At 42.8% G+C, this 144,179-nt stretch overlaps 1 protein-coding gene across 1 annotated transcript; it reads right to left on the reverse strand.

Moving 5' to 3' along the window:
- Positions 1-14,089: 14,089 nt before the first annotated feature.
- Positions 14,090-107,513, reverse strand: PLXNB3 (plexin B3). The gene is made up of 35 exons (XM_063432713.1): positions 107,423-107,513; positions 68,157-69,203; positions 67,887-68,066; positions 56,334-56,459; positions 55,575-55,675; positions 53,571-53,703; positions 53,133-53,289; positions 46,776-46,884; positions 46,425-46,542; positions 45,725-45,853; positions 42,771-42,893; positions 38,723-38,816; positions 38,348-38,517; positions 37,632-37,777; positions 32,724-32,829; positions 31,674-31,804; positions 31,370-31,546; positions 31,074-31,242; positions 30,096-30,329; positions 29,029-29,190; positions 28,804-28,952; positions 27,980-28,080; positions 27,673-27,890; positions 26,762-26,940; positions 26,517-26,583; positions 26,023-26,329; positions 23,790-23,893; positions 23,628-23,715; positions 23,245-23,411; positions 19,185-19,345; positions 16,902-17,049; positions 16,745-16,809; positions 16,361-16,436; positions 15,977-16,051; positions 14,090-15,380 (listed from the first exon to the last, which is right to left on the reverse strand). The coding sequence occupies exons 1-35, from the start codon at positions 107,444-107,446 to the stop codon at positions 15,276-15,278; spliced, it is 5,646 nt and encodes a 1,881-aa protein (XP_063288783.1). The 5' UTR covers positions 107,447-107,513; the 3' UTR covers positions 14,090-15,275.
- Positions 107,514-144,179: the final 36,666 nt, after the last annotated feature.

The raw sequence follows: 144,179 nt of genomic DNA on the forward strand, positions 1-144,179 counted from the left end.
TGGGAGGACTGGTCGGTAGCGGAACCGAACCACCAACCGCTTCATCTACGAGTGAGTCAACCTATCACCAAGGGAACTCCTACGTGGTATGCAAACGCTTCAGGATAGAGAAAATCAACCTTCTACTAGACCTCCTGAACGATAACGACTAGTTTACACATCTGGACCCCGAGGGCACATACTTGTCAATATCCGCTACCCTAAACTACCTAGTTTTTCCTCCAATCCCAGTGATGAGGACTAACACAGCAGTTTACGACTCCGTGGTACCCACAAAGCTACTGAAGCCGGTGAGGGCTCACATCCGCGAATTTGGACGTGCAATGTCTCGTGTTCCTGGAAGACTTGCTGACCCTTTGCGAATCCAGGCTACGTTTGCAATCAAATTTGACGTTCACATTCTGGACTCCACGGGTTTTTTGGTAGTACGCAGACAAATCGCTCCCCCATCTGTGTCGGATCAGTTCCTCGGTTTCGACATCAGCTTGGAGAACCACGTTCCGCGTCGGTCCCCGACAGGATCCCCCTATACGGATGGATATCGGACACGCTCTAAGGTTGGATACGATTCCTCTCAGAATACTCACCGGATTGTGGGATTCCTCTCCTCCTCTCCTCCTCCATACAATCAATATTCCCTGGCCCACTACACTACAGGGCCATGCAACGACTGCTGGCTAAGATACGTACACGCCGGTCACTCATGCGACCACTGGATCCCACTGTCGGCAGAAGTGAGGACTGAATTCCGAGGATGACTACTCCACTTGCAATCTTGGATCGGCAAATCAATCTTTGACTCTTCCTCCGGATGCGTAGTGGTGGATGAACCCATACAAACGGACCCAACCACTCTCCACAATGGCAAGGGTGCTTCGATACACACACACACACAGGATATCGCTCCTGCGCATGACACCCCTCGGACAATGCCAACCGTGGTTCCCAGATCGACTGGGGGCGTCTCGCGAAGATCCTCTACCACTCCCTACCTTCCCTCTACTTTTGACGGGACCTCAAGGGGAAGCCCACTCCTTTGTCATGGAAGGACGACTGGCACTAGTGGACTGGACGATTTCAGGGCCTCCTGAACTGTCCACGACCCATTGCACCAACTAAGACCTCTGATGGGACTCAGGCTCCCGGCACCAGGAAATGCTATATTTCTGCCTGACCGGCCTGGAGTGTTTGGTGGGTGGAAAGGGATTCCGATCCCTTTACCGCACCTGCTCCACCGATCCTTAACTATCTGTCTCACCTGGTCTCGTTGGGGCGGTCATATCGACCCCTCAACTTGATCGGATCCGCCATATCGGTGGCGCACGTTCCGGTACAGGGCGGACCAGTAGGTCAAGATCCACTGGTTTGTCGACTACTACGGGGTGCCGAATTACCGAGACCCGGCACCCAAGTATTCACACCTCTGGCAGGTGGATGTGGTGCTGTGATTCCTTGGGGGAATAGCAGGACATACCTTGTTTGTCACTGAAACAACTTTCAGCCAAACTAGCCCTCTTGTTATGCCTCGTCTTATTTAGACGGGTGACGGACGTTAGGGCTTTCGATATGGATGTTGTTCTCTATCACACCAGACGGGATTACCTTTACCATATCGAGACGAACTAGTCCAGTTCATCTTCGGTGTCATACCCATACTTTGCGTCAGACACCGAACTAGGTGTGGTCAGAACGCTAATGGGGTATACCGAAATCATTCCCCCTTCGTATTCATGCGACGGGTCTACTCCTGACTTCTTACGTGGAACCTCATGGAGAGGTGTCTACCGCTACACTGGCCAGATGGATCCGCTGGCTATTGCATCTAGCGGGCGTCGAACCTTGTTTCGGAGCCCACTCGGTCAAGGGAGCGGTGGCCCCACAAGTCCTTTTCGGCCGACGCTTCCCTACCCGACATTATACGATGCGCGATTTGAGCGCGAGAAGGTACGTTTAATATGCTCTATTTCGGCAAACATCTCATACTTCCTTCACACTGGTCAATTCTAAGCTTTAAAAATGCAAATATGAAGCCTCCTGTCATGTGGTAAAATTGAAGATTATACTAGCTTTAGTGTACTAATAATCTTAATTTTAGTAATGACAGGAGGCGAATATTTCCCACCCTATTGGATCCCTCCCATGTTTTGTCTCGTGTTGAACAGAATATGCCCTCTATGTTCAGGAAGGTAAGTACGTTATGGTTGTATGTTTGCTACTTAGATATGTGGCTTGAGAGACTTGTATAGGTTGAATAATTAGACATGTACCTTGAATTATGTTGTGTTTACAGATTCTTAAATGTCATTGCTTTAGAATTAATATATATTGATATGTTACTCATTCTAGTATCCATTGGTATATCAAATTCTTAATGTTTATGGTATGCGGACAAGCTACCACACCAGAGTCCTTTCACCTTTTTCTTTTTCTTACAGCGTGAACGTCTTCTCATCAAGACAAAGACTCACCTTCCATAACTCTACATCACGGAACTACTGGAGTTGATTATTCTAATATGTTGTGGAACTGTTGACGTAATATGATTATGTTTATTATTGCTATTTATTGTTTCGCTTCAAAGAAAGAGGAAGTGATGTCATAGACAGGGCCTTTTATGGGCACCATATCTTTTCTCTGATTGGTTGTTACTGTTTCTATGCTGCTGGAGTTTTCAGTAAAGAAAGATATGCAAATATTCGCCTCCTGTCATTACTAAAATTAAGATTATTAGTACACTAAAGCTAGTATAATCTTCAATTCATGAAGAAGGGGCTTGAATGAGTAGAATCGCAAACGAGATTGTTGTGCGCAAACTCCGCCCAAGGAATCAAACCGACCCAATCGTCCTGGTGTTCGGAAACAAAACATCGTAAATATTGTTAAATTTTCTGGTTGGTACGTTCAGCAGCTCCGTTAGACTGAGGATGATAGGCAGAAGAAAAGTTCAACTTGATACCTAGTTGTGAACAGAAGGCCCTCCAAAATCGGGAAATAAATTGAGATCCTCTGTCAGATACAATTTGGGAGGGTATCCCATGTAGGCGAAAAATCTCCCTAGCGAATATCTCTGCCAATTCGGGAGAAGACGGTAGTTTAGGCAGAGGAATGAAGTGAGCCATCTTAGTGAATCTGTCAACCACGGTGAGAATAACAGTCTGTTTTTTAGAGGTAGGCAGATCGACAATAAAGTCCATGGCCAAGCAGGACCAAGGTTTCTCTGGAACCTCTAAGGGATGCAGGAATCCACATGGGAGTGTATGGGGTTGTACAAACCTCACAAGCAGTGATGAAATCTTTAGTAGCCAGGCCACCAGAAGTCTTTGGAGATCAAAGCAAATGTTTTGCGAATACCAGGATGTCCCGCCATCTTGCTGTTATGGAGACACTGCAACAGTTCCAGTTGAAGAGCGGGAGGAACGAAATGTCGACCCGCAGGAGTCTGTTTAGGTGCTAGATGTTGCAGCTTAATGATCTTGGCCAGTAACGGGGAGTGAATCCTGAGATTCGTATTAGCAACAATATTGCATTTTGGAACTATAGAGGAAAGAACCGGTTCCGGTATAGTAGAGGGTTCATATTGGCGAGATAAAGCATCGGCTTTAGAGTTCTTAGAACCAGGTCTGTAAGTCAGCACATAATTGAAGTGAGTCAGGAATAAGGACCAACGCGCTTGCCTAGAAGACAGACGCTTAGCCTCCCCAATATAGGACAAGTTTTTGTGGTCCGTCAAAATAGTAATAGGGTGTAAGGTCCCCTCCAATAAATGTCTCCACTCCTTTAAGGCTTTAATGACCGCTAACAGTTCCCTGTCTCCGATGTCATATCTGCTCTCAGGCCCAGAAAGTTTCTTGGAAAAAAAAAACACACGGGTGTAGTGGTTTATCCACCCCTAACCTTTGTGACAGAACTGCACCTACTCCTGTCTCAGAGGCGTCAACCTCGAGTAGAAACGGCAAAGTCGTATCAGGATGGACTAAAATTGGAGCAGAAGCAAAAAGTTCTTTGAGATTCTTGAAAGCAGCGAGAGCTTCAGTAGACCACGTCTTAGTATCCGCCCCCTGTTTGGTCATATTGGTAATGGGCGCAATAATAGACGAGTAACCCTTAATGAAGCGCCTATAATAATTGGAGAACCCAATAAACCTCTGAATAGCCTTGAGTCCCTTAGGCAATGGCCAATCTAGAATAGACTGGAGTTTGTCAGGATCCATCTTAAAGCCCTCCCCAGAAATCACGTATCCCAGAAAGTCTATCTGGGTCTGGTCAAAACTGCATTTCTCCAACTTACAGTATAAACCGTGTTGCAGGAGTTTGTGTAACACCCTTCTGACTTGTCTATGGTGAGTCTCAATCTCTCTAGAGTGTATGAGTATGTCATCCAGGTAGACAATAGCACAATCATGTTGGAATTCCCTAAGAACTTCGTTAATCAAATCTTGAAAAACTGCAGGTGCGTTACAAAGACCAAAGGGCATGACCGTGTACTCATAATGACCATAGCGGGTATTAAACGCTGTCTTCCACTCGTGACCTTGCTGGATTCTCACCAAGTTATATGCCCCTCTGAGATCCAACTTGGTGAAAATTTTAGAATCTTTTAGCCGGTCAAAGAGCTCGGTAATCAGAGGAATAGGATAGGCATTTCTGATGGTTATTTTATTCAAACCTCGGTAATCGATGCAAGGTCTGAGTGAACCATCCTTCTTTTTAACAAAAAAAAATCCAGCCCCGGCAGGAGAGGAAGATCTCCTAATGAATCCCTTGTCTAAATTCTCCTGAATATACTCCTCCAAAACAGCATTCTCTTTAGTGGATAGAGGGTATACATGACCCCTGGGTGGCATGGTACCAGGCAATAGATTAATTTTACAATCAAATGTCCTGTGTGGGGGTAGCGTATCAGCGTTCTTCTTGTCGAACACTGCTTTTAAATCCAGGTATAGAGAAGGTATCTGTATCCCCTTAGACTGGGTAGAACTGTCTGGTGTGTTGATTACAGCCAATGGGGATACCCTGCGTAAACACCTGTCCTGACAACCCTGACCCCATGAGAGTATTTCCCCTAACTCCCAATCGATAATAGGATTATGTCTCCTTAACCATGGGTACCCCAGAACTATGGGAACAGAAGGAGACGAAATGAGCATAAGTGATAAGTTCTCCTCGTGTAAGATACCAACAGTTAGATTAATAGGTATAGTCTCACGCGAGATAACAGGCTCGAGTAGCGGTCTACCATCTATGGCCTCAACGGCCAAAGGTATCTCTCTTAACTGGGATGGGATAGTGTGCTTAGTAGCAAAGGCTTGATCGATAAAATTCTCAGCAGCACCGGAATCTATCAAGGCCATGGTCTTTAGCACTCCCTTCTCCCATGTTAAAGAAACTGGTAACAGCAACCTGTGATTTTTATAATTATGAGTAGAGGACAAAATAGAAACACCCAAGGCCTGTCCTCTAGAGAAACTTAGGTGCGGGCGTTTCCCGAGCGAATAGGACAATTCAGGCGCAAGTGACCTCTGACTCCACAATACATACATAATCCCTGCCTTCTCCTGTACTGTCTCTCCTCCTCTGAAAGGTGAGTATTGCCTATCTGCATAGGTTCAGGAAACAGTGAGGTATTGGAATCAGGACTTTGAAATGCGGGTGCTAACTTAAAGGTGGGTCTAAGATTCCTCTCTCGAGTGTTCTGTCTCTCTCTTAAACGCTCATCAATGCGAGAAATGAACGAAATTAAGTCCTCTAAATTCTCAGGGAGCTCCCTAGTAGCAACTTCGTCAAGGATAACATCTGATAACCCGTTCAAAAATACATCTATATAAGCCTGCTCATTCCACTTGACTTCTGCCGCCAGAGACCTGAACTCTAGTTCATAATCCACAAGTGTTCGGTTCTCCTGTCTCAGGCGCAACAGTAATCTGGCTGCATTGACCTTTCTACCAGACGGGTCAAAAGTTCTTCTAAAGGCAGCTACAAAGGCATTATAATTATATACCAATGGTCAGAGACAAGCCGAGGTCGAGGGAACGAGAGGACAGGTAAGCGAGTAACAAGCCGGGTCAAGGATAACAGAGGTAAACAGAGTAAGTCAAACAAGCCGGGTCGGAATCAAAAGGATAACTGAAAAACACCAGAGCACTGTGTGACTAGACAGGCTAGAACCACGACAGGGCAATGAGCAACAGGGCGAAGTATGTTTAAATACCCTGGCTAGAGAGGATAGACACGCCTCCGACGAGTCCTGATTGGTCTCCAACGGATTGAGTGACAGGTCGTTCCGGATTGGCGTCATGACGTCGGTCTCCGGGCACCATGCTACATAAGGAAGTAACTCCCTCGCGGCCGGCGTTTATGTGACCGGGTCGACCGCGAGGAACAGAGGAAACATGGCGTCCGGACGGATAAACGTCTAAGTCTCTACCTCTCTCGGAGGTAGAGACCTCAGGTACCCTGACAGGGACTACATGGGGGACTTAACTTTTGGAGCATTTCTCCCATCAGGCACTGCTGCACGAGAGGGACACTCCCACTGAAATACACCGTTAAGTGGATTATCCCTCCGTGGAGCAGAACCGGCAATTCACATGAAAATCTATAACTTCAATAATATTCACTTTATTTGCACAAACCGATGTTCGGTAGATAGCTGGGGTCTGAGTGCACATTTCATGAGAGTGTCACTCAGATCCCAGCTAAAACAACCGAACGCCGAAAGAAATACACTTTATTACTAAAATCGTCTGAAAGTACCGAACACCGATGGGGAACCACAATAGGGGAAGACCGGAGCTCCCGAACGGCCTGGTAGTACAGCGGTGTTCGTGCCGTTGAGTAGCCGTTTTCAGTTCCAGGCACTCGACGACAAAACACCGCTGGGGAGACAAAGGATCCAAGATGGCCGACCGCCGCGTGGTCGGTAGTCGAACGACGGCCACCCAGGAAAGCACTTAACTACCGATTGCAACAATGTTGCAATCTGTTAATTGGGGCCACACAACACTCAGTGTGTGGGCTTGGGTTCGGTACTTAATTAGTTTCACAAACAGCCGGTAAAGTTGCTGTTCGTGAAACACCCATGTAAATGCTAGCAGCTTTCGGCTGCCAGCATACGAATGCTATAAGAATACAGGTAATCATATGGTTCAATACAGAAAGCAAATTACATTTAAACACAATATGGCAGCAGTGTGTAGGACAACCTTTAGAGACACAGTTCTATAGTCGGAAGTGGCTAGGTTTTGCCACAATAAAACCCCCAGGCATAAAAGGGTTAAACCGCCGTTTAGTAGATCTTCCCCTTCCAGAGATACAGGCACAGCTACTGCAGAACACCAAACTCCCGAACAGGATACCAAGTAGCACTCCAAACTCCCGAACTGGAACCTCACGAATAGCTGCAAGCAGACGAACAAGAAAAGCTTCCAAGCGGCTTACACTCCTGGCAATCAGTCTCTAACAGCATACAGTGAATCCCCCCAAGAACGAGACCAGGCTCCGTGTTGAGGGTCAAGCAGTATACATATGTTTTGAAGATTCTATGATTTCGGTATAGAATATATTCCAAAAATGCATATTCAATATAAAACATATAACTTATAATTAATGGATTTGGTATTAAAAAGTACAAAAATGTAATAGAGAACTCATAATACCGTGGTCCAAAGAATAACTATAAAAAGGACATTGAATTAAAACTTCACAAAACGTACAAAATAACCACAGAAAACATCAAATGTGCAATATTGGAGTTAAGCACAGGAAAAGTTCTGCTCCAGCAGGAAACAGACTACACATTTAACAAACTGACAACATAACAGATATAAAAGACTTTGATGTGCTGTTATCTCCTTATCTTGAAAAAGCCCACTGGGATGGGGTGAAACATGTTGAAGTGGAGATAAGGCTAATTGTAACAGAGTTTCAGAGATTTATCTACAGTGTTTTATCTGCAGTGCTTACTAAAGCCCACTGCATACTCTAAGAAACTTTCACTGCGGATCTGCTACAAAAGTATCTATCTGGACACAAGAACAAGCTTTTAAATCATCACCTTCATGAGGATATCATCCAGCGGTTAAGCCTCCAATTGCCATACGGGTCTTGCTGCCTGTGAAGCAGTGGTAATATATTCAAGTGAATTGTGATCAAGTGAATTGTGAATTTCTTTTTGCAACATCGATGCACTATACAAGGGTCCCACAGCATGAGTTTGTATTAATGGAGCTTTCAGAGGACTTTCCATATTTAGAATGGCACACTTCAGGATAGTCCCCTGTCAACACTGTTCTTTGTCCTTGCCCTTGAAACCTTCATGAACACAATTAAGAGCAATCCTTACATACTGGGGATTAGGATATGACACACACACACACACACATAAAAAGGTTGCCACTTACGCTGATGATTTATTATTCTATGTCACAATCCCAGAGGTATCTCTTTAACCCCTTAAGGACACATGACATGTGTTTTCATGTCATGATTCCCTTTTATTCCAGAAGTTTGGCCATAAGGGGGTTAATATCATGACAGAGTTTATGGAACATGGAGCACTTTCAAACTTTAAAATTCATTATTCCAAATCTGTAGCTGACCAAGTCCGTCTGAGTTCCCCCTTTCACTGGTCTACTAAGACCATTAAACACCTGGAGGTGTGGATTCCAACTGATCTAGAAGACCTCTATCGCTTGAATTTTCCCCCAGTATGTTGTCAGTATTCCATACAGGCCTACCAAACGGTTTCTGCCTCACCTCTCCTGGCTAGGCAGGGTAAAAATGCTGAAGATGAGCCTTCTTCCTAGACTCTTGTATCGTTTTTAGATGCTGCCTATAAACATAGCCTTTTTTTCCTCATTAAGTTCATTATTCATTAACTAAATCGAAAAGGGAGAAACTTAGCCAAATATTTTCCCAACTGACCCTTCTGAAGTCCAGGGGAGGTCTGGCAGTGCCAGAATTTAAATTGTATTATCAGGCTTGCCTCTTGAGGGTGGTTGAAGGGGCAAATGAGATGGACACCCACTGGAGGGAGGTGGTCTAGGTGGGCAGACCTTTACAGGTCCTTTTATGGTTAGACAAAACAGTTGGCAAGTAACTGGCCTCAATCAATCCTTTTATAAGCCGACATTATCTGTCTGGCACTCTATGGCACAGCCTCTGAACCTCTCCTCGTTTCTTTCTCCATTGGCCCCATTAGTGTTTAACTCATTGTTTCCCTCTGGCCTGGAACCTAAAGTATTTCAGGAATGTTTTCACAAAAGGTCCCTCGCGTTCATCATGTGCTGGGAACGGATGGCTGAATCCCGCTTTGGACACTGGTGCAAGAATTGACCTCGACTTTTATGCAGCAATTTTGGTTTAATCAGGTTGTTGCTTATTTGCGGGGTTGTGTGCAGCGTCGATGTATTGTGCGAGAAGCTGACCATCTGGAGCATGGGATCCCTTTTCTGTACGCCACTCTTCAGCACCAAAACAATTTACCAATTCCATCATATTTTGGCTGCTGGGAGATGGACCTGGACTCCACATTTTTGGACCACCAGTGGGAGAAGATCTGTAATTTGGTGCACCACGGTTCCTTAGCGAGCTAAATGCAGGAGTCTGCTTATAAACTTATCTTTGTGGTGGATTGGAGATACCAGGACACTCTGGGAACATTCCTCCACATATGATAGAAGTCTTCCCGGAAAAATATATATGACCTAATTAAGAGGTTCAATGACTATCTCCCTCCTTTTTGGCCGTCATTCTATCTCCAAAACACCTCAGTGGCGACTTCCGCATATAAAATATTAATGACCTTTCGAATCCTAAACACCTAATCCCCCTGATGTGGAGTAAATCTCATTGGATGATCGCTATTGAAATCTCATTGGATGAACAATGGATGATCGCTATTGAAACAGCTGGATTTGAGAAACGTCTAGGTAGCTATCAGACTTTCATAATTTAGTTTAGTCATTCTGATAACAGGAAATTGTAAATGGAGATCCGCTACCCTGCCTCTTATCACCTCTTACCCCCTGGTTTAGCTTTATGCAATTACTTTTTTTTAGCTTTGTTTGGTTGGTTTCTGTTATTTTCTTTGACTACCAAAAGAAACAAAAACGATGAACAAGACCGGTTGCTTAGTTCAGGTCTGTAATTTAGACATTTTCCTACAACTTATCCAGAGTTTTCTGCAAGTCTAACGGACTTATTTTCTACATATGTACTGAGACTTGTGAATTTCACAGTAAGCTAAGAGATCTGCAAGTCCACTTTAATTTTCTATGCTTGATATTCTCCCTTTTATATATAAAAAAAAAATAATAAAATAATATATAACACTAAATAGGACAATCGTGATCTTATTTAAAGGGGGATAAAAAGCAAAAATAGAAATGGTTAGTTTAGGATTTGCTGTAAATTATTAACCCTTTGCAATCCTCATTCATTGTACTGCATAAATCGATTGTAAACAAGTCTAGTAGAACTTCTGGTTCAGTTCTATTTCTCATAATAGTATACAGCAATCAAGTAGTGCACAAGCTCCCAAGTGACTGCCTATTGATGGCTCTTTATTTAGAGCTCTTTTGGAATTGCTGGATAGCACACAATTCAAAATCCAAACAAATATGATGAGAAAAAATGCTATTTCGCCTTTTACGGCCAGATGCTTGCAGATAATTTAGGATTACGAGCTCAAGCAACACAGATAATTGTTTGAAGGGACACTATATATATATATGTATTTTTGTACCTACCAAAGGGCCTCAATATAGGTATCGGCCCTTTGGTAGGTACAAAAAGGATCTTAAAGGTTAGAATACTTGAACATTTAAATGATATTAAAAAACTCCAAACCCATTCTGTTTCGGCTCATTGTTCCAACTGTCCATCATTTACCTTTAGGGAATTTAAGTTTACGGGCATTGAAAAAGTTTTCCCATTCTGGCGAGGGGGTGATAGAGTCAAGAAATGATCTCAGAGGAAAACCTTTTGGACAGATAGGTTAAGTACCCTAGAACCAAAGGGCCTCAATATAGGTATCAACTTAGTTTGTTTTCTGGATTAAGATCCATATAGCTATTTTGTTTTAAACACATTTATGTTTTATGTACTTTTTGGGTTATTGTCACTTTAATTTTAATATGGTTTCTTTTTTCTACATATATGATAGTATGGAGGAATATACACAATTGAACTTTTAAGTATATGTATCAGCTGAATCCCTTTGAAATCTGGGAATTTAATTGTATTTGGGTGTATAGGTTCTTTAAATTTTGTAAACATGTAGATTCTCTAGATATTACAAAACAATACTTTATATGTATCTAGTAATAAAAATAATGGGTTAAAATATATCCATATTATGATTATTTGGGACACTAGATATATGTGTAACTCCATTTAATATTGGAGATTTTTTATAGGAATATCACAAGATTTATTCATTTATTTATTATTATTATTATTATTTTTATATTAGCATTCTGGCACTAACCACATATTGATAATGAATGAGTATTCGTATATACTATATAGTTTAATTGTGTATATTACACTTTAAATATTAATATATATTGTTTTGATGATCGGATTATATAAAAAAAATGTGTATTTTTGTACATTTTTCACTTTATAAATGTTTTGTATTATTGTTTGATTATCACAATTAAATAATGGTGATTTGTTATAAGTCCAATTACAAAAAATATGCAGATAATGAGGTTACTAATAGCATTTTTTCTTTAGTTGATAGAATATATTGCTCTTTATTGATTTTTACGATCATATAATAATGTTGAAGTACAACGAAGGTGGAACGCATATGGAACGTGGAAGTGCAGTACAACCCATACTTCCGGTTCCGGTTATTCGAACGCGCCAAATTTGATTACAGCAATGCGAGAAAGATGGGAAACAGCTAAACAGCTCCCTTACAGGACCAATCAAGTAACGGACACTGGATACCACCCACGGAACCACCAATGGACATAGGGATCATCCCTATTTAAAGAGGACCCAGGGATGAGGGGAATAGGATGTGTTTTTACATGTTATGATTGTATATTGATTTTATTTTCATATACGGTCCCTGATGAAGTTCTTCGCAGAACGAAACGCGTAGGACCATACCGTTTTTTCTTTTAATTATACTCTATATTGATGGTGATTATTCACCTTTTATCAATAAAAGCACTTTTTTTCCTACCATTGCCCGTTTGGAGTCCTGAGCATGATTAAGGAATCTCACAAGGAGCCAAGGGACTACTAGCCCCCCCACTTCAATTGGGGGAGGCACCCTATGAGCGATATATTCTACACAATTCTGTGAGTGCATTTATATACAGCGCATAAAAGTGTGTTAATTGTACTTCACTATTTTGTATATTTTTATGTTCCTTTCAGACTCATTTTCAGCCGTATCCCGAAGCTTTGTGTTGTTTGTGGTTATCTATATATGAAAAGGTCGTCTTCTTTGGGTAACGATCTTGGGAGGCTGTATTATAACATTTAAGTTAAGTATTTGTATATATTTCACTACGGTTACTATCTATAGTAGTGTTTATACTGTATTGTACTTTTATAAATTAGCCTGGTTACACCCCCTTGGTATTCAAGCAGACAACCGGTACTATTACTTTTTGATTCGGTTAGCTCATGACCTCAAGAGGCAGCAGTTGCCCAGAGCACCTGACTAACAAAGACTTCTCACTGAGCTTCATTGGGAAGTCTGATTGGACAGCCACAAAAGGTCTAGTCTGGGTTAGAAGAGGAGGGCTTGCAAAGGCAGCAGACAAGAGTAGGTTTTTTAAGCTGATTTTAGATATATCCCAATTGAAAATTAACATAATTAAATGCCTGCACGTTTTCATTTAAAGGGACACTCCACTGCCCAAACACAAAATAAAAATCACTGTTTAGTGGATATACCCCAAATTAAAACTTGCACGCATTTAATTAGTCCTGCACACAAGCATGACGGAGGACAGCGTTTACCATTATGGATCCTATGCATAGTAATCCGTGGGTTTGGGGGGCTTCAGAAACACCTGAGATACACGGTTTGTTCTTTTTACTAATCTTCACCATAAATTCTGGCTTATTTTATATTAAATACCATTTTTGATGGTTTTGCTTTTAATAATAGTGTATGCAATAAAATAGATTTCTAGAGGAGAGATTAACTGGTGTCCAGATTATTCCTGTGGTTACACCTTGACATTGAAGGGGGCACATGCGTGCTTTGAATTACTACTGCACTTGCTATATTGTGTATTACATATATGAGATTTCTTTTTTTTCTGTGCTATATGTGCTATATTGCTATATATTTTTTCTTGATATATTGTGTATTACATATATGAGATTTCTTTTTTTTCTGTTTCCAAATACGGAAGCAGTGTCAGTATTCTATCACCGTTGTTATGTTTTTGTTTTGTTGGGGTATTATTCACTGTTGTCTATGCACTGTGCACACTTTGTTATTTTTTTGTCTTAACTTCATTCTTACGCTAGGAAGGTATTCTCTGACTCTCACACTCTTGTCTCTAGATGGAGTTCCTCTTACAGCACCAAAGTTCATGTTGTTTGTAAGGATTCTTCTAGAGAGGCTAGGTCTTAACCCCAACTCATATTCGACAACTCATTTAGAATAGGATCTGCCTCATTAAAAATATCTTGGCCCATATCGTTCTGAAATGAGGACACTGGAAGCCAGCTGCATATTGTAGATATATTCCCCCCCAAACCATAAAAGGAATTAGGACAGGCATTTTATGGCCTCGCTATAGAATATATTATACTTTGAATTATTTAATAAGCACATGTGCGTTTAATAACCGTTTTTGATCTCTTTTTTTCAGGCTAACCAGTAAGTCAGTTTCGGCACATAACAACCAACTTCCGTGTCACAGCCTTTTGTCCCCGACTATAAATATGTATATTTCTATAAGGAGTCTGGCAAATTTTAGGGCATGTTGGCAATTTTGTTTTTAGCTGCACTGCATTAGTAAAAAAAAAAAAAAGATAATCACATAAAAAATAAATTTACAAATAGAAAATTGTAAACCATTTGAAGTTATAATCACAACGTGTAAAGTCATTTGTTAATATGTACAGTTTAATTTTACTTCAGCCTAAAAAAATTACAAAACATTTTGCATAAAAATGACAATAAATACAGTTATGTCTATTTACAGCTTTTGCATAAGTTAGGAAACAAAAGGCTATACAAGGTTGGACACAGACAGAAAAGAGAGACAGTATTTCTGAACAGGCCAATAAGGTCCCTTTAAGGTCTCCATTCAAAAGGCAGCCACACTGGGAACTATTGGCAGCATACACAGTGTAAGACTCACTAAAGCATAACATGATTCCTCCAAAATATCATCTTGGATCAGCTACAATTGCTCTGTGAAACAATTTCTCAAACATTTCATTGTTGGACCCATAACAGGCCGTCCTGCATGGAGAAAGTTAGATGGAAGGTGGTCTGATTAACTCTCCCTTTCAAACGAGTATTCTAAGTACCATAACCTAACTGCTACAGCACCGGCAAAGTCCACAGGTTATGTGTCAAACTACTTGAGCAGGCTAAAGTGGTTATGGTTCTAAGAATGACCCTTTAACAGTAATCAAAGTCAAAATACGAAGCCTGTTCTGGGATCCTGATAGGATTGGTTTGAGAACCCTCGGCTTCACGACATAGTAAATTCCAAGACACCATTATTGATAACTTAAGTACAGCCCCACAGAAAGAACAGGCCATGAACACCAAAAATCTATGGCATACGGACATCACCAAGAACTCAAAGTTGGGTTGTGGTGTCTGTAGTGATTTTGATAGCTTCCATTCTCCAGACATGCGTCCATGCCAGTTATCGATAAAAGGTGGAGGTATGACAGCAGACCGCAGGAAGAATCAGATTATCCATTTCACTAAGGCACTTATACAGTTCCTCTGAGGTAGTGCACAGCTTGGCTGGCCACATTTGATCATTTGCAGTATTCTGGTTAAGGCAACCAAGTAGAACCGGGCACGATATCAACAGCACAGTAATTTGCCCAGAACTTTCACAAAGGATTTAAAGCAGGCATTTGGAGATCCCACCCAAAGTCTATTCTGGACACAGTGATTCAGTATGCGTGTACAGTGAAATAATCTAGGTTTGTGGCTTCTGTACGGCATTCAATCTCAATCCATCTTCTTTCTACTTGAGAAAAAGTTATAAAAACAAAACCAGGAAGGAATATCCACTACCCCCCCAACACAAAAAACGGGGTAATTACAGATCTGTCACCTTGTTCTCTACAAGAGAAGAGATCTGTTGCAAGCGATAGGCCAACTGCATCTTCTGTCCATTAGGATCTTCCTCTAGGGCAGCACTGATCTACAAAGTGGAGAAATCAGTAAAGTTCAGAAATTAATCATGAAAGCTCAGGTCAACCTGCAGGCACGTGGGTCCCTAGCTGGAGGGGAAGAGGTCTCAGAGGTGGAGTACAATTAAGTGCCAGTTTGCGGTACTGGTACGGCAGAACTACTGGCATTGAATTGCACCGGGGGGGGGCCAGAGTTATTAGGGAAGTAAGGAGAAAATAAAATGTTCGCTGTCTTCCTGTGGTTTGTGAGATTTTATCATTTGTCTGCTCTGGTTTGTCTGTGTTTAAAGGATACATGCGAGTTCAAAATGTGGGGGCGTAAAAAATAATAAAATAAAATAAAAAACACATAGGAAGAGGGGCAAATTTTTAACTGTGGGATATATCATTAAGCCAATAAATTCTATTTAGTTTGTTAGAGCAGGCAAAGAAAATGATGGACTCTTATGTCAGGGTCTGCACTCCAGAATCACATTATACAGGGATTTTAACAACCATTTGTTTTTATTCTTTTGCAAACTACTCTGGGGCTATAGGTTTATTTTCTAGATTCAACATTTGGATTAGTTAGACTCGAGATTCAACGTAACCATGTTCTCTTACTCACTTGGTCATAGTACTTTATGATGTAGTTGTACAGCTCATGCAAGGCCACCAGGGGGCTGAACTGCTCAGAGTGGATCTAGGTGGGAAAACAGGCACATTTAACGAACAAAAAAGGATCAATCACAAGCAATGCCTATAACACCAACATACAGAAATACTACCAAACTTGCTTCATTATGAGCCACAGCAATAGAATGCCCGATTCTGGCACGTTTAGGGTTTCTCAAGACTTAAAATAAACCAATACATTCTATGTAAATGAACTAGTCACAAACTGTAAAGTCGTTCAAAGAGGCAGCAAAATGAATAAATGACTCAGTAGGACAGCTTCACAGAACAATTGCCTCCCATTCGATCCACATAGGACCAACTACATTTGACTTACACCAGACAGCTCTGTAAGGGAAGAATTCATTTCCTGGTAACTGGCCGGAGCAGTCTGCTTAATGTCAGAATAATATCTAAATCAGAAAATAGAAAAGAAATTAAAAAAAAAAACAAAAAAAAAAAAAACAACAACCATTAACAACTTTGAGAAGTTACACTCTATAGTAAATTGATTAATCAGTCCAGCTTTTCTTAATGCAGATACAAGTACAACCAACACTTACTGAGTAGCAACACCTATCAATCTAGACACACCTTGTTCTAGACCTTGATCGTGGCTATCCCAGGTTATATCTATTTATAACAGAGAAGGCTGAACACACAATGTATCTCTCTCTGTTTAGGAGTCTGTCTCTTGTATCACTGGGCTCAATTCACTTACTTTTCCACCAGCTGCTTGTACCGAGGGATTTCCCGTGCATACAACAATTTGTTCACTGGAGAGTCCTACAAGGTAAAGTTAGAAGAACATTTCAGCCTCAGGTCAAAGCCCTCTCCACAAGCATTATTCCATTACCCATTTACCGTCATGCACTTACCCTTCCTACTTTGTGCTCTGAGACGGTGCATGAGTCAATAAAAGTCTGAGCGATGACAGACAGGATTGAATCAACATTTTCAGACACCTCAACATCGAAGACCATCTGAGGATGTTTAAGGATCAGGACCCAAAACCTCTGCATCAGGCTAGAAAAGAAACAGAACAATATTATTGGAGCAGTATATGAACAAAAAGAAAGAAATGGGGGGGGGGGAAAGAGTGCTTAAAAACATTTCATAAAATGTGCTTCAGTATCCTGAAAGCTAAACTACTCTTTAACAGAAATATTTGCTGTCCTTTCTGATAAGATGAACAACTCTCAGACTTGAGAAAACCCGGAATTTGGAAGGGGAAGAAATGAAAAGGGGGATGCGAGATATTATATAGCAGCTACCGCAATTCCCACAGCTGTCGTCTTCTCATGCATTTTGTTAGCTGGTCTATGGAAGATCCTGCAATCTCCATGATGCTCAACAGACCTCTGTGTATAATTTTTTCATATATGCAACAGTACAGAAGTGATGGCTTCTGAGCACGAAAAGACAAAAGCTAAAGAGGATGGTGGCACTCATGTAGAGCTTTAGGCAAGTATAACTCATCTCTGTTGTCAAGGTCCAAGACACACTTTCAGCTGTACAACAACACTCAAAACTGTCATAACCAAGACACTTCTAATTTCCATCTAAAAGGTTACTCCAATCTCCATGGAAATGTTAACGAAAAGAAGGATGTTTGTGCCGGGAACAAGTTGCACCCCTGGTACACCTGTGCAAAAATGTAACTTGTCGTCCACGAGCTTTAACAACAGACGTAATGAGCGTCTTCCCTTGCAGGCAGCACACTTGCAAGAGGAAGCCTAGTGCTCCTGACCTTCTCTGTCTCATTTAGAGCTATACTGTTTGTTAGAAGAAGCATTTGATAGGACCACGGAGAGGGAAGGAATGATGCACATGATAACAAATGGGGCGTGGAAGAACCTTGCCGGTGTTGGATGGAAAGCAAGTTTTATCTTTATTGTTCATGGTTTTCCTATATAATAAAAAAAGGGGGGGGGGGGGTGAGGGCACAATAGAGCATAAGAAACGTAAATATATTCATGATAAGAGGTTGGAGTAACCCTTTAATGCAATTATTCTAATATTTGCATAAATAAATACATATTTATTTTTATAAAGACCGTCACAAAGCAGGTTTGCTTTAATTTAAAAGGATCACTCAAACAACAAGACAACTTTGGATCATTGCAAATATTAGAGCCTACAGGACTCCCAGTGTGGCTTGTAACTGCACAGGACCAAAAGAGATCTACCAACATCTCTAATATTTTAATTTATCTTCTTGATGACCTCATAATGTATTTTTTGTACAACTTTTTACAAGCATTCGCATTAAAAAAAATAAAAAAAATAAAAAAATTAAATTGAACAAGAAGATCTACACATGCTCACCACCAGGTCAGTAAGGATCATTCCTCAAAAAAAAAAAGTAACAGGAGAGAATTGACAACAACTTCTATCACACACATAAGCCTAATGGATACAAACAAAGTCCCACTACATATAACATAACATTAAACATTAAAAAAAAAAAAAAGAAAAAAAAAAAGATACTGGGGAAGATACATAGAGGAAGGGCGGACAAAGTTTAAAATCAAGTTGTGAGTGGGGAATAGAAGAAGACTGGATATGGAGACGCGGATAGAAAGACACTGAACAGGGAGAGACAAAATAAAAAAAGTCTGGCAGAAAGGGGGAAACTAGTGTAAAAATGCTTATATGAAGTTGTGGGATACATGAGTGTGACAAGGGATGGTAAAAACCATGGCCTCAGCCCATAAAATGTGCTGAATTGGATTCTTGCTTCCTATCAGATTCATTTTAAATGCTTAACAAATACCATATTTTACCAACAAACTCAAATATCTCTGCAGATTTTACTAAGTGGGTTAAAATGGATTCATATTTCTGGAAAAGAAAATGCATTCTGATATACCTTATAACAAAAGGACTCTGCCCGTTCAGTATTTGAATTTTAAAAAAATGCACATTTCCCTCCTTGTTTTTGGAGTGCAACACCAGATAGGCCAGTGCAGATTTTTCCTTTTTTGCATGGGACATTCTTTTGCTCTTTTCATTATTGCAAAAGAGTTCGAAGGCCTTATGTACCTTGTTCCCTGTGAACTAAAAATCTCACACAAGAATTATAAAAACTTTTGAGCATTATACACCACTTTAAATAAAATTTGATGTACAGAATCTTTGCTAGATAACAGTAGTTTTACCTGTGTGTCTTCCAGATGTGGACTGTCTCGGTCTCCTCAATTTCATGCTTCTCTGCCATCTCATCCAAAAAGTCAAAGAAATACTTGACAGAAATAGGCACTGGGCGATTTACTCCCAGCATCACTTGGAAGGTGTCATCCACAAATTTCTGCAGAGTACCCTACGGGTGAAGAGAAAGTTTGCAGTTGTGAGGAACATTCCAATACTTCTTCACATGGCAAATTTTATGATAAACGCATCTGCAATCTGACCCAATCACCATGAAAACGTTTACCAAAAAAAAAAAAACTTCATTAAGGCACAAATCAATATTCTTTTGATGGCAAAACAAATTCTTTTTTTTTTTTTAAAGATTAAATCATGAATGTCATTGTGACAAACGCTCCTTCCATTGTACGTTTGCCTCGGACCCCTGGAGGAGTGTGGAAGCCGGCCATGAGTAGCTTACCCTGGGTGCCCCTGAGTCAGCACTTTCCCTTCATGCTAATGGAACCGAATGCCAACTCTCTGGTGGCCGTTTGCATGAACCAAACTCACAAATAGTCCTCAGTAGTACTTAGCCACGATGACTTTGGAACTAATGTCAGCATGAGGATTTTGTGGGTTCCCATTCACCTCAGCGGGACTTTGCCGGGAATGTTATGAAACTGTTTTCGGCATGGGGTGACCGTGCAGTTCACGAACAACTTGGTTTGCAGTTTTGAACCACTTTGAAACCCGCCAGGTAAGCGCTTTGTGGAGAGGAGGTGCCTGAGACTAAGGGGAACAAACGTTATTTAAGAGCCATGTGGAGCACCCCAAATTTGGGGCCGCAGGAGCTCCCGAAAGTTGACCGGCAAAAGCACCAAAAGCCCTGGAACTATTTTGGGCATGGGATCGTGCGGCCGGTCAGAACTTTAACACGGTGGCGTTTCCCCTATACTGCATGGATCCGAGCACTATTTGGAGATTTATTTTTTTGTGGGGTTATTTGATGTTATTATGTTTTCGGGTACTTTTATGTTTTTATATTTTTGTGTTTGGCGCTTTCCTTTTATTTTCCTGTTTCTGTTCCTGGGAGATAATTAGCTTACCGGTCTTTAATGCAATTATCTCCCAGGTCCAGAGATTCCTGGGAGTGGTTTGTATTGAATACAATGTAGACCCCCTGCTGGGTATGTGCATAAAAGGCCGCATTTGGCTCATTAAAAGAAGTTGTACTCCCAAAACTATGTGTTGTCTAGTTACTGGGAGGGGAAAGGACTAATCACTGCACAGCATCTTGCTCCAGCTGGTGGAGGATTCGACGGGGAAAGTTCTTGTAAGGATTACAGCTCCCAGGACTGTGTGTCATCCAGTCCCTGGAAGGTAATAGAGCTAGTCCCCTATCCTGTTCCAGGATGGAGAGACTCCAGGAGGACTCTAGTCAAGCCCCGGTGACTGGGGCAAAAGCGCTCAAGTTTTCCCCGGTTCCAGCTAGGAAGCGGTCATTGGCAGAGGTACCCAGTCAGGGTACAGGGAGCTCCACTACAATCATGATTTAGTGATTACTTATCTCAGATCTATCATTGCTGGCCAGTGTTACAAACAATCAATTTACACCAGGAACCACATGTAATAATAGAATGTGGTTCTTGACAAATTTTAAGATTAGATGAAGGAGGAGGAAGGATTTCATGTTGATCATTGTGTCTGTTGAACTTTTACCTTCATAGGGGGGCGGAGCAGACAGCTGAACCGACTGGTCGCATGCACTGAGAGCTCCGTGATTCTTCAGAATAAAACACAGACAAAAACTTTCAAATTCACCCCCAATTAGAAAAACAAAGCTGACCCTACCTGGCAAACAAGACAGAAATGGGCAGGAAAAGCAAAAATCAAAAACCAGACCAACCACGACCTGGCACAAGCATTGGGGATCTATGGCGGAGAGCACATGGCGCCCTGGAGCCTGACATAGCCGCCTACATGGACTACTTCGACGACTCCGATGAACAAATCTCGGACCCCGAAGAAACTGGCCTACCCACAACACAGGCACCAGCACAACCCAAACCGCAACTGGACTCGGCCCCGGTCACGAAAGCAGTCATGCAGGAACTGCTGGCGGACCTCCGCCAGAACATCAAGGCTGATTTGGCGGACATGTGAAAAGACATCCAGGGCCTGGTAAGCCGCACTGAAACCCTGGAGCAAGACTCCTGCAGCCACACACGGCAGATGTCCACAATACAGCAGGAACTAAAATCGCTGCAACAGCAGCACCTGCTTATGGAGCAAAAGAGCATTATGGAGCATTGGAGGACTCGCGCCGCGCTCAGAATATTAAAATAAGAGGCATAGCAGAAGCGGTCCCGGACACCGAACTGCCTCACTTCATGAGACGCCTGGTGAGCACAATAATCCCACCGAAGCAGGTCAAGGGAGTGTGCCTGGATGGCATGTTTCGAATCCCCAAGCCAACGACGGCCCCAGCGGCAGCACCACGGGACCTAATCGTTAAATTTCAGAAATTACAGGACAAAGAAGCAGTAATGACAGCCATCAGAGGCAGCACACCGTACACCTTTGAGGGCATGGCCCTTACATTTTATACAGACTTATCTAGAGGAACTATGGCAAGGTGCACAGCCCTGAGGCCCTTCACCACCCTGCTCCGCGCACACAATATCAAATACCAATGGCGCTCATCCTATAAGCTTCACGTACTCCACGGAGACACCGCGTACTCAATAGCAGACCTGCAAGAGGCGAGAAGACACCTATCAACCTTGGGCCTACCACAAGACTCTTTACAGCAACCCCGCTTATCCTCTAAGCCCCATGAGTGGAACCCGGTTACCTCAGAGACATTTGTCCCAAGAGGGTCCACCCACGCTTCTCAGAAAATGGCCCCGGCCTGAGTACCCCTTGTGGACCCGCAGGGCCAAGTCACCCACTCTTACCATTGCCTTAGTACCGTTATAAAATAGAATATGTGCTACGGTTAATTTTTTCATTTATTCCTGCTTGCATCCTCATCAATGCAGCTCACACACACTAGATGTGATACCTCTGCTGCTGAACAGTTATTGTAAAGTTTCCCGTTTATTTCTGTTTGCACCCTCCTCAATGAAGCCCCCATACACTAAATGAGATACCTCGGCTGCTTAACAGCAACGAGCCACACACAATCCCCACGCAACCACAAACACCCACAATACCAGGGCAGCAAAGCCTTATATCCCATCCCCACCCAGCGACACTGGCCCTAACTGCCGTAACTCACCCCAATACCGGGGAATGCACCAGGCCACAAAGGGCATAAGCCATCCGCACAGAGGGACATTATACCCATGATTGCATTACACACAGCCAGGAGAAATCACCCCTCCCCACCTAAGCTCCGATCAACATTCCTTACGATCGTCCCCCTCACCCGCTGACCGCACCAATTGTCCCAAATTTTCCCACACTAGCGTCTACTACTAAAGTCACTCAGGGTATATTACCTTCATACCATAACCTACTGTATATTTGCCAAGTACCTTTACGTACCCTGCCAAAGCATCCCCTTAATCCCTATTGATACACAAGAGGCTACTACATGGCCCGGGGGTACCTCATAATACCTGAACGTCCACCTCAGTTAAGTGATTGTATTATGAAACGTTTGTCCACATGCCTGTTTTATATATTAGGTCATTAACTACGCACCCAGCTTCACTCGTGACAGTGGGGGGGCCTCACTCAACATAAGCAACTAGACTCAACGAGTCTAAACATAGAATGTTTAGTGTATGTAACAAGTTAAAAGTACAATGTTTGGTTAGTACAATGAGCTTAGACGTATAACGCTTAGTACATACAACAAACTCAACCGCACAATGTATAAACATGTACAACGAGAGTAACCGCATACTGTATAAATAAAACCAGACCTATCGGCAACAATACAAAAAGTGTATTGCCCTGCTTGTCACACAACTGTTATACTCTACCTGATGTTATGTAAGCACCTGCTGTTGTGGCAGTGTGTACTTGTACACCTATTTGTGCACGAATAAAATAAAGAATTTAAAAAAAAAAAATAACTTTTACCTTCATAGACAACAAGCGGGTTAGGTAGATCTCGGGAACGGCTTTGGGCCGCTCTCTTTCCCTCAAACTGCTTCTCCTGTTCTTACAAACTTCGGGTTCCTCTTGAGACTTTACCAGGTGCCAGGTCTTAATGCCACCATCCTCCCCATCTTCCAACATAGGTGTTTCTGAGGAATACAATGTAAATTGAGAAGGGAGAGGAGACTACAGCAACAATAAATAAATGAGGAGAATCCATGAGAGGACTGGAGTGAGAGAAAAATTATGGAGAGAACATTGTATTGTCACTTGTTCATGAGAAAACACCAACTAAGCTATTGAGACAAAGGGAAAGAGACCAAAGAAAGAAAGCTTATTAAGCCTACACATAAATGATCACTCACTCTCACCACCCAGGAAGCTGTTGTTGGGAGTATCACACTGATTGTTGTGTAGTCGAGGAATCAGAGCCACAGTAGCATTATCTGGAACCTAAAAACAGGGCAACGTGAGAAACATGAAGCAGTCTGTAGGATCAAGAAATCCCCACAAGCAGCCAGCTTTACCTTATAATGGTTCAGAGTATTCAGCCTCTTCCACTGGCCCTGTGTTAGTGAAGTGAGGTCTTCATCAGAGAGTGTTAAATGGCCAGCATTGCCAGAGCGCCACTCTACAGGAATACGCATAAAACACGAAACATGCAAATTTTAAGAAGTTTCCTCAAAGTATTGAAGTTTGGATTACAAATTCTAGATTGCTCTACCAGAATGCATTGGACCCTGTTTTTGGGGGCCCAAGATTGAGAAATGTTAATCTAAAGCAACATTAAATTTTATTTCTTTTGAGACTAACTTCTCAAAAGCAGACTATTGGCTAGGCCTTCAAATACCATGACCTGAAGTCCCTTCTCTCTCACCCAACATGCATTCCCTATCAAACTCAACCAACTCATTTTAACACTCCATCTTATGCACACTCCACCAGGCCACTGAGTCACAATTGGTCACTTTTACCTTCACCCACTCCCATTTTTTACCACACGCTCAGCTGACTCAGCTGACACAGCTAATGGGTGACTGAACAGTACCAATTCATTCTTTCAGGATGGCCAGTCTTTTTTCAATTAGAGAAGTCATCTTGAATTGCCATACTTAAATGACCCCTTCCATCTACTTTCACTGTGCTCATGTATTTTGGTTTCAATGACTGCCCATTGCCCTAAATCTGCTCAGTTTATTATGGTTTTGATTTCATTGGAGTTTCATTAACAGATCAAGAGGTTACACAGAGAATCAATATGTTAAGAACCACAAATACACATGGTACAAGCTTAAGATCCATGTATTCCTGATGACAAGAAAATAATATAAGTATTATAGAAAAGTAGATATAAAGGAGTATATATAAATATAGAAATAAAGGTGAATATAGTCAACTACTTCCCATATACCTCCAATTTTTTATATATTTTTTTTTTATTTACTTACTGTGCAAGATCCCAACCATAATATGTATGGTTAGAAATGATCAAATAAAGAAAAAAAAAGTACCATAAATAATAAAAAAAATATATATAAAAAAAAAAAAAAGTGGCTATATCGGTTATAAAAGCATTTTATATAAAATTGAGGAAGGGTTCTCTGTGTACGCTCTTTATGCAAGAAAACCACATTTCCCACAGATCGTTCACAATGTTCAAAAACAAGTCTGTGTTCACAGTGTAAAATCCTGGTAGGATTAAAAATGACACTTTATGCAGCATTACCACTACAGCTGGTTTGATTATGTGGAATCTCACATGAAAATATTTTATTTGAAATGGTCAAATAAATGTACTAAAGAATGGAATTTTCATAAAGGGTTTTCTATGAATAATAAAGAAAAAAAAAAAAACTTTGGTTATGGGTATGACAACCAGATATCATTTCAATAAGACATACGTTGATAATAGGATTAAGTACTTCCATTCAGAAGAGCAATACTTAAAGGGACACTCTAGGCACCCGGACCACTTCTGCTCATTGGAGTGGTCTGGTCTGGGTGCCAACTCCCACTACTCTTAACCCTGCAAGTGTAATTATTGCAGTTTTTTATAAACTGCAATAATTACATTGCAGGGTTAACTCTATTAGACAGCCACTAGAGGTCACTTCCTGGGTTCTAGCACAGGAAACCTGTGCTAGAGCGTCGCTGGACGTCCTCACGCTGTGTGAGGACCTCCAGCGTCGCTCAAAACCCCATAGGAAAGCACTGAAATGATTTTTCAATGCTTTCCTATGGGGAGACGTAATGCGCATGCGCATTAGGTCCCCTCGGCCGGTGGGCAAGATCAGTCTCGCCCACCGGCCAACGCAATGGATAGGAGGAGCGTCGCGGAGGCGGAGACAGCGACGAGGGACATCGCCGCTGCCTCAGGTAAGTCACTGAAGGGGTTTTCACCCTTTCAGTAACCGGGGATTGGTGGGTGGGAGGGAGAGGGACCCTCCAGTGCCAGAAAAACGGATCGTTTTCCTCGCACTGGAGTTTCCCTTTAATGGCTTCATTCAGAAGGAAATCATATTTCCTCTTTTTAATCAGGTTCTCTTTCAGTTTTGTGATGAGATGTTGACCTCACATTGCTTATAGTGCATTTTTTTTGTATCAATGCAATACACAATTACTCCTTTACATAGATGAGAGGTGAATAAATAGCTCTTGACTGGTTGGAGCGCCTCTGCACAGAATTATTACCTAAACACAACAGAAATAAGCAATAAAATGTAACTGGATTAGTTCTACCCAGAGCTTGAGTTTCCTTACCTAAGTCAAGTGTATGCGCAGGGGGTCTCTTTGAAAATGGGGTCCCTTTGTAGACATGGTTGAGAATTTTCTGTTTGACCTGGGTAATGGTATCCGTGTCAAGGACTCTGACAGGCACACGTTGCATCTCACCATCACTCTTGACCAGCACAGTGAGGATCATTGGCCGGTACTCAATGTCTTCCCGTAAAAGGCGTCCATCGTTCAGAGTGCGCTTTGCCTTCCCAGTCACTGCATCGACTGGACCCTTATCCACCTGGTACTTAATAGCACAGAAGAGCATGTATAGAGGTTCGGCAGCAGCTTCCTACAAATAAACCAAACAGAACATAGCTCTGATGTCCACTGGCAGATTCACCTCAATATTAGAAACAGTACTATTGAGAGAAGTCTCTTTCAGAGAGGAAGTTACATACTCACATACAGCACCAGCTTAATTATATACATAGTCATTCATCAAATATAGAGAGTTAGCCTAGTGACTAAGCACTCACCCGCAAGTAAGAATGTAAGCAGATTGCCATCCAGTTGGTTAGAAGCTTTTCCACTATGGTCTCTGTCCTAAGAAGATATAAAAGTCAATCTCTTTCATTGTTTAACACAATCCCATCAACCAGCAGATGTTTGGGCTGCATAACGCACATATTTGTAATACTCCAATGTTAAAGGCTGCGGTTACTGTTAGTCTGTTAATCTTTCAATTTAACGCTCTTGCCCTTGTCATAATCGAGATACGTACCTACGAAGTAGTAATTTGGGATTCTTGGCCACACACTGATCTATTAGACCAATGAGCAGCGTCTTCATGACATCAGTCAGATACTCCAATTTGCCATGCAGCGCCACTGTGAGAAGGGAAGCGGCGTGGCAGCGATCGCGCTGAGACAATGTGGGTTGCGCATCCAAGGTTTCGATCAGCTGAACAAAAAATTAGTAAAGAAATAAAATTAAAATGAGCAGGTAGTTGACTCATGTAATCAGCAAGTGAGAAAGCTGCAATCAAATTGGAAATTTTTACCTAACATGAAGTCTTTGTAGTTTAAAAAGCCACAACAGAAAAAAGCCACACAACTCCAGAGTCCCCACCAATATTCGTTACCCAACACATTTTAAGCCATCTCTATGGCCTTCATAGGCAATGCAGCCAAGATGTTTTTTTCTATAATAAATGGATTTTACACAAATAATATCTGGGTAGCTAAATGTACAAACCACTCCAGTTGTCTCTATAGGAGCAAATTATTAAATGTATTAAGGTGAAAGTCCTGCAAGCAGCACAACATCAAAATGAGGGAAAGGGGGGCAGGAGTTCTGATGGTGGCGGGCAGCAGCAAGGTGAAGAATTTTTAAACTGTTTACCCTTTAAGGACCAGGATTTATATTGTTCATGAAATAACCTGCTTAATAAGCATTGGCGACTCATAGCACTGCGGTTAAAGGAATGTTTTTTTCCAGTCTAGAGTAAGATACTCAAAGATCAGATTGCTATAGCGGTATAGAGCATCATATGTTCAATTAAAAAAATTAGGTGAGCACAAGAAACCCTGGGAGACATACGTTGGCATATAAAATAAATTAAAAACGTAAGAGCTATAAAACATAAATTAAAAGAAAAAAATGACAAGATAATAAATAAAATGCTGGACCAACCTTGGTAAGAAATAGCTTATTATTCAACAGGTTACACAACTGGGTGAGGCCCTGCTCCACGGTGACCCTTTTGCTCTCTGGCACATCCAAGGTCTTCCTGAGGGGAGAGCTGGTGTGTCCCGGGAAAAATATCCTCTCCACATAGGTTTTATAATCCAGATTTGGTATCCCAGAGCCCTCAAGGTCACTGGTGAGATCCATCATTTCAGTCATCAGGTCTGGGGAGAGGAGTAGAGTGCACTACTTAAATAATACATACAAAAGCAAGCAAAGTTGGATAGTGTAAGTAGAGGCACAAGGAGATTACCAGTAAATTCCTTCTTGCATTGATCACCGACACTTGTCTCTAGGTTCTCCAGCTGCACCAGTACCTTCTTATAGTCCTTCATTGCCATCTTACTCTGCCTCCTGTAGAACAGAAGCAATTCTTTACTACAAGAAATGTTTATTGGATGCAACAGAGTGAGGAACACCACTTGTTCCGAGGATGGAATCATGGGCTGCTTAGAAGCATTGTGCATTTATTTTTCAAGATTCCACGTGCTCGCAGGTTGGGTCTTTATAGCAATAGCTTTTAAGTGCTCGGGTAAGAGAAAAAGGACATTGCTCTAGGTCTAGGATGATGGACTTTAAGAAAGCAGCACGCACTAGACTTTTACATGACGGGAAAGTTCAGTTCGGCCGAAACATTTTTTTACAAAATGTTAATTTTGTACAGGTGAAGGCTTGATTTGGCCTGGAAAAATATTCAAGGAAACATTCCGACAAACCAAAGAGGACACACAAAGGGCCAATTAGTGCTCTGCAAGATACATATATACACATAATATGAATACTATGTATATATTTAGCAGTATGCGGATATGCACATTTTCCTGCCATTTGGTTCACAGATCAAGTGAGAAAAAGTAGCCTATAGAATGGGGAAAAAGTTTGAGCACAAAAAAAAAAAAAAAATCTATATGTATATAAAATATATAGATTTATTATTTTTCTCCCAAATATTCACTTTTCACTAGATCTGTAAATAGGTTTAGATTAGAGCACAATCCCATATTCGTGTCCAGATAAGGTTCTCTATGGATTCATTTGATTATTAAAGATTGCATGCCAGGTGATCTTGCACATTACCTGTACATAAAGATGATTATTAAGACAACAGGGATTAGCAGAGCACCTCCGACGGCCAGACCAATTATAGCCTCTTTTGGAAAACTATGCTGTCCTTCCACATCATATTTGACTGTTCCCAGGTTGAATTGGAGCTTTCCCATTTGCACCTGTGAAAAGACAGACAGAGCGTCTCAGTGTCTGATCAACATGGGACACTTGACTTGCTTCTTCTGATTTACTCACCACAAACTCTGGCAGTGACGTGCTTGAATCTAAAGGCTGTGGTGCCACAAGTGGAGGATCACAGTACAGGTGATTGTGAGTCAGAGTCCTCACTGCGCAGATTCCATCGCCAATCATGGCTATGACTTCTTGTTTACTGATGCCAGAGTCCAAGCCCTCTCCCTAACAAACACAAGACATATTGGCAGCACAATGAGACAGAACAGCAAGCACCACAATGAGAAAGAAGTCAAATGGCATAGATACAATTAGGATATGACCGAGTTCTACTAGTTTTGGAATTTGAAAACAAGTGACAAAACTTGCTAATGTATAGTGACTGCACCATTTAGGCAAAGGATTTTTTTCATTTTTTTTTTTTTTTTACACAAAGAGAGGAACGAAAAGTAAAATCCACTTAACCCTTATATTATGCTTACTATAACTAGATGTAACAAACGCATTTTACCTTTATTTGCAGCATTAGTATTAATGTTAAAAGATAAAGTCTCCATTACATAATGTCCTGTATTGGTCATCAAAATAGAAATATCAACTCTCTCGGGAATAAATGAACTGTTGGGTTAAAAAGTATCTTATTTTACTGCATTATACAGATAATACATTGATATAAATTGATGGGGGAAAAAAAAAAATCTGCTGGGGTTTCTGAGGTTGTCCCCACAAGAACAGTTTCCCTAGACACACAGCATAAGGGGGACAGCTTTGGGAATCTTGTAACAGCCGTAACGTGGCTGCTATCAGTTTACACACAGATGGGAATATCATTAAGTAAACAAGGTTGTGTGTAGTTATTATCCAAGAGGTGATACAAGCATGGGCAGGTGATGGCTTGGCTTTCTCTCTGGAAAGGAGAATGACCTTAAGTTCCGCATGAAGCGTACACATGCAATTTGGCAAATTTTTATATCAGGCAGCCTGAATTTTCGTTGCTGATCACTTGCAGGGGCTGATTTTTAGATTTCGCTGCAGATCTAGCTCTTCTCAATTCCAAATACATGCTGAGATTGACTTTTTAAGATCGAATATTGGTATTTGCCACATGTTAAAAAGGGAACAGTTTTTACCTCTATATCCAACACATTCCCCGGTTTTAAGCTATATGGATTGTTTGGCATGTCTCGATTCAGAGGTCTTAGAGTCGGGTTTCTATGGTAGGTGAAGTTCTCGCCAAGGCTGCTGAATGGAATCTGTATGTTGTCCAGAATGAACAGAACTTCCACGGGAACTAAATTCTCTGGGATAGAGGGAGACATGCACTCCAGGGTGGAGGAGGAGTTGAGAATACACAGCTCGTTAAACTGAAGAAATGGGATGGGAAAAATAGGGAACAAGATCAAATCCACCTTCATCAAGATTATCTACAATAAGGTATCTTCATTCATGTCGACATATATTGTATCATTTCAGTGTTCCTAATTTCAATAGCACATACACCCAGTGATTTTATTTCTAAATTCATCTATTTGCAGGTAAACATGAGAAATCTTTTAACACATCCAAAACTGGTACCCTGCCATCTCCTGGATGTTCCTCCATTCTCACTTCCAGTGAAGTAAATTACTTTGAACATCCATTAATTTCTACCCAGGAAGGCATATTTCATTCTTATTATGTACTGCAATTTAAATTTCCCCAATTCTTCTGCCAAACCTGTTCTTTAAGTTTCAATGAACTGCATTTACTCCCCAAATGTATGTATGATTTGAGCCTTGGACCTCAAAATCTACTCTGTTAAACATGTAGCACCAACCAAAGTCAAATATATAATAAAACAAAAACCTACATTAGACTCGTTCTCGTGCTAAAGGTCTCTATTTAACTTGGAAAGTGGGTGGCAGTACAGTTAAGTGGAGAGTGGTCAATCAGAAAGTAGACAGTAGTTCTCTGGCCCCGTCTAACATTCAATACAAACGGCTGGGGAATTTTGTGCAGTATTATAAATAAGGAAATCTACAAATACTTGAAACGGTTACTTCTATCCAATATTTTAGTAGGTCCATGTCGGTAAGAAACAAATTAGGAGCTGTGCCAAGACACCTCACCTTTTGCAAAGTTAGACCATCCATTTCTCTCCTCCTCCTCTTCCTCCTTCTCCTGCTCTCCCCATCCCCTTTACGGAGTTCTTCTGGAGACTGCTTGGCCAGGACCCTCATGAGTGGATGTTGCACCACATCAAAGCCAGAGCCACTTATTACGATAAGACGACCACCACTTTAAGACAAAAAGAAGAAGGAAAAAAAACATTGTATCCACAGATGAGAAAAAGAAGAAACTTAAAAAATAAAGACATTCCTAGAGGTCAGCTAAACTGAAATACAAAGTCTTACTCTTCCCTTACCCATAAAAACCACTAGAGGGAACAGCAGATGAAATGGTTGGGTTCTCTGTATAGTTAAACTGGATTTCTTCCAGAACCTTTTCTGTGGTACCATAGAACACACGTAGAGTCAGCTCCTGTAGTTCTGGACTAGGGTTTGTTATACAATGTATCTCCTTGTCTGTTGCATTATCAGATCTAAAAAAAGAGAAAGGGGCTGGATTGAATGTGACTCTTTTTACATCACAATCTTCACACTCAGGGGGAAAAAAAGACAAAGATAACATAGATCAGATAAATATAAAAAACGGAAGAGATTACTCACAATTTGCAGGGGAGATCTCCAACAGTCACAGTGATTTGATCACCTGTAGACAGTTTGGAACCAAAAATGGTGATGATCGTCCCACCAGCCATTGGACCCTTTGTTGGAGTCAAAGAACGCAGCACCGGATCCTACGGAAAACACACTTGTTAGCTTATTAACAAAAATCACTTCAGTTATAATTGTGGTCAGATCTTTTGTCTCCCTCATCAACCATCCAAGTATCTGTACAGCGTAAGTTCAGAACACTGGAGTCTTTCGCCTTTACTTGCAGCCGTAGTGGTCATTTCACACACCGAGCACGGTTCTCTGCTCTGATTATGTGTTTAGATTGTCGCTTTAACTGAAGATACTCCACACGGGAATAAAAAGTCTCAGAAATTCTGTCACCATAAAAATGTTTTTCTCAGCTTAACATTCCCACTTTTAAACTCATAACAAGAAACAAATATAATACTTTTTTTCAAAAATGTAAAAGATAAACAACTCTTACACTTGATCCTGAGCAGATATTAGATAACAGTTGAATAATTAAAAAAAAAAAGACAAAAATGAAACTGCTATGCAAGCTAGTAAGTTGCACTGCCAAAGAGCCCAATTTATGTTTATTTTGTGGAATGGGCCGATAGCCGAGGTGTTTCAGAGGAGGTGGAGACTTAATTGAAGTGCGCCGACAAGGCTAGAATACAGCATACAAGCATTTGTATGAATATATGGAACAATACACCCCAAAATACTTGTAAAATACCTGGGTTTTATCTATAGATTCTCTAAAGTAATTCAATTATAAGCCACAGATAAAGGAAACTGTGTACAAGGTAGATTCAAGAAAAAAAGTATGTTTCCATAAACCTATGCATGATTGTTAGAGCTTTGAGTGATCCCAGTGAACCAATAAACTAAAATGTTAGCTGTTCCTCTGAAATGCCATGGCACCACAAACAATCGTACCTAGTTTTATTTTAACCAAAGTGTACTGTGGGTTGTTCGCTCCTAGGTGGCACCCATTCACTGACACATTTATAAGCGGTGCTAAATCAAGCAACTTACCTGGTAGGTAAAAAGTTGGCTGGAGACTCCAGGAGTCCGATCGTTCACAATGACCTCTACTGGCCCAGATTTCTCTGCATCACTGGCAGACAGTGTGCAGACAATCCTGCAGAAAAGAGAGGTTGGGGAATCACATTCAACAGGAAACATACTAGACAATCTTTCTGGACCTGTAGACCACATGGAAGAGGAGATGTTAGAACATTTTATATGAGTAATATGTAGGTATTAAGAATACGTGAGTTAATAGTGTACTGTGTACTTCCATATGTGTAGTTGGCTAGTAAGGGTACACGGATTAACAATAGTTAACTAGTGGTGTACTTGTGAAACCATTATCAGATGTCCATGTCATCTGTTCACTGTGTTTTCTGTTCCAGATATCAATTGAGCCCTTTAACAGGACAAGTCCAGAAGATGATAGACAATATGGAATTTAAGGAAGCCCGGTAGTGCATGCATTTAATAAGGTGTCAGTCAGACACCTTGGTCATAGGCCTTCAGGATAGAAAAGGAGTGTATAAATAATCCATTCCAGACATACGTTCATCCATAAAGCACATTTTCCTTGTTTATTGGATATTAATTCTGAATAGGGGAAACTGATCAACAAAACCATGACGTAGGCACCCCATGAGAACAATGGCTACAAGTTTCTTTACACCACGATAGGCAAAATTACCAAAAAGTTAGAATTCAATGGCATCAGGCTGGCACCTTTACCCATATTACATTGTAGGTGTAAACTGCCATTGCCAAACACGTTTCGATCCTTCATACCATGACAATAGGCACTTGGGCAGCACCAATGCCACGAGGAATAGATCCACCATCTGGACTGTCCCAACCAGCTCCATATCATTGGCAGGTCCTGTCACACTGACAAGCTTAGCATAGCTACCTGTCATTTGTTAAAAATGTGGTTTCAACAAAGCATCATAGGAACCACCTGCCGATTAAATAAAGTTGAATATTTCATAATCTAAGGGGATATATTGTAACAGGTGGTGAGAAACCTAAAGGAAATGCAGAACAGAGTTTTTCAAATTTGAGAATGTCAATGAGTAGGCATTTGCCACCCAGAATCCCTTTCCAAGTGGGCAAAAGAAATAAAACAACCATACTCCAGTTGCTCTGAGAAGCTCATGTTAATCGATGGTTTTGATTGCAACAATGCTAACACCCACCAGGGGGAACCATATTACCATCATATAAACCAGTCAGGATCTGCTACAGTTTTTCACAAGCCTTTTCTTTAATTCTTCCTACACGGGTTATAAAATTCCGAAACCCTGCACACATTCTGGAAAAAAAATTTGACCAAAATACACACACAAAAAAATTGGTGTATTTTTTTTTTTTTATTCGAAAACCGAACAGCCCTCACATCAAAGAATGTGAAAGGTTAGTGTCTCAGGGTTCATTTTCACAACCACACTTAACAGAATCTTTCAAATACTGGACACACTCATGTCTTCCAAATAGGTTTCCTTCGTCATGAGACCACTTAACCTCCATAAACCCAAAACCATATAGGTTCTACAGATCTTAAAGAGATTTGTCTCGGTGTTCGCTGCTCCCACCATCAAACTGGCTCTTGCCAGGATTCCCCAATATCCCCAGCACACAAGCTTTGTAGGCCGTGGATATCTCTAGTAAGCAAATAAAAATTTTAAAAAGTCAGATATCCCAGAATGTTCTCCAATTGTACGATAACAATTGAAAGGCTTACATGTAGCTTAGCGCTGTAACCACTAAAGACATGGACTTAAATGCCAACCCTAGTCCCACTTGCCACGTGAATCCAGTATGATGTCCTGAGCTTCCCCTGCAAGTTACCCTTGATGCAAGAATAAAGCTGTAATGTTGCTTATATTTTTCCACATTCAGACTGGTCTAAACCATTCCCTTAGTGGATTCAAGCTTTGTGTTCATTTTTTCCCCTACTGGTTAGAGCAGTGATAACAGCACTGCCAGGAAACTCGGTTCAAATGCTGATCAGACCACCTTACAAATAAGTGTCCTTCGATAAGATACCCAACGATATACCAGGGTCTTGAAAAACACCCTTAAAGGGTCAAAATGCTGATTGTTTGGTTTACCAAAATGATGAATAAGTCACCTTTAACCTAAGACCTGCAAATGTTATGCTACTTATTAGAACGTGGGATATTTGCAACCAGGCAAGGAGTATTATATATGTTGGTGTAGTGCCAGCAGACTTTTATTGGAGATATATATACACACACACACACACACACATAAATATATATATATATACACATATAATATACATACATACATACACATATAATATACATATATACATATACATACACATACACAATTTATATAGCGTCAAATTCCACAGGGCTGTACAATACAATCTAAATGTCTCCTTTCCGAATTGTAAAGTGCTGCCAAATACATTGGCACTGTATAAATGAAAATAATAATAGTTATTAGAATTTACAAAACACCATATGGTTAGTGATTACAAACCCCAGGAGATCTCACTTAAATGAAGTCATCCAAAAATCAATCACATTACACATACTTTGAAGATGATTGTCGTATGGATTCTGTGCCAATCTTCCATCAAAAACTATGATGCAATGTTCCCCCTTCACTCCTTTCCCATCCCCTATCCCATTACTACTTAAATTTGCCATGTTTGCTCAGGAGTATATGGGATTACCCTTTATAACTGTAATTGTTACTGTATCTTTGACATTTGCAGACCCTCACATCATAAATATTAAAGGGACACTATAGTCACCTGAACAACTTTAGCTTAATGAAGCAGTTTTGGTGTATAGAACATGCCCCTGCTGCCTCACTGCTCAATCCTCTGCCATTTAAGAGTTAAATCCCTTTGTTTATGAACCCTAGTCACACCTCCCTGCATGTGACTTGCACAGCCTTCCATAAACACTTCCTGTAAAGAGAGCCATCTTATGTGATTAAAGTTCAATTTACAGATTGAGATACAATTATTTAAGGTAAATTACATCTATTTGAAAGTTAAACAAGTTTTTTTTTCCATGCAGGATCTGTCAATCAGAACCAGGGGAGGTGTGGCTAGGGCTGCATAAACAGAAACAAAGTGATTTCACTCCTAAATGACAGTGAATTGAGCAGTGAAATTGCAGGGGAATGATCTATACACTAAAACTGCTTTATTTAGCTAAAGTTATTTAGGTGAGTTTAGTGTTCCTTTAACCCCTTAAAGACACATGACGTGTCTGACACGTCATGATTCCCTTTTATTACAGAAGTTTGGTCCTTAAGGGGTTAAAATAAAGAATAAAAAAAAAAAAAAACACAACAACAACTGCAGAATATCCAAAAACACTTGAATCCATTTATTAGGAGTAAGAAAGCTGGCTTAAGTTCCTCTCCATTGCCTAAATGCTTTCAAACATTTCCCTATTTCAAAGAAAGTACACTTTGAATGAATTCCTTAAAGGAATCGCCTATGGTCTGACCAAAATCACAGATTATCAATCTCTATTATCTTACTACTGTGGCAGTACTCACCTTATCCAGGTGCCGGCCGGGGTCCTCAGCACGAGTCGCACGCGGCTAAATAATTTTTCTGAGTGGGCCATGTGCACCGACCATAGTGAACAATCACGCGGCCCACCTCGCATTAGGAGCGTGGCTCACGTCACCAGCACACTCTTAAAGGAGCAGTGGGAGCGACAAGTCAGTTCAGGCTCCCATTGGTCCACATCATTCCAGCGTCCCCACACGCATGTTTTGGGGGTGTAGGCATGATGTGGGCCAATCGAATGTTAGGTAAGGCTATTTAGACTCCCCTAGCCCTATCCACTTTGCCCTATCATGGTTTCGGTTTCAGTCCTATTTAGTGTGTTCCTTGATCCATGGTGTATATTCTGGTATTGACTTTGGCTTTGTTCCGGACGGAGTTTTTCTTCAGCCCTTTCCTGTTTTCTTTGCCCGATTACCGTGTACCTGACTCCGGCTAGTTTTTGTTTTCGCTGTCTCTCCATTACCCTGACCTCTGCTCGTATCTGACTGCGTTTTATCTCTGTCTGACATTTAGGCCGGCCATTCTAAGGCCCAATAATACGTTATTTTCTAGTCTTGTCCCTTGCTGTCCTAAACTCTGCGTGTTGGGGTATTACACCGTGACAACTACAGCATTTACCATCTGACCAATAATCACTCCAGATCACCCAATCACACAGGATCATTCGCTAAAGTGAAAGGAATTCAAAGTGAATTTCAAAAGTTTGGAAAATACAGCTGAATTGTAAAAATTCTCCAAGTCAATTCTGTTTTCAGTTCAGCAATTTTTGTCCAAAATTTGAAATTCACTCTGAATTCCTCGACAATTCGCACTTTAGTGAATAACCTCGTAAGTGTACAAACCATTCCAAAATGTCACTCTTTAGCATAAATATTGGAATTATAGTTATCAAACGATTCCATACTGCGAAAAAAAAAAACTTGCTAGAATACTTTTAGATAAATCATTTGGAAAGTTTTTGATTTGACCAAAAATATAATAGTTCATGTGTACTGGTTTATCACAGTACAATAAAGAATATAAAATATACAGTATGTGACAATACTCTCTACCCTACCAAAGAACTTCTTTACATCTGTTGTTCTGATTAGCAGCATTCAATAACCCAAAGAGTGTTTATTCCCCTCCTTCCGAATTAATGGTTTGCAAGGGCTTCACCACTTTTTTTTTTAAATAAAGAAAAACAGAAAACAAATGACAAAAAAATTTTTTTTTTTAAATAAATAAAAAAAATCTAAATAATACATTTAAAAAAATGAATTAATTAAAAAAAAAAAAAAAAAAAAAAAAAAAAAAAAAAAATCGGTAAATGCCATGGAAAGGGCTACATGGGACCAATCAAATACACCAACCTGTTTGAAACAATGTAGAGATCTGGCTTCAAGTCACAAGGATGCCCCGCCACCTTTACAGATACTTCCTCTGCTTTTTGACCCATGTTGACCCCGTTGATCGTGACTGTGGTTCCCCCATAAATGATCCCCGTCTGTGGGTAGAACTGAACAGAACATAGATTACTAATCCTCATGTTCATTACGTCATAGAATTCAGCCAATTTTTCTAACCCTACTGAGATGGACTACAGCCGTTCTACTCCATTCCTTCTACTCTTGCTTACTTTACTTGGATCTCTTTTTTTTTGTGGTCTGTCCTGCCTAGAATATTTTTATCTAGTTGTTGTGAATTTATTTATTTTGACTCTAAAATAAAAAATAAAAAAGTAGGAAAAGTGGTAATATTTTTTTACACAATTTCCTTTTAAGAAGGTGTACAGATATTTAAATAAAAATTATCTTGGATGTCTGTTCACTAAATATAGGGCACTTTTAGATCTTTCAAAAGAATTGTATCAGATTTATTCAAAAACATATTTAGCTACCCCATTTCCGGACCTTCTATATACATTTAAAATGTACTGACAAACATATGGCATAAAAAAAAAAAAAGAATGATTGTTTTTCAGATAAGAGCTTATGGCCCAAAGATTTGCAGAGAATAAAATTAAGAAAGAAACGTTAAGGAAAAATAAATAAATAAAATCTTAATTCCTTCTCCGGTCACCTCTTACCGACACGATGAGGGGTGTAGGACAGATGTCAATTGGGTTCTTCTCGCATTGACTGCTATGGACACAAGAAGCATCCACTTCGTCCCCACACCAAAGGCAACTGTAAGCAGGGTCCAAAGCATGGCATCTACTGCAGTCTGACTGTCCCACCGAGCAGTTATACAGAATCACTAAAAAAAGAAGTATGAGGAGAGAATGTGAAAAGACTATGGGGTAGGCACAGGTCAAATACTACTGCCTGGACAAAATGCTAAGTACATAACTTCATGTTCCAGGGGTCACTCCATTAAGTAATTACTAGCTATAACGGGGGATTTTGACCCATGTGCTTTCCGTGTGCTTTCTGAATTGGGAAAGACCAGACGGAGGACATACCTTGTACATTTTTCTCATTATCCACACGATATCCAGATCCTGTCACTGCATACACAGTGACACGCTGCTCCATAACTTGCAGGGGGTACTCATACTGGGGGGGAAAAGAAAAAATACTCAAACAATACAACACATATAAAGCATTAGAATCCTCTATCTCCATAGTGTGATTTGTTTAAAGGGACACTATAGTCACCAGAACAACTATAACTTAATGTAGTTGTTCTGGTGAGTATAATAACTCCCTTCATGTTTTTTTCATGCAAACACTGCCTTTTCAGAGAAAAGGCAGTGTTTACATTGCCTCTAAGGACACCTCCAAGTTGCCACTCCTTAGATGGCCACTGCTGCCGAAAAAGCAGTCCTGACGTTCAGCGTCCTCACCCTCTGCATGGAGACACAGAATTTTCCTCATAGAGATGCATTGATTCAATACATGTCTATGAGGAGGTCCTGATTGGCCAAAACGGCATTTGGCCACGCCCCAGTGCAGATTTTAGCCAATCCAATGGGAAAGCATTGGATTGGTTAAAAATCTGCGGTTTTGATGATGTCACAAAGGGGGCAGGGCCAGCGCCGGCGGACCCACGCAGCGCTGGAAATAAGTTGAGTTTTAAACTGTTATAGGGGGGATAAGGGAGGGCAAGCCACGTAAATGGTGGGTTAAACACTATAGGGTCAGGAATACATGTTTGTGTTCCTGATCCTATAGTGTTCCTTTAACTTTGTCCTCCAAATGTTTTGTTGTTTTTTTTGTTTTGTGTTTTAAGTCCAAACTGAGCAGGTTGAAGAAATGCTGAATTTTATATTTTTATTGGTGGAACAGTTACCTAGCTTTGAAAAATGTAGATGGTAAGCCATAGGAACCGAAGGTTTATACGGTCACTGCACATGGGGAAAAGCTAGAATACTTGTGGTGTTTTGTTTCCAGCTTTCCCACAATTGTTATGGTTATACCAAGAAAATGAAGGGAAATTTGGGGAAAATTTTAAAAACATTTTTTTTTTTTTTTTTACTTCAATACCCTCATGACCACACACTACTGCAAACTCAAACTACTATTTCACACTTTTAACTCTCTTCTTCGCCCTGTTGCTCCTCCTCCTCCTACCGACTTAACCGCCACAAACTTTGCAACTCACTTCACTGATCTCTACTATCAGGGAAGAGAGCTTTCATCTCTCTCTTTCCCCTTACAATACTTCCCCCAACCTCACTCCCTCCGCTGTTCTATGTTCATTCACACCCGCTACAGCGGAAGAGGTTTCTGATCTACTTCAGTCCTCCCGCCCCCACCACCTGCTCCCTTGATCATATTCCCTCGCATCTCATCGTACTCAGTCTCCTTTTCTTGCTTTGCCTCTCACTAAAATTCTCACTCTCTCATCTGGCATATTTCCATTACCCTTCAAACATGCGATTGTAACCCCGATTCTAAGAAAGCCCAACTTTGACCCCAACTCCCCGCCCAAGTACCACCCTATCTCGCTACTGCCTTTTGGGTCCAAGATCCTTGAAAGACTTGTGTATGTGAGATTGACAGACTTCGAGTCCAATTCTCTCGACCCACTTCAGTCTGGTTTCCACGCTCAGCACTCTGTGGAAACGGCTCTGACCAAAGTATTAAACTCTCTACTCTCTGCAAAATCTCATGATCACTACTCTCTCCTAATTCTCATTGACTTTCCCACTGCTTTTGTTACTGTTGATCATCAACAGCTTCTTCTCATCCTCCGTAAGCTTGGTCTATGAGATATTGTTCTCTCCTGCTGCTCCTCCAACTCACCCAGCGCTCTTTTAGAGTTTCTTTCTCTGGCTCTGCCCAATTATTAAAATAAGAAGTCTAGCTGAATACATACTCACTCCACTTACTCATAAACACATTGTGGGGACACTTCCCTTTAAATCATACACTTCTGACAGTCATAAATCATTACACACAACATAACAAAAGATATAGTGAGCCACAAATAGATCTGTTTTTCCATAGAAATGCTGACGTTTTCACCCCAGAATGAATATATAAGCAAACATTTTTATCAGGAAGGATCCGGTTTCTGCCACAATGACAGGCATTATGGTACATTATCAGCATTGATGTTTTATACGTGTTTTGTCCGGTTACAGATCTGTTCATGGTGAGTAATATTTAGTGGATCACAGAGTTTGTTTGGTTATTGGTTTGCGCAACTATGTAATTTCCAACAATCTAAGGGAAGTTTTATTTTGTTTTTAATTTATTTTTTATTTCATGAACTTCAAAGCTAAAATATATATATATTTTTTTTTTTTTTATTTTTTTTTAACCATTCAGAAAATGGATCAGTCACACAGGTTTTGTTAATGTTTCAACTTCCTTCTATTTACAACTGCTGCCGAGGGACACTCAACACAATAAGAGTGGTTTTATTTTATGCCTTCCAAATCATATATCATGTTCTTGAAAGTGATGATCTGTAGAATACCATAAATTTACCTTTATTCCACACAGTCATTGCCAAATGGCTCTTTAAGACATTGAAAATGCATAATGCCATAGAAGCAGGAAAACAAATCAAATTGTGTTCTAGGATAACTTTTTTCCCAACAGTCATATGGTTAAATATTCCATAACCATCGTCGGAGGCTCACACGCCGCTGGCGGCGGCAGAACATCAGAGCCCCACATGGCGCCCGAAACAGGGAAGACCCGGCCTCCTTGAGCAACCGAGTCTGTGGATTACAGGTGACGGCCTTCACAGGAGCCTGGGGCTGGCAGACGACGACCGCAGGCCTGCACCAAGTCCCATCATTATGGAACCTACAAATTACCGGGGCCATCTTCCCCACCTCTCGGACACACACGGCGGTTCTGCCCAACAACGGTATAGGCTGAGGCAGCCTTACTAACGGACAGCTACACCACCATCACACCTGACTAGGAACTGACCAGTTGTTGACGAAGCTACCGTCTTCTCTTACCTTAATCTGTTGAATGTAATATTTTGTGAAGCTACTATAGTTGAGCACAGTTAGTCGTATATGTCCATGCTGTGTGTCTTTTCAGCTCAAGACTTTAAACAAGGAAAATGCATAGTTCGCCATATGATAGAATTTACCTGCATTAGGCTGCATAACACTTATCGTGTAGATATTAGATGATGATCATACAGCTATGTTTTTACGTTCCAATCCGCAGTATGCATATTGGTTTCCTGGCAAACGCTAAGCACAGTTAAAAATGCTATTGTATCGTCTGTAGAAGTTTAACCTACTTCAGTAACCCCAGTGACGGCCTAGTTGGCATGACCTTACCTACAGCATGCCTACCCTGAAGCAGCCCTGCATAGGAAACATTATAATGCTATACTCGTTCCTTTTACCTAATCTTGCATGCTGGGTTCTATATGCGATGACTACTAACCTGTTCCCTCCCTAAATATGACTCCTCACTGCATTAAATACAAACTGGCTCCTATAGCACGGTAGGACATGTAGGACCATAGGAACACATAGGGGTAGCCGAACCAGCACTGTTTAGCAACAATTGCTCTTGTTCTTAGAATCATTGCCTTAACCAAGCTTATGTTCACTATTAGGCATCGAAGAGTTAACATGTTTTAGCACTGTTCAATGATAGCAATGTCATGTATAGTGTGAATCATACCTACAAAGCCTGATATCACAATTTTTTTTTTTTTTTTATACATAATGTATATCAATGTTCCAACGTTACGTTAATTAAGCTAGACAACAGAGACATACATTATAACCCACCTGTTTGTATACATCACTGTATTAAGCTTGCATAAAAAAAAAATATAAAATGAGGCTGTTAATTCTAGGAGATTTTGTCACCTGTTATGTCGACATTAACCTGTATAACCCCTGCAAGTCTCCCTCTCTTTATTCTGTACCACCATAATCGTATGCCTCAATAAAAGAAAGATTGACAAAAAAAAAAATATTCCATAACCAAGGAAAGAGCCATTCATGTAATCCTGAAACTGTATTTGACCATCGCTCCAGAATCTTTAAGCCTTACAGCTTTGTTTTGCATTTCACCTACCTTGTGAGCGTCGCAGTGCACCTGGTACAGGTTTTCATTCTCAGCTACCCTCTCGATGTGGGCTGGCAGGATCATGGGGTTCCCTTTCACTTCTACAGCACATCGGTACTCCTGTTCCTCACCCTGTAGGCAAGAAAAGGTTACAGATATTTAGATATTTATGCACAAAACAGCAACTTAAAGCACCTACACCTGTCAGTCAGCATAGAGAAAGCATTAAGAGCAGAGGAGAAATGAAACAATGTTTCTGTTTCCATCAATATTTTCAACGGGTGCACAGATGCCCTGACCGGGTCTGGACTAAACTGGATTGTGGTGTCCGTTGCTTAAAATATAAGAGGAATACCCCAAGCACCATGGCCAGTATAGTGCGTTGTAGTGGTTATGGTGCCAGGAGTACCCTGGTGGTGACCCTAAAATGTAAGTATTTAAATAATTTTAGAATGGTTTGACTTTTTACCCAGAGTCCATTAGATGTGGCTCCCTGCCTCTACTACAGCCTTCAGAGAGACAGCTTCCCTCTGTCTGAGCTACGCCAGGGAGTGCAAGGCTTAGCTCATTGGCTGATCACGTTCAGCTGACAATTTGTAGTCTGAAGGTTGTAGTGGAGGTGGGGAGCAGCACCCAGTTGTCCCCAGGTAAGAAGCCAAGCTGTTCTAAAACAAATTTGACTACTTACATTGGAGGGTCACAAGGGCACTTGGAACTTTCCTTTAATAGAAATCTAGAGAGGGGAAAAAAAGGTTAACACAAATTGTTGAAGTTTTATTCAATATAAATGGGGTAATTTACAGAGAAGAGACAGTTACACTTTAAAGCTGAATAGCTGAGTATTCAGTAGCTTTGGAAATAAAGCAAATTCACAAATATACCAAGGTTCTTTTTTCCCCCATATAGGATTTAAACCTCACCCCCCATAATCTAGATTCCTAGACATGCAGAACTTGCATTACACCACACAGAAATCAAGAATCTCACACTATACCCTATGTGATCAGAAAGTTTTCATTCAGATAGATTGGCCACCCACCCGAGCTAAAGCCATGAGCTGTGCATGGAATTTCCAGAACACCCCCTACCTTCCTTAACCTACGACATTTCAGATAAGATCATCTCATTTCCTGGTGGAAAGAATACTTAGAGGGGCTTTCAAAAAAAAAAAAAAAAAAAGAATAAATTAAACTTAACTACTTAGAGAAAAGTTAATTAGGGTCTCTACTGCAAATTAGACAGTTAAAAGATACACATTTTGCTCAGCGTAAATGTTCTCTGTCTGAATGGCTGATCTTCAACCTCTTATTTTATAAATTTTCCCCACAATTAAAATAATCAAATATAAACCATTTCCAATAAATATTATACATACTTTACTTTTTTCGTTTTTACACCTTAAATTTCAAGGAGTAATCGTATAATATAAATGAAAATGACCTCTATCAACTTTATATGTTTTAGAAACTATTTTTATCTTTGTGAAAGAAAGATGTTAATTCAGTCTCTCCAAATTACAATAGAATCCTTTTTTGTTCCAATCTGTTTGACTTGTCACTCCTCTTCCCATAGCACATCGTATGATAATCTGTTCTCTAAATTTCAGGCCACAATGGTAACTTGGGGGAACTCCAGTTTCTTGCAATCAACAGTTAAACAGTAATTAAGATGTGAACGTATACATTTTGCTTAATGTTCATGTTATTTCACTACTTGAAAATGAGAGACATCTCAATGCATCTTTCCTGGTAAAATATTTTATTAATAAATAATAATGGCTGTGATCTTCAACTTCTTATTTTATACACCATTTGTGTTAACTCATGAGTTCTTTTGCGATACGAAAAAATCCTATGATTTTCGATACATTAAAAAAAAAAATCATTTTATTTATGGAGATAGACACATAAAATATTGGAATATATGAAGGTATGAAGAGAAATAAGGAACATTAACAAATTATGGCCATAAGCATTGTTTAATGAATCTACTTCCTAGCCATGCAGTAAACTATAATTTGACATTTAATTATGCTAAGTCACTCGTGGTCAGGTGGCGATGGCGTCATTTGACCTCAAATTTCTGCCTTTGCTATATAGAGATAGGGTTTCCAGGCCTTTGTAACACTTTGATAAGCCTATTCTGTTGGCGAAACAAGATAATTTTTATTTTTACTATTATTAAAGATCAAAACATCCTGGGACCTTTCTGCTCACTACCTTCTGGATCCGGTTTCCTTGGTGGTGTATATACCACCTACATCCCAGGGTTTGAGCAAACCATATGTGCTCTGTTCACTGTAAGTAATATCACATTTATCTCAACACGTTCATCTAATGGTGTGCACTATATAGTGTTCTCTGTTCCATATTCACATGGAGAGGACCTGTACCACCCACTATCTCAGAGTGGGGATCCTACCACTCAACGCTGTACTCCAGGAACCACTTTAGGGTTCCAACAGACCGCCAACACACAATTCAGAAACAGAGGGAGTAAGAATCGCGCTCACTGCATTCAAAGGGTCTTAAAGAAGGACTGTCGCCTCTCGTGATTTTTAATTTTATGTTAGCTTATTCCCTATATTTCCCAAAAAGCAAATATGGGTTTGTGAACTGCAAAAAAAATAAAAAAAATCAAATCAAACGTGGAAATCCACACCTTCATTAACCTGCAACTGTACACCTCAAACCTTGCTACCTGTCAAGCAATATTGCAAAGCTTGGTCGTTGCACCTGAGAGTCACAGTATAGAAGAGATAGGAGGAGACGTTAAACAAAGTTTCTATTTCTCCTTTTCATTTGCAGTGTTTGCCCAGACTTTGCCCTGATTTCACTGGATTGTGAATGTGGCTTTGTAATAGCCACTGCTTGCAAAGAACATAAAATAAATAAAAGGCTCTTTTTATTATACTTCAGTTGCATGTTTACACTCCACAATACGGTACAATAAACACAACTCGCCTCTAGAAGATGAAAATTTCGCCCAATAAGATCCAGTTTTCTTTCAATGCCGACAGGGATAAACCGAGAATCCACAATACGCTCTATCCTGGGACAGGCCTCTGGACCCCAGAGAAAATGCTGCATATCCTGTTAGGGACACATGCACACACAGGTCTATTAATATGATTTGTAAAAGGAACTGAATTCTAACATACTATCATCTAACTGGCTAATATAGGTGGTAGATATCACAGAAGCACACAGCGCTCCTGCTCAGTCACTTGCACGAAAATATCCTCCTTAATGACCCACACCCAGCTCTCTCACTCACCCCTCTCAGTGCCTGCACGCACCTCTCAGTGCCTGCACGCAGCTCTCCCCCCTCTCAGTGCCTGCACGCAGCTCTCCCATTTACCCCTCCACACAGCTATCCCACTCACCCCTGAGTGCCTGCACACAGCTCTCCCGTTTACCCCTCCACACAGCTATCCCACTCACCCCTCAGTGTCTGCACGCAGCTCTCCCGTTTACCCCTCCACATAGCTATCCTACTCACCCCTCTCAGTGCCTGCACGCAGCTCTCCCCTTTACCCCTGCACACAGCTCTCCCTATCACCCCCTCAATGGTCCGCACGCAGCTCTTGCTCCCTATCTTAATTAATCTCTCATAAATATACAACAGACGTTTTCTTAAAACATGCTAATGAATGTTGCTCACGTTTTGGTTTTGGCTGTATATCACGGTCTGATCTTGGCCACAATCTGAAGTGTGTGTGCAGCGGTGATCGGAGAGGCACCAGTTACACCTCCATGGGCTGCTCACGCATCCACCACACCTGTAGATAAAAAGACTTCAATGAGAGGAGCATAAAAACACTATATCGGATCAGTGGCTTCATCACGTTCTTGTTAGGAGCCGTAAACAGTTCATTTTATTAGATAGACTGACAAACACAGCCCTGAACAATGAACTGTTAGAAGGCTGAAGGAAAACTTGTTTTTGGTTCAACAGTTATACAAAGACCACCACGCATGGAAAAAAAAATAATAATAATAAATAAAAACTCACGGGGCATTGGTAGACAGCGCCATCACTGCTCCACAATCGTAGAATGTGAAATTTGTCACGGCAACCGTTATGTCGTGGAATAAAAGTGCCAGCTTGAGCGTCACATGATCTGGAGACGAAGAGCAGTCATGAAATAAAAATAAACAAAGAATATGGCCGACATGCACATTGTAACAGTCAACACAAAAATGATCACAAATGGTATTTCATTTCTTTGTAAAATGAACTATGCACAAATGTACCTGGCTTGGACGTTTCACACTGCAAGAAGCAATACATCTGTTGGATATAGAGATGTATATATGGAAAAGATTTCTTAAAGGGAGACGCCAAACCCCTGAAGATTGTGTACCTTTTTTTTTTTTTTTTCCCATTTTAGAAAAATGCTAATTTCTGTAGAAATCAAACCATCTATAAATTAACCTTTTTACCTCCCTCTCCGGTTGTCAAACAGACAACAGGTCCTGTTACTTCCTGGTTTGTTTAGCTCAGTGGAGCTAAACTCAAGAGGCAGCAATTGCTCAGAGCACCTGCCTTGCAAAGACTTCTCCCTAAGCTGCATTGGGAAGTCTGTGATTGGCCAGCCACAGAAAGTCTTAGTGGTGTTAGAAGGGGAGGGCTTGCAAGAGCTACAGAGACAAGAGAACTGCAGCTCTTGCAAGCAGTTTTTATATATATCCCCAATAGAAAAAGATGCATAAATAAATTTATACATGTTTTCACCAGGAGTGTAGACTCATCAGCCACAAAATGAAAACCACTGACAGGTGAAGTGAATAACATTGATTATATTGTTACAATGGCACCTGTCAAAGGGTGGGATATTCGTCAGCAAGTTAACAATTTCATGTGTTAAAAGCAGCAAAATTGGGCAAGTGAAAAGATCTGAGTGGCTTTGACAAAATAGTGATGACTTGACAACTGTGTCAGGGCATCTCCAAACTGGCAAGTCTTCTGGGGTGTTCTTGGTATGCAGTGTTTAGTACCTACCAAAAGAGGCGCAAGGTAGGACCACTATTGAACGGGCGTCAGCGTCATGGGTGCCCAAGGCTCACTGATGCATGTGGGAAGTGAAGGCTAATCCATCTGGTCTGATCACACTGAAGAGCAACTGTAGCTGAAATTGCTGAAAAACTTAATTCTAGCCATGAAAGAAAGGTGTCAGAATACACTATGCATCGCAGTTTGCCGTGTATGGGGCTGTGAAGCAGCAGACCAGTCAGAGTGCCCACAATAACCGTTGTCCACCGCCAAAAGCGCCTTCAATGGGGGTGTGAGCACCATAACTAGAGCATGGATTCAAGAAAAAAGGTTGCCTGGTCTGATGAAATCACATTTTCTTTTAGATCACGCGCGCGTTGTTTACCTGGGGTATGGTAAGACGGCAGGTCCAGCAGAGGCAGTGTTATGTTCTGGGAAATGTTCTGCTGGAAAATCTTTGGTTCTGGTATTCATGTAGATGTTCCTTTGAAACGTACCACCTACCTAGAGATGGGGTTCTTTAATGGCAGTGGCCTCTTTCAACAGGATAATGCACTCTGCCACACTGCAAGAATTGTTCAGGAATGGTTTGAGGAACATGACAAGGAGTTCAAGGTATTGCCTTGCCCCCAAACTCCCCATATCTCGATTCAATTCAGCATCTGTGGGATGTGCTGGAACAACAAATCCAACATACGGAGGTGCCACCCTGCAACTTGCAGGACTTTAAGGACCTGCTGCTAATGTCTTGGTGCCAGGTCTTGTGGAGTCCATGCCTCAATGCATCAGAGCTGTTTAGGCAGTACAAGGAAAGCCTACACGATATTATGCAGGTATTTTTTCTTTTTTATTCTTTATTTTTGTTTGTGCATGTGAAAACAGATTACAGGAATTCTTGCAGTGCCACGACAGCTACTGCAGGCATATTGGGAACATCAAGTTGCCATGGTATGCAGTTAAAACAGCACAATTTTTGTTATTTTTCATGCAAAATTAACCCGCTACATAAGACAACTATGTTAGTGCATAGATTACATTGCTAGACAAAGAACTGCCAAAAAATCATCAACATGAAAATTGCAAAGTATGCGTCTAAAACTAAAAGCTAGCTCATCAATCAAGTCATAGGGTAGTTATAGCTTAGTTATAGCTTAGTCGCTTTAGGTTACATGCTATGCGCACTCCTCCAGAAACTAACATCAGTAACCTGCATTACGCCAAGTTAAACGCAAGCTGAGTTATCATATCTAATGCAATGGGTCCCGATGGGATCTACAAGCTTATGGCATAAATTATACACGTTTAACTTAAATAAGTAAATGTGGGCTTTCAAGAGTATTACACAGTTGAACTTCGATATTACCACTGCCAAACTGGTAGGCGGGCGGCCACCGGGGCTGAGTGCATTCCTGTATCATTAGACATAGTAATATAATAGTATGGCTACGGTGAATGTTAGAGCGCCGTTTAGGTGGCAAGAGGTAAATAGGTAGCTGCTCTCAGGTAGCTGATGTAAAACTACAGCTTCTCTTGTTTAGTCAGTGTCCTGTGGTGTTGTGAGAGTCTATGTTGGCATGTATGACTCCTTCCCCTCGGACACTGATCCCTCACCACGGCAGTTCAGCTTCGCAGGTGCTCATCTGTGTGTGGTAAGTCTCCCCATGTCAGGCTTGGTGGTCCTGGGGGTGCAGCGCTTGAAGTCGTGTAGGTCTGTTTGGCTGTTACACGCTGCAGCACAATTTCATTTCGCGCCTTCTGCACTCGGCCCCACCTAGGAACAACCATTGCGGGCCGGGGGTCTCACTCTCCCAGACTGCGGTGAGTATTTCCACAGTTTTCTTGTGCTTGAAGTCCTCCGACAGGGCAGATGATGTACCCGCGGTTCAAGGAGGCTCCGTGGTGCAGGAGCAGATAATGGTGAGCTGTCTGCCGGCAGCCATTTTGTGAGGCAGTTCGAAGGTTCCGTGCGCCTCAGCCCCCACCTGTCTCAAGCTCTCCTCAGTGGGGACCGTGATGACCCCCCCGGTCCAAAGGGGGAGGGGAAAACAGGGCCGGCAAGCAACTCTGGCGGTCTGTGGCAACCGGGGAGAAAGCTGTGGCAGCCGGGGCGCTCCCATCCCCGGTAGGGCGCAGCCCTCGAAGCTCCGTGCCCCCTTCAGAGGACCAGAGCTCCCGATCTCGGGGTCTGCCACCGCTCCCACATCTATGGGTGTCTGGTAGGCTTGTTTTATGTGCGAAATTCCGCTGTAAGTAGCTTAAAAGGCCCGGTTTCTCCGGAGCCTCTGCTGCATGCGACCGGTTAGCATGGCGGTCCAGCCCCACCCCTATGCAGGTAGTTTTAATGTTGTGTCTGTCAGTCTCATGTACTAAATAGTGGCCTTATTTTTTTTTTGGGGGGTATTTAGGCAGTAGAGTGAACATGAGTATCTTTCCTTTATTATGGACTAAAAGAGCTAGAGTCAGCAATCTATGAAACAGTCAGATCCCATGTCTACAAATAAATCTTCCTACTACCATCCACAGCTATTTCATCACTGTAAAATAGACTGATCACTTCCCCATCCACAGCTCTCAAAAACACGAGGGGGAGGGAAGTGAAATTGTAGCTCAAAAAAATACCTACTGCATTACAGTAAAGTTATTATCCACAAATTAAGAAGGTTTTTGCCTTCAGGTAGAAATAGATTGTATATGTTCTGTTGGTGATAATATACCTAAAAGAATAGATTCAAATAAATGCTGTCCCCCCCAGCTAAGTACAATGTGTCTGTATCACGTAGAGGCAGTGCAGTGATAGCATAGCTAGAAGTCATATTTAACAGGAGAGATGAACATGGTTTGTTTGTTTGTATTGGTGTAAGTCTGTGAATACGGACTTGCAGACAACTGTGTAAAACAAGCTAGTTTGGACAAGTACTCAGTTCCAGTTAGTCTTAAAATAATGTGATGTGAAATAATTTTTTTTTTTTAAAATGACAGAAAGTATGTGACACAGGAATTTTGGAGGTGGAATGGGAATGTGGTAACACACACACACACACACACCAACTTTCTTATTACTAGAAAGATAATAAAAGGACAGGGATTGATTATAAGGTTGAGTCACATCTGCAGTTCAGCTCATACTGATGTCTCATTGGTTGAACTGCACTGTGTACTTTTCAAACAGGAAGTCGTTTTGTGGAAAGGGAATGTATGGCTAAGTGGGAGGGGTTATGATGCAGAATGCTGCAAATGTATACAATTCTTTTTCAAAATATTTAAACAAGGAGAAAATGTGGCATGACCAAATCTTATAAAATGCACTTAAGTTATATCAGAGCCCATAGTGTTCTTTTAAGTTAGGCCAATGGTCTAGTGGTAGTGATGTCGCGAACATGAAATTTTCCGTTCGCGAATGGCGAATGCGAACTTCCGCAAATGTTCGCGAACGGGCGAACCGCCATAGACTTAAATAGCAGGCGAATTTTAAAACCCACAGGGACTCTTTCTGGCCACAATAGTGGGGGCCCTAAACAAGAATAAAGGGGGGGGGACCTAATGTCCTCCCCCCTGTCCCCCACCCCTGAGCGGCACGTGGGGGCCCTAAATACCAATAGGGGGACGACCTAATGTCCTCCCTCCCGGACCCCACCCCTGAGCGGCGGGTGGGGGCCCTAATTGGGTCCTCCCCCCTTTTTTTACTTTTACCCGCTCAGGTTCTTTTTTGTTTTGTTTTTTTTAAACAGTGAGCAGCCACAGGCTGCTCGCTGTTTAATAGACATGCCCCTACTCACGGTATTGCGAGTAGGGGCACAATTTACTAATACTAAGTAATTTAGTATAATTGTTTCTGTAGTCTAAAAGCTAGCTGAGCATCATGGGAAATGTAGTCCATAAACAATTTATGGTTTCAAGGTTAGCCATCAATGATCTAGGGGCTAGTGTAAGAGTTAAGAGGGAGTGTTCAATGTAAAGGCAGCATAGAGACTAACAAGCTATCTTCTCCATGCACTGTGTTTTCCTTGTGAGAATGAGTTTTCTCATTCAAGAAAAAAAAAAAAAAATCAAGCTAATAAGAAAGCCAAGCTTCGCCATGCATGGTGCTCTGTCTTACAATTCCAAGTCACAATGGTTTCAGGATTGACTGAAAAATTTGCGGATTGTTGCAGTGAGGAGTTTTTCCGTGCATGCACAATAGCCTCCCAACGCATTCCTATGGGAAAGCATTGGATTGGCTGAGGTCATCAAGATTGATGATCTCAGCCAAGGAGGCGGGCCAGCCATGAGAAGATGCTCAGGGCTCTGGAAATAATAATCTCACCTTTTACTTCTGGCAAAAGGGGCAGGGTGCATGCATACATTTTTTTTATTTTATTTTTTTAAAGGTTTCACTTTTATTCAGAAGTTAAAGGGACACTCCAGGCACCCAGACCACTTCTGCTCATTGGAGTGGTCTGGGTGCCAACTCCCACTACTCCTAACCCTGCAAGTGTAATTATTGCAGTTTTTTATAAACTGCAATAATTACCTTGCAGGGTTAACTCCACCTCTAGTGGCTGTCTATTAGACAGCCACTAGAGGGAACTTCCTGCTCTATAGCACAGGAAACCTGTGCTAGAGCGTCGCTGGACGTCCTCACGCTGTGTGAGGACCTCCAGCGTCGCTCAAATCCCCATAGGAAAGCATTGAAATTTGTTTTCAATGCTTTCCTATGGGGAGACGTAATGCGCATGCGCGGCATTGCCGCGCATGCGCATTAGGTCTCCTTGGCCGGTGGGCGGGATCAGTCTCGCCCACCGGCCCACGGAAGAACAGGGAGGAGCGTCGCGGAGGAGGAGACAGCGGCGAGGGACATGCCTCAGGTAAGTGACTGAAGGGGTTTTTACCCCTTCAGTAACCGGGGATTGGTGGGTGGGAGGGAGTGGGACCCTCCAGTGCCAGGAAAACGGGTCGTTTTCCTGGCACTGGAGTTTCCCTTTAACTTGCTTTAGAAGTTTTTATCTCCTGTTCTGTTAATGAAACTTTAATGAAACTTTAATCACACACAAGAGTCTCCTGCACAACCTAGCAAGCTATAAACAAAGAATGAGATAAGAAATTCTAAATAAAACAGAACGTGCAATAAAGTATATAGAAACATTAGATCTCACTTTACAGGAAGCGTTTAGAAAGGCTTTGCAAGTTACATTCAGGGAAGTGTGACTAGGGCTGCATAAACAAAACAATTTAACTCGCAAATGGCAAAGAATCAAATCAGTGAGACTGCACGGGCATCATCTATACACCAAAACTGCTTCATTGACCTAAAGCGTTTTTTGTGCCTATAGTGTAAATTTCAAACATATCAGGGTAATTTTAAAAAAAGTCTAAATGCTTGCCAGGCCAGTCTCTCACCTTTCCCCTGTTGGTTAGGTGGTAGCACTTCAGATGGAGGTGAAGGGCAGGTGATCTGATTGCCTTCTACATGTGCCAAATGTGACCACTCATCAAATAGACACTGCCAGCTACCCTGGTCTGCCAGAGCAGGCAACAGCAGCACAGTCATGGATATCTAAAGAAACAGCAAAAATTATCACTGAGAAATGCAAGCACTAGATCGGGGTAGGCTACCTTCAGCACTCCGAATGTTGTGGACTGCATCGCCCATGTTGCTTTGCCAACATAATGGCTGTAAGAGCATTATGGGAGATGTAGTCCACAACATCTGAAGTGCCAAAGGTTGCCTATCCATGCACAAGATTTCAACAAATAAGATGCACAGACTATCTAGTATAAAAAAATATATACATTTGAAACAAACAAGTGAAATACAAACACACACACACTACATACATCGGTTTGATCCTGTCGACTTTGATTGGCTGGAACAACATCCTCAATGATCGGACAGTGTGTGAGATTATCAAAGCTCCACAGCCAGTGGTTCCTCTCCATGTAATTGTCACACTGCTTTCTTTGTGTGCATCTACAAGGAAGATACAAGCCATCAGCTGGGCACACAATAGGCAAGAACCTTAAAAGGATGGCAAACCAACCCTACGAAAGGTTATAAAACCTAAACAAGACATGTTTGGTAAAGAGTTGTTTTAGGAAACAAAATACGCAAAGGTTACAGAGACATGCGGAATTTAAAGGGACACTGTAGGCACCCGGACCACTTCAGCTCATTGAAGTGGTTTGGATGCAACAACCCTTTTGCACTTAGTGCTGCAATGCAAAACATTGCAGTTCCAAAGAACAGCCACCAGAGGGCTTCCTAAATCGTAATGGACCTTTGGTCTGGTGTCTGACGCTGGACGTCCTCACACTCTGCACGCTGACCTCCAGCATCAGATTTTTCCCCATAGTAAAGCATTGATTTTAAAAAAAAAAAAAAAAAAAAAAAAACTTCCCCAGAAAGAGTATAAAAAAATATATCCCTATATAAAAATATCAAAATATTACAATATTAAATTTTTTTTCATAATATTAATTTGAAAAGCTTATCCAAAAATAATACATCAATGCCATCACCAGAAACCATTGATGCAAGTAATTATATTTGAATGTTGATTACTTTGGGACATGCTTTGCCTTTTACTTCAACATGCATTGAGGAGGATATTATGGGGGGACAATGCACAGAGTTCCAAAATAACACATGAAAATATGAAGTGATGGTGCGCGGAACTCCGCAGAGTGAATTACTGTCTGGAGCAGTCCCTCCAAATATTTCTTCCAGTGGGAGATCAAATGGAACCTTTCATCACAATGCTTTTAATTACACCTCCAGAGTCAGGAAATTGGGGGAAAAAAAGTACGTGTATCCCAACCTGGAGGAAAGAAAAGCTGTTCGCTCGAACGCATTTCAACTGTACATGAAATTTTTGGAATCCTTTTCCGGTCTGATTATAGCTGATCATTAACCTGCATGCAAGCCACAATCCTCCCACCCAAGCAAAGCTCTGGCAGACATTGTTTAATTGTCGTAGGAAGTCTTTTGAAGCAGACAGAGGTGGGCAGAAGGGTAATCTCAATTTTTCTTTTACACATATGGAATCAAAGAATGTAAGGTAACAATATATTGCAACAAAAACAAGGAACATGAGAACTCTGAGAAATGACAAAAGCTTAGAGAAAATCAGTAGCTTGCTCTTCGGTAAATCCCTGCTCTGGTCTCAAAATAGTTTTTGCTCACTTGTGCCATTACAGAGAGAACATATTCCAAAACAGACTGATCCCACCCGTAAGTGCAGTCCAGAACCGTAATGCTGGCAAGTTCTCTCTGCGATAGATCATCCCAAGACTACTTTTTTGGCCTTCTTTGGGCATCGTCATTCAGGTGTAGCCGATATCCCTCAAGGCACGTGGAGCACTGGGTCCACATCCATTTTACAAGAAGAGTTTGGATTATAATACTACATTTGAACATACTGAAATCAGCTTAGCAGGTCACACACTCTACCCTTCATTCCTTACTTTCAATGTATTAACCCTAAATGTAATACCGCTACGAGATGTTACTTAGATAAAAGACAAATAATGCTGTGCCTTCTTCGTGTGGACATTACATGCAGGGACATTGTTCCAAGCATTCTCAGTCCAAGTACAAAGTATTTGGACTTGTCCCTAAGAAGGACAGGTAATAAAATAAAAAGAACTCTGAAAGATCTACTCAGGAGATCAATGGCAAACTACTGCCCTGAAGTGGTTTGTCCATTACATTTTCTATGTCGCTCTGCCACCCCAATAGCTGGGAGAATACCATGAAATTGTAGTCCACAAACATCAGAAGTACTAATGTTGCACAGGGTGTCTGTTCAATCAGACCTGTTCGTGACTTCCCAAACTACTTACTTTCCTTCGAGGACGCACCAACCACAAAAGGGATCCCTAGCTTGGTGGCAGGAGTCACAGGTATCGTATTTTGAACATTCGGCCACTGGGACTCTGGTGACCTGAAAAGAGTCAACAGAAAATCAAAGTTAACAGAGGTGAAGCTAGAGGATTAAAGAACAGCTTCAATTAGCAATCAAGACACATCTACAGAGTGGCAGTAAACCCATTAGAACATAACTGTGGAACACCAATAACTTGGTTTGTATTTCTTCCTACTAGAGTAGGAACCAATGCTATGCCATGGCTTACTGGTGACCCTCAATCCATTTCAAAGTGTGCAATGAGTATGTTGACCGTAGGTCTGTAAAAGGGGCGATTGCAGCCCTTCAATACGTTACTAATAAGCATCAGATTTAATGTTGACACATATCAATTAAAACGAATAGATCAATTTGGCTAGAGGTATGCATAACACTCCAGTAAAGCTTAAAGTACATGTGACCTTTTTTAAGCTTCTGCTTTAGGTAAAAAATAATAATAAAAATAAATAAACAAAAAAGTGCACATCGGGAATTTGTCTCATTGGTTAAGATGTGGTTCAGGAAATTTTGGAAAACCAGTGATGTGGTGAGTAGAGGATGAAACACAGAGGGAAATGTACACATAGTTTTAACTCAAAAGTAAAAATAATTCCCAAATAAAATGGATCCAGTGACTACTGAAGACGAGTTCGGGAAGCAATATGTCATTTATAAAGGCCGGGAGGTGCCATCTCACCTGTGACTCCGTCATGACATACAGCAGTCTTCCACTCTCATCTAGAAGGAGGTCAGGGCTGACAGCAGATCCTGGGACAACTTCCATGGTGTTATAAACCAGCCCTTGACTAGGCGATACAAATACCTGCATGATGGAGATAGGTTTGTATCAATAAAGTACAAGCCATTAGTTTTTGTTTTTAATTTTACACAGAAAAGATTGTTTAACTCTCTCTGGAAGAAATAGTGTGGTTAGCGAAGATAAACTTCCAAGAACAGTGCTCAAGTCAAGGTCTACTTTACAGTTTTGGAAGGGGAAGACCATATAAATCTTCTGGTTTTCATCCGCCGTCAGTATTTATGATTCAACAAAATTAAAAAGCTGATATGCCTAAAAAAATATATATATATGATATAGTACCCCTTTAATTGTGTATAACTCCATCCACAGGATGGACATGATGCTAAAATATGGAATAATAACAACATAAAAAAAAAATCAATTAAAAAAAAAAGAAGACTTGAAGATACAGGAGAAGATGATAATGGAACATAAGATAGTCTGGCTGCATACTTTGACAGACATGAGCAAAGATGGCTCATAGAGGAAACCTTACCATTACATACACAGTACTGGGATTGGGGAGCGCATTTTCAGCATACACAGAGATGAGGGACACATTTATAGAAGGCACACAGTGTTGCTCTTAGAAAACACATTATCAGCAGACACACACAGTGCTGGTATGGATACAGAGCTTTGTTATATTGTGTGTTCCCCTATAGCCTAGCGGAGGGGTAGGCAATCTTTGAAACCAGAGAGGCTGTGGACTACATCTCCCATGATGCTTTACCAGCATTATGGCTGTAACAGCATCATGGGAGATTTAGTTTATAACATCTGGAGTGTGGAAAGGTTGCTTATCCCTGGTCCAATGGCGCAGAACCTTTTAATGATCTCTACACAATATGAAACATCGGCTGCTAGAGTGAAAAATATATAGATTTTTTTTTATCAAATATTGTCTGAATGTCACATGCAAGAAATATGTTATTTTACATGGACCGACACATCTGTAAACCTACTCACTGTGTGTTCATTCCACAGGAACTCAATAAGTAAAATGAATGTGGTTTGTCCAACTTTCAGCAAGAGCATTCACTAATTATTTGTAATGTATATTCATTTATCCAATTGGAATATCAATGTGATGATAACTACATTGAACTTGTGGGGGGTGGGGGGGGAGGGGGCAGGGGAGAATTTAAACTAAAATCATATGAAAAGTCACCGGAGATCACATGCTATCACAGTGGAATCATCGAACAATGTATGTAAAGAACAACACTTCTAATACAGAGTGTCAGACGTAAGTTCTGTTCCTGTACAAACTACATACAAAAGCAATGTCAACTTCCAAGAAGAAAGAAGCCAGAATCAGCAAGTAAAAGTAGCAATAATAATAATAATAATAATAATAATTTTAAAAAAAACGGAACATTTTGTGCCTCATAGGTAAGTATCAGATGAATTGCCACTAAGGCATGAAACGAATTGGCAAGGGAAAGCAGTGGGCAGATGATGTTCCAGGTGATGATTTATATGAAGAAAAAAGGGTACAGTGTTTTTTTTAATACAGAAAAGAATAGATAAGGAATTAGTGGCGCTATTAATCACCCAGTGCTGTAAAACAACAACTACCGAATGTATTGTCATCAAGTACACTCAAAAAATAGATAAAACCAAATACAAAAGTGAAAGAGCACACATTATTATTATTATAGGGATTTATATAGCGCCAACAAATTCAGAAACGCTTTACAATATTATGAAAGGGGGGGAGGAAATTTACAATAAATGAGACAATTACACATCGACATAGGAACAATAAGTAGAGGAGGCCCTGCTCAAACAAGCTTACAGTCCAGAGAAGGTGGGGTACAAATACACAACAGGGCAGCAAGGGTGACAGCCACCAAACAAGGTGGAAAAGTAGCATAACTGGAAGTAAGAGTGGAGTGTGGCTCTTTAGGAGAGCAAGGGACAGATGTAGATAGGTTTAGACTCTGGGAGTCCATAAGCATTTCTGAACAGATGTGTTTCGAGGGACTTTTTTTAACAATTGAAGAATAGGGGAGAGTCGGATGGGCGTAGGCAGGCTGTTCAAAGGAAGGGAGTCGGACGCGAGAAGTCCTGCAAGCGCGAGTTAGCAGTAAGGGTGCGGGCAGCAGACAGAGGAAGGTCACTGGAAGGGCGGAGAGACCGAGAAGGGGCATATCTATGAATCACGGAAGAAATGAAAGAGTGGCTAGAGTTGGTTAGAGCTTTATAGGTAAGGGTTAGTATAATTAACTGACACCTTTAGGATACAGGAAGCCAGTGTAAGGATCGACAGAGGGGCAAAATATGGGAGGAGTGACGGGTGAGAAAGATCAGCGTGGCAGCAGCATTCATTACTCATTGTAACAGAGCAGTTTGACTTCTAGGGAGTCCAACTAGGAGAGAATTACAGTAATCCATGCGAGAGATTACCAGAGCATGAACAAGCTCCTTGGCAGCATCTTGCATGAGAAAGGGGCGGATGCGGGCAATGTTTTTAAGGTGGAATCAACAGGTTTTAGCAACATACTGGATATGAGGCGCAAAGGTGGGGCCAGGATGGAAAATAACACCAAGACAACAAGCTTGCAAGGATGGACTGATGCAAGCACCATCAACTTGCAGGGAGAGCGAATGAGGAGGAGCAAAAATAACGAGGGACATTATGAGGGGCAAAAATAAAAAGTTTTAGAGAGATTGAGTTTCAGAAAGAAAGGCAAGCAGTGACACATAGGACCGTGGGAGACAGATCAGGGGAGGAGAGATATACCTGGATGTCGTCTGCATACAGATGGTAGTGGAATCCAAAGAAATTACGGAGTTTGCCCAGAGAGGCAGTATAAAGAGAGAACACAAGGGGACCAAGAACAGATCCTTGGGGGACTCCAACCGAGACAGGGAGAGAGGAGGAGGTGTCATTGCAAAAGGAAACACTGGATGGACATTGGGAGAGATAGGAGGAGAACCACGAGAGGACAGTGTCACAGAGACTGAGGGATTAAAGAAGGAGGACATGATCAACAGTGTCTAAGGCGGCAAAGAGGTCAAGAACAATTAGTATGGAGTAGTAGCCTTTGGATTTAGCTGTGATTAGGTAATTTGTAACTTTAATTAGAGCAGTCTCAGTAGAGTGGAGGGGGTGAAAGCCAAACTGAAAAGGATCGAGGAGAAAATTGGAATTTAGGAAGTTATTTCAAACGAGTAAAGACAAGTCTATTTAGAAGCTTTGAGATAAAAGGAAGCAGGGATAAGGGACGATAGTTGTAGGATAGGTACAACAATAGCATGCCCTTAAGGGGAGCAGGGACAACACCAGATGAAAGAGCAGTTTAGGATGTGTGTTAAGGATGGTACAAGACGAGGAGAGAGAGATCTGATAAGGTCGGAAAAGTACTGGATTAAGCAGACACATGGTGAGGAGAAGTGCAGCCCCCACTTGTTCTGTAGCTGGGGAGAAAGCCTGGAGGGTAGGGTATGTACTCTCCAGATGTGGTTGCGAGAGAAAGGAGCAAAGGGGGAGAATTATTTCCTTAGCTGTGCAATCTTGTCGGTAAAGTAGCATGAGGCTATCAGCAAGAGGGTTAGTTTGGGGGTGGTGGCTTGAGGTGGGCGAAGAAGAAAGTTGAAGGTATTAAAGAGACTCCTGAGATTGTGTGTGAGCATGAACGAACAAGAGAGGAAAAGTAGGATTGTTTAGCAAGGGTCAGGGCTGTGCAGTTTGAACACAATATAAATTTATAATGGAGGAAGTCTGACAAGGTGCAGTACTTCCTCCAGCAGCATTCAGTTGAACAGTAGTGGGTCGACTTGGTGTGCCATGGTTGGAGGCGCTCTTGGTTGAATTTTACCTTTTAAAATACGATGGATAGTTGGTTATAGATGAGGTCCCACTGGAGCAGAAGTATATCCCAGTGGGACCTCATCTATAGCCAACTATCCCTGTAGCCAACAATCTTTTAAAAGATTGGCTCTGTGAAATGCACGTATAATTCAGAGCAAAAAAAATGCACGTATAATTCAGAGCCAATCTTTTAAAAGGTAAAATATAACCAATGTGTGCACTTTCACTTTTCTATTGTGTTCTTTTTTGTGTTTGTTTTGATTTTTTTTTTGTCAGTTCGTTTTTTGTTTTGTTTTTTAGACTGAACTTGCTTTTGCGTAAAACAAAACAAAAAAAACACAACAGAAATAAATAACCAAAATGCAAATTATTGAAATCATAACCCCCTGATTTTAATGTGCACATAAGCAAGAGAAAAAAAAATTGTAACCTCTGCATAGCAAGCTCAGTTTTCTACCTCTAGGCTACTGTCAAAATAGTAACTTTGAATGAAACTAATACTTTTGACACATGGCATCCAATTCAGACACCTTAGTGGATATGTAAAGGAGCATTCCAAAAATCACTACTAGGGACATACTGAGCATGTCTGCGTACTCTTAGACAGATCTCACAATCTATACACACCCCTAACTGCACAAGAGATTCTCATTAAAGGAACACTATAGTCAAAAAAACAGCTTTAGCTTAATTAAGCGTTTTTTGTGTATAGATCATGTTCATGCAGCCTAACTTCTCAATTCTCTACCATTTAGGAGTTAAATCACTTTGTTTATGTAGCCTTAGTCACACCTCCCTGCATGTGACTTGCACAGCCTTCCATAAACACTTCCTGTAAAAGTCATCTGATGTTTACAATTCCTTTACTGTAAACTCTGCTCTATTGCATATTCCTTATCTCCTGCCCTGTTAATAGCCTGCTAGACCCTACAGGAGCCTCCTGTATGCAATTAAAGTCAATTTACAGAGCATAATATTAAAATGTTTAAAAGTAAGTAATATCGGATTGAAAACAAAACCATTTTTGTTTTATGAAGGTAGTGTCAATCACACCCAGGTGAAATGTGGCTAGGGATGAAACTTCAGAAGCATGCTCTATACACAAACTACTTAATTCAACTAAAGTTGTTATGGTAACTATAGTGTCCCTTTAAGACAGCCATATTTCTCTATCAGTCTGTTTGTGCAGTAGTGGAAGAAAGGGAGAAAAAATTAGAGCACTATATGTATGTTTCAATTCTTAATATAAATTTGCACATCAACCCTTTCCCAAAGGAAAACAACATCAGTAGTTCACTCTTTTACAACTGGAAATAGTTTTGTCTTAATGACAAACAATTATCTGGTGGGACATTGCAGTCACCACTGTCCAGATCAGAGAAAAAAAAATAAACTGGCAACAGGACTTTAGACAGCTTAAACTAGAGGCATGATGTATAGTTAAAAGATATATAAGAGATTGGACTCAAACCTGATCAGACGCCATATTTCTGAGCTCTCCCGGAGAAACCCGCAATCCACCCAATAACGACCAAAATTCTACCGATCCGACCCTAAAACCCACAGAACCTGAACCAGCTAGTGGGGCCGAACCGGCAGATGCCTTTTTTCCAGCCGCAAAAACAACAAAAGCGGCGCCGCCGAGTTGAGGCCTACCGCCCGCTGACACCAACAGACCTCGAGGCACTCCTGTGGAGAAATTTTGCGGGACACCCAGGAGCTGAGGCGCCGACACACGATCCAGCTATGGGCCGTAGGTCGCAAAAACCGGCTGCGGGGCCCGATACCAGAGATATCGGGACCATGCTCCAGCGGCCGCCTCAAAACAAATCCCCAATCTCATCGGAGGAGCCCCAGAATGGGGCCGATGCTGAGCCGTACAGGCCTGAGGCAGAGGCAGAGGCAGCATCCACCACCATAACAACACCCCCAACCGGGGAAGCCTCAGACGATTCCGCTCCGACAACAAAGGGAGATCTGAAACTCCTTCTAGCAAACATCCATAAACTGCTGGAGGCCGACTCAGCCAAGTTCAAATCCGAACTCAAAGAGGTCAGGGAGAAAGTGGGGGTGGTCGAAGATGGAGTAACTGAGGCACACACCAAAATCAACGTGATCCAGGATACGGTCCTACAACTACAACAGAACCAAAGAATCTTGATGACAAGGCTTGCGGCCATGGAAGACCGGCACCGCCGGTTAAACATAAAACTTAGGGGGATCCCGGCCTCAGTGACCGCGGAGGAACTACCCCACTACGCCAGACGCCTCCTCGCAACCCTCTTACCCCCAGCGGCGGCCCGCAAACTAACTCCAGACAGTATATACCGCCTCCCATTGACAACTCACACGCAACAGAACCTGAACCGTGATGTCGTCCTGAGGTGCCACACAGTTCAGGAAAAAATACAGGTTATGCAAGCTGTAAAAGGAAAAACGCCACTTACCTTCGAGGGCTCCACATTGTTATTTTTCCAGGATCTGTCAAAGGCCACCCTTTTGTGGAGGAAATCCTACAGCCCCGTCACCACCCAACTACGCTCGGCAGGCCTGCCATACAAGTGGGGCACGAATAACTCCGTCCAAGTCACGCGGGATGGTACCACACACGTCCTGCAAACCATGCAAGAAGCCACCTCGTTCCTCCACAAGCTGGGACTACCCACCGCAACAACAACACTGGGTCTGCCTACAGGTACATGGGACCCGACCACAGTGACTCCCTTTACCCCGCGCTCCAGAGCGCCATCACCACCAGACCCGTAGAAGACCACGCGGAACACAGACATAAGGCCTCACGGGCGGGATACAGAAGCCCATGACATATGGACACAATCGAAAATCTTGACAAAAGAATCCTGAACTGGTTCGATGCAATCTTTTTATTTAAATTTTTCTTATTTTTACGTTTATTTTCACCACACATGTTATCATATATCTTAATGCCAATGTTATTTTCCTGCTGCACCTATATGCATGATGACACCATCACCCCCTTCCTACGTTAGGACACAGACCCTAACCTCCTAAAGGAGGATGACGACAGTAGCACGCGCACTCAAACCCTAATGCCAGACAACCAAACAGCCACCCCCAATAAGGCATTACCTGGACCCATATAACACATCAGGATAAGAGTCCCCTCCCCCCGCAGCCCCACCTGGTTAGGGGCCTCGCACCTCCCCACGTTAGTACATACTACACCGCGGCCTAACGCCCGGTAAAGCGCACCTGCCAAACATGGCCCACGTAAAAGGCTAACATTAACACCAACCCCAACTATACACGCTCACACAGACGGGCGAAGGCTGGAACCGAACTGACCGTAGGGTTTAACCCTCACTGACCTACGACCTATACACGTCAAAGAACCACAGACCCAACACCACATACCCGACGACCATCACGAAACACTCTACCCCCGACACAGGGGCAGACATATGGGAATGACACTGTCGAGAACGGACATGATCATAAAAAAAAATATAGTGTTCATGATACACAACACATAACGGAACATATCACCGACAACTCAATGTCTTCAAACTGTTAATGTATGATATGCATTGCCTAAATTGTCCGCAAAATGTTAAGTTATGTTATGCAAGACAAATGGCTGGCATCTGCCGATGTGACAGTGCCGGTCCGAATGTTAAACCTAAACACTGAAAAATAAAGAATTAAAAAAAAAAAAGATATATAAGAGAATATGCAAGTTCCATCATTGTGTTGCAGAGCTGTATTAAGTAGTAAACGTCATCACCAACACAGTGATGTCATCTGCAATGGATTGTCCCCAGTTCCAGTAGGGAAGAGAATTCCTGCTACTTCGGGTGAGCTGTTCCCGGCAAGCCAGCAGGGCTTGGATGTAGAATGAGACCGCAAGTTGTCCTGCCATAAGCTTGTGGCTTAGGTGGCTTTTGGCAAGATGGAGAGTGGCAAGCCACTCCCACCGGGGAAATACTTCCCCAGGCATGTCCACTACCTTATCCCTGCTCAATCTGTCCTATATTCCGACATGGATGACACGGTTGTGTGGCAGATGACTGTGGATAATGATTGCGAGCCAGGTTTGGAGGTACAAAGAGGAGACTGGGGGGGCAGCATTCTATTTAGAACTTAATGTGGTGACCTGGAAATGTGTAACATCGGTAAGTAGACGACTGCGGTAGTAAAGACATTAGAGGATTGTGGCATAGGTACTATTACCCTGCTGGAATGGCTGTGAGTCTAACCAAGAGAAACTTAACATAGTAATTTATAGATTCAGGCTTTAATAACTGCCAAATATTTAGCAGCAGCTGGCAGAGTAGAAGCCGCCTCATTGTTAAACAGCCCAAAATACTGCGTAAAACAAGACATTTCAAACACCATTACTTAATTCAAGGAGTAAGAGCTTTTTTTTTGAAAACACAGCTCATTCCACGCTTATTTTTATTTACGTATTTAGTCTTACCATGAACTTATTTCTCTCTTTTCAAATAAGTAGATTGTTTGTTAATGCAGGTTTAAAAAATGATATATACAAAAATTTAAGGGGGCGGGGCCTGACAGTCAACTGAGGCAGACGTGTGCTGCTGAGGCTCCTCCATATAAACTCTAAACTAAGCATATTACAGTCTTTTGCCCTATTTTTAACAGCAAACATGCCAACTTACCTGCATCGGGCTAGGTGAGAGGGCCGACTGCTCCTTCACCTTACGATCATACAGCTTGTTTTGGGCCCTGTTTCCCTCTCCTTCTGGACCGGTGGGGGGTTATCCCGGTCCTCACTGGTGTGCCTACCAGCCGCAGCCACAAGAATGATGCAGACAGCGGTGATAAGCTGCAGAAACGCGCAAAGTCACAATTCAAAGATGGCCGCCGCAACGCCCAGGGCCCTCCACGGAACAGGCCTTTGCACAGCTGTGGGAGAGATTCTGGGCTTAAATCAACCTCAGGGCAGTGAGAGATCTGTAGAAGAAACGCTCCTTACAATCGACTCTTAAGGGAACCCCCGACCCAGTGCCTACTCTTCATGAAACAACCCTGATCCCGAATGAAAGGAGGTGAAGAGGGAGGAAACAGCGGTCGCCACATCCCTGGAAGACAGACAGCCGACACCTACCTAGGCCTCGGTCAACCCAGAGACTACTCCAGAGGCACAGCTCACACCCGCGGGAGGATGGGAGACCCCGGGTATACGTTCAGGTCGCAGACCACAATCAGAACCGTGGGCAACGCGCCATGGACTGTGCAAGAGCCTGGGGCTGGTGGTGCACTGCTACAGGAATCCGGAGTTGCACTCTACTCCCCCCAACTGCCTCCTGATGCTTGGAATTGGGTGAATGGAGACTATCACTGCATAAAGGCCTACCGTTTCAGATGCCAAAAGCCAAAATCTCAGTGGCCACCAACCAGCTAAAATGTCTCATTTTGACCAGTTGTCAATTTTCAGTATCTTTATATTTAGAGCATATGCTTAATCATTATAGCCATGTTGCAAGGCCCCATTGGTACTTCTATTCTCTGACCCAGTATTTTAGCTTAGGTCTATAATCCTTTGTTCTCATGTCAGGAACTTAGTGTAAGATTGTATATTTTGGGAATTTTCTTTGTTTTCCCACCTAGACATGTTTGACTAGCATGGTTCTATATCTTCTTATTTTAAAATATGTGCGGATTATTGTGACATTTAATGCTATGGCTATAAGCCTGTAATTATATTTGTCTTGTCTTATGTATAACGGTCACTCCATTTCTGTGTTTGTTATCAACACACACCAAAAATAAAGAATGACTAAAAAAAATAAAATTAAAACAAATTATTCTGGCACTTTCAAGAAGATACCGAGATATGCAGAACAATTTACCATTTGCTAACTATTTTTCTCAAATCTTGTGTTTCTATATTAATACTCCACACACCCATCTGACAAGATGAGAGTTACTATAATCTCATATAGTCCCCCCTTGTATTTATAAAAAAATAACATAAATTAGTAAAATGATTTAATTATGTAGTTTTATGTATTCCTTGAACAGCAATATTTTATCCTATGTGGATGCACTTGTTATGCAACCCTTTTTTTAAATAATCAAATACCTTTTAAAAAGTAAAAAAAAAATTAAAAAAAAAAATTAAAAAACATGGTAGTGCGGGCATCATTTTGCTCACTTTCTCATGTAATAGTTTAAATGTAAAAGAAAAATATACCTTTACAATGTTGTGTCATAAGCCACTTTGATACAGTTTAACATTCTACAAAACCTGGTTCAAACCTGCTGATTTTTATTTTTCTTCAAAGAAATTATCCAAATATAAAGGAGGAAGGTAAGGTAAACATTCCCTTTACCAGTAACTGGCGGAGTAGAGGGACATCTTTGAGGACAATTTCCCCAGACACGGAGTCAAAATAGTCTAGCATTCTTCAAAGCAAAATAAAGTAATGTGTGACTATCAGGAGATTTCCAGACAAATACAGAACCTTCTTGAGATCAGTGTACAAACGGATCCCCGGATCGCACTATTGGAAAGCAGGGCTAAAATGCTTGATACAATTAGTAACAAATTGCTAGTTAATAAATGCCTGGATACTAAATTCTGCATTGGCAGTGCTTGGGTTGGTCCATCTCAATCACATTTTCTGTGAAAGGTCAAATTTTATATATGTAATGGAATAGAGAAATGCTGAAATTATGCAACATTAAGCCATATAAGGCCATGAAAGGCCCCAACTATTCTATTTTTCAGCCTTGTGAGGGTAACCAATTCTGGAGACGAGAGCCCCATTCTGAGAGCTCCTCTTTATTTCAAAATAGGGGAGCGGATTAAAGCAGAGAAGGCACACAAAGGTTTATCCGAAGCCATTGGCTATACCAACCATAGCAGATTGGCACTACTTCTATGTCCAATAGTCAACCCTAATTGGTGGTGGTATGTTCTTTCTTCATTATAATGCTACCTACATAAACCAAACCTACAAATGTTAACACAGCAATTAGAGTGTTCTGGTTATTCTGAAAAAGACACTATAGTCACTACAACCAACAACTACAGCTTAATGTAGTGGTTCTGGTGTCTATAGCCTGTCCCTGCAGGCTTTTTATTTTAAACAATTCCTTTTCAGAAAAACAAAAAAAGACAGTCAACATTGCTGGGTAGTTACACCTCCAGTGGCAGTCACTCAGACGGCCACTAGAAGTGCTTTCTGTGTCAGTGGTGCACACTGTGCAGTACTGGCATTCAGCATCTCCACGCTCTGCATCAGAAAATTGATGATCTCAGCCAAGGAGACAGAGTCAGGCGGGACCAGCCGTGGCGAGACTGGCACAGCATGAGAGAAAAGGCAAGTAAAATTACCTTTAACCTCGAGAGAGAGAGGGGTGCCAGGGACCTGATGCTACCTTCCAGCACTATAGTGTCTGGAATACAGGTTTGCTTTCCTGACACTATAGTGTTCCTTCCGTAATACATAAACAAATGTCTAATCGTTTCATCAATGTCGTGTGCAAAGCACAATGCCAAACCAGGGGAAACATTTCTCCTTTCCATACATTTCCTGCTACAACACTTGGTGAGTACTCTTGGTACAAGGAAAACTGCCCCCAAGGGAGGACCACTAAAACCCATATAATTAAATAGTATTCACCTTGTCAATGTTTCCACCAGCATTTCCTAAGAACACAATAGTGTTGGAATCTTCAACCATTGCGGTCACAGCAGTGAGACTAGAGCTGTCTGTGAGAAGTGGAGATGCATCAATTGAAATACGACTGGCGATGGGACTGGGCGTATGTTCCCCACCACAAGGAAAATTCGTAGAGGAGTCCTGTTTGAGAAGGGGAAAAATAAACAGTTGAAAGCACTGATCCAGGACACCATTATTGGCTTAGTACACACACGTGCAAACAGAACATACCTCAGGTAGAGTACCACATTTCGAATTTACTCCATACTCTATTCCAGACTCTTCCTGGTCATTTTCCCCTTTCCCTGAGTTAGTGTAGCATAGGCTCCTTGCCCGTTCTAGCCTTTTTTCTATATCCTCCATTTTATAAGAGCAAAGAGCTCTCCGATTGCTAGGAACAGGACCAGAACCGTGGGTTGCTGCAAAGACCACAAACAGTTCTCTATTCAAGGTCTCCAGGTGGGCCGCCTGTGCCAAGTTATAACCTCCATTGCATACAAGAGGCACTTCCACATAAGAGTAGAGAAGAAGATCTTGGCTGCAGACACTGCCAAGGTATGTTTTGTACTCCATTTGTGACTTGGATCCACGACGGTAAAACAAAAAGTAGACATGTCCTTCATTGGAAAAAATACCCACAAAAGTGTTGTTGTAATCCGAAAAGTCTCCCACCACCAGTTTGCCAAGGCCATCATTGGAGAATATAGGTGACTTGTTCAACTGCCTGATTGTAATAGGAGGAATGCCACTGGAGAGCCTTGCTGTTAGGCCCCTCCCCACAAACATAACATCTCGGCCCTCTGTCCGTTCCACTATCCCAACAGTGGAGACATGGGGATCGTTGGCCGCTACAAACTGGTTGTCTCCAGGATCTACTGTGCGATAGATGATGTTAGAGATATTGTGCAAATTCCTCTTATCGCAGATGCCTTGAAAAACATGTCCGCATGTTAAAAGCTCCTCACTGTGAGTATTTACAATTAACAGCTTGTTAAAATTGGGAGTGGATGAGGCCTGGAGGCAGTCTTTAGGGTCCTTGAATGGGAGGCATTCAGGGCTGTCTAATTGTGGTCCAGTGGAATCCTCAACCAGGAGATCGAGATCAGAGGACAGCTGGTATATCCGATTTACAGCCCCAACATAGACATAACCAGAACCAGGGTCACGTGCCATATGGTTGAAGGCGACATTGGGTTGGAAAAAGTTGGGAAATGAAGCTGAGGAAGAGATGCAGAAGAAGAGTGGTAGGAATCTCGACAATTCCAACATCACGATCAACTGTGAGGGCAAAAAAGGGAAGAAAACAAATGTTATTCAAAAATGAAACAACATTGTACGTATGAAACAAAAAGGCATTATTCTAGTCTTTAGGTTAGAGAAATGTAACTATTGTCCCAGAGAAAGTAGCCATTTTGTTTTTTCAATAAAGACCGTCTGCTAGTAAACCAATTGAAAAAGCCTACATGTCAGGTACAACATACATTGGACCACAATTTCTGGGTAGTTATGGTTTTCTAAGCTACAGTATTTTATTTATTTTAACTTATGAGTGAGCTTATACTACCAACGTAACAGAGTATTGTATAAATATACATTGCTATCGCACTAAGTGATCATATTAAGATTTAGCAAATTTACACCAGGTAATGTTGGTTTAACCCAAAGAGGAAATTGTGTGCCACCTTCACCAACAGTATTTGAACTACAGCCAAGTAATAGGATCTTGAAATTGCAAGTGATTTAACTGGGAGCTTTTTTCATTCTACAACTCAGAGGGATAGACGTGTGAAATAGTGAAACTTTTTTTTTTAATGTATTTATGTCTGGCATGTTGAATGTTTAAATTACATGGGATGTCCAAATTTAATTTATTCTTCCACTGTGCATTTCACATTTGTGTCTTGTGTTTTGCCACTTTTATGTAACTACACTTAAAATTAATACTATTCTTAATATGTATTCCATTGTACAGCGCTATATAAATAAAATAATAATTTCACTGTAGTCAAGATGGCTGCTCTCAGCAATCCTATTGATTGTTAGTTATATTAAAAGACTGCAGCTGGCTATTACAAAATAGCCGACAGAACGAGCAACAGACATATTTAACTTAATGAAATATTCAAAATGATCATTGCAAAGAATTTCTATTCTTCCAAGGCTTATCAACGAGAAATGTACAATCTCAAACTTCCTGTTCCTCTCCACTCCTACCACAGGATCTCATTAATCTCATTTGTAAAGGAGCCAAATCTTGGAAGGAAGAAGATTATTAGAGGTACAAATAATGGAGTCAACTAAGGTTCTCTCTTTTTCATGCCCCCAGCAACGGCAGTGGCAGTGTTCGTATGGAAGTTAAAGAAACACACCCAACATGAAGAACGAGCATGCAATACTTAATCCATGCTGCAAGATCGACAATTTAAAATCCACACCTTTATGCCTCCTTAAATCTCAAAACTCTACTTCTAAAGAAAGGGTTGTCCCTTTTGGTCAGTACCACTTCCTTTGCCTTTGTGGGATGACCCGCATTGTCCATCAGTCACGCAACCATACGGATGAGGGCTGTGTCCCTCTAGGTCAGGAGTTGGTAACTTTCAGGACTTCAGATGTTGCAAACTACATCTCATATAATGATCTTATAGCAATAATGCTAACAAAGCATCATGGGTGATGTAGTGCACATCTGGTGTGCCGAAGGTTGCCTACCCCTGCTCTAGACAGTCACCAAGGGTTACCTTTTACTGTATGATGGAACCAATGTTATATACATAAGCAAGCAATATACGTTACAGGCCGCTCAGACAGAATTAAAAGGACGCTGTAGGCAAGAGAAACACTTCAACTGATTGATGTTGTCATGGTGCCTTTTCCATGGGTACTGGGTCTCAAATTAGTATTAAATATTTAGCAAAAGTGCTCAGTCCCTGGCAACCTGCAGCCCAACTCCCAATGACTATTAGGTGCAGGCAGAGTTACACCCCTCCTCACCAAGGATAGCAGGCTGTGATAGGCTGAGTGTGTGTCGACTCTCAACCTATCACTACCAGCAATCTCTGGCTGAACTGGTATGGTGTGAGGTAGAGGAAGACTCAGCGGTCACCATATCATTATTGGAGGACACGCTACAGGGGACCAAGGATCTCTGCTAAATGGTAAGCAAGATGTTTAACAGTGATGCAGGATCAGACATCCGCAGATTTAAGGCACCATAACCATTTAAATCAGCCACATACCTAGAAAGAAAGAAAAACAAACAATGAACTATTGACTATTAAAAACTTAACTTTATTCCAGCACCCTTACAGACTACCCCTGCAGCCTGGTCTGCCTATGGTGAAATTTGAAATGCTGATGATTACTTTTGTCCAAATCAGAGGTCTTTCATAGAGGACCAGTGCCGAACCAGTGCACGAACAACAATTGTCGCAAAACACCAATTCAGTGCCTTTCAATGAGAAACACTGAACCTAATGCTTCTTAATGGGAAGCACCAGTCACTCACCCAATGTCTAATGTTGGCATACTTTACCTGCCGGCGTTCAGCAGGTAAACGCAAAGGCAAAGACTTCTGGCTCAAAGTTCTACCCAATATTTTTTACTACAAATAAGACTTTCTTTGATTTTGGACTAAATACAAGTTTTGTACTCGTCTGGATAACTTTTTTACTGCTATTGTGGTGCAGCCCTACCCCTACTCTATTGTTCTTCTCTGACTATATTTCAAGGGCTCAGAGGGTTCCATTGTATAGGATTGCTGCCTATCTTTTATTATCTGGAATTAGCGCTGACCCTGTATTGTCTTTTACATTACTGCAAAATTTAAACAGTGCAATTTCTCCTAAACACACTGTTTTCGCTTGGAAGGCTGCAGGGCAAGCATTCTGTTTTTGGGCAGCTGCCTGTGGACTGATGAATATGATGTGAATATTCCAACCATTGTAGGGTTGCCTTAACCATTTGGAGAGGAGGGACCTTTTCTGTGTAATGTGCTCTATTGGGCACTTTGGAAAAGGTTCCATATTCCATTTGAAGTAAAAAAAAAAAAAAAATACAATAAAAACATTTTTTTTGTAAGTTTTTTTTTTATTTTTTTTTTTTTTTTTAAACACCAACTTGAATCCAGTTCCAGGCGATCCTCCATGCTATGACTTCCTCGTCACTTCCGACGTCAGTGGGACCTCTCGCTATCCAAATCACGGGCATGCGCACGCTCCAGGCCACAGACCACAGAGTTCTGGGCTGCCAATCTCACACGTATTGGGCGTGCAACCAGCTACCAGCACAAAAGTATAAATATGTCCGTATGTGCATGGTTTCCAGCTGAATCCACTCATCCTACCACTTCAAATCACTCAAGTGGTCATGGTGGTTAGAATAATGCTTTACGAACACAAAAATAGCAAGGTGAAACTAATTTTGTGTTCCATCCCAGGGCCAAAAACTATTCCTCTCCACAAGGCAGCACCAACGTCTGAGTAGAGCAACAGCCAAGGGCCCTGAATGTAACACGCTTTCTATCTCACATGATTTGCACTCGGAAACTCACAAAAACAATGTAGAGTCATCTTCCCATCCCATGTCAACATGATTTTCAGAAACCACAGATCACAGAAAATGTGGATTAGGATAAAAGCCAGTCACAAAGTTCACCTGGTAAAGGCAAGTTGATTTTATAAGATGCCCGTTTGCGATTTGACAAAGCCATAAAAGACAACAAACACTGTGTTTAAGGATGAATAAATCATAAAAAACATCAAAAATATATACATCACACCTCCTCTTCACCTAGTGCCTTAGAAATGCACCTATGCTTATGAGAAGGTATAAAATCTCCAAAGTGGGAGGGAAGCAGGCTTTAGAATGAAAACACTTTTATATACAAACTAGTATGGGGATGGAGGTGGGGAGTAAGATATTACAGCTAGACAATGATACAGTGTAACAAGGATATCCAAGACACTATCTTCAAGCATTTACACACAAACACATTCAGGCCGAACAGTCACATGCTACTTAGTAGACCCTTCTCCCATGATCCTTAAAAGTTGACCTAGTGCTTTACGTTAATTCAAATGGGGGAAAAAAAAAAAAAAATTGTGCACAGATACATCTTTTGTGGACAGAATTCTACAAAACCTAGGGACTTTTTTCAGGCATATCATTTAATGTTTGAACACTTTAGCGACTTAATAGTCAAACTATTACTCATCAGTGATGCCCAACGTTGGCATTCAAGGTGTTTGTGAACTACATTTCCCAAAATGCTCAGCCTCATCCTCGAGAATGCAGTTTGCTTACATCCAGGTAAGAAAAGTTGAGCTATCATCCATCTTGTTCAAACAAATCCAATTCTATTGATTCCTTTGCTAAATGAATAGGCCCACTGACTGAAGATACTAGAATGTCCAGAGTGTGTTATACTCAACTCGCAATCAGTACGCCATATTAACTTGCTGGAAGTTAAAAAGGGGGGTGGGGAGAGCGATAAAAAAAAAATACATTCTATTACATCATTAAATGTTAAGCCTAGGCTCATTAAATGCAAAGTCGAGTCTGGGCAAATGTCCTCCTTTTGTGAACAAGCCAAAGCAATTACGAGATCAACATCAAAAACAACAAAAATAGAACAATTCACTCAATTATTATTAACTATTTATAGTTAATACAGCAAATTATTTATAAAATTAAATTATATATTTAAAAAAAAAAGAAAATTATGAAACGATAACTGGTCATAACAAAAAAATTGCAATCGGCTTTGACAGAAAACAAAACAAGACAATAAAAGCATAACAAAAGCCATTGTGAACATCACTGTAAAATAAAACGCAGCCACGTAAATACTACATATTCAAACACAAAGGCTGCACGCAATGACAATATCCCACAGCCTTGATCCACTAGTAAATATGAATCACGTTTCAATATGAAAACACCAAGACTAACCAGCAAACAAATAAAGAAAAATAAAATGAAAACAAAAATAAAATCGTCTTGAAAAGCTGTAGCTTGCGGGTTTGGATGACTGCAGGTGTATTTACACAATGCTAAGAATACAGCGAAGCGGTTTGCAGCCTTACCCATGTAGGACCTGTGAATTTTCTGGCAATTAAAGGGTTAAGTCTCTATACACTCTTGGATTGTTCTGCAAAGATCAAGCCGGTCGGACTCCTCAAAAAGGAAAGGATTTTCGAGATTTCCTCAGTTTGTAACAAGGGGTTTAATTATGCTCGGTACTTTGATCCCCACCACACCCACCCACCCAGTTTGTAGGCAACAATTGTAGAGTAAAAGCCTAGAAGCCGGGTGATTGTGTCAGCTCTCCGTACGTACAAGTGGAAATTGTAGCTGGACACAGGTACTGTCAACTGGATTTAAACGTCTTATGGCCAGAGAACCGCAGACACCCTGAGCAGCCTTTGCATGAAAGCGAAACAATAGGCAGATGTTTGTATGTGGGGACCAGGCAATCCCCATGGGGGGCTGACACAGATGAATCAGAAACTGCAAATGATTCTGGGAGTGGAAAGAGCCCCCTCCTAATGCTACAGTGACAGCGTCTGCCACATGGTGAGAACTGGTGACATTCTAAACAGGGTTATAGCAGGGTCTAACCCAGGCTGTGGCAGGTCTGCAGAGCATTACTGTGTAATCTGGGATGTCATCAGCCTGTAACTGCAGCAGGGCTGGCTGGGAGACAACTCCCAGTATGTAGGAACAAGACCTGCTATCAGGATGATACAGAACTCAGTAACAATGTAACTCTGTTTCCAGGGATTGTGTGTGAACTTGTCACAGCTCTCACAGGGAGACTGTGTGGAGAGGCTTGGCATTAAAGGTCACTCCCTCTGCTCCCAGGAAACTACTATTCACCAAGCCAGCAAAAACAGCCTCCGTCCTACACAGGAAGACAACTCCTGACACCAGTATACCAGCCTGAATCTCTCAGCTAGTTCCCCCCCCCCTCACTCCTCCCCCCCCCCCCTCACCCCTCCCCTAGCAGTATACCAGCCTGAATCTCTCAGCTAGTGTACTAGTGTATTCCCCCCGACCCCCCAACAGTATAACAGGCTAAAACTCAGCTAGTGTCCTCCTCCCCCTCCTTCCCCCCCCCCCCCCCCCCGCAGTATACCAGCCTAAATCTCTCAGCTAGTGTATTCCCCCCCCACCCCCCAACAGTATACCAGCCTAAATCTCTCAGCTAGTGTACCCCCCCAGCAGTATACCAGCCTGAATCTCAGCTAGTGTCCCCCCATCTCCCCCCCCCCTAGCAGTATACCAGCCTGAATCTCTCAGCTAGTGTCCCCCCATCTCCCCCCCCCCCCCCCAGCAGTATACCAGCCTGAATCTCAGCTAGTGTCCCCCCTTCTCACCCCCCCTCCCCGCAGTATACCAGCCTAAATCTCTCAGCTAGTGTATTCCCCCGACCCCCCAACAGTATAACAGGCTAAAACGCAGCTAGTGTCCTCCTCTCCCCCCCCCCCCCCGCAGTATACCAGCCTAAATCGCTCAGCTAGTGTATTCCCCCCGACCCCCCAACAGTATAACAGGCTAAAACTCAGCTAGTGTCCTCCTCCCCCTCCTCCCCCCCCCCCCCCAGCAGTATACCAGCCTGAATCTCTCACCTAGTGTATTCCCCCCCACCCCCCAACAGTATACCAGCCTAAATCTCTCAGCTAGTGTACCACCCTAGCAGTATACCAGCCTGAATCTCTCAGCTAGTGTACCCCCCCCCTAGCAGTATACCAGCCTAAATCTCTCAGCTAGTGTATTCCCCCCCCCCCCCCCGACCCCCCAACAGTATAACAGGCTAAAACTCAGCTAGTGTCCTCCTCCCCCCCCCAGCAGTATACCAGCCTGAATCTCTCAGCTAGTGTACCCCCCCCCCCCAACAGTATACCAGCCTGAAATCTCTCAGCTAGTGTACCCCCAACAGTATACCAGACTTACCACCAGGCAGTACACCAGTCTGTTATTAGTCAGCTAGTAAACCTGTACAGTTCCAACAGCCAGTAAATCAATCACAAGCCATCCTTATCCTGCTCTAACTAATGAATCCTTACTATCACACCCAGGATAGCCTTCATCACCTCTCCAGCATGAAATAGGTTTTCCTCCAGTCAGGTTAATATTCCTAAAATCTAACCCAGAGATATTACACTATTCATCATCCACCATCTGGGAAACAGACTGAACATTTGATACTATTATTTTTAACACTATTTCCTCCCCCAGGTATAATACACTCATGACACAAATACTATGCTTCAACACCCAAAGTGTGAATTCTTTACCCTCAGGGAAATATTATCTTTCAAACATTTGCAGTGAACACATTATGCGTTCTGTGAAAATACACAGAGTTTAACCAAGTGTGCTTTATCCAACACACCCAAAGCCAAAAAAAATCCCTTGCTGGCAATACAGCCCAATTAAAATTCTCTACCAACAAGCCAAATATACCGTAATCTGTTTACATGCCCTCACCCACCAAGCTCCTAGACTCTTCACGCGGGTAGGAAGTAGTAACAGGCACCACTTGTAAACACTGTGCCCGCTGCCCTGCCTGTGAGACACAGTCATGGCAAACAAATTATATCAGACAATGAGATAACTCCAGCATGCAAGCAGTAACACACCAATACGCAAAGACACAGAGAATGAACAAAAGCAAGAAAAATAAAACACAACACACTCACACAGCTTAAAATAAAAATGTACAATTTTCACATATATACTAATCTTTAAATTGAGGGGTAGTAGGACAAACAATTTTGGCTGCATGTTGGTAAAGGTAAAATTTTGCAATAGACTTTCCGATGGCCACCGCCCTTTGAGTCATTCTCTATGCACAGAACAGGTAGATATATATAGGCTGAGCTGGATTTCCAAACAAACACCACAAAGTCTTGGGCCTATTTGGATAAAGTGGTTCTGTCGCCCTATACTTAACCTTTCTCCAAACTGTTCATCTTCTCTTCCTCACTTAAATCTGCTTTTCTTTTTCAATCTTTTTCTCTTAATATACTTTGACTTTTTCCTCTGGTTGGCAAAACTTAACAATAGGCAAAGTTATCTTTGTTAAGTTTTGTCACTTCTGCTGGTGAGAAATATGGCATTGTTTTACTCATTGCAAGACAATATCTATGGAGGCTCCCGCCGTCTCAACTGTCCTGATTTAGTTCCCTGGTGTCCCACATCTGGGAACACTACGAAACTAACCTTGGGCAGCACAGCGTAAGCCCGACACGTTTCTCATTATGGATGTCACCGATTATACGAGTAGCACCACTAGCCTGCCCATCTGTCCCCATCTCATACCTCCCAACATTGTGAGGCATGTTTAAGAACAGAGTTTGACTTGGTTCTCAATGCAAGCGCAACTCTAATGGCTGTCAGGAGGTCATCTATTAGAGGTGTGTATCTACTTAAACAGCAATGCTTTCATTGGGTTAGCTTACAAATAAAGGGCCACAGCACCAAGACCAAATCATTTTAAATTAAGTGGTCTGACAGGGTGTCTTTAGGGTCCTTTCAGGACCATTCACAAACATTACACGGGTTAAAGCAGTTTTAAAAGCCAGGGTTCACACAGATTAGGAGCGCATTGCAAACCCTTCATATTAATTGTACGAAAAAACAAAAACAAAAACGGTAAGTAGGACAAAAAAAAAAAAAAATCTAAATCAAAAGCTCAATTTGCCAAAACACTGGGGAGTACTGCACCCACCTCCCACCCACTTTAATTTACTACAGGGCTACCAGTCCAGTACGTCTATTTTTCTAACTAAATTGATTTCTTCCACATTAAATTTAATTTGAACAAAATTACTGGCATCCTCGTTTCACTAGAGGTCAGGTTTCTGTCAGTCTAACCTCACATACCAACTATGTTAACTGTGTTTAAATGCTTGGTATTTTATTGCAATAATAAGAACTCGTTTTACAAAATTTCATATTTTGTTTTTTTTATCCCTATATTAATTTTTTGTACGTCATGCATATACATATTAACAGTAGGTATCCACACCTATTTATCCTGCAACTGGACACCGCCATGTTGGCTCTCAATCATCGTTACTGTCCTTTGCACCTGGCAGGTAGCTTAGAGGGAAGAGGCAAAATTAAACTGTGGGGGTCATGTATATAAAATGGCTTGACTGATTTCACATGCAAAGATTGCTTGCGACTGCAGCACACAGAGTAACAAGGACAATCTTGGTTTTTTTTTGGTTTTTTAAATCGTATGAAGAGTTACAAATTTTGATCTGAAAATTAGATCAGAATAAGAGAAGTGAGAAAAAAAAATGGTAGAAAAGTCACAAAATGGAAAACTGTGGGGGGCGGGGGCGGCCAGCCATGCTGACCGGTCGCATGCAGGACAGGCTCCCGAGAAATTCGGCCTGTGAAACCAAATTTCCAGTCCTAGTACTCGACATGAGTCTACAAGACACTCACACGGTGGTGGTAGAGGTGGCAGACCCAGAGACCGAGAGTTTTGGGTCCCGTGAGGGAAGCACGGAGCTTCGGGAGCTGCGGCCTACTCGGGGGAAGAGCGGGGTGGACGGCCGCTGCCTTGCCTCCCTCCCCAACTGCCACACACCGACTTTCTGGGGGGCTTGCCCCCCCCCCTCCCCCGTTGGCCGGGGGGGGGTGTTTATCCCGGTCCACCACTGCAGGTAGCTAAAGATGCATGGAAAATAAGTGGCATGGAACCCCCAGGGCCTACCTTACAAGATGGCGGCAGCGCCGAGCCCGGTACCAACGGCACACGCCTTGTGAGACCACGCCACCCACCGCAAAGCAAGTCCGGCTACAGCATGTAAACACCGCGTGCAGCTCGCCAGGACCCAGCAGTTCATCGCTGGCTTACAACTTTGGGGCTTATGCTGCAACATCCACGGCTCCCAGGTACACAGAGAAGCTTGGGCACACAAAGCAGTTTCCCCAACAAGCAGTCCACTATAGGGACAGGTTACAGCAACATATCGGATCTTCGTACAGTCCCTAATGGAGATTCCTGACGCGGAGCAGACCTACGCCTATGGAGCCCATCCAGCACTTTGCAGACGGTGGGGCCTGATGAGAGGGCACTAATGCTTGAAAGCCAAGACTATCGCCATTACAAGCCCGATGGACTCAACTTCGCTACCCAGCCTGCTGAATACCTAACCAAGAGGGCACGTGAGTGCTCCCCAGTCTGGCTTATGCAGCCCCAGTGCTGGGTCATTAAATCCTTGCAAGAGAATGAGAACTTGGTACATGCTGGACTTTGCCAAATTAACAGGTGGGAGGTCAGTGGGGGGGGGGGGGGGGGGTGAGAGACTCATGTGGGACTATTGTGCTTACAGTTTCTCCCCAATTACATCTATGCTTAGCAAGCTCTGTCGCTGTGTTGGGTGCCCAAAACTATATATGTGACCAGCTCCAGTGGTACTTACATGCATGTTATGCCTCTATCCCTGCTTATTATGCAATTGCTCTACTACATGTTAACTCATGCATGATACTTTAAGCAACTATAACACGCCTGTGGTTTTCTTTTTAGTGCGCATTATAAATAATACATGTGAACATAGCTTGAATCAAAGATGTGCTTGCTACCTCAGCATTGTTTTATTAACAGCAGCTTAACGTGTATCATTTTCATTACCTGCCAAAACTGTTACCAGATTGTTTCAACATATTTTCAAAAAAGTGCAGTTTTCTGAGCACCACATTGTCAATACCGGTATTTAATCTATGCGTGCTGTTGTGGCACTTGACATATGCCTGTAACTCCTCATGCACAGAAAAAAAAAGAATTAAAAAAAATAAAAAATAAAAATGGAAAACTGTGGCGCATACATAGGGAAATAAAGAGGCGCAAACACTCCTGAAAAGGTGGCAAGAACACCGCAGCACCATTTAAAAAAAAAAAAAAAAAAATGTTTTACCAATGTTTGTTTCTACTTCTCCTCTGAAATGTTTGTTGTGGCTTTGCCTTGTCTGTACTGAGTTGTGATGTGAACTGCTAAATATTTAATACAAATTCAACAGCAAATGGCTTCACATTAAAAAATAAATAAATAAAAAATAGGAAAAAAAAGTTAATGATTAAGTCGTTTTCAATGTTTAATTAAATAAAATGAGTTTACAGAATTCCTCTTTAAAAAAAAAATGTTGTTAGGATGAATAGGGACACAAGTGCACCATGTGTAGATATTGGAAATCTGGGCAACATTTGAGAGATTGCCCAACAATATAGTTATTGGAGGAGAGGGTCCGGCTTCTCCACACACAGAGGCAGTCATCCTGCCTGGCACAGACCCTGACCTCCCCCTCCCACCCTCGTCCCTTAGAGTTCGGTGCCAGCACTGCCTGTGAAAGCCACTCTTTGTCCAAGGGGCTCTGATAAGGCCTCTTTGGAACAAAAAAAAAAAAAATATTCTCCTCAAAGCATGCAAAATAACTAGGACATCCAACGAGTGAGTCACCCCTCAGGGCCCCCGGCAACTCTTAGATCCCCCCCTCCTAATTTCCATCTCCCTGCCCCCAATTACGCCAAACTTCCTAATTTCTTACTTTTATATTTACAGAGGTGCGTTAACTCTTTGGGAAGAACTCTGCGTTGAACCAGTTTCTCTCACAGGGGGTTAATTATTACACATTAAAAAAAAAAAATCATATTAAACTGAAAATCAAATTGCAAAGTTTAGGCATCCATCACAGATTTGAGAGTAATCTCCAATTTATTTAGTCAACATGATGCAATCTGGTTTGCAATTCACAAAAATAAAATAAAATCGCTGTTCCATGAATACTCTTTACACTGTATCAACAAGCTGGTGAGCTTGCCCTCGTTTGACTAATAAAGATTGGAACAATGGCACAGTTTGAACCTTCCACTGATCAGAAGGGCAGTTACTGCCGAGAGACAAAAACACGAGACCTCACCCAGGAACTAAAGTACCTCGTTCAGGCATCAGATGAAGCGGTCAATGGAGTTAGCTAGAGCATCAGGAATCCCTTGTAATGGAATGAACAGCAGGAATCTGCCCCGAGGAACCGAGTACCATCTCTAATATAACTGTTTGGTTTACACAATCATTTGGTGAAGACAGAGCTTTGGGATAATCCTTGTAATCTCCAGCTCAAAGCAGGGCTCAAAAAAGGAGGGAGAATTAACCCGTTCTTTTCTGGTCAGGATTTTTTTTTTTTCTCAATACACAAAAATCCAGAAGGTAAACCAAAAATGATTTCATTTTTAAAAAGTAAAAAAAAAAATAATTATATATATATATATATATATATATATATATATATATATATATATATATATATATATATTTTCCTAGTAGAGAGCACTCTGGAGTCTTGTAGGATCAATTTTAACTGCTGCTTTCTTAAGCAAATACAGTGATATACAAGGTACTCGATGTTACAGTCTATGCAGACTTTTTTCTGGTATGTGTATATACATACATACACAGCTCAAACAAATAGGGAACACTTAAACAACACAATGTAACTCCAAGTCAATCACACTTCTGTGAAATCAAACTGTCCACTTAGGAAGCAACACCGAGTGACAATCAATTTCACATGCTGTTGTGCAAATGGGAAAGACAACAGGTGGAAATTATAGGCAATTAGCAAGACACCCCCAATAAAGGAGTGGTTCTGCAGGTGGTGACCACAGACCACTTATTAGTTCCTATGCTTCCTGGCTGATGATTTGGTCACTTTTGAATGCTGGTGGTGCTTTCACTCTAGTGGTAGCATGAGACGAAGTCTACAACCCACACAAGTGGCTCAGGTACTGCAGCTCATTCAGGATGGCACATCAATGCGAGCTGTGGCAAGAAGATTTGCTGTGTCTGTCAGCGTAGTGTCCAGAGCATGGAGGCGCTACCAGGAGACAGGCCAGTACATCAGGAGACGTGGAGGAGGCCGTAGGAGGGCAACAAACCAGCAGCAAGACCGCTACCTCCGCCTTTGTGCAAGGAGGAACAGGAAGAGCACTGCCAGAGCCCTTCAAAATGACCTCCAGCAGGCCACAAATGTGCATGTGTCTGCTCAAATGGTCAGAAACAGACTCCATGAGGGCCCGACGTCCACAGGTGGGGGTTGTGCTTACAGCCCAACACCCTGCAGGACGTTTGGCATTTGCCAGAGAACACAAAGATTGTCAAATTCGCCACTGGCGCCCTTTGCTCTTCACAGATGAAAGCAGGTTCACACTAAGCACATGTGACAGAGTCTGGAGACGTCGTGGAGAACATTCTGCTGCCTGCAACATCCTCCAGCATGACCAGTTTGGTAGTGGGTCAGTAATGGTATTTCTTTGGGGGCGCACAGCCCTCCATGTGCTTACCAGAGGCAGCCTGACTGCCATTAGGTACCGAGATGAGATCCTCAGACCCCTTGTGAGACCATATGCTGGTGCGGTTGGCCCTGGGTTCCTCCTAATGCAAGACAATGCTAGACCTCATGTGGCTGGAGTGTGTCAGCAGTTCCTGCAAGACGAAGGCATTGATGCTATGGACTGGCCCGCCTGTTCCCCAGACCTGAATCCAATTGAGCACATCTGGGACATCATGTCTCGCTCCATCCACCAACGTCATGTTGCACCACAGACTGTCCAGGAGTTGGCAGATGCTTTATTCCAGGTCTGGGAGGAGATCCCTCAGGAGACCATCCGCCACCTCATCAGGAGCATGCACAGGCGTTGTAGGGAGGTCATACGGGCACGTGAAGGCCACACAAACTACTGAGCCCCATTTTGACTTGTTTTAAGGACATTACACACAAGTGCACTCTGGGGTCTGTAGAAAGTATAGATGCTTTTATTCAGCACAAATCATACATCAACGTTTCAGTCAAACCAGTCTTTTCTCAGACCCCAGAGTGCACTCGTCTTCATTCCTGTATTATGGCTGGAGTTGGCACCGAGGCATTCAAAAGACCAGGGAACTTGTGTTCGTGGATCTGGGTTTGTATAAATTTATGTATAATTTATATATATTATTCAATTCTACCAAAGCTTAAAAAAGTTAAAAATAAAAAAAAGAATGTAAATATGTTTTCAAAAGTAACCTGGGCATCTAGTGAAGGTTAGTACTTCTATTAACAAACCACCTACAGTAGTAACAGGCTAGAAGCAGACACAGCATTAGGCCTATCAGGACAGGAACCACATAAGCCTTGCACATGCTGCTGCTCTGCACCTGACAACTTGTCCCAAAAATTTTAAATGTTATGTCCATCATCATCTCACCTGGTGTCCCTCTACGGGATTGGCAAAGCGTTTGTAAAAGGGATTATGGGGCCATTTTATGAGCTTTGCCTAAAACTTCACAAGGTCCACAGCTTCTTCCGAGTAGGCCCAGGAGACTCCTTATCTGGTATAGCCCTATTTCTCTAATGAGCCCTCTTTACATGGACCAGACCAAAAACTACCTAGCAGTGATTGCCAAGCAAGCTACGGTATTCTGAACTTACTCAAACACACAAGAGTCATGTCCCGTGAAGACCAGGGAATGATAACATAGGAATTTCAGCTTCACTAGTAAGAAAAGGGCAACACATTATTCATAGACATAGAAGAGTGCTACATTTTGTGTATTTTATCTATGAGTCACCAGCAGCCCCCTTATAATGGGTATGTAGTGAGTGGAGTCTTTAGTGAGTGACATCATGTATGACAGACAGTAAACGTCTGAAAACAGACCGAATGGGAAATCCCAATCGCTCTGTAGAAAACATTGAGACCACCTTGAATAAGAAAAGATACAACGTATAGCAATTACAGTAAGTGGATTTAGATACAAAGTGAATATATACAGGTTTGGTCTGTAACAGACTATTAAAATACAGTATGATATCAGATAGGAGATTGGCAGGTAGATAGGCCCAGAGGAGGCGGGCTGAAAGCTAGCCGGATAGGAGGCATGTGTGGGTGTGGTGGGTGTAGGTGTCATAATTGGGTGTGTCAATTAGAATAAGGGTTGGGTGTGGTCATTTATATACAAGCCATTTTGTCTCCCTTACCTCAGCCATCTTAGATTTAACGGCGTGGTAACATCTCTGCATCCTCCTGTGCTACCACTGCTTGTCTCACGGCCAAGGGCATGGATATTGATGCTATCCTCGCTGCCCTCAGGGCTGAGGCCCTTCAAGATGGTGGACGGCACCTGCAGTCACAGCTAGCACGCCTGCAGGGTGCTGCCTCTGTGGCTGCTCCTTCTGTCAGCAGCCATGTTAATCTGGGTGCTGTTCCTGTGACTGCTCCCTCTCCTGGCGGCCATGAGACTCAGCGCCGTCGCGCACGTCCCCCTGCCCGGTATAGCCCCTCTCGGGAGGGTCGGGTGAGGGAGAGGAGTAGGAGCCCTGTCGCAGGCCCGCACGCCGGGTCCCCCGCGGCCGCGGGCGGAGCAGCTTCCCGCGCTACCCATACCTCCTCCCACGTGTCCACACGCCGGATGAGTGCCGGCCATGCCACATCGCAGCTACCACCCCCCCCGGTCTCGCGGGCTCGGCGGAGGTCGGCCGCGAGATCCCAACAGCTCCCTGCTCAGCGGGCACCGATCACCCGGTCGGCCTTGGCGGGTTCCACAGTGGCGCAAGGGCGGGCGGCCCTCTCTCCAGGACGGGTAAGTAGGCCGCAGGTCGGCAGGGCTGTCTCCGGGGGGGTGGGGGGTTCTGGGGCACGGGCCAGGGACCTTGCTCCCTCCAAATCACTGTACAGCCCCCCCCTGCTCTGCCTTCCCACTCTGCCTCCCCTGGTGCTGCTCCTGTCCCTGTGCCTGCTACTCTGGCTGCTGTTTCTGTCTCTGGGGCTGCTGTCTCACACTCACCCCACCCTGTATCTGCCCCTCCACTTCTCCCTTCCACCTCAACTGCCCCCATCATGGCTGGGGCCCTGGCAGGGTCCCCTGGGCCTGCTCCTCCTAATTTCCCTGTCTCACCTGCTGGCCCACTTGTGGCTGGTACCCAGGTTGCCCCCCCTGGCCCCTTAATTCCCACGTTGCCCCCAATCTATCCTGCCACTCATCTGGGACCCTCTCCTACCGGTTTCCTTTCCACAGGGGTGGGTGGGCTGGGGTCTATCTCACCTGTGTTGTCTTCGCAGATCACCCCTGGTAGGCTCACGGTTCGTTTCTCTGACGTTGCGGCTGGTGCAGTCCCTCCTGCGGTCGCAGCTCCAGCAGGGCCATCACAGTCTAGCGGCCAGGGTGTGGCTTCCCAGATGGCTTCGCATGCGGTTCCTGCAAGTGAGTATAGTGGGGTACAGGGTTTAGGGTCGGGGGGTATTAGTGGAGTCACCCCTGAATGGGATTCATTGCTACACACTATGCGACAGTTTCTACACTCCCTGGAAAAATCCCCCTCCCCTGGGGCTACCCACACCTCGATCTTAGATAACCAACTTAGGACGGGTTGGGGTCAGGTGCCACACCTTCTACCTCGGCCGTCGCGGGAGGGCCTATTTGCCCCTTAATACCCTCGCCCTCTGCAAGGGAGCTTGAGACCCCCGCGGGGTCATCAGTGACCTCCGCTGCGGTCCAGGACCTGGGGGTCGCACCCGCAGCGCACGGGGCGGCCTACATGTGTTGGTCAGGCCCCCTGGGCCTCCATTTGACAGCCGAGTTGCGTACAAAAATTGAGAAAGGGGAATTTGTCGAGATTTTTTCACTACTCCCTATGGAGGACCTGCCTCGGGCTGATCCCACGGCTAAGGAGTCTGAAAAGGAAAAAGAGAAGTTTCGGTATCGGAAGATACCGAAGACTTTTGGGAACTGGATCAGGGCTTTTTCGATCCTGGCTAGCGTCATAGGTGAAAAGACCCCCAATAAATGCTCTTCTCTTTTTTGCTACCAGGATATGATCTGGAACGCGTGTCGGGTTTATGGCGGATTGGGCTGGTGGCGTTACGACGAACAGTTCCGCCAGCGTTTAGCCGTGCGCCCTTCCCTGAGTTGGGACCAGATGGATATCGGTTTGTGGCTGGCCATCATGACCCGCCCGGCTTCACATCAGGGAGGCCTTTCGTCCTTTCTTGGGGGGGCCGGTGCTGGGTCCTCACCCTCCGCGTCGGCCAGTCAGCGTAGAACAGGTTGCTGTTGGCAGTTTAACGACGGCCAATGTAAGTTCGGAGCAGGTTGTCGCTTCAAACACGAATGCTCTGGTTGCGGCGGGTCCCACCCCGCCTCCAAGTGTTTTAAACGAGGTAAGTTCGGGGAAAGGGGGGATGCCATGGGCGCTAAGGGCGAAGACGCCGGTGGACGTCGTCGCGATGCAACCGTGGCTAAAACGTTATAGAAACAAAAAGGCGGCTGCCTTGCTACTGGATGGCTTTACATCTGGTTTTTGGATCCCCCATCGGGCTCGATCGGCATCGGGTTTGTGTCGGAACCTGCGTTCCGTTGCTGAACACCCGGAGGTTGTGAAGGACAAGCTGGCTAAAGAAGTGGCTTTAGGCCGCATGGCTGGCCCGTTTCGTGACCCACCCCTTCCGAACCTTCGTGTTTCGCCACTAGGCGTTGTACCCAAGAGAGAGCCTGGAAAATTTAGGTTGATTCATCATCTCTCGCACCCCCAAGGGGGTTCCGTGAATGATGACATTGCGGCGGAGCTATGTCGGGTTTCGTACGCCTCGTTCGATGCAGCGGTTCGTATGGTTCGGGCCGCGGGCCCTGGTGCACTGATGGCGAAAACCGACATCGAGTCGGCTTTTCGCCTCCTGCCGGTTCACCCGGAGTGTCATCATTTGCTAGGCTGTTCCTTTGAAGGACGATTTTACGTGGATATGTGCCTCCCGATGGGTTGTGCTATATCCTGTTTTTATTTTGAATGTTTTAGCTCCTTCCTGGAATGGGTAGTGAGGACTGAGTCCGGTTACGACTCCGTGCTTCACTATTTGGATGATTTCCTTTGTGTGGGTCCCGCGAACTCCGTGATATGCTCGCATGTTTTGCAATCAATAGCCGACGTGGCCTGTGGGTTCGGCGTGCCGCTGGCGCCCGACAAAACGGTGGGCCCGTCCACGTGCTTGAGCTTTCTTGGGATAGAGATCGATTCGGTTACGGGGGAATGTCGGCTCCCGGATGACAAATTAGATGACCTGCGTAGGGCGGTGCACGAGGCGAGCTCCCTCCGAAAAATTACTTTACAACGGCTTCAATCCCTCCTTGGCAAGTTGAATTTTGCCTGTCGGATTATGCCAATGGGACGAGTGTTTAACCGGCGACTAGCGGCCGCCACGGCTGGCATCGTTAAATCATTCCATTTTATCCGTTTAACCAAGGTGCTCAAGGAAGACTTGGCAGTATGGATGGCTTTCTTACACGGGTATAATGGCAGGTCCTATTGGCAGCAACCGGAGGTGTCGAATTCAGTGCTTCACCTGTTCACTGACGCTGCCGGAGCTTCGGGTTTTGGGGCGATCTTGGGGACACAATGGTGCGCAGAACCTTGGCCTGAGGCCTGGGTTGCTGCTGGCCTTACCAAGAACATGGCCCTCCTGGAACTCTTCCCCATCGTGGTGGCAGTTCATTTGTGGGGTAGAGAGTTCAAGGACCGGCGAGTCGTTTTCCATTGTGATAATTTAGGAGTGGTTCAGGCCATTAATAATCTAACGGCCTCCTCCCCTCCGGTGGTCAGGCTCTTGCGGCGTCTGGTTTTACGTTGCTTGTCTTTGAACGTGTCTTGCCGCGCTGTGCACATTCCGGGTGTTGTGAATACCACGGCTGACGCTCTCTCTCGTTTCCAATGGCAGGTGTTTCGATCGGCTGCTCCGGAAGCGGATCTGGAAGGTCTCCCCTGTCCCACGGAACTTTGGTCCCTTGGGCTGAACGAATAAGAGAGTGGATTCGGTCGTCGGTGTCCGAGGCAACATGGGCCCGGTATGGTAAGGCTTGGGGGGATTGGGTCACGCTTGAGCATGATTGCGGTGGGTTCAGCTCATCGGCCGAGAGGGTCCAGGGTCTGTTACGCTTGCTCTGGTTCTGGGAGGCTAGCGGGTGTTCCCCGGCCACTGTTTCAGGGAAGCTATCGGGCCTTGGTTTTTGGTTTAACTTGACCCAGGTGCCCGATGTGACAAAGCACTTCATGGTGAAGCTTGCAATGCGCGGTTGGCGTAAAGGCCCGCGGGTGCGGGATGCTCGGAGGCCGGTTTCGGGCGCGCTCCTGTTAGGGATTGCCTCGGTGCTACCGCAGATCTGTTTTTCAGCTTCGGAGTCTAGATTGTTTTTGGTGGCTTTTACTTTCGCCTTTTTTGGGGCCCTTCGGGTCGGGGAATTGGTGAGCCCTAGCAGGGGGACCCCTGGAGGGCTGTTATTGCAGGATGTATTTGTCACGGGCGATTCAGTGCAATTTTTGTTGCGCCGGTCCAAGACTGACGTTTTTGGCAGGGGTACGTGGGTTACCCTTCGTGCCATTCCGGATTCGGCGGTTTGCCCCGTCTCAGCATACCTAGCTTACAGTTCCGGGCGCTCAGTTCTCTCGGGCCCGCTGTTAACTCATGAAGATGGGTCCTACTTGTCTCGATTTCAATTTCTTAGGGTATTTCGCATCGCCCTTGATCGGCTGGGGATCCCTAGCAAGGATTTGGGGGGTCATTCCTTCTGCATTGGGGCCGCAACTGAGGCCTCTCGGCTGGGTTTCTCGGATCAGGCTATTCAGAGGATTGGCAGGTGGGAATCGGGGAGGTTTCGGTCCTATGTACGGCCCACGCGGCTAATAGGTTCCCCCCTTGTGTTTTCTCCACAGGGCCCGGCCGTAGGATCTGGCTGATTGGGCATTCGTACGTCTACTGGGCTCACCAGCGGGCTGGGGTACGCCCGGGTGGGACACGCCTTGGAATTCCTCGGGAGCTGGCGGAGGTCCGTTGGTTTGGTTTCCGGGGCATGAGATGGGGCCAGCTCTTGCCGGAGGTCGTGCAGTTGGCCACTTTCCTAGGGGCACCAGATGTGTTGGTGATTCATTTGGGCGGCAACGATCTGGGGGCGCTGCCTGCATGGGGTTTGGGGGAGATAATTAGGCGGGATTTAGCGCGCTTGCGTGTATTGTTTCCGCAGCTTTGTTTAGTCTGGTCGGGGATAGTTTCCAGGAACTATTGGGGGCGCGCGCGCGATCAGGGGGCTATTGAGCGATGCAGGATAAAGATTAACAAAAGGGTAGCAAAATTCGTGCTCGGAGTCGGTGGCATTGCGGTGCGTCACCGAATTTTTGAACGAGATGCGGCGATCTATTTTCGCCCGCACGGGGTCCACCTGACCGACGTGGGGTTGGATTTCTTCAACCTGGCTCTGCAGGATGCGCTGGAACAGGCCATGGCATTAGTTGGGGGTCGCGCCCGCTGATCTAGGCTTATATGCAGCTGGCGCTTGTGGCGGGTATGGTCCTTGCCGAACCTGTTGGGAAAGGTGTATACTGGACGAAGGAATGCTGGGTCTGGTCCCTCCCCTAACCTCGGGCAATGGTTTGGTATTTGGGCGTGCCCTCCGTGCCAGGAAAGGCGGCCAGGGGTTGGCATGGGGAATTGGTGGGCCAAGGTGAAGGCCAATTAGCTTGGACGAGGGGGGAGGGCAGGTGCCCTGGAAAGAGGTACTCCAAGGTTATTAAGGTTCGGTTGGCAAGGACGGGTTGTTGAGTTAAATATATACATTCTTTTATACATGATTTGAATTGGTTTTAATTAATTAATTATATATATATGAATAAAGCTGTGGCCTGTTTTATACCACATTTATGTTTCCTGTCTTAATTGGGGAAGGGAAAAGGCGGGGGGCGGGGTGGGTGGTACGGTTTGGTAATATTAGTGGGCACCACACATTAGCCACTACCTGCACACAAGGCCCAGAGGAGGCGGGCTGAAAGCTAGCCAGATAGGAGGCATGTGTGGGTGTGGTGGGTGTAGGTGTCATAATTGGGTGTGTCAATTAGAATAAGGGTTGGGTGTGGTCATTTATATACAAGCCATTTTGTCTCCCTTACCTCAGCCATCTTAGATTTAACGGCGTGGTAACATCTCCCTCCCTCCCTCCCTTTGTTATTACTTTGTTATCCTATTCCGTCTTACTAATGGTTTTTTCTTGTCACAGCTGGCGGGTATGGTCCTTGCCGAACCTGTTGGGAAAGGTGTATACTGGACGAAGGAATGCTGGGTCTGGTCCCTCCCCTAACCTCGGGCAATGGTTTGGTATTTGGGCGTGCCCTCCGTGCCAGGAAAGGCGGCCAGGGGTTGGCATGGGGAATTGGTGGGCCAAGGTGAAGGCCAATTAGCTTGGACGAGGGGGGAGGGCAGGTGCCCTGGAAAGAGGTACTCCAAGGTTATTAAGGTTCGGTTGGCAAGGACGGGTTGTGGAGTTAAATATATACATTCTTTTATACATGATTTGAATTGGTTTTAATTAATTAATTATATATATGAATAAAGCTGTGGCCTGTTTTATACCACATTTATGTTTCCTGTCTTAATTGGGGAAGGGAAAAGGCGGGGGGCGGGGTGGGTGGTACGGTTTGGTAATTTTAGTGGGCACCACACATTAGCCACTACCTGCACACAAGTGGCAGACATAGCCAATAACATTTGTATTACAAGTAAACTGCCAAATCTATACAGTAGACCTTAGCAGAGGTTCCAGTATATCCAACAGAGGGACACGCAGAGGAGACAGTAAGCCTGAGATACCACCGGTTTCCGAAAAAGTTCAGAACACATTATATATTAGCATTACATTCTGAACTGTTTATTATGGACAGCACTTGCTAGCCACATTAAAATGTAAAAATGAAATAAATAAAAACTAAAAGCCTGTGGGTGTCAATATTATACCCATATTATATGGGTATAGTACCACCCTAATGCCCCCACCTGCAAGTTTTTATTTACAGGCTGTTCACTGTGAAATAGATAAGCCCCCACACATGGCCTTGCGATTCTATACGTCCATCATACAAATATGGTGCTCATATTGACACCCACATTTTTTTTTTGTGTGGTAGCGGACTAGGAAGCGGTTGCAGGCCGCCACTTGATTAACCCTCCCGCCACCAATGGGTTTTGGTTACTAAAGACAACATAGCCAAAATTCTATAAGTCTGAAACTTTTAACATTTTATTTTGTTTAAACCGTGCACTTTTTACACGTTGTTAATAACGAGGATAGGTATATGGGCCACAGTAAGGAAGTGATTTGTGAGTGGACACCAGGATTTTAAATTGAACATTAAAATCAACTGCATGTTTAATGACGGCAGCTGATATAGTCGGCACCTGGGACTCTATAACTTCCACTCATTTCAGGAAACACTGGGGCATGTATGTGCTCGACTGTTTGTCTCGTGGTTTTATTATGCGGTTTCCAGGTCTCCTGGAACAAGGCATAATAGGGAACCATTAAAATATGCATTCAGAGTTGAACAGCAAGCATGACACAGGAAGTGCAATGTACTGCTATTAAAGCAACCCAGAGGGCCTCCAACTCTTGTACGTGATGCTCGAAGTATGAACGCTATTCTGATAAGGGCCCACTTTAAAAAACTGGTATTAAACAAGGCATCTTATTGTCTTACACATGAGTTATGGGAACAATGAGTTTATTGCAAATGCCTAGGGCTGTCCTAGCTTTTTCAGATACCATAAAAAAATTTACAAATAAAAAAAGCTATTCATTAATGTTTTGCTCAATTTCTTTTTTCTGTTTACAGGTTTAAATATTCTACTAAAGACAGAAGCAGAATGCCATAGACATCTTCTTGCACATCACATTACAGCTAAACGATTACTAAAGGAGTCATCTCCTCCTGCCTGTTCATATTAATGCCCCCCATTAACAAATAATTAACAGTAAAGTTTAACTCGCCTTAAAGGGACACCAGAACAACTACAGTTTATTGCATGTGTTCTGGTGAGTAGAATCATTAGCTTCAGGCTTTTTGCTGTAAACACGGTCTTTTCAGAGAAAATGCAGTGTTTACATTACAGCCTAGTGATAGCTTCACTGGCCACTCCTCAGATGGCTGTTAGAGATCCTTCCTGGGTCTTGGCTGCCTAAAATGCATCCAAACACTCAGTATCTCCTCCCTCTGCATGCAGACACTGAACTTTCCTCATAGAGATTCATTGATTCAATTGATCGCTATGAGGAGATGCTGATTGGCCAGGGCTGTGTTTGAATCATGCTGGCTCTGCCTCTGATCTGCCTTCTTGTCAGTCTCAGCCAATCCTATGGGGAAGCATTGTGATTGGATCAAGCTACCACTTCTGATGATGTCAGCAGACTGCTGGTTTTTCTGAGTGTAACGGCATGCAGAGTTACAGCTGCTGGCTTGAATACAGTAAGATTTTGCTATATTTATGGAGGCATGAGGGGCCCAAGGGTGCTAGATGGTGGTTTTAACACTATAGGGTCAGGAATACATGTTTGTGTTCCTGACCCTATAGTGATCCTTTAACTCCACTTGTTTTACAAGGATTGTACTGTTTATTGTGAAATCAGTAAACAGAAAAGGAGGTTATTAACTAAAGTGGGAAGCATGAAGCATTGACAAAGGGATTGCTACTTTAAAGGGTTACCCCAAGCACCATTACCACTTCAGTGATTTGAAGTGGTCATAGTAGTCTGAGTGTGCAGTGTTTTGCTATGCAACGCTGCACAAGCAGAGTTTAACCGATATGCTGCCCCAGGTGTAACCACCTCTGGCAGCAGGGCCGGCGCGTCCATAAGGCGGCACAGGCGGCCGCCTTAGGGCGCCACAGAAGGGGGCCTGTTACAGTGAGGAGCGCTATGGGGAATAAAGGAATTAGTAGCTCTCAGCAACATGAGCTCAGTGTGCATGAGGAGCTACAAGGTCTGATGGTGGATCACCCATGGTGTGTCTCCATGAGTGACTGAGTATCTGGTGTGTGAAAGTGAGTGGTTGTATGGGTATGTGAAAGTGAGTGTGTTGTCTGGTGTGTGAAAGTAAGTGGATATCTTTGTCTGTGAATGTGAGTGTGTTGTCTGTGTGTGTCAGAGCATAAATGTCTGACTCTGAGTGTGCATGCCCTGCATGCATAATTCTAAGTCCGTGTATGTGTGATTTTGTGCATCTATGAGTGTGACTGTAGGTGTATGCTGTGAGTGTGTATCACTGTAAATGTGTTTGAGAATATTTCTGATTGTGATTTTATTTGACTGTAACTGAATGTGTTTGTATGTAATTGTTATGTATATCTCTGAGAATTTATGTTCCTGTGTGACTGAGGGCAGTGTGTGTATGACTGTGTGCCCCTATCTGTGAGTGAGTGCTTTGTGACTGTTACACTGTAAGTGTGTAGAACAGAAGTAGCTGGAAAAGCTTATAAAAGGGTGCACACAGGGAACCTGGAAGGGGTTAATCAGGCAGCAGCTTCCTTCTCTTCCTCTCGCGAGCTCCGAGATTATCAGAGCTCTGAAAAACCAGCGCTCGTGAGAGGGAGAGAAACATGGTCTGTACCCTGCGGGGTACAGACTGAATTACCTGCCGCTGGACCACCTGGGATCGGTGCGTGGCGTGGCCCCCCTCACTGGACCACCAAGTATGTGACTGCTTCCTCTCTCCCCTGCCAAGTTAAAAGGGGGGAGTAAATGGTATTGTCATTTTTTTTTTATTACTTTTTTTGTTTAATTCTTAAATTAATAATGTATGGCCATATCATCCACTATATACACCCCCCCTCACATACACACACACACACACACACACTGCACCCCCTGCACTAACACACAAACACACTACACAAACTGCACTAACACACTGCACTAACACACTAAACACACTGCACAAACACACTGCACTACCTGCACTAACAAACACACTGCAGCCACCTGCACTAACACACAAATACACTGCACCCCCTGCACTAACACACAAACACACTACACAAACTGCACTAACACACTAAACACACTGCACAAACACACTGCACCCCCTGCACTAACACACACACACTGCACAAACACACTGCACCCCCTGCACTAACAAACACACTGCAGCCACCTGCCCTAACACACAAACACACTACACACTACACAAACACACTGCACCCCCTGCACTAACAAACACACTGCAGCCCCTGCACTAACAAACACACTGCAGCCACCTGCCCTAACACACAAACACACTACACACTACACAAACACACTGCACCCCCTGCACTAACAAACACACTGCAGCCCCTGCACTAACAAACACACTGCAGCCCCTGCACTAACACACAAACACACTACACACTGCACAAACACGCAAACATACTGCTCCCCTACATGAACACACTACACACACCGCACCCCCTGCACTAACACACAAACATACTGCCCCCTGCACTAACACACAAACATACTGCACCCCCTGCACTAGCACACACACTACACACACTGTACCCCCTGCACTCACACAAACATACTGCTTAACTGCACTAACACACTAGACACACAGCACCCCCTGAACTAACACACAAACACACAGCACCCCCTGAACTAACACACAAACACACAGCACCCCCTGCACTAACACACAAACACACTCTATCCCCCTATATACACACTACAGCCCCTGCATTAACGCACAGCACACACTCTATAGCCCTATATCCACACTACACCTCCTGCACTTACACACTTCACACACTCTCTATACCCCTTATATACACACTATACCCCCGGCACACACATACACACTCTATACCCCCTAAACATACATTACACTCCCTGCACTTTCATGCGTTATGACCCTTTAAACACACACATTACACCTCCTGTATGCAAACACAGTAATTTATATCCCCTATAAATACATATTCCGCACCCCCTGTACACACTACACCACCTATGCATACATCACTGCACCTATACACATGTGCTGTACAGCTACTATATGCATACACTCACTAGAGCCCCTAGATACACTCACAAACACACTGTACAGCTCTTTACATGCACACACTACATCCACTAGGCCCACACACTCCACAGGCCCTATATAAATACACACACACATACTTTACAACCCAGAAACACAGACTGCAGTCCCTAGCCACATGCAGTACGCCACAAACAGACCCCTTTACACACAATACAACACAAAAAGTCTGTTCTACACAGCCCTGTTCCTGTTTTGATCTCTGGTATCCCACTATTGAGGACACCAGAGACAAATCGCCAGCAAACACAGTGCATGCTTGCGCCCCAAAAGAAACAACATGGCATTTACTTCCATCTAAAAACACTGGATGCTCTGGAGAAGCGTGACATTAACATACTCATTTGGTGGTGGTGACATGACATGCCCCCTTTCTGACCCCGCCCATAATAGTGGGCTGCTCTGCCTTTAATTGCCCGGGCTGAATTTTTGTCCCAGTCCGGCCCTGGGGTTAATTGACCTAATTGCTATGGGAAGCTAGCCATGATGTGAATTGAGGAGAAAGGGGTACATTGCAGAGAAATATGGAATTTTAGTTTAGGAGGGTATAATTGCAAAGAAATAAGGACTTTTTGGGAGGCAAGGAGTAAACTGCAGGCCTATGTGATTATTAATATTGCTTAGGGAGGGGGTTAATTTTCAGGAGGCTGCCACCAGAAACTCCTGTTATTGAGCTAAGCCCAGCCATGTAGGACCTCGCTTATTGGTTAAGAGCTTCAGCTAAGCGCTGTTAGCCAATGAGAGAGTTAATGCGTGGCTGGGCGTAGGTCAGTGGCACTAACCAGAGCTTTCTTGTAGGCCTTTCCAGCAGCAGGGGAAGTGTTGCATGCCTATCAGTAACCAGAGAAACAGTGTGTGTGTGGGGAAGGGGGGGGGGCGGCAAAATCAATTTTTGCCTGTGCAGCCAAAAATCCTTGCACCGGCCCTGTCTGGCAGCATCATTGGGGCGTCATTGACCAGCCCGGAACAAGCGCTCTGCGCTGGCCAGTGTCAATTCTGACATTTCTATGCACAGAGGGGCAATCTTTGGCTAAAAGCGAACAGCTGATGCTCTCAGCCAATGAATGACATGCAGGATCGCCATCCACCTTCTGCCGTTCTACAGAAGCAGGATGTCATTCTGCAGAGGGGACCCATGTAACAGGGTAAATAATTGTAAAACCGTTACAAATCAGTGTTACAAGCCTTCCAGCGCAGAGGAGGGCTGGCTATATTTGGCCTTAGGGGCAGCTACAAACGAACAGCCCAATTTGAGGCCAAACCAGCACACTCCACTACCTTAATTTAATATTGAAAATTTTATATTAACAGTGAAACGGTCACTTCTTTTGGAATTTATACCATTGAATAATTTTTTTAATTTATTTTTTTTAAATCCCCTAACCCTGTGTTAACCTTTTTGTTCCCCTGTGAGGTGCTCCTTTTTCTTTTAAATTCATATTAAAAAGGATTTAACAAAATTTACATCATAATCCTATTCAGGCAAGAGAAAATCAGGCCACACACTGCGCAAATGAAGAGAGACCTTATTTAATTTCTCCTCTTCTCTGTATGCTTTCTCTACGCCGACTATCAGGTACTAAGGACAGAGCTTGTAACAATGATTAACAGGGAGCCAAAATGAAAACGCTCAGTTGCAGGTTAAAGAGGTGGCACATTGATACACTTAAAGGGACACTACAGTCACCAGAACTACTAAAGCTGAATGTAGTGGTTCTGGCGTCTATAGCCTTTCCCTGCATTGTTTTCTTAATGTAAATGCTTCTTTTTCAGAGAAAAGGCAGTATTTACACCAAGCCAAGTACAGAAATGCCTATTCACCTTTCAAACAATTTCAAGGAAAGTGGGAGGGAGTACCTTGGTAGAAGAACACTATAGCGTTAGGAATTTTTGTATACCTATCATTTTAGTCTTCTTTTAAGAATCCTGGGAATTGGCAGTTGAGGCCAACGCAGACAACGTGCAAATAGTGCTAATGGCAACACATCCACCCGTAATGAGATGTAAACCGGACGTTTATTTGTGCCAAAATAGTAGGCTAATCAGTAAAATAGCCCATCTTGGCTGCTGAAACAATAGCGTGTGAATTGAGAAGTTTAAACAGTCACCTAGTTATCTCGATATAGTGTGTGACAGAGATACTTTTCATGTAAAAGAAGAGATAGTTTCATCTTCTAGTAGTGTGTCACACAAAAATATTGTGTGATATAATAGGCCTGTCTGTATCTACAAAAAATCTGGAAAATGTATTCCGAGATAGGGAAACCTAGAAACCTAGCTGTAAACTACAAACACCCATCACTGCCAGCCAGTCTCCAGGCAGCTAGGGGAGCTGGGAGTTGTGACATTCTAGGTAGCTATACACTGCGGGTTGTTTGTCGGTTCTCTAAGGTAGGAAAACAAAACATAGGTCTCAGTCTTTGATTTCCATAGAGCTGCCCAGACAAGATCTTGCAGAGACAACCCCGTCCCATTGTTTGTTTAGCTTTAATTACCTCTGAGACCGCAGCAGACAGAGAGGCCTTAGCAAATCGCAAGAGGTGTTTAACAGACAGGTGTGCGCGCAGCTAGGAAAATTAGCTTTCTCAGACACGTTCAGCAGGTGTGGGGGAAGAAAAAAATATACATATACACATATTGATATAAAATCAGCCGTGAAAACAGGAAAGGAAACCCACCGACATCAATCACCATTACCATGGGAGGGGGGGGGGGGGGGGGGGAGGAGAAAGTTCCCACTAACCACACAGAAGCAAAAACAAGGGTGTAATCTTTCAAATTCAGACTTGTATAGCTAAAGCTGAGTTGGAGATCTGAATCGAAAAATATTTTTATTATAAATTTTATTATTTTTATTCATTGTAATTCACGGTTTAATGAATTAAATAACACCAGTTGCCAAGATAGTTTCTACAAAATAACAGAAAATAATTAAAAATATTAATTGACTTGTACTTTGCATAAATGTAGGATGTGTGCAGGGGGGTGGGGGGGGGGGGAAGGGGAGAGAAGATTCCTTCATCCTTCCCCATTTATGACGGGTATATAGTGCACTAATTGGAAGTTTAAGTACTTTGCTTATAATGAACTGGTGAGCCACCCTGGTATTTATTCTCTAGTTATGTGGAAGTTAATATGGATTAAAACATTATATATAATCAACTGGTAATTTACCTGAGAATTAAATTCGCCTATCAAAGGAGACTTCACCTACGGCAGAAGAAATTGGTATAAGTGTCCTTGAATTCTCTATCAGATTCAGTACAGATTTTTTAACATCTGGATGCCATTTTTGGAAAACCAGAATATATTTAAAGATATAAGTATATACAGGTGATACTCGAAAAATTAGAATATCGTGCAAAAGTTCATTTATTTCAGTAATGCAATGTAAAAGGGGAAACTAATATATGAGATAGACGCATTACATGCAAAGCAAGAAAGTTCAAGCCGTGATTTGTCATAAGTGCGATGATTATGGCTTACAGCTCATGAAAACCCCAAATCCACAATCTCAGTAAATTAGAATATTGTGAAAAGGTGCAATATTCTAGGCTCACAGTGTCCCACTCTAATCAGCTAAGTAAGCCATAACACCTGCAAAGGGTTTCTGAGCCTTTAAATGGTCTCAGTCTGGTTCAGTAGGAATCACAATCATGGGGAAGACTGCTGACCTGACAGTTGTGCAGAAAACCCATCATTGACACCACCATAAGGAGGGAAAGCCTCAAAAAGTAATTGCGAAGGAAGTTGGATGTTCCCAAAGCGCTGTATCAAAGCACATTAATAGAAAGTTATGTGGAAGGGAAAAGTGTGGAAGAAAAAGGTCCACAAGCAGCAGGGATGACCACAGCCTGGAGAGGATTGTCAGGAAAAGGCCATTCAAATGTGTTGGGAACTTTCACAAGGAGTGGACTGAGGCTGGAGTCAGTGCATCAAGAGCCACCACACACAGACTGATCCTGGACATCGGCTTCAGATGTCGTATTCCTCTTGTCAAGCCGCTCCTGAACAACAAACAATGTCAGAAGCATCTTACCTGGGCTAATGAAAAACAGACCTGGTCTTTTGCTCAGTGGTTCAAAGTCCTCTTTTCTGATGAGAACAACTTTTGCACCTCACTTGGAAACCAAGGACCCAGAGTCTGGAGGAAGAATGGAGAGGCACACACTGCAAGATGCTTGAAGTCCAGTGTGAAGTTTCCACAGTCTGTGTTGATTTGGGGAGCTGGTGTTGGTCCACTGTGCTTCATTAAGTCCAGGGTCAACGCAGCCGTCTACCAGGAGATTTTGGAGCACTTCATGCTTCCTTCTACAGACGAGCTTTATGGGGATGCTGACTTCATTTTCCAGCACCAAAGCCTGGTTTAATGACCGTGGGATTACTGTGCTTGATTGGCCAGCAAACTCGCCTGACCTGAACCCCATAGAGAATCTATGGGGCATTGCCAAGAGAAAGATGAGAGACCAAACAATGCAGAAGAGCTGAAGGCCGCTATTGTAGCATCCTGGTCTTCCATAACACCTCAGCAGTGCCACAGGCTGATAGCTTCCATGCCACGCCGCATTGGGGCAGTAATTGCTGCAAAAGGGACCCAAACCAAGTACTGAGTCCATATGCATGCTTATACTTTTCAGAGGTCCGATATTGTTCTATGTACAATCCTTGTTTTATTGATTGCATGTAATATTCCAATTTACTGAGATTTCAGGGGTTTTCATGAGCTGTAAGCCATAATCATCGCACTTATGACAAATCACGGCTTGAACTATCTTGCTTTGCATGTAATGCGTCTCATATATTAGTTTCCCCTTTTACGTTGCATTACTGAAATAAATGAACTTTTGCACCATATTCTAATTTTTCGAGTATCACCTGTATGTGCTGCTTGTTGATCCAATGACAAATGAGACTTGTTTTTTTGGAGTCAAAAAGGAATTTCATTTTCCTTTTTTTTATATTGGAAATAGCTGCAAATTTACGTTTTCCACTATTTTTGGATAAACAGCATTAATAGAGTTGTGTGAAAGGCTGAACTTTAGCAATATTTTTTTCAGCCTTTATTACTATGTAACTGTGCAATATGGCAGGGATGGGGTGGGTGTGAGAGACGTGGATGGCTGTAAAGAGTGTACAATGATAGGTTACACTCCAGGATGAGAGACTGCTGGTCACCTAGCAGTCTCTTATGGTATCTCTACCTGTATAAAGAAGTTAGCAATCTATGCAAGGTATCTCCTGTCACCTACTCAAAGTATACGATTTTAGCGCATTTAAACTGGAGCTCACCTGTGTACTTTGCCAATCATGTGTCACATAAAGAGACTCTGTGGTTTCAGAAGTCTGGAACTTTGCATTATTGTAACCCAGGAAGCACAGAATCCAGAAACTCAAACATTTCTACGGTTTTACACTGTACCCATGACTAACCGCGTAACATCTTATTTGGCCTCGATTTAATGTCTTCATTCTGGTGTCTAGTGCCTGTCCCTGAGAGCATTTCAGTGTAAACACTGCCTTTTCAGATAAAAAGCACTGTTTACATTGCTGCCTAGTAACTCAGATGGCCACTAGAGGTGATTACTGTGTCAAAGCTGCACTGTGTGCAGAAACTACGTCGCCACATTCTGCACAAAGATGGTAAATGCTCCCCATAGACATGCATTGATTCAATGCATCTCTATCAGAAGTTGCTGATTGGTGCAGCGCAGCGTTTTGCCTCCCATGCGCAATAGCCTACCAATGCTTTCCTATAATAAAGCATTGGATTGGCTGTGATCATCAAATGTGATGATCTCAGACTAGGGGGGGGGAGCAAGGGTGGAGTCAGCTACAAGGAGACCCATGCGGCACTGGATAACGGTGACAGGGAGCAGTGACCTAAAGGGCAAAATTAAAAATATTGTGTCAGGAATACATGTCTGTATTCCTGACAATATAGTGCTCATTTTACTTTAACCTGAGCAGCAAAAAATGTGATATTGATATGAAGGGCTCAGTCCATAGTTGGGCTAATCCACTCCAGCCAAACACTGCTAGCTGTCGTGGTTGGTTGAGATTGACATTAATAATTTAAAACTGACATTAATAATTCAGAACTGTATTTGCTAGATTGTAAGCTCACAGACAAGGTCTTCTGTTTTTATTTTATATTTACACTTGATCATTATGTTTGCATTTATTTTATCGTACAGCGCAGTGGAATATGCTGGCGCTATATAAATGTCAAATAATAAGTAATAATGAGCCAAGGAGGGGGAAGAAAATTAATCTCCCCCCCCCCTTCCCAAATTACTTAGATTTGTCATAAATGCAGGGAAGGCACCTAGATACTCTGCAACATAATGACTAAACAGAGCCCCTTTAAATCCTACAATGAGGGGCCCTTTAAAATTGATACAACGGACGATAACGAAGAGGGCGCATGACCTCCCTACCAGCTCAATCAACACAAGTCCTTTAATATTAATTTTTTCGACAATAAAAAAAATATACAGACAAATCTGCCCCTGCCTCTCCATCCCACAGAAATCAGAAAAAAGGGGTGAGATACAGATAATAGTTTAAAAATAAAAATATATCCCCAGGGCTCCGATTATCCACAGTAATTTCCTCTTGAACCTTAAAACTACTGAATAATAAACTATTAATCATGCATGACTTTGCAAATAAAGTAGAGTTTTAAGAGTCAATTAAAGTGAACGTAAAGAGATTCTATGGTTGCAGGAATACAAACATGTGTTCCTAACAACATAGTTCCCTCTGGGTTCCTCCTCCCTCTCACCCCCTCTTTTTCACATGCCCAATTCCAGCACTGATGTCCCTCGGCACTGGGACACCATTCCACCTCCTCAGACATCATCCAACGGGGGCCAATGCTCATTCGGGAATAATACGCATGCGTGGCAATGCTGCGAGCATATGAAGTCCTCCCCATAGGAAAGCACTGAATTAGATTTTACTGACCGCTAAATATCCTCATGCAGATCGTGAGGACGTCCATTGCAGTTTCTCTAAAACTAAGGGGGACAGGGACAGTGCGCCCAGACCACTTCAATAAGCTGAAGTGGTCTGGATGCCTATAGTGTCCCTTTAACTAAAACTCAGGTAAAATACTGCATGAAATTCATGGTAAATGAACAACTGTATGATTATATATAGAGAAGATCTGTTTGTTGTCATTGCGTGAATGAAAAGAAGTATGGAGCTACACATCCCATTAAACTCCTGCCCAGGATTTATGGTCTAGGACCACAAAAAAGATGAGGAGCCCTGTCGCAAGTAAGGCAGAGTAGGCATCTGGATGGCAGGTGCCTACTCTGCCGATAAATACCGGAGGGGGGGTAGGGAGAGAGGAGGCAGCCAGCCAGCGCTGATCTTGCAGCTCATCACTCCTCCCTAGCGTGCCCTATGATGCTGGGATCAGAAATATGACATCATAAAAATTTCTGTGACCCTAGGATCGGCCGTGGTCAAAAGAATTAGCGATGGACTCTGGGGCAGATAAAAGCAGTCAGAATATATAGTTATTCCGGTGGATCGTATGATTTGCAACTCCATATTTGGTTAACATATACTAACCTACCCAGATTCCCTTTACCCTTGAATGGGTTAATTCAACTAAAAGCTCCCTTACAGTACAGTACAAATGCTACCCTCCCCCAACAGAAAGAGACCATTGATGATTAGATCTGGTCTACTGATAATGACATTCTAATTATTTGGACATGCCAAATCGATAAACCTTATGCTGTGGTAAGTTAAAGGGGTAGGGAATTATGGCTTAGGATACCTTAGATTTTTCCCAAACCACTTGTATAAAATGTATAAAGAGTTCACATATAAAAGGTTTCCTGAGCTTCTCATATTAAAAGGGCATTGTATTGAGTGTTTGGGTTGAATCTGTAAAAGTAGCCCATATGCAACATGTAATCTGGCAGAGAACTTTCCTATTAACCATCAGAAGCAGCTCAGTTATTGTAAAATAATTGAATCCGTTTGATTTTAAACCACCCAAGCGCTCAATCACAGATACCCAAATCACAGGACAATTCCATTAACCGCATCGGGAGAGCTAAAAGCATATAATGCCAACATGTCAGTAAGCTCATTACTCTAATGAAATGAAATAAACAGCTACAAAAGTGAATCTGAGAAAAGGCTAGTGGTGGGTGGACTACCTGTTCAAAAATGTAAGAAAAAAAAAGAAAAATTGCAACACACTGTCTCTCTCATTCAATAAAAACCACAATGACATTCCAAAAACATCAAAGCACAACTCATCAAATTTTCATTTCTCCTTTTTTATTTAAGTTTATTATATTTATTGAAACAATTATGCATTTTATGTATTTTTATTAAAAAACTATTTTCCAGAAAATTTTACTTTTTATCTAGCTGAGAAGCCATATGTTGGGTCAAATTCTACAGTTATCTGATCACATTCTGTTCTGAGAAACTGTAGCCCCAGATAAGTTTGGGTGAGCACCATTTGGTTAGATAACAGGGTCTGGCTCAACATGGCTGCTCAGACAGATAACATTTAGATTTTCTTTAAAAAAAAAATAAATAAAAATAAGTGTGTGTGTGTATATATATATATATATATATATATATATATATATATAGACAAAATTCCAAAGCCAGGCACTCCTCCGTTCAGATAATTTTAAAGTATTATAGGCCCAGGTGCAATCCCGCGTTATATATATAGAAAAGTAATGAAGGGAGCACACTAGGTCTTAAAAATAGTGCAAAATTATTTACTGCATTCAAAAGAATACATCGCTGTGGTATACAAACAAATCAACGTTTCGACCCTGCTGGGTCTTTATCAAGATCAAAGACCCAGCAGGGTCGAAACGTTGATTTGTTTGTATACCACAGCGATGTATTCTTTTGAATGCAGTAAATAATTTTGCACTATTTTTAAGACCTAGTGTGCTCCCTTCATTACTTTTCTATATATATATATATACACATATACACATATACACACACACACACACACTAAATGTTTTATTACATTTTGTTTAATTAAGTTTTATCAGAGGAACTGCTAAATAAGAGTGAGAACTGGAAATGTTATCGCAGTTGTCCTTTGAACTATGCTGTGTGTTATAAGTTATAGTGCAAGGAGATCCCCTGTCTTTGTTTTAGTGCACTTAGATGCTTATAACTGCAGTGAAATGCAATAATTTGATTTACCCAGAGTGCACTAGGTGTCGATACAGTCTGTAAGTTATAGAACTTGGAGATTAAATTGTTTAAAGAGGTTTAACCCCATAAGATAAGAGAGCGCACAGGACCTCCAGACACCCTAACAAATTAATTAAGGACAATATGGAGTGTCCCTTTGAAGGGTTACTTCAAGCATCATAACCACTACAGCCAGCTAGTAATTATGACACTAGGAGTACCCTGGCCCGGTATAAGGCCAAACCATTTAGCAAACGTTTGCCCGCTTACCTGGGCCCCCAATGGGCTCTGATGTTTCCAGTGATGCATTTCTGGTTGCTGCAGAAGCCGCGGCATTCGACATGCATTGGCGGACAGCATAAGCTGACAACTGACATTCTGTGCAACAAAAGACGCACAGAATTCACATTGGCTAGCTGGGAACTCTTGTTCCGGGCTGTCCGATAATGCACCCATGACACTGCCGGAGTGGAGTTACACCACTGGCAGCTAGGGGGTTAATCTCCGTAAGTACAGCGTTTCAAAGCAAAACACTACACATACAGACTCCAGGCACCATGACCACTTCAAAATCACTGAATTGGTCATGGTGTTGAAGTCACCTTTTAATGTATTCTCTATGTAATGTATTTGGAGGGGGGATTAAAAAGTTTAACAAGGGTCACTTCAAGGAAGTAGTAGTACAGACACTGGTTCCAAAACAAATAATGTTGATTGAAGATTGCAGTTATATATATATTTTTTAAAATAATATTTCATTAAATTTAATTTTTTTTAAAGAAGGAGAAGGGGTAGTCTTCAAAAAAATACTAGGTCAACAGAAATACATATATACATTTTAAACTTACAGCAGGGGAAGGACATGTATATACCGTACAGTCAAAATAAATAAAAAATTAAAACAGCAACAGAACCACTACAACATAATGTAATGTAAAAAGTATGGATGCTTTTTAATGTGAACACTGCCGTTTCAAAGAAAAGGCAGTGTTTACATTGCTGCCTAGTAACACGTTTAGTGGCTGTCACTCAGACGGTCACTAAAGGTACTTCCTGTCTCGGTGGTGCACAGTGTTCAGCACTGACATTCAGTGTCTCCACGTTCTGCCTGGAGGTGATGAACATTCCCCCCATAGAGCTGTATTGATTCAGTGAATTTCTATAAGGAGATGTGGATTGGCGCAGTGTGGTGTTTTGCTGTGCATGCGCAATAGCCTCCCAATGCTTTCCTAATGTAAAGCATTGGATTGGCTGAGATCAAGATTGTGAGACCAGGCGGTGCAAGCCGTGACAAGACCAGTGCGGAGTAGGAAAAAAAATAAGTAAAATTACCTTTTTACGGCACAGACAAGGGGCCCGAATCTAAACAGTCACACCAGCACTCGTGTCAGAAATGCACGTTTGTATTCCACGCTATAGTGTTCCTTTAATAACTGCTTGTAGATCCATGGGTAATTCTGGCTGACACGTTTGAGTCACTTTACAGCTGTCTTGATTTTAACTAAAATGAGTCTGTAACTTTGTAGAATCAATGCAACAAGTTAAAAGATCGATTGGAGGCAAAAAATAAATAAATAAATTGAGAAAGAATATTGATTGACCTTGTAAAGAGGGGTTCAGATTATCTCGAACCATCTTCCACAAAACTCTAATCACAAGTCCTGATAAGACTGTTTTTCAATGTTGTGTGCACAAAACCAAGCCTGTTTTCCTTTGAATTTTGTTTACTTAAGCAAACCACATACCACACATAAAGATGGTTATAACAACTTCATTGGAATTAAGTTGTTATAGTGCAAAGAGGTGCCCAGTGCTGGCTTACCTAAAGGAGTTCAATGAAAGGTTTAACCCCCAAAGTCTTCATGGCAGCACCCAAATCGCTTTGCCACTAAATGCCTGCTCCATGTCCGAGGCATCAATAAGAGAGCCATGGACCAGGCGCCTCTGATAGGCTAAGAGCATAGCGCTCACACTCAGCTGCTCCCTATTGAGAAAAACATATATGTACCCTTTTCCAATTAAGTTGTTATGGTGCCCAAAATGTCCTGATGAAAGCTTGGGGGAGTCAAGCTGAAACGTTGGTCGTTTTATCTTTAACCCCTTAAGGACCAAACTTCTGGAATAAAAAGGGAATCATGACATGTCACACATGTCATGTGTCCTTAAGGGGTTATGGTAAAAACAATTAATTTAGTTTTTAATATAAGTCCTTGGAGTGACTATTCGTTTTTTAATCTATTTTTGTCAGAGCACCTTCCACAGATGCTCTAACAAAAATAAAATGTCACATGAAAAATGTAAAGAGCTACGAATTTGGACCCTACACAAGACAAACAAAAGGACATTTTTTTTTAACAATTTACAAACCCACTGTGGTGAAAAATTATTGGGAAACTCCAAATTAAACCCTTCAGCACATTCATTAATTCACCAGTATGATTAGCCAAGCAGACTGTTTTTTGCTGGTCACACCCATCTTAAACATAACCAGGTCAAAATTCTCCAATTACTAATACCAGGTCAATTATCACGTCTAGGGTAACTCAATCCAGCAGCACAAATGATGGGTGTGTTTGTAGTAGTCCTCTCTAGCACTGAAGGGGTTAAAGCAGTATTTGAACATGACCTACTGAAAATGAAAAATTCTGACCTACCTCTGGATACATAGTATACACCAAGCTGTTACATTACATGGCAGTAAATGGGTTAGGTTAGCAAATAAATCATTTTATTCAGAACATATCACGTGTTATGTTGGACAGCACATGAAAAGTTGTACCCTGCAGAATGAAGAATTCACAAGCTGTATGGGGCAAATTAAATTGCTAGCTAAATACCTGCTTTGATTACTGGATTGATTGAAATCCTGCAGTGTATTGATCTGATTATGTACACTGCATGGCAGTAAGTTTCATGAGCTATCCATTAGCATTAACAAGTGATATTTATGTACAGGAGATGGTGGGGAATCCGGAGACCATAGCCTCCCTACTAAATGAGGCTTGAAAAACCCAGATTTAATCTCCAGATATACCCACACCCTGAAGTTCCCAGACTGCTCTAAACGTTATACTCAGTACAAGCATAGAGTGCAGCATTTTATTTTAAACCTACAAAATGAGAAATTAGTAAAGTTTTATTTAAGCCCTTTTTAATATTTTCTAGGCAGCATTCAAAACCATCTAACAGAGACCTCTGCAACACACACACACAGTAAAAAAAGAAGACTTGCCCACCATCACCACCCCACACTGTAAGCTGATCCCAGGCTGCTGGCTTGCCTGTAAGGGTGTAGCTGGACAGGTAAGGGAGGGAAGACTGTGCAGAGGCTAGGAAGGGGTTAATCAGAGGGTTCAGTGCTGTCTTACCTGCTCCAGCCCCCCCCTGAGCATGTGCACAGAGAGCACCAACTTCCAACAAGTCCCAAGAGGCAGAGAACAGCTTCCTACTAGCCCAGCAGCAAACAAGAGACAAGCTGAACTAAAGCTCACAGGACCAGCCCCCTGTCTATTGGGTGAGCACATATTCTCAATACTGCCACCTACTGCTTGTAGTCACGTACTGCACGTGACATAATGACATTTCAAAGATATTCTATAATGCTTTGTAGTTTCTAGTATTTAACCTTTTACTTACTACCTCTTTCTTCTATTTATCCATTCATTTCCATATTTAGTTATTTATTTATTTCCCCTTGTTTCAACAGACCCTCTTTTTTTGCTATAAATATTTATTAACTTGTTCTTATCTTTTATTTAGCTACTGAGCTATCAAACAGTCATTTTCTCTGGTGTTTTTTTCCCAAAAGAGAAAACTGACCGAGAATTAAAGGTAAACGATGGTTTGTATGTTTAGAAAGTAGCGATCATTTTCAGCCCCCAAATGTTGCCACAATTTCTGTTTGTGCCAATATTTTCCTTTATCGCTCCACAAATTTTTATGTTTGTGCCCTTTCCGTCATTTTTTTTCCTGCACCTTTATTTTGTTAGTGATAATAATTTGTCTATATTTGTAAATAACTGAAAAAAATCTTCAGGGAAAAAAAAGAGGAATAAAAAGTATTGGTAACAGGACTGGCATTTACCAACAGAAATAAGGAATTTGAAGGATTGTAAAACTATGGAGTCACACAGACTAGGGTGACTACAAAACTCCAATACCGAATCAAAATAGCACAAAATGTCTGGGTACACATAGATCCAATTGCAGACTCTAATGGAAATGCATAGACAACGTTTTGGCTCAAACAGGGAACTTCCTTAAGACTCCTGTTTGAGCCAAAATGTTGCCTGTTTTTTCCAATAAGGTCTGCAATTGGACCTATGTGCCCAGACATTTTTTTTTTGTTTTTTTGAGAGGAATAAAGAGAGTGACAGAAGCACGGACTATTTTGACATATTACAGGAAATACTGTAAAACATTTTTTAAAGGAATACTATAGGGTCAGGTCAGGAACACAAATATAGTGTTAAAACCACCATCTAGCCCAACCCCGTGGCCCCCCATTACATTCCTAAATATAGTAAAATGCTACTTGTATTCAAGTCTGCAGCTGCTGCCTCTGCCCCTGATCTGCCTGCTTGGATGACATCATCAGAAGTGATTATCTGAACTAATAATAATGCTTTAAAATAGATTGTCTGAGACTGTCAAGAAGGCAGATGAAGGTCACAGCCAGTACAAGTCAAACACAGCCCTGGCCAATCAGCATCTCCTCATAGAGATGATTCGAATCAATGCATCTCTATGAGGAAAGTTCAGTGTCTGCATCCAGAGGGTGGAGACACTGAATGGCAGTGCTGCTCACTGTGCAGCGCTGCCCCAGGAAGGATATCTAACAGCCATCTGAGGAGTGGCCAGGGAAGTTATCACTAGGCTGTAATGTAAACACTGCATTTTCTCTGAAAAGACTGTGTTTACAGCAAAAAACCTGAAGGTAATGATTCTACTCACCAGAACAAATACAATGAGCTGTAGTTGTTCTGGTGACCATAGTGTCCCTTTAAAAGTGGGAGAACAGTTTTATAGATAAAAAATGGCAAGCTTTAATAAAACTTGCACAAACATGAAATCGAACTTGTCTGTGTTTACAGATAACCCCTCGTATGTTCAAAATACTTGTTTTTTGCTGATGCACATGATTAACGGTTGCAAAAAAATTCACAAAAATTTGAACAAATATTTTCTAGGCCCTAAAAACGTACTTTTCATGAGCTATTGAACTTTTTGCCAGCACTAACTTCCTTGTCAGAGTTGGGTATTGTACAATGAAACGCTTCCCATAGAGAAGCATTGATCATTGATGTCCAGTCCAAAACTTCTCATAGAGAAGGTTTCATACCCCCCTATACTGGGAGGTATAAGACATAAATTCCCAACAGGATGGCTTGCAATTTTATTTTCTTCCTCCAACCTCTTCACCTAGAAAGGGCAGAGGTACAAAAACAGAACTGATATCTTTTTTTTTTTCCTTTATCAAGGAATTAGTGTTTAAATTGCCAGAGAGCCAGGTAACAGGAGGTTTGACACAGTGCGTGTAAGTCATCCAGCTATGGGCAGCCTGTTTAAGGTATCTACGGTTAGCATTCGGTGTATGCTGACACCAGACACAAAGGTTGCACACAACTGATAGTGCCAGGTAGAAAGAGAGCTATTATGGCTGTCTGATTGACAACCCATGGAAGCATGGAAAAACTAGATATTTATCTCCAAAATAAAACATTAAATAAGGCTGCAGCAGGGTATTTGCACCATGACCACCGAGTGACCCTACTTGCAAAAAAATTTAAAGCTGAAAAATAACTTTTTTCTTTTCTTTTCTTTTTTTTATTTGGGGGAGGGGTTGTGGTCTAAATTTTACAATCCCCCTTAAGAACATAAGCTTTGAACTGTACTGAAATAAAACTTGAAATACAAATTTTAAGCAAAAATAGCTGTTTTAGAAAAACGTTCCAATTCAACTAAACTCACATCTTGCCATGAACCCCAAAGGGAAGTATTGGACACACTGACACCCATGCACTTCCAGTGAAGTTGGAATGTTGGCGTAGAGCAGGATTAACCATAATTCAACCCTACGCTGGCCCCTAGCACTCAGTAAAGGGATTAGACCTGGTTCTTGGAACCATGAATTTGCTTGGCCCTATTAACCATCCCTATGTGAAGAATGAAGGAAGGCCCCTAACTGATAACCTGTCTAGGGCCCTTTGGGATTTTAATATTTCTTTGCTAGCTGTTATAGTGTTGTGGGAACCTTTAGTGTCAGGTTCCTCATTACATTTATTAAAATGGTCAAGCAGTAGGGTCACATTGGTCACATGTTAACCCATTGGTGTATTACATACTTTTAATGATTATATGAACCCAACATTAAAATGGAACTGTCAATTTTGGGATATTTGAATTTTCCAAAGACCTCAATGGTTGTGCCAAAGGAGGAGGGCACAAAGGAGATATACGTACCTGAACCTCTGTCCACCTTGTCGTCACAGTTAAAGCTTTTGCTGGTTTCATCGGCCATAAGAAACATTTTTATTGTGCTCTTGCGTATGCATTATAGTGAAATCGGTATGACATTGACATTTATTACACATTGAGTGAGACATTGACTTCACTTCAGCTATCACAAGCCACCAAAATCTCGCCTTTTCCCATCTGATGGAAAATGGCAAGATGATTTAGCTTAAATTCCGCACATTTTCACATTTTGTAAGAAACCTTCTTCTCTTTGGGACAAAGTAGTCCTTATTTGGTCTTATGACATCTCTTGAATCTTTACGTGTTTTTCATAAAATTCATCATAGCTTCCACAACCTTCCCTTAATGGAACTATTGCCAGGAAGTTTTACTTAAATTGTGATGCTGTAGCAGAGATGAGTTTGGGTATTTGGTACCCCAGATATTTGTAACCTACTTCTCCCATAATGTTCAGTTGAGTACCATACTAAGCATAGAATACCATTCATTAACTTAGAATGCAGATATAGTCTATTGATCTCATCGGGATACAACAAACGAGAAAAATTAGAAAATTATCTTGACAGCATTGAGCAGAGGAGAAAGAGAGAACTCTCCTTAACCCCTTAAAGGACCACTATAGTGCCAGGAAAACATATTCGTTTTCCTGGCACTATAGTGCCCTAAGGGTGCCCCCACCCTCAGGGACCCCCTCCCGCCGGGCTGGATGGAGAGGAAAGGGTTAAAACTTACCTTTATTCCAGCGCCGGGCGGGGAGCTCTCCTCCTCCTCTCCGCCTCCGATCCTCCCTTTCGGCTGAATGCGCATGCGCAGCAAGAGCCGCGCGCGCATTCAGCCGGTCTCATAGGAAAGCATTATCAATGCTTTCCTATGGACGCTTGCGTGCTCTCACTGTGATTTTCACAGTGAGAATCACGCAAGCGCCTCTAGCGGCTGTCAGTGAGACAGCCACTAGAGGATTTGGAGGCTGAATTAACCCTATTATAAACATAGCAGTTTCTCTGAAACTGCCATTTCCCATCATTTTTAATATCATGTCTTCTTTTCCACTATATTTAACAAATATGTATTTGTGGGATATGAAAAATAAAATTAGTGTAGTCACACTTTTTTTATTCTGCAACAATGAAACAGTGACCTTGTTTCCATCCTTATCGTTATTATTTGCCTGTTTCAATAGTTAGCTAGTAGTGGCTGTTTCCCAAAAAGCAAAATCCTACCAGGGAACTACTGTCTGCTGCTTCTGTTAATGGATCCAACATAATAGGAGCTTTTAAGCGCCACTTAGCAACTGGATACCGCCTGGTTTCCAAACCTGTAAGTACAGTTTTTCAGCAGCCACTGTCCTTCAAACTTTGAATTAAATTTGTTTTAATAATAAATAGAATAAAAAAAAGAAAAAAACACATAAAAACATGTGGTCCTCTGAATGGCACGCAAATTGAAGTTCTGTGCCATTCTGGAGTCGATTTCCACATAGACTGCTTGATTCCTGCATCCTTTTATGACCAATTTTGTCTGTGTAATTTTTTGGAACCACTGCCAGCCAAGTCATTTATGTGACTCAGGTTGTGCACCAATGCACCACTCCTCGAAATTTGCCATTGCGAGTTCTAGAAGCTTGTGTATTTTTGTGCTACTTGACCTCAGCTTGTTTCCTAGACCAAGGATAGACAACCTTCGGCACTCCAGATGTTGTGGACTATATCCCCCATAATACTGGCAAAGCATCATGGGAGGTTTAGTCCAAAACATCTGGAGTGGAGTGTCGAAAGTTGCCTATGTCTGTCCTAGACTACTCCCTGTCTGTCTTTTGATTGTCTCACTGCCCTCAACATTAAGCCCACCTTTCTAAGAAACAGCAAGATATTATCTTTATTACTCATCCTATGCCTGTATGTTGGGGATACATTAGCCATTACTTTTTGGACCCATATAATACTTCATAGGGGCCTCTCATCCTTCACTCCAATAGCAGCGCAGTCTCATAGGCCCCTTATTTTATAATGACTCACTAGGATCCAGAAGATGCCCATTGTCCTTTATAAAATATTTGGCCTCAAAGGGACAAGTAAATGGCTAACTAAATGACATCTTCTAGGTCGGGTTATATAATACTGGAACAAGAGACTGAGAATTTTGTTGGACTATCAGGTCAAATATATTATTATAAAGGACCCAGAAGACTGAGCATCTCCTGGGTCCTATCGGCAAGGCATTTCCAAATGAGGTGTACACTGTGAGTGTTATGGTACTTTTTAGCAGTAAACCAAAATGTTTAAATGTCTATCTGTTCCTGTCCAAATCAATAAAATTAAATTGCGTATATACGCTGAAGTAATTAAGTCTGACACACAAAGTTCAGGTTAAAATAACTTCGAGAAAATTTATTGGCAAGTGATTAAAAAAGCGGACGCGCAGGCCCTTTTAAGAGACATTTTACGTCATCATTGATTATTAGAATATCAGCAAATAAACATCATTAATTGGATTAATTGTTAAGTGTCGGGATTAGTGTCCTCCTATCAACATTATTAATTGGCTCAAAAACTAAGTGGTTAGTCCCGTGCCCACCCACCAAGAGGTGGGATTGTTCTGGACACGGGTGGGGACAAGGGGTCTTGAGCGTCATCTTACACGGTCGGTGATCTCAGGCCTCGTGGCCAGGTGCAAGGTCTCTTATGAATAGAACATTTCATTACTACTGTGTTCTCATGGCCTTCAAATTATACTATGTTGCAAGTTTAAGGAAAAGTCAGCAATTCCTGTGTTAATCATGTCTTTATAGAAAATACAGTCTTTGTCTATTGTATTAGATGTGCTGGGAAATTCTGTCATGTAAGGTAGTTTTAAAATGAACAAGTTAGGTTATGAGGACAAAATGGAGGATTGAAGAAGTCAGGTTAGGAGGACAAAATGGAGGATTGTCACAGTACAAAGTTAAAAATGGAGTTAGTGCAATAATTCAATACAAGTACAATAAGGATTTTTTAATAATCCCACATCAGTCCCCCCTATGAAATGTTAGATTCTAAGAGATAAAACTTTATTAAGTTAGTACCAGGAAGACGTGTTAACCCAAAGGCACAGAAACCCCGTGGCCGCTAGCTAGGTGTTAATGCAAAGTGCAAGACTGTCCCTAGTTCTGACCCTGATAGGCTAACTCATCCAGTATATAACAATAAAGTGATTTGCCAAAAAATTGCAAAAAAAACCCTTGTGGCTGTCAAACGGGGAAAACAAAATATATAAAATATAAATACCCCAATTCAGGAGGTGCAAGAGACTCCTCAATGTCTCTGATATCGAAAATATAAAACACTAAAAAGCACAACCTAAAAAAAGTACAAAAGGGAGACCAATAGTGCAGACTGAAAATAAAAAAATATTCGTGTATAAAAAGCTAAAAAACACACTCACAAACAAATGTAAAAAGTAGGCAGGGTATAGTTGGTCCTCTTCAAATATTTCTTCGCTTCTCAATGTAGAAACGGGTACTAGAATAGAGCACAGAGACGGACCATAGTGCAAAATGTATAGTATAAAGAAAACAGCTTTATTGGACACACTTACAAAATTGTGGTAGTAAAAAGGCACTTCAAATCAAACATCGATGTCTTCCATCAGAGGAACGGTTTTATCATCAGACAGTCCCAAAGACATCCGAGATGAAGAAATTGCACAGTGAAATAAATAAATAAATAGTAAAATAAAGCTTGCCACCCTACGCGTTTCGTCTATTCAGACTTCGTCAGGGGCTTGTGGCATCAAAATATACATCATACATACATTGCAATACTTAAATACCCTGCCTTACACACAAAAACAACCAATCCTGGAGGTTTCTTCAATCGGAGCCAGCTGTAGAAAATTCCTTCCATCCGATTTCCTCATTTTCGCGCTCGAAACGGGCGCGTGCGTTCCAAGCCTCTTTTTCGTAAACCCGGAAATCCCATTACGTCTCTGCGTGGAACGCAAATGCGTTCCACTTCGTCCAAAAAACAGGAAGTGGTTCTTAGTTCATGCGCAGAAGTCTCTACCTGGAACGCAAATGCGTTCCACTTCACTGGTAATCGGCAAATTCTTCCTTCAGGCGCAAATGTGACTCAGTCTCTCTATATCCAGGAAACATAAAATAAAAAATGGAACGCATATGCGTTCCAAATACCGTGATGCTCAATTCTATAAGGTGCAAATGTACTCCAAAGGAAAAATATAATCATAGAATCCATAAGGAAAAACACATAAAAATAACACATAAAAGACTAAGAACACATCTAACATCTCCAATTTTCAAAAAATAAAAATGATATCAAAGGTAAAAAATAATAAATAAAAATACAAAATATAAGTATAAAATTTGGAAAAAGATATTCATTTACAGAAAACATGCCATATCAAAATCTACATTCATACCTTCTGGTTGCATTGTTTTTAAGGTATGGATCCAAAAGCCTTCTCTTTGTCTTAATTTTAAAACTAAGTCCACCACCTCTTTTGGATCCATACCTTAAAAACAATGCAACCAGAAGGTATGAAAGTAGATTTTGATATGGCATGTTTTCTGTAAATGAATATCTTTTTCCAAATTTTATACTTATATTTTGTATTTTTATTTATTATTTTTTACCTTTGATATCATTTTTATTTTTTGAAAATTGGAGATGTTAGATGTGTTCTTAGTCTTTTATGTGTTATTTTTATGTGTTTTTCCTTATGGATTCTATGATTATATTTTTCCTTTGGAGTACATTTGCACCTTATAGAATTGAGCATCACGGTATTTGGAACGCATATGCGTTCCATTTTTTATTTTATGTTTCCTGGATATAGAGAGACTGAGTCACATTTGCGCCTGAAGGAAGAATTTGCCGATTACCAGTGAAGTGGAACGCATTTGCGTTCCAGGTAGAGACTTCTGCGCATGAACTAAGAACCACTTCCTGTTTTTTGGACGAAGTGGAACGCATTTGCGTTCCACGCAGAGACGTAATGGGATTTCCGGGTTTACGAAAAAGAGGCTTGGAACGCACGCGCCCGTTTCGAGCGCGAAAATGAGGAAATCGGATGGAAGGAATTTTCTACAGCTGGCTCCGATTGAAGAAACCTCCAGGATTGGTTGTTTTTGTGTGTAAGGCAGGGTATTTAAGTATTGCAATGTATGTATGATGTATATTTTGATGCCACAAGCCCCTGACGAAGTCTGAATAGACGAAACGCGTAGGGTGGCAAGCTTTATTTTACTATTTATTTATTTATTTCACTGTGCAATTTCTTCATCTCGGATGTCTTTGGGACTGTCTGATGATAAAACCGTTCCTCTGATGGAAGACATCGATGTTTGATTTGAAGTGCCTTTTTACTACCACAATTTTGTAAGTGTGTCCAATAAAGCTGTTTTCTTTATACTATACATTTTGCACTATGGTCCGTCTCTGTGCTCTATTCTAGTACCCGTTTCTACATTGAGAAGCGAAGAAATATTTGAAGAGGACCAACTATACCCTGCCTACTTTTTACATTTGTTTGTGAGTGTGTTTTTTAGCTTTTTATACACGAATATTTTTTTATTTTCAGTCTGCACTATTGGTCTCCCTTTTGTACTTTTTTTAGGTTGTGCTTTTTAGTGTTTTATATTTAGGCTAACTCATCCGTCAGCATGGCTCTCGAACACTTCACACCCATGGGTGTCCCATGGCAGCTAACCCACCACTTCTCCACACGGGGCCTTTACCATTCACTGACAGATGCTGTCCCTAAGCTAGTCCCTTCCTAGAATTCCTGCACTTTATCAACAAAAGGGATTGTTTGCAGCGGCAGACAGGGTGAGTTGATGTCTTGGAAATCTTGGTCATCAACTTCGAGATGGGTGAAAGTGGGTGCCGCTTGGTCAACAGTCTTCATGAGGGATTTTCTCAGACATGGGAGGATACAACAAAAGAGAAGAGCAAAGATAAAAAGAAAAATTAGTATAGCCATACCAATATGCATTAAAGCCTTTTGCCATCCTGTCATCCAACCAAACCATCTTTCCCAGGGATCTTTTATCCCAGAATTCCTTTTTAACTCTTCAGACAGGTCATTTAATTTCTCTATGGCTAATGTAACTTTACCATTAGGGCCTGTGTTTTCTGGGATATAGGTACAACATGTCATGGTGTCGGGCAAAATTTTACAAACCCCTCCTTTTTCGGCTAAGATCATATCTAGGGCCATTCTATTCTGAAAAGCCATTTGGGATGTGGCCTGCAACTGTTCGGCCAATCCCTGGAGGGCGTCTCTGGTATAATTAACAAAACGCTGTTGATTATAATAAATGTAATTTATCCAATTTAAATTCTTGTTTGTGGTAACTATGGCAAAAAGTGATTCAAATCCTGCAGCAACTTCATCTCTTGCTTTAAACTCATTGGGCACCCCCCTAGGCACTCCAATGGCATCAATATACACATGAGGATCAAAACTTCCTTTCACTGGGGCGTCACGCTTAACCTTAGTGTGCCTGGACTCATGGGTGACGAGGTGTGTGTCAGAGATGATATGTATAGGCATAATGGCTTTAGCCAAAGTACACTCCCCCCACCACTCCTTGTCCATTCTGGATCTTAGCTGTAAATCCCCACACAACCAATAGATATCCCCTAATGACCTGGTGTGAAACTGCAACAAGTTCATAGAGACACTTCTGTAGGTAGCACAATACCCCTTAGAGAAGTTACCCAAGAATTTACCAATTCCATCATAATTAGCATAACAAGTGTAATTACCTTTATACACGGTAATACCATCTGGGGGTTTGACATCCTTTGTTAGGAGAGGATACTCCTTTGTCCATGCAATACATATGGATCTGTTAAAATCATAGTGATAGGCAAAAAGGCTTAAAACACATTCCTCTACATCTACTGGCAGGATTAGAGGTACAGTACCCAGGTGAGGCCGGGCACCGCCACACACATAGCATGCAGTCTTATTATGCTTATTAGCATTATATTTCATCCATTCTAACCATAAATTTACATCATTAAAACCTGTTTCAGCGGCCATGGTATCTTCAAAGGTGGGGTTAGCAATGGCCATCATGTCTTGAAAGGTCTGGATATGAGGTTTTAATGGGTTAGGGACCATATGGGTGGCCCCTTGCCACTCAGAAGAGTTGCACATATCTTTTAGGAAGAAATGCCCTAATTTACGGTAGGAACCCTTTTTCCAATACATTCCCATCACATACTGGTCTGCATCCGTTGGGCTTGGATGCTCAATGTTAAGGATTAATTTCATTGGTGTACCCCCCCCAGGCTTTCTCAAAGTCATTCTCTGGAGAAGGGATCTACCTTGATCATCTACTTTAGATAAGGCACTTTTTGGTTTGTAACCCCAGGCAGGCCCGGCATTCCATCCCGCCGCCCCCCAATGGTTACAATTGTGCCCCCATTGCTTGTCAACTACACAAACATATGGATCTTTTGAATGAGGGATATCTCTGTAGATACTCTGGATTTGTGATGTGGGGAACGGGCATTCTACAATATCACAATAGTCAAAGGTGTAAGTAGCCACATGGGTGCACGATGAATTGTACCAGAAGGTATACCCACTAATATCTTTGGTGATGGCTACTTGCTGGGCCTTTATGAGGCTAATTAAGGAGAAGGTGTACCAGAGGTACATGCTTGTGCGGTATCTGCTTCCTCGGGGGCTGGAGATTTCTTGCAGTGGGAAGCGTGGATCCAATTTGGCCTACCGGCCAGTTTGACGGAGGTTGCGGTAATCAGGAGAACTTGGAATGGACCGTCAAATCTTGGTTCCAGGGTATTTTTCCGCACAAACTTCTTGACCAGAACCCAATCTCCGGGAAGCAGGTTATGGGTACCTGTATCCAATTCGGGATCTGGAATTGAAGAGAAAACTTGGGCATGTATTTTGTTCAAGGCACTTGCAAGTTCAGTTACATAATCTACTAAAACATCTTATTGGAGCTGTAACTGCTGCGGATAATAACAACCTAGTCTGGGTGCTGTCCCAAATAGAATCTCATATGGGGACAGTGAATGCTTCCCTCTAGGTGTGTGCCTAACACTAAATAAAGCTATTGACAGGCTTTCTGGCCAGGGCATTTTCGTTTCTTGTGACATTTTTAACATTCTGGCTTTTAGAGTGCCATTCATGCGCTCTACTTTACCACTACTTTGTGGGTGGTAAGGGGTGTGGAAGGCTAGGGTCACCCCTAGAGCAGTCCAAATTTCTTTAGTCACTGTTGCTGTAAAGGCTGGGCCTTGATCACTTTCAATGACTTCCGGGAGTCCGAACCTACATACTATCTCTGTAAGTAGGCGTCTTGCGGTTGTTTTTGCAGTGATATTGGCCACTGGGTAGGCCTCTGGCCATCCTGAGAACATGTCCACTATGACTAGTGCATATTCATGGGGCCCACTCTTGGGCATTTGGATGTGGTCAATTTGAATTCGCTGGAAGGGGTACATGGGCTTTGCCAGGTGTTTTGCAGGCACCTTGATTGGTCTTCCTGGATTGCATTTTGCACAAATGACACAGGCCTTACAGAAGCTGCTGATCAATGTTGTGATTCCGGGTGCTTCATAATACTTCTGTATGAGGGCGGCCATCAATTCCTTTGACAGGTGTGCAGGCCCATGTGCCCATTGGACAACTGCTGGATATAAATTTTTTGGAAGACAAAATTTGAAGTTGTTGTAATATACTCCGTCCTTTTGGACAGCTCCTTTCTTTTTCCATTTCTGGATTTCTTCAGGAGTGACTGCAGCTTGCTGTTCTCGCAAAATTCGCAAATCAGTAGGAAGAGTTTGCAGAGCAAAAATAGGGACTTCTTCTTCTTCTTGTCCGGACACTTCTTCATCCACTTCCTGCAGATCCCTGGCTGCTAGCTTAGCAGCCTGATCAGCCAAATGGTTGCCCTTTGCTTCATCTGTATCCAATTTCCCATGGGCCTTTACCTTCAAAACGGCCACTTCTTTAGGGAGTAGGAGGGCATCCATTAGCTCCTTGATTGCAGTACTATGCTTGACTGGTGTACCGGCGGTGGTAAGAAATCCTCTTGTCTTCCAAATTAGGCCGAAGTCATGTGCCACGCCCAGAGCATATCTTGAATCTGTATAGATGTTGGCACGTTTTCCTTCGGAAAGTTTGCATGCTGAAGTCAGAGCCTGTAATTCAGCTTCTTGCGCAGACATTGCTGGCGGTAAGGATGATGATTTGATAACTTCATCTGTTGTGGTTACGGCATATCCTGTATGATATCTTCCTTCTTCATCAGCATATCTTGAGCCGTCCACAAACAGGGTAAAATCTGGATCTAGTAATGGATTCTCATGCACAGTTGGTAGGTGCACTGTCTCCATTTTCATCTGTTCAAAGCAGTCATGAGGTGTTTCGGGGTCATAATCATTCACTATGACCAGATCTTGAAATTCTTTTTCTAGGAAGTGGCGTGGCCATGCTTCCAGAAGGTCAGTTGTTGGGTATTTGACAATACCATTTTCCTGTAGCTGTTCTTCATCCATGGTGGCCCATAACTTTGCCATGGGCCCAAGATCATTCCATGACCTTGTCTTCAATTTGGTAACAGGAATATGTGGGATAGCAGTATCCCAATGGCGGTAGAGGTAGTTAAGTTGTTGAGGTAGTTGGACCAAGACCATGCTATTGCCTTCAGAGTCACAATAGAAATCTTGAGCAGTGAGCTTCACATCAGTCCAGTGGTAAAGCTCATCTTCATAGCAAGGTTCGGGAGTAATGTTTGGTTTGTACCACATGGTACAGAAGGCGTAATCTGGGCCTTCACAGAGAGGCTTCTCATCTTCATAAAATGTCAAATGTGGATGCATGACTTTCTTGATACATCCACAAAGCAGGTAAATGTAGGTTTCATCTGTGATAAATCCATAATAGATACCCCCCTCAGGGAGTGGAAGAAGAGTGGATGGGTTAAGAACTTGACATCTTTGGATGGAAATGTTGTCAGGTAGAAGAAGATGGCACTGGAGGCGTAGGTGTCTGGCTGGAGACACGTGCTTGAGCTGGGCTTGGTTGATGATGGCAGAAATGTCATGAGGGGCCAAAACAACCAGAGGGTGGCCAAGGACCAGGTCTGAGGTTCTTTCTATGAGCTCTCTTGCAGCAAAAACAGCCCTGAGACAGGAAGGAGTCCCTCTGGCCACAATGTCCAGTTGACATGAGAAATATCCAATAGGCCTCTGGCGGCCTCTTAAGTCATTAGTTTGGGTGAGAACTCCTGTTGCGTGGCCTTGTCTTTCAGAGACAAATAATTTGAAAGGTTTGGAGTAGTCAGGTAGGCCCAAGGCAGGAGCAGAAGCAATGGCACGTTTGAGAGCATTGAAATTGTCCAGAGCTTCATTAGTCAAACAGAAAGGGTCAGACTTAAGTGCGTCATAGAGAGGTTGCATGAGCAGGGAGGCTTCTGGGATCCATGCTCTGCAGTAGGAAATGAGGCCTAGGAAGGCATGGAGAGATTTTGAAGTCCTTGGAGTTGGAATATCCAGTACAGCTCTTACCCGGTCCCAAGTAAGATGTCTGGTACCTTGAGATAGGCAATGTCCAAGGAAAATTACTGAGGGTTGGCAGAACTGTAGCTTGATGAGCGAAGCTTTGCATCCTTGTTCTGCCAAATAACAAAGAAGACTAATTGAGCACTTTTCAGTAGTGGGTATATCATCTCCACAGAGCAGCAAATCATCCACATACTGGAGCAGAACAACTTCTGGGTGCTCAGCTTGCCATGGGTCAAGGATGGTGGCCATGGCCTTTGCAAATTGACTTGGTGAATTTTGTGCCCCTTGGGGCATGACAGTCCAGGTATACTGTTGCATCTCATGGGTGAAAGCAAACAGGTATTGGCAGGATGGGTCCAGTGGGACACTGAAAAAGGCATTTGCTAGGTCAATGACTGTGAAAAATTTTGCAGATGGTGGGACTCCAGAGAGCAGAGTATGGGGATTTGGTACAAGAGGGGTGTCCAGGACAGTGGCTTCATTGACGGCACGGAGATCCTGAACCATCCTGTACTTCTCTGGCTCACCTTTTGGAGTTTTCTTTTTCACAGGAAATAGCGGGGTATTGCATTCAGATTTACATTTCACCAGGGCACCCTTCTCCAAGAGTGCCTTGATGTGGATAGAAATGGCAGCAGCCTGTGCTGGTTTTAATGGATAATGTGGTTTTCTTGGTAACTTAGCTCCTGGAATAAGCTTTACCACCACAGGGGGAACATTTAGGTGACCTATGTCCTCTGGGCCTGAGGACCATAACTTGGCGGGCACCTGTGTTTTTAATACCTCTGGGAAATTGGACCTTAATTCGGCTGCTTTCTCACGGGGTTTTTCTAAATGCAGCATTAGAGGCAAGGAGCACAAGGCTGAGGTGTCTGATTCAGATAGAGGTGTGGACATTTCTACCTGCCCATCCGGGGTGAAGGTGATGGATGCTTGCAGGCGTGAGAGAACATCAGCACCTAACAGGTTAATTGGGCATGTGGAGGATACCACAAAGCGAGCAAGCAGGCTAGAGCCAACTCGTAGTGGAGTTGTTAAAGGGCTATGTCTTGGCTGGCCATCCACTCCAACACAAGAGACATCAATATTTGACAGGAAGGATGGGTCTGGCAGGTCTTGTTCTCGCAGAACACTACGGGCTGCACCTGTGTCAACTAGAAATGTGGTAGGGTGGCCTTCAATGGGCAAAGTCACTGTGGCAAGTGGCCCCCCCTTATCCCCTGTAGACACTGCCATTACAGGGGTTACAGACACAGGCTTGCCAATTTCCTAATCATCGGGTTCCTCAATTATCGGAACCTCTTTCTCGGCCTTGGGGGCCGGGGCAGGCCTGGATGGCTTCCTTGGCTCTCTCTTGGGTTCTGTGCAATCACTTTTAAAATGCCCCTTAGCCTTACAATTAAAGCAATGGCCATCCTCCGGTCGGACGCCCTTGGGAACAGGGGTAGAGCGGGAGACCATGAGAGGAGCTGATATTGGCTCTCTTACGCGGTGCAGGGCCCGCGTGAGGTGAAAGGATCGGGGGTTGGGAAAGAGCCCCAGATGCAGGGGTGGCCAGCGAGTCATAACCTGGGGACAGGTAGTCACCGGGAATTAACGGCATCAGGGCTGAACTGGGGGCCGCCATATTGGAGGCGGGGAAAGGAGTTGCATTAGGATTAAGGGAAGAAGTGGCGGCCATGTTTGATATGGGCACTTCCGGGGCAGACTGAGCCGGACTGGGCATGACCGGAACCTGGGGAGTGGTTTGGGGAAAGGGAGGGTAACCGGGGTAGGGCAGGGCCATGGGATATGGGAAGGGGTAGGGCCAGGCAGGGGAGGGCAGAAGAGTAGGGTGGGTAGGTACATTTAAGGAGGTAGGATATTGGACTGGGGCGGAGCTGGTTATGGGAGGAGACAGGACGGGATTGGTAGGGATGGGTGCAGAAGGAGGAGTCGGAGCAAGGGAGGGAGGGGTAGTTAGTTGGGCGGATGCTGACGGGAGGGGATTAGTCATGGAGAGGGATTGCAGGGAGGAAATGGCAGATGAGATGTTAGGATTAGGCATGGAAGGGAGCGTGGGGATGGATGAGGATGATGGGACTGTTAGAGAAGGGGAAGGGGTAAAGAAAGATCCATCAGAATTCAGGACCGGGCAGACAGGGGAGGTGATGGGATGGGTTTCGGGAGGAGTGGGGAACATAGTCAGCTGGCTATCACCTATTGCTGACTGAACCTTGGGGATAGACATCCCCTGGGCGCCATTTTGGGGCGCTGGCTGAGGGTAAACCCCAGCAACACAATTCTTATGATACACAAACAATTTCACACCTTTGTGATTTATCTCTTCCTCGACCCAACCTTCTAACTGAATAGCCTTCGCTACTCTGTACCATGCTTCAGCAGTCTTTAATAAACCATTATCTGTAAGCTTGCCTTTCATTTCTGCCAGTAACTTGCGCCAACTTTCTGGTTGTAATCTTCCACATGTCGGTACAGCAATTTTACATACTTTTGCAATCTTCTCAACACCTTTAACCATCTCTTCACCCTCTCTGTTCTCTACTAAATCACATGCTAACCAGCCCTTGCTGGGCTTATCTAAATCCTGTCCCATAGTCCCTTTACCCCTATACCAGCGTCCTAGATATAGAGAGAGAGAAGGAAAATTGAACAGGAACGTCTACAATGCTCGACTGCCACCCGGGAACCGGGGGACTTTCTCAGGTGCATCTTCCCAAAACGTAGACCAGTCACTGAATCCGCCTACCCGGGGTGGTAGACACGGATTGGAGCGAGGTGAGAAGTGTGTGACCAATCACTTCTCTTTTAAGAGGAATGGGAGTGGATAGTATAATTATATAGAAAGTGTAGAAAATATGAAAGGCAAGGAAAAATCCTTAGAGACAGACACAGGAGTTCATGAGACTCCTCATTAAACAAACAAGACAACAATACAGTTGAAATACAGTGCATGCATCACAGTTCAAATAAAATCAACAGTAATTCCTTTACTTTACTCGTGTGCTTACTCCAAAGTCACCTCACTCAACCCCGTAGTGTCTCCACTACCTGCAGCCGCGGAAAACAACTGACACCGGTCCGAGTTCCGCCAGCCTCCCTCAACACAGCAGCCCACTAATAGTGTCTGCGCTACCCTCACCCTTGTAGTGCCCCTATAAAAACCCACTTTATAAGTCTCACTACTCCGTGGCGATGAAAACAGCAATGCCTGCCCGAATTCATCCACCACAAATAAAAAATTGGAATGGCTCCAGCTCAGCGCTCAAAGCTGGAGGGTACCACCACTCTGCAAGCAGAGTAACGTGCACAGAGAAGCTAGCTAGGCTATCAAAGTGACACAAGAAGGATCCCCAGGAAACTATGAGTCTACACAATCTCTACAGATCCAACACACCTCTTTTTCCCTGCAGCCCCAGCCACGAGGCTCCTAAAAGAGTTAAACAGGAAAAGATGACCCCCAGGAACACATCCACAGGTCAACCCCCCTTTTTCCCTACAACCACAGCACCGTGGTTCCTAAAAGGGGTAAAACAGGCAACAGGAGACCCAGGCAAATCCCCTCAGGTCCACCCCCCTTTATCCCAAAAGGGGTAAAATACAAACAGATAGACAGATATACTGAAGACCCAGGCAAGTCCCCTCAGGTCCACCCCCCTTTATCCCAAAAAGGGGAAAACAAGCAAGACAGAACCCCAGGCAAATCCCCTGCAGGTCCACCCCCCCTTTATCTCAAAATGGGGAAACAGGCAAACAATTCAAACACACCCAGGCAACAGATAGACTAAAATGCAGGTAAACAAGTGAGTAACGAGGCACCGGGCAAGATATTACCTGTCTTTGATGTCCTCCCGGGAAGCAGTCACAGACACGTGGACGGGTCAATCAAAGGGGCCGGAACATACCGGTGGCTCTGCAGAAGTCTCTACCGTGTACCTGGAGGTGATCAATCTCCTTTCCTTCCCCCTGGATTCCTCCGTCCACCCTTGTCTTCCTTAGGACGGCTCACCGGCCGGACATAGCCCGATGCCCCACGTTGGGCGCCAAGTTGTTATGGTACTTTTTAGCAGTAAACCAAAATGTTTAAATGTCTATCTGTTCCTGTCCAAATCAATAAAATTAAATTGCGTATATACGCTGAAGTAATTAAGTCTGACACACAAAGTTCAGGTTAAAATAACTTAGAGAAAATTTATTGGCAAGTGATTAAAAAAGCGGACGCGCAGGCCCTTTTAAGAGACATTTTACGTCATCATTGATTATTAGAATATCAGCAAATAAACATCATTAATTGGATTAATTGTTAAGTGTCGGGATTAGTGTCCTCCTATCAACATTATTAATTGGCTCAAAAACTAAGTGGTTAGTCCCGTGCCCACCCACCAAGAGGTGGGATTGTTCTGGACACGGGTGGGGACAAGGGGTCTTGAGCGTCATCTTACACGGTCGGTGATCTCAGGCCTCGTGGCCAGGTGCAAGGTCTCTTATGAATAGAACATTTCATTACTACTGTGTTCTCATGGCCTTCAAATTATACTATGTTGCAAGTTTAAGGAAAAGTCAGCAATTCCTGTGTTAATCATGTCTTTATAGAAAATACAGTCTTTGTCTATTGTATTAGATGTGCTGGGAAATTCTGTCATGTAAGGTAGTTTTAAAATGAACAAGTTAGGTTATGAGGACAAAATGGAGGATTGAAGAAGTCAGGTTAGGAGGACAAAATGGAGGATTGTCACAGTACAAAGCTAAAAATGGAGTTAGTGCAATAATTCAATACAAGTACAATAAGGATTTTTTAATAATCCCACATCATGAGTCTTGGTGTAATTCTTATTTACTCTGCACTGATTATTGTTTTTGACTATTCTTCACTTCTTTGTACTACATATTATTTGTCAGACCATGCCACAGATTTTTAATGAACTTCGTTGAGTAGTTCTTACAAGTAAAAATAAACATATGCACAAATTCTCCACAAAGAACGAGCCATTGCTTGTTTATGTGAACCTGCTGTACTGTGAAACAGCCCCATCCAAGTTCTGCCTTTGCGTGCCTCGTCTTGCATGTTCTCCTCTTCAGTCTGATCTTGTTCTGCATCTGCGAGAATCCTACCTTTCCATTTCCTGCCAAATTATCAGAGATTGGATAAAAGGATTACAAAGTTCAGACTAAACTAGACAAAATTGGAAAGTTTTTCAACTCTTCTGTTCTTCCAGATACTTGTATCTTAAAATTAGCCATGTCTGTGTCCATGCTCCACATTTCAGAGCATTTCATAGCCGGTAAGTGAGTGTGGTGATGTGATAAATGGTTTTCTTACAATCCACTCTCTATAAACTCAATGTCATACATTGTTGAATGCCTTTGTTGTCAATTTCTGTAACTAGATGATCCATCATTGGGATAATCTATGCTAAAAGAACTACTCTGGTATTCACAAAAAGCAGGACTAGCCATAAATTGACCCTAGTCTGGGTTAGACAGGAGCATCGTAACCATGAATTTGCTTGGGCCCCATTTGCTATACCTATGTGAAGAATAAAGGTGGGACCCAAAACCTGTGACATGTCTAGGGCATCTTAGAAGTTCTCTTCTGGTAGGTTAGGAAAAACAACAACTTTAAAATGTCTATCTTGTCTATTGAAACACATCTTAATATTTAATAACATCAAATTGATTTATTTTCTTAGGAATTGTTTCTTGTATTTGGGTATAGTACAGTCATTGATCCAAAGAGAAATCTAATTTGAATATTTTTCCTTATTTTTTTGGCATTATTATAAATCACTTCAGATTGTGTGATGGATTTGAATTGTCTTTATGTTATATTACTTGTATCCATGTATGTATTTTGTTTGTTGACAAACAAGTTAGTCGAGTTAATTAATTACATCAATTTGACTCCATTAATTGAACTCAATACTTTAATATCAATCACTGCTTAGTAAATAAACTTCATAATACAAGTAAATATTAAAAATATACATAAAATCTGTAGATATAATTCTAGCACTGTAGTTACACGAGTAGACCTGTATATTCAAGAAGTAGATTCAAGAATGGTTTATGATGTTGCCCGACCATGGTGGCTAACTGTGACTTCCCAGATATTTGTTAACCCAACTTCAGAAACTTTGCTGTCGAGGTTAGCTGCTACTGGTGCATCCAATAAAACACTCATTACTAAATTCCATAATTCCAGGGGATTATCCAGATTTGTTCTTATGTTCTTGTAAAGGAGTCATGGAACAATACGGGCTTGACAAGCAGACCGTCAACTCATATTGTACTAAAAGCAGTATGACTTAAGAGCTTCTTTCAAGGGTATTTATAATTCAAGCATTACTTGTGGGAAACAACATTATGAAATGCTCATAAAGGCACATCTAAACTTTTACAGATTTTCTTCTGTAATTATTACACCTGTGAACTCTCTGGGTTTGGCCCGATGTCTCAGGGTTTGTATATTCTCAGGGTCATCACAACGTCTGGAGCTATCTCCTTTATATTTTACTCTGATCTGAGACTCCCAATTGACAGATTTAAAACTCCTAGTTTAATAAATGTGACTCCATTATTATTTTACTCTTCAAATATGTTATTGAGAATAAATCACATGTTGCTAGTAAAGTCAGTAAATCACTTTGTGATGAACTTAAGATAACAGTAGAGTTGTGCTTAGTATGTCTTGAATTATGTCTTGAATTCTGTAGAATTATTCTCAGTTTTACATTTACCTTTGACAAACTTGCTTTCAGTTCAGTAGATTGTAAGAGGTGACCGTTAAAGACACACCCTAAGCACCATAATCACTACGGCATACTGTAGTGGTTATTGTACCGGGAGTGTACTAGCACCCTCCCGCAGTAAGTAGTCAAAATGTTTGTGAATGATTTGACAACTTTTTGGGGTTCACTAGTCACCAAACAACTCCTCCTCTGCAGCACCGGGCTAAGTCCCATGGGTCAGCTGAGAAAGCTCAACTGGTGTTCTCAGTTATTGAGCCGGCCATTAACAATAGATCTTAGTTTAGGAGAGCCAGCTTCTGGATTCCAGAAGAAGATGTGATGGGCACTTGGTGTATTCCAGGTAGGTCATCAAACCAGTCAGAAACTGTTGACTACGTGCCCTGGAAAGGTGCCAGTCCAATTATTGCACCTTAACCACTATAGCAAACTAAAGTGACTATGGTGTTTTGAATGTTTCATTAAGAAAATACCTCTTTCTGATTTCTCACAATGTAAAACATCAGAGAACGTTGTGTGACAATGAGAACAAACTGTTCAGCATAGAACGAAGCAAAATAAACTGTAAACAAATAAACTAATCGAGAGTCTCCTCTCTGTAAATATCTGATAAATAATATTAACACATGGAACAGAAGTAAAGAGGGAAGATTTTGTAAAGGATACAGCCCACCACTACCTCTGGGGATACCAAGCTGTACATATCTGTCCTTTTGCATGGATACATAAAACAAACATATGTATGAGATTGTCATCAGGAGTTGACGTCTTGATTTCAGTGTAGGTGTAAGCTAGCTCTCCTCTGAATATTGATGATCGTATTTTCAAAATAATCAAGGCATTATTCCTCTTTGGGCCCGAGTTATGAATGGCGGCGTATTTAAACCGTTTTGAAAACCCGGATTATTGATGTGAGAGAGATGAAAGGACTTTGTTGGATAAAAATCAATCTTTCCAGACGCTAGTAAGCTACAGTTAATAGCAAGTTTATTTAGGTGTGAGCAGGCAAAGATGATAAGGGGCAATGCAACAAGGTCTTAAGAGAAAAGAACCTAGTGATGGGCTTCTAGTGTCACATTGAAAATGATCACGTCGTAAAGCGATTCAATCAATGCCGTGACTGGTGGTTCCTGGTTTAGATTCTTCACGAGAAGTTATGGAAGGTTTTAGATTAGATTTGTGCAAAGCGAGAAAATTCAGTTAGACCGAACCATAGAAAACTTTTTCAGATGCTGGAATTTTTTTTATAAAATGAAAAACAGGGACACGTTCCTCACACATCTGTACTCCTTGTATTGATGTTTTTGGAGAGGTCCTTCAAAGGTTATGTGTCCCCTAAAAAGGTGTACGTGACAAGGTCAACTTAGGGTGAATAGAAAAACTGATTCTGCTGTGTGCACTGTGCACACAAAATAATCAATGCATTAATATATTATGATTATGGTGTCCGGAATCTGATGGCGCTAACCCAAAGAACATAGTCAAACCGGTGTCTAATGGTTTGATGCTTACTGAGGTCCCCTGTGCACCGCCTACCTCTGCATTAGTGATGCCAGCTTCACCCATGTTTCTAATTCATTAGCTCAAACTTTCATTCAATGAATTTTGTCTAAATAGGGAACTTCTGCTTTAAATAAATGAGACATGGAAACTCACTCTGGACTGAAGGCACAAAAGGAACCCGGGTATGTGTCAAACTCTACAGAAATGGTTAGACTGCTTCTTGTGACATGGCATCATAGGGCTCCTGACGGTATAACCACTACAATTGGTTGTAGTAGTCATGGTGCCTAGAACGCCTCTTTAGGAACAACGCTGGTTTTTATGATTTTTTTAATAATAACTAGAGCTGGAACACCGTAAAAGATCCTAATCACTGCCTTACGTGATTCATGCCAAAGGCATTAATCATAGGCCTATTATGGTTTCTAAGGCTTCTAGTAAAGTTGTATGTTTTTAACACTTGTTTTCTGCAACACTATTTATTATGTAACATATTTCATTGGAGCAGTTAGGTAATATTACTTTGCAGCCTAACCCAAATGTGCTTGAATGGTTTAAAGGGACATTCTAACCATCAAATCTTAAGGAAGTGTTTTTTCCCCCCCCCCCCATGTTCACTTGGTACATAATCCTGGTATGTACTTTTGCATCCGGGCATTGACAGTCAGTCATGTCATAGGACCACTGTGACAGCCTGCCACCGCAATTCTATGTCCGTGTCTGCCAATCAGGCATATTTGTGGGCCAGCATATCCTTGACACTGGTCACTGGTTGTGAAGGTGATAATGCTTCTCACTGGATTCATCGCTTCTCAATGAGAAGCATTAATTTGGTGGAGCTGACAATTGCCGTCTATGCATTAGATCGGAACAAGATTATTATGGATGAAGATTTCACAGAAGGTGAGGCAGCTGTTGAGAGTAATCTGTCCCGGCAGAGGATTACAGATCAATCTGTTGGGTTTTGCATTGTTTTAATTATGTAAAGAAAGGTCCTAATTATTACACAATAAAGAAACTTAAAAAAAAACCTGAGAGTGTTTCTTTAACCCCTTAAGGACACAGAAGTTTGGTCCTTAAGGGGTTAAGCAAACAGCAGCTTGGTGGTGATACTCATAGTTCTTCTTCCTATTAAAAAAAGTGTCTCTCATATCACAACCTGGTAGACAGCATTATATGGCCATGCCAATACAAAATTGAGGTTGGGGACACATTTATGCATTCATTGGCTACAGATTCCAAAGTCATTTTTCATATCCTGCATTTTTCCGCATTAATTTATTTTTTTATTTTATTGTTTTTGCCTTTCGCATTGGTCGTTTAGCTTTTCTGTATTTACATATAGCTTTGCCATGGAATCCTCAATGGAAACAGAGAATACAAAGTACGTCTTTTTAATAACAATGGGATTCTCTATACCCATACGCTCTTTCAGCCTACACAATACTTTAATGATGTACTAATGTCATGGGCTATACATTTAATGGCTTGGAATGCCAAGCTCTTAGTATTTCTAAACATCATATGCTGGCTAATCTACATACATTTTTTTCTTTAAATGTCAGCCATGCTCCCTCCAAGGTCTAGTGGTCCAGCTTAGATCTTTTCTAGACTATATGAATTAACCAAATTAATGTAATTATATAATCACGTAGACTGAACAACAGACCCAAGTTCAGTCATTAACACATTTCTTTTACTGCTGTTAATCCAAAGTAAAGCAAAATAAAATAAAATATATAAAAATTCTGTACAAAATCTGATGATAAAAAATAGAAACACTTAAGACAGAAACTTTCTCTTCTTTATTGTCATTACTGTAGAACAAAAACAACACATTGCACTGCCATAGGAAAAAACTCATTTTTTCAAGTTTAAATGGGTGACCTCTTGCCCTTTCTACAGTACTGTTAACAAACAGGTTACCAGAGAGTTGTTTGCAGGGCCAGATTAAGAGCCCAGTGGGCCTGGTGCTGGCAATTATGATGGGCCTAATTATAGAATCTTATTGACCAAAAACACTAAAACAGTCATACCTCTCAAGCGTCATGTATCTGATGGAGTTGGTGTTGGAGGGAAACTCAAAGGATGCAGCTATAAGAAAACACATACTCTACGCTAATCTCTCTCTAATTTATGCTTTCATCTTTCAAGTAAATCCATAACCCCTAACAGCAGTGTCCAGTGAAGCAGGAAGTCAATGGGCGGGGTAAAAGGGTGGGCCACTGGTGCGAATCACGTGACCAGACCTGACAAAAGGGGAGAACATGCCCAAAAAGGGGGCATGTCTATCCAAAGAATTGAAAGGCCAGCCTGGCATCAGTGTCCCTATGTATCACAGTGTCAGTGTCCCTATGTCGCCCAGTCCCCTAGTCTCCCAGTGTTTGTGTCCCCATTTCTCCAAGTGTCCCCATGTCTCAGTGTGTCCTGTGTCACTAGGATAGGAGAGACCCGGGGACACTGAGACACATGGGGGCACTGAGACACTTGGGGGCACTTGTGGATACATACATAGGGACACTGGGAGACATGGGGACAATGAGACATTTGGGGACACTGGGATAAATGGGGTCACAGACACTAGGGACACAGACACTGGGAGACATGGGGACACAGACATTTGGGGAAACTATGACACTAGGGACACTGAGAGACATAGGGACACAGACACTAGGGACACTGGCTGGGAGGCATGGGGACACAGACACTTGGGGACACTGGAAGACATAGGGCACTTGTGGACATAGACATGGGGACACTAGGGACACAGAGACATAGGGACACAGACACTGGGAGACATGGGGACACTGAGACACGAGACATAGGGACACTGTGAGACATGGGGACACAGACACTAGCTGGGAGACATGGGGACACAGACATTTGGGGACACTCGGAGACATGGGGACACTGAGAGACATGGGGACACTAGGAGACTACAGGACACTGGGAGCCATGGGGACACTGAGACACTAGGGACACTGGCTGGGAGACATGGGAACACTGGGAGACACTGTGTTCCTAGTGTCTGCGTGTGCCAATGTGTCTCCCTATGTCTCATAGCATCCCAATGTCTCACAGTGTCCCCTAGTGTCCCCTAGTGTCTGTGTCCCCATGTTTCCCAGTGTATCAGTGTCTCTACATCTCCCAGTGTCCCCATGTCTCCCTGCTGCATTTCCCCCATTCTTCACATACCTGAGCTGTAGTCTATCTCTGCAGACTGGGAGTCTGGGAGGAATGGCCCTGCCTGCATTAAAATATGTCTAAGCCTGTTCATATATAAACAATACATTTTTAGTTTCAATAGCATGTACTATAAGCGTTGAACTATCTAAGCCTGTTCATATATAAACGTTAAAATTTCAATTTTCCTAGCATGCACTATAAACGTTGAACTTTAACCTACATTATCATCACAGACAGTAAGAAAAGCTTCCATCTTATAACATGTTTTGTCTCTCCACTGTCTACCCCTCCTATCATCATAAACTAAAAAATTGTGCTGGCTATTTGTATGCCATGTCATGCTTATTATGCCTGTTATCATTCTGCTTGCGACTGCTATAGTGGCTGAGCAAGCCTACTGTTATTCCAAGCACAACAAAAATAAAGAATTATTTTAAAAAAAAATAATAATAATTAAATACACTAAACTTGACTCTTACTTAAAGGGCCACTATAGTCACCAAAACAACTTTAGCTTAATAAAACAGTTTTGGTGTATAGAACATGCCCCTGCAGTCTCAATTGCTCAATTATCTGGCATTTAGGAGTTAAATCACTTTGTTTATTAACTCTAGTCACATCTCCATGCATGTGACTTGCACAGCCTTCCTAAACACTTCCTGTAAAGTGAGATCTAATGTTTATCCTTCCCTTATTGCAAGTTCTATTTAATTTAGATTTTCTTATCCCCTGCTATAATAATAGCTTGCTAGACCCTCCTGTATGTGATTAAAGTTCAATTTACAGAGAAAGAGATACAATTGTTTAAGGTAAATTACATCAGATTTTTTTCATACAGGCTATGTCAATCAGAGCCAGGGGAGGTGTGGCTAGGGCTGCATGATCAGAAATAAAGTGATTTAACTCCTAAATGACATGGAAATAAGTGGATAAAAGTCTAAACTCATTCATTAAAAGGGAACTACTTAATCGAAAATCTCCAAGTTCATTTATAGTAAGTCACACAGTTTTAGAACAAATTTCACAGCCACAGTTTCTGTATGTTGACTTGAGCAATTCACGTAATCACAATGTCTTTAAATGTTACTAAATGTAACAAAAGGCGACATATAATGTAACAGCTGTAATAAAGGGACTCCTGCTACCTAGGGCGGTGACATCTAAACTCTAAATGAAATGAGGGCTTTAGGAACAATGTGTTCCCGTTATTGAATTATCAGTGGTGATAATATCTGTATATTGGATTATTGCAGTCAAGCATTTGTTAACAGTACATTGTAGTATATTGTCATGTGTATGATTTAGTGGTGAATAGTTTATTAGTTGTTTTTTTCCCTCTCTCTCGAACACCCACGCCTAGTAATTCCCTGAGATAGCGTTTCTTTTGCATGTTTATCTATTTGTAACAATCTTTTAAAATAAAATCTATGGATTTTATTGTAAAAATTTCTCTTTTTTTAATCCGACTGAGCAGCCATGTTGGATCACACTCTACTCTTGCCTGATCAACTCTTCCTTAACCTAACATGGCTGCTACTCTGTGTGAACCTACAGCAGCAGGCAAGTTAGGTCATCGGGCAGCAGTTGGTCAGATTACGGCAGAGCCTGTCCCAACATGGTTGACATGATCTAAAAAAGTGAAAGTTTCTCAAAAAAGAAATATATATATGTATATATATATATATATATATATATATATATATATATATAGTAAACAATACACCACCCCCCCCATGTTCCATATATATATATATAATGTTTTTTTAAAATCATTAAATTTAACTAAATGTATAATAAATGTTTATAATATGAGCAGTGAAAATGTGGTTACAGTTGTCCTTTAAGCAACCAAGATATGATCACAGGACACCCGGTGCATTTGAATGTTTTAAATGCAAATTGGGACTGATACCTACATCACAAACAGGCAGAAAAAGGACTGGGCAAAGGTTTAAGGTCCAGGACTGTTTTACGGATTTGGATACAGTGTTTTTGTTTTGTTTTGTTTGAGCCTAGTGGCTTGGTTGGAATGATATACTTGTGACACCCCATGTTCTTTCTACTTTGAAATTTACATCACAGCGACCGTGTTAAAATGGCGTAATGTACACCCACGTAGATTATGAGCACTACATGTGGATACCACTAAAAGCACCCACAATGCCACGTGAACTTTGGCTTTCAGTGTTCATGCAGCTTAGTTCCTACATTCTAATTTCTAAGAAACTCCCCATCCTTCAGCCTGATAGATGATTAACACGGTATGCTTCATTTTCTCGTGACACTTCTGAGTTACAATTCTGGGGAATGGAAATGTCTATTCAGACAAGGCTTACAGCAGAAAGAGTTTAAAATAATATTTTATGTGCCAAAAAGGCATACCCACAATGCTGAGGGAAGGAAGGTAAGCATCGGATCTCAGGAAAGGAAAAGAGATTTGGACAGAGACAATGTCACATGCAAGATGGGGGTCAGCAGTTGGAAAAGGAAATAAACTGGCAAAAGGTCCAAGCGAGCAGAGTTCAGACAGGCAAACAGGCAGACAAAGAGTCAGGGAAGTAGTGAGACAAAGTAGGTCACAGTATGAATCAGGAAGCAAGATAACTGGCAGAACTTCAGGAAGCCTGAGACCGCATACACCATCTGGCCCAGGATGTCTCAGATATTTAAGAAGCTGTAATATCCAACCTCAACTGGGGAAAACCCACACCCCACGTAATGCTCTGCAGCCATTAAAGCAATACTCTAAGGACCACAACCACTACAGCCCAGTCTGTTGTAGTGGTTATAGTACCAAGAGTGCCCTGGCTCAATCCCATTGTAGTTTAAAATGTGTGTGGGATAAAATAAAACAAAACGGCTTAATCGTCTTCAAATAAGTGAATTAGAGGCATGGAATGCAACAATGTCCCTTATTTATGCTTTGAAAGGAACCGGTCATGGGAAAAACAAACTTTAGCTCTTTTAAAGGGGCTTAAAGGGATCCTATAGTGCCTGGAAAACAGTGCCGGGCTCCCTCAGTGACCTCTCCTCCTCCATCGCGTCTTATTTGATGCTGGACTCCATTGGAATTATACCAGAGGCCGAACTCCGGGCACTGCTTTTTGGCTAATGTTTTTTTTTTTTTTAAACAGGGGCAGGGGTTTAGTAGACCGGGGGGGACTAAGATTTAGTAGACGGGGGGAGACTGAGATTTAGGAGACGAAGGCGGGCTGGGATTTAGTAGACGAGGGGGGACTGGAATTTAGGAGACGAGGGGGGGACTGGGATTTAGAAGACGACGGGGGGCTGCGGTTTATTAGACATGGGGGGCTGGGGTTTAGTAGACATGGGACAGAGGGTTTAGTAGAGGGGGTCACTGTTTTGTTTCTTTGTACTGTACTTTTCAAAATAAACCTATGTTTCTATGAAAATTTAAGTTTTTGTTTATTTGCGGCCCACATAAACTTAATTTAAACCTTGTTTATTTGGCCCTTGCTAGCGTTTTAGTTTGACATGCTTGCACTATAGGGTATGTGCCGTCTTCTCTTTCCGAGTTATATATATGGAAGCAGAGAAAAAAACACGTCTGAGTCACACGTCTGAGTGATAGGGAAATACTGCCACGTAAGGTTCAACTTTTAATAAAATTGCTCTTGCAAAATATACGACAGTAACAGTATATCATCAACACCTGCCAGGATAGCAGTCTCCGAACTTCTAACTCCCAGAATATTCGGAAATCCTGCAATGATAAGTGTGAAGATGACCAATAAAACAATAAACATAAAAAGTGTCCCTATGTGTTTTTTCCACCTGCTTGGACCTCTTCAAGGGAAGGTGCCAGTGAAACCAACTGTAGTGGTTATGGTGCTTGGAGTGCTCCTTTACTGTTCTGAAGTCTTTCAGGTACTGAAAAGCAAGGGGATCAGCGAAATTGAGCTGAAAAGAGATAGCAGCCATCTTGATTTGTCTAACGAATTTTTAATTCATGCATTTTGAACAGAAGTTACTGTAAATGGTACATTCCATCACTCAGACGTACTGCCAATTCCATAATAGAATCCCAGCACTATTTAATCTGACACAGTGTTTCCAATGCAGTACTGGTGACAGATTCACCAAAACAAAATGTTCTGAGAAGTGGGTCAGTAAGTTCAATGTCAAAAGATTGTTCCCCAGCAGAGCTGTGACAATACCGCACTGTATCGAGCAGCCGCTGGCACTGAGCCGTCGCCATTAACAATTGCAATGCAAGGCTCCAATATTTCACGATTCATTTTATATATTATAATCCTGTTAATGAGGTATGCGCCTTTGTGTATGTACTGGTAGAGAATCAAAGGAAATGCTGTACAAAAATGTAGAACTAGATTTGATGTGCGCCCAATAAATATGCAAAAACACGGAAAATATGTGTCTATCTGATTTTATGCTCACCTGCTCTGTGATTCTCGGCAGCGATTTAAGACCAAAACATTAACCCTTTCAATACTGCATTAGAGAACCCAAGATGGGTTAAATGTTAAAACCAATAAATGAGCAGGGTCTCCAGAATTCCCTTGTAATCAAAAAGGGACACACAAGATCGCTTTTCCTCTAAAAAAAATTAAAAAAAATAAAAAAAGTAGTATAATAACTATGATTAATGAAAGTGCATGACACCATCACAATTTGGGCACTTGATTTTTGGCTGGAAAAAAATATTTTTTTTTGACTTAAAACGCTTCGTCCGAAAGTAAAAAAAAAAAATTAAATTTGGGACAGCCAAATTTCAGGCATATGGTAGTACGGCTTGTCTGAAACTCGTTAACGAAAAAAGATTCTGGAAAACGAAACAGATGAACCAAAAGGAGTAAAAATGGGCCAAAAAGTATACTGCAAAACATATACATTTTTTTTTTTAATTCTTTATTTTTATTGTGCTCAGAATAACAAAACATGCTTATATTGCCACAACAGCAAATACAAGCCGGTGGAATGAAACAAGAGTATCATTAACATGGCAATCATTATCAGCACATTTTTTGTTTTTAAAACAAGAGAAGTCAGGCTAGGTAAAACAATCTGTAGCTTTAGGTTCATTCAGGCTGGTAACTAAGAGAAGCAAAATAGATATTTCGAGTAGTATCTACAAACACCACAACAGTGTAAAGGTATATATAAACGTAGGTACATGAAACAGTGGCACGGTAAAATTGCACATTTCAGTTATAAAATCACATATGTATCTCGTCTGATATGTCTGATGCTTGAGTATCCTATGTAGTAGGATTAGTGAGTTACAAGAGAAAGTTACATACATGTATTATTTTCTATTTACGATTTGCTTGCTTAATAGAATATACCTATTCTGGTAATAGAGGCTTGATAAGGATTCTCATTAAAGCTGGTTGCCACCAGGTTCTGCTATCTCCCTCACTAAGTATTGAGCTTAGGCAGAAATTACGGTAACTATAAAGATAGGGAGATAGACAAAATAATAAACAGAGCTCCAACCGGGCATAAAGTATGAGGCAGTGGTGTTCCAGTCCATGCCTAAACCTGGGGAGAGTCCCTGGAGGTTACTCCACAAGATCCACTGGGACCCCCTGTCCTGCCATAGCTTCCTGGTTGCTGGGTAGGTTTAGGTGCCTTGTTTCGCCAGCCTTGGTGGTCCGTCGTGGGCTGTAGCACCTTGCGGTCAGTGGATGGGGATGTTTGTTCTTACCGCCCTGGTCCTGAAGGATGCATGCTCGGTCTCAGGTGGCCCATAGTGTGCCTCAGGGATTGCCGCTTTAACATGGGCAGATGGAGGGAATGTATGCTGTCTCCTCGGGTGTTCCAGGTTTGTTGAGTGGGCGCTCAAGAGCCCTCAGGGACCTCTCTCGGTAGCAGCTGAGGCTTTACAGTACTGTGTCACCGTATCGGCGTATCTTAGAGGGATCACTGTCTTTGCTTCTTAAGTTGCTGTGCAGCCGTCGGCCATTTTGGGGAGACCGCGTGGGAGCCTTTCTTCCGCGGCTGTGGGCCGCCCAAGTAAGATGCATAGGTGGCAGCCCGCCTGGTGGGGACCGGGATGACCCCCCCCCCCGGCCCACAGGGGGGGGGGAAATGGGACCAGGGAGACATCAGGCAAGTTATAGTGCTTTGTGGGGAGAGCGGGGCAGCGGCCGTCCGCCCCACTCCCCTCCCGTATAGGCCCCAATCCCCGGGCCCCAGAATCTCTCTCCAGGACCCAGAGCTGCCCGGCGTCGGGCGCTCCAGCTACACCGGGACACTCCGGAGCCTCAGGCCATGGACCCCCGGGTCGGTTTATGCCAGGTACGGTGGGCATATACCCTAGGTTTAGCCAGTTCTTCGGGAGCCCTAGTGATCTGCAGCCTGCTGGCATGGCCGCCCGGCCCCGCCCCCGCAAAACATATACATAACAGATGTGATACGAACATATTTTGCAGAATATTTATAATATTTCATGACATTTTGGTTCGTTCTAATAGTTTTATCTGAAATGATCGAATGGCCGAAATTTGCCTCAACCGAAGCGTCAAATGGACGAAACCCAAATTGCCCAAACCGTTTTTTGGGGGTTTTTTTCCGCATGAATTGTTTTGAACGAAGCAAATGTTTCCCCTGTGCACAAGGTTAGCTTGAAGATATATATCTCAGTCGGTCACTGAAGTAAGTCTGTAATAAAAAGGAAACATTTTTCTTGGCAATCTAAATGTCCTTATATTACCATAGTAATCTGCTAATGTAGAACTCTTAAATGCACGATTCATTTATTTCCCCTACCCTCCTGAAAAACAGTAATATAATTTAAAATAATACTTCTGTGAATGTAACACAAAGTATTCTTTCATAGAGAGGCAACTTGGACATCACATATAGGATAAAGTTAGCTTAAAGGGACATGCGGGCTGTAAGTGACACACATTTTTATACATTTTTCAGTTTTAAACTCTTTTATTGTCACGAGTCAAGGAAAAATAATAAGTGAGTCATTCACAAATATCACATTACAAATTAGCAGGTTCAAGACTTACTTATTGGTTTACATGTCTTTCATGAGGAAGTTAAAAGAATAAAAATAATTAAAGGAAAACTATAGGGTCAGGAACACAAATGTATTCCTGACCCTATAGTGTTAAAAATACTATCTAGCCCTCCCATTGCCTCCCTAAATATAGTAAAATCTTACCCTTATTCCAGTCTGCTGGTGCTGGCTCTGCCCCTGATCTGATTCCAGAGATGATCTCAGCTAATCGCAATGCATTCCTATAGGAAATCATTGGATTGTCTGAGATTGTCAATTCTGATGATCTCAGCCAAGGAAGCAGGCCAGAGGGTGGAATTGTATATGCAAAAAGGTTTGTATTGATATTATGATATTATGAGGGGTTGGCCTGCTATAGCCCTGGTTAAGAACCAATTTTCAAATTCAAAAGTGGATTTCATTTTGGACTGGGTAGAGCTACATAGTGAGTTGATATAAGGTTGCCAGGGGGTAAAATGAAGTAGTGTGTGGTGAAAGTGTGTAATCTATAGAATGGTCCCAGTCTTTTGAGCTGAGGTGTGGCAGTATAGTGTCTATCGAGCTACATGTCTACAGCCCTTTCAGCCCACGGCCGGTGCAAAGGGGCAGTCCGCCTCGTCGGCCGCCTTGCACAAGGGCTTCTGCAGGCTCTTTAACGAGGGCCAGTGCAAATGGGGAAACACCTGTCGCTTTAAGCACGAGTGTTCGGACTGCGGAGGCGCCCATGGGCTCAACCGGTGCTTCAAGAAAGGGAAGTCAGGGCACGCCGGAGTCCCTACCGCGGCTGGCGGGGGAGGAGGGGTTTCGCTTGCCCCGGGGCCTAACCCTGGTGAGGCTAGGCGCGATGGAGCCATGGCTAAGCTGCTACGGTAATAAGGTGGCCGCCACGGCGCTCCGGGCGGGGTTTGGGCAGGGGTTCTTTATCCCTTTCCGGGACAGGGGGGGACAGGGGTTCTGCGCAACCTTAAATCGGTGGCTGAATTCCCGGGTGTGGTGCGGGAAAAACTGGGCAAAGAAGTCATGTTGGGGAGGATGGCGGGACCGTTCCCGGCACCTCCGTTGGAGGGACTGAGGGTTTCCCCACTCGGGGTGGTCCCCAAGAAGGAACAGGGGAAGTTCAGGCTCATTCACCACCTCTCCTACCCGAAGGCGGAGTCGGTGAATGATGACATTGACAGGGACCTGTGCTCGGTCTCCTACGCATCATTCGACAGGGCGGTCGAGCTGGTAAGGAGGGCCGGGCACGGGGCACTGATGGCTAAGGTGGATATTGAGGCGGCATTTAGGCTGCTTCCAGTCCACCCAGCGTGTCATCACCTGCTGGGGTGTTTCTTCGAAGGGGAGTACTTTGTGGATTTGTGCCTCCCGATGGGTTGTTCCATCTCATGCTCCTACTTTGAGAAATTGTGTGGGGCCGGCGGTCTCCCCCGCTTGCCTACACTTGCTGAGAACGGTCGAGTGGGTGGCTGGCCACTTCGGGGTCCCGCTGGTGGCTGGCGGCGGACAAAACGGAAGGGCCCGCTACGTACCTTAGTTTTCTTGGGCTGGAGATAGACACTGTGCAAGGGGAGTGTCGGCTGCCATTAGCAAAGCTGCAGAGGCTAAAAGGGGAGGTGGCTGCGGTGGCACAGGCCCGCAAGGTTCCACTGTGACAGCTGCAGTCGTTGATTGGGATGCTGAATTTTGCGTGCAGGGTGATCCCAATGGGTAGGGTGTTCAGCCGTAGTTTGTCGGCAGCGACGGCGGGGGTGCGATCCCCGCGTCACTTCATACGGGTATCGTCAGCCATGAGGGCAGACTTGGCCATATAAGATGCCTTCCTGCGGGATTTCAATGGGACGGTGTTTTTTAGGCAGGAGGGCATGTCGGCGGCGGAACTGGAGCTGTTCACCGACGCGTCTGGTAGCGTAGGCTTCGGGGCCTACTTTGGGGGTAGTTGGTGTGCGGAGCGGTGGCCGGGGGAGTGGCGAACGAGCCCCCTCATGCATAACCTGGCTTTCTTGGAACTGTTCCTGCTGGTCGTGGCATTGGCGCTGTGGGGGTATAGGCTGCGGGACCGGAAGGTGGTATTTTTCTCGGACAACATGGCCGTGGTGCACGCAGTGAATAATCAATCGGCGGCGTTGAAACCCGTGGTCAGGTTGCAACGGCGTTTCGTTTTGACGTGCATGTCGATAAATGTTGTTTTTCGTGCGCACCATGTGCCTGGGTTCATGAACGATGTGGCTGACGCTCTGTCTCGTTTTCAGTGGTCCCGATTCCGGACGGTGGCGCCGGAAGTGCAGGAAGCGGGGCAGGCGTGCCCGGACGAGATTTGGCGGCTAGGTGCGTCCCGCTTGGGGGACTTGTGAAGGCTTCGCTGGCGCCGGCCACGTGGGCCGCATACAGTAAAGTCTGGGAATCTTGGGAACGGTCATGGGATGGGTTGGACAGCACGCCGGCAGGGGAATCTCTTACGGATGCGTTCCTCTGGTACACCTGTCAATTTCTGGCGAGGGGGTCGTCCCCAGCGGTGGTTGACAGGTCCATGGCAGCGATGGCTTTCTGGTTTAAGCTACACAGGAAAAAGGATCTTACTAAGGCCTTGTCATCAGGCAGGCACTGAAGGGGTATCAGAGGGGCCGCAGGCTTCCTGACACTAGGCGCCCCGTATCGGTGTGAGTGTTGGGGGACCTGGTTGGATTGTTGCCTGAAATTAGTTTTGACAGGTTCGAAACATCGTTGTTCCAGGCGGCATTTCTGTTTCTGTTTTTATGAGCTTTTCGGTTGGGGGAGTTGGTGAGTGCCACGCGGGTAGTGGCCGGGGGCGTACATGTGTCGGGGGTCTGAGTGCTGGAGGGGAAATTGGTTGTACACCTGGCGAAATCCAAAACGGCCATGAAGGGCAGGGGCCGGGACGTGACACTGCGGGCCCTGCCGGGCTCCGCTCTGTGCCCGGTGGCAGCGGTGGCGGGGTACCTGGCACGGAGGCCGGGGGTTGGAGATCGCTACTGGTACACGCGGACGGGTCTTCCCTCTCCCGGTTCCAATTCACCAAGGTTTTTCGGTCAGGCCTGGGGAAGCTGGGACTGAGGGCGGATAAGTTTGGTACACTCTCCTTTCGGGGCGGCCACGGCCATTGGGGCGGCCACGGAGGCAACACGGTTGGGTCTGGGGGATGACATAGTGAAGCAAATTGGGAGATGGGAGTCGGTACGGTTTCGTTCATAGGTGCGCTTGGGTTTATTGGATTAGTATGGTGGGGGGCCTTCGAGGATCCCGGGGGGCTGGATACGAAAGGGGGTTTTACGATCTGTTTTTCTTCTCTTCCCCAGGCCGTGTCGCATGGATCGTGGGCCATTCATTTGTCTTCTGGGCCGAAAGTAGGGCTGCAGCTCGAGCTCAGGGCCACCAGCTGGGCTTTCATAGGGACCAGTTGGCAGTGCAATGGTTTGGGTACAGGGGTTTTTGTTGGGGGGAGGTCTGCGGGGTGGTGTTAGGTGGGCAAAAGCCAGACCTGCAGGTACTCCATGCGGGGGGCAACGACTTAGGCATCACACCGCAGTGGCGGCTGGTGAAGTGGATGAAGCAGGACCTTAACAATTTAAGGGACCTGCTTCCTGGGGTGATGTTGGTCTGGTCGGAAATTGTCCCGAGGAGGCGATGGCGACACGCTAGGGACCCGGAGGCTATTGACAGGTGTAGGAAGAAAGTGAATAGCTTGATGGCAAGCTTTGTGTGGAAACTAGGGGACGTGGTGGTACGACACAGTGAGTTGGAAGGTGGGTTGCCGGGGTACTACCGCTCGGATGGTGTCCATCTCTCGGCAGTTGGTTGGGATCTGTTGACCCTGGGCTGCAGGACGGAATAACCAAGGCACTTTTTCTACGGGGTGGGGGAGCTCAGACAGCTTAAGGAGTCAAGGTCTGAGCTTGTGGCGGGATAGGGAGCTGAATGAGAAGAAATAGACGTAAAACTGTGGTCATTGGTGGTTGGTAGGTTCCGAGTCCTGTCGGTGGCTCAAAACCTGGTGGGGCATCTGGGTATACCCCTGCCATGGTTAATTTATGTTTGGCACTTTAAGTTGGTATGTTGGAATATGTTAGTATATATGTTATATATATATGTGTTATTTATATGGGGGTCATTGCCTTTTATATCAACAGAAGGATTCGGATGTGAGGGCGGAGTATGGGGGGCAATGACCCATGTTTATTGTTAAATTATTATTATGGTTATTAATATTGTAATTAATAAATTGTTTTTATTCAGGATTGTTTTAAATAAAGCTGTGAACAAATTTTCCCATATACCCGTGTGTCAGTGAGTTATTGGGTTAGGTATGTGGGGGGTTGTCCTGGAATCCGACTGCCCATATGGCGACTATACACCGGTCATGAACTGACGGCAGCCATAACATAGCTGCTGTGATTTTATTAACAGCTTCATTCAGTATTGTGGAGGTGTACAAGGTTGTGCGCACATTGTCCTCCTAAGATACTGCGCTTGCATCCAGCTGTGACCTGGAGGAAGTTTGGACTTGAATACCACGTGCATCCAGTACACACTACTGGATTTTAGAAGATAAACAAAGAAGTAAAACTTAAGAAACAACCTTATGACTGCAGCTATTTTTGCAAATTGTTGCACTTTTAAGCCACTCTGATGAGTAGGACTTGTCTTGATCAGTGAA

This window comes from Pelobates fuscus, chromosome 9 (genome assembly GCF_036172605.1).
Source record: "Pelobates fuscus isolate aPelFus1 chromosome 9, aPelFus1.pri, whole genome shotgun sequence".
In the NCBI taxonomy this organism is placed as follows: Eukaryota; Metazoa; Chordata; class Amphibia; order Anura; family Pelobatidae; genus Pelobates; species Pelobates fuscus.

Excerpts from the sequence above, each read along its gene's own strand:
- PLXNB3 (XM_063432713.1), bottom strand. The coding sequence starts at position 107,446 with ATGCTCAGGGGGGGGCTGGAGCAG. Across the intron at positions 45,854-46,424 it reads TATACAGCCAAAACCAAAAC|GATATGCAGCATTTTCTCTG; the intron begins GTGAGCAACATT and ends TGTCCCTAACAG. Across the intron at positions 26,330-26,516 it reads GCTTACATTCTTACTTGCGG|GAAGCTGCTGCCGAACCTCT; the intron begins GTGAGTGCTTAG and ends GTTTATTTGTAG.